At 44.6% G+C, this 120,000-nt stretch overlaps 12 protein-coding genes, 1 long non-coding RNA gene and 1 other non-coding gene across 26 annotated transcripts in view; 9 read left to right on the top strand and 5 right to left on the bottom strand.

Moving 5' to 3' along the window:
- armc3 (armadillo repeat containing 3) overlaps positions 1-6,898 on the top strand; it is a 9,347-nt gene extending 2,449 nt beyond the window's left edge. For both annotated transcript variants that reach the window (XM_027028510.2, XM_027028511.2), the window contains exons 7-18: positions 1-96; positions 609-792; positions 911-1,063; positions 1,241-1,349; positions 1,543-1,792; positions 1,965-2,101; positions 2,552-2,720; positions 2,884-2,984; positions 4,503-4,601; positions 5,169-5,363; positions 5,561-5,723; positions 6,570-6,898. The exon at positions 1-96 is cut by the window's left edge and continues 99 nt beyond it. In XM_027028510.2, coding sequence (XP_026884311.2) covers positions 1-96; positions 609-792; positions 911-1,063; positions 1,241-1,349; positions 1,543-1,792; positions 1,965-2,101; positions 2,552-2,720; positions 2,884-2,984; positions 4,503-4,601; positions 5,169-5,363; positions 5,561-5,723; positions 6,570-6,788 — 1,875 coding nt within the window. In that variant the 3' untranslated portion in view covers positions 6,789-6,898. The remainder of the gene's footprint in view (positions 97-608; positions 793-910; positions 1,064-1,240; positions 1,350-1,542; positions 1,793-1,964; positions 2,102-2,551; positions 2,721-2,883; positions 2,985-4,502; positions 4,602-5,168; positions 5,364-5,560; positions 5,724-6,569) is intronic.
- Positions 6,899-7,222: 324 nt separating this feature from the next.
- On the top strand, positions 7,223-10,409 carry msrb2 (methionine sulfoxide reductase B2). The gene is made up of 5 exons (XM_027028515.2): positions 7,223-7,515; positions 9,031-9,125; positions 9,389-9,465; positions 9,587-9,734; positions 9,907-10,409. The coding sequence occupies exons 1-5, from the start codon at positions 7,392-7,394 to the stop codon at positions 10,009-10,011; spliced, it is 549 nt and encodes a 182-aa protein (XP_026884316.1). The 5' UTR covers positions 7,223-7,391; the 3' UTR covers positions 10,012-10,409.
- A 1,032-nt stretch (positions 10,410-11,441) lies between these two features.
- c8g (complement component 8, gamma polypeptide) lies at positions 11,442-16,073 on the top strand. The gene is made up of 7 exons (XM_027028517.2): positions 11,442-11,776; positions 11,913-12,058; positions 13,631-13,701; positions 14,199-14,306; positions 14,679-14,780; positions 14,879-14,914; positions 15,932-16,073. Exons 1-7 carry the CDS (start codon positions 11,612-11,614, stop codon positions 15,940-15,942), a joined length of 639 nt encoding a protein of 212 aa, XP_026884318.2. The 5' UTR covers positions 11,442-11,611; the 3' UTR covers positions 15,943-16,073.
- Positions 16,074-17,212: 1,139 nt separating this feature from the next.
- On the top strand, positions 17,213-19,187 carry LOC113589053 (lipocalin-like). Its single transcript, XM_035526478.1, has 6 exons — positions 17,213-17,351; positions 17,745-17,884; positions 18,198-18,274; positions 18,412-18,525; positions 18,641-18,742; positions 18,853-19,187. Exons 1-6 carry the CDS (start codon positions 17,259-17,261, stop codon positions 18,867-18,869), a joined length of 543 nt encoding a protein of 180 aa, XP_035382371.1. The 5' UTR covers positions 17,213-17,258; the 3' UTR covers positions 18,870-19,187.
- A 9,587-nt stretch (positions 19,188-28,774) lies between these two features.
- LOC118241462 (lipocalin-like) lies at positions 28,775-31,248 on the top strand. Its single transcript, XM_035526515.1, has 6 exons — positions 28,775-28,867; positions 29,251-29,390; positions 29,700-29,776; positions 29,914-30,027; positions 30,140-30,241; positions 30,352-31,248. The coding sequence occupies exons 1-6, from the start codon at positions 28,775-28,777 to the stop codon at positions 30,366-30,368; spliced, it is 543 nt and encodes a 180-aa protein (XP_035382408.1). The 3' UTR covers positions 30,369-31,248.
- Positions 31,249-39,466: 8,218 nt separating this feature from the next.
- Positions 39,467-47,822, bottom strand: zfx (zinc finger protein X-linked). Of its 3 annotated transcripts, none has more exons than XM_027028085.2 (8): positions 46,595-47,822; positions 45,323-45,424; positions 44,769-45,071; positions 44,540-44,683; positions 43,823-43,960; positions 43,522-43,656; positions 42,412-42,576; positions 39,467-41,927 (listed from the first exon to the last, which is right to left on the bottom strand). In XM_027028085.2, the coding sequence occupies exons 2-8, from the start codon at positions 45,387-45,389 to the stop codon at positions 40,693-40,695; spliced, it is 2,187 nt and encodes a 728-aa protein (XP_026883886.2). In that variant the 5' UTR covers positions 45,390-45,424; positions 46,595-47,822; the 3' UTR covers positions 39,467-40,692. The 3 variants fall into 3 exon arrangements, with proteins under 3 accessions (XP_026883886.2, XP_026883883.2, XP_026883884.2); XM_027028082.2 differs by lacking the exon at positions 46,595-47,822 and adding an exon at positions 46,252-46,342; XM_027028083.2 differs by lacking the exon at positions 46,595-47,822 and adding an exon at positions 46,000-46,197.
- A 343-nt stretch (positions 47,823-48,165) lies between these two features.
- eif2s3 (eukaryotic translation initiation factor 2, subunit 3 gamma) lies at positions 48,166-53,872 on the bottom strand. Its single transcript, XM_027028091.2, has 12 exons — positions 53,672-53,872; positions 53,359-53,422; positions 52,813-52,940; positions 51,972-52,093; positions 51,341-51,435; positions 51,091-51,249; positions 50,081-50,215; positions 49,671-49,765; positions 49,233-49,377; positions 48,978-49,147; positions 48,627-48,799; positions 48,166-48,517 (listed from the first exon to the last, which is right to left on the bottom strand). Exons 1-12 carry the CDS (start codon positions 53,738-53,740, stop codon positions 48,454-48,456), a joined length of 1,419 nt encoding a protein of 472 aa, XP_026883892.1. The 5' UTR covers positions 53,741-53,872; the 3' UTR covers positions 48,166-48,453.
- A 1,877-nt stretch (positions 53,873-55,749) lies between these two features.
- On the top strand, positions 55,750-63,525 carry klhl15 (kelch-like family member 15). Of its 5 annotated transcripts, none has more exons than XM_027028088.2 (4): positions 55,750-56,004; positions 58,082-58,169; positions 59,789-60,500; positions 60,585-63,525. In XM_027028088.2, exons 1-4 carry the CDS (start codon positions 55,959-55,961, stop codon positions 61,692-61,694), a joined length of 1,956 nt encoding a protein of 651 aa, XP_026883889.2. In that variant the 5' UTR covers positions 55,750-55,958; the 3' UTR covers positions 61,695-63,525. The 5 variants fall into 5 exon arrangements, with proteins under 5 accessions (XP_026883889.2, XP_026883887.2, XP_026883890.2 ...); XM_027028086.2 differs by having other exon boundaries at positions 58,058-58,169; XM_027028090.2 differs by lacking the exon at positions 55,750-56,004 and adding an exon at positions 58,905-59,010 and having other exon boundaries at positions 58,088-58,169.
- An 891-nt stretch (positions 63,526-64,416) lies between these two features.
- trnat-agu lies at positions 64,417-64,490 on the top strand. The gene has a single exon. It is a non-coding gene; the product is annotated as a tRNA-Thr (tRNA).
- A 1,429-nt stretch (positions 64,491-65,919) lies between these two features.
- On the top strand, positions 65,920-68,538 carry cmbl (carboxymethylenebutenolidase homolog (Pseudomonas)). 3 transcript variants are annotated; one of them, XM_027028079.2, is made up of 7 exons: positions 65,920-66,007; positions 66,261-66,475; positions 66,566-66,673; positions 66,762-66,904; positions 67,239-67,330; positions 67,414-67,566; positions 68,211-68,538. In XM_027028079.2, exons 2-7 carry the CDS (start codon positions 66,261-66,263, stop codon positions 68,214-68,216), a joined length of 717 nt encoding a protein of 238 aa, XP_026883880.1. In that variant the 5' UTR covers positions 65,920-66,007; the 3' UTR covers positions 68,217-68,538. The 3 variants fall into 3 exon arrangements, with proteins under 3 accessions (XP_026883880.1, XP_026883878.2, XP_026883879.1); XM_027028077.2 differs by having other exon boundaries at positions 67,875-68,538; XM_027028078.2 differs by lacking the exon at positions 68,211-68,538 and having other exon boundaries at positions 67,414-67,968.
- Positions 68,539-68,936: 398 nt separating this feature from the next.
- On the bottom strand, positions 68,937-74,328 carry cct5 (chaperonin containing TCP1, subunit 5 (epsilon)). The gene is made up of 11 exons (XM_027028076.2): positions 74,113-74,328; positions 73,569-73,629; positions 73,076-73,240; positions 72,512-72,710; positions 72,116-72,308; positions 71,649-71,798; positions 71,117-71,236; positions 70,787-70,972; positions 70,518-70,655; positions 70,222-70,402; positions 68,937-69,210 (listed from the first exon to the last, which is right to left on the bottom strand). Exons 1-11 carry the CDS (start codon positions 74,215-74,217, stop codon positions 69,083-69,085), a joined length of 1,626 nt encoding a protein of 541 aa, XP_026883877.2. The 5' UTR covers positions 74,218-74,328; the 3' UTR covers positions 68,937-69,082.
- Positions 74,329-74,658: 330 nt separating this feature from the next.
- mtrr (5-methyltetrahydrofolate-homocysteine methyltransferase reductase) lies at positions 74,659-87,169 on the top strand. 2 transcript variants are annotated; one of them, XM_027028081.2, is made up of 15 exons: positions 74,659-74,759; positions 75,001-75,175; positions 75,268-75,421; positions 75,707-75,824; positions 75,929-76,316; positions 76,462-76,575; positions 76,815-76,968; positions 77,153-77,241; positions 77,429-77,609; positions 78,686-78,728; positions 79,259-79,448; positions 79,687-79,805; positions 84,190-84,282; positions 86,133-86,306; positions 86,431-87,169. In XM_027028081.2, exons 2-15 carry the CDS (start codon positions 75,035-75,037, stop codon positions 86,573-86,575), a joined length of 2,103 nt encoding a protein of 700 aa, XP_026883882.2. In that variant the 5' UTR covers positions 74,659-74,759; positions 75,001-75,034; the 3' UTR covers positions 86,576-87,169. The 2 variants fall into 2 exon arrangements, with proteins under 2 accessions (XP_026883882.2, XP_026883881.2); XM_027028080.2 differs by having other exon boundaries at positions 86,133-86,318.
- Positions 87,170-97,251: 10,082 nt separating this feature from the next.
- LOC113588756 lies at positions 97,252-101,696 on the bottom strand. Its single transcript, XR_004776085.1, has 3 exons — positions 101,162-101,696; positions 100,640-100,803; positions 97,252-99,978 (listed from the first exon to the last, which is right to left on the bottom strand). It is a non-coding gene; the product is annotated as an uncharacterized LOC113588756 (long non-coding RNA).
- Positions 101,697-116,681: 14,985 nt separating this feature from the next.
- sema5a (sema domain, seven thrombospondin repeats (type 1 and type 1-like), transmembrane domain (TM) and short cytoplasmic domain, (semaphorin) 5A) overlaps positions 116,682-120,000 on the bottom strand; it is a 107,625-nt gene continuing 104,306 nt past the window's right edge. For all 3 annotated transcript variants that reach the window (XM_035526306.1, XM_035526305.1, XM_035526307.1), the window contains one exon: positions 116,682-117,969. In XM_035526306.1, coding sequence (XP_035382199.1) covers positions 117,850-117,969 — 120 coding nt within the window. In that variant the 3' untranslated portion in view covers positions 116,682-117,849. The remainder of the gene's footprint in view (positions 117,970-120,000) is intronic.

Here is a 120,000-nt window from a genome sequence, read left to right as displayed (position 1 = left end):
CACACTCTGGAGAGTGTCACCACAGACCGTGACACACGAGCAGCCTTCAGAGCAGAGCAGGGCTTCAACATTCTCTTGGAGTTCCTCACCACCAAGGTACGTTTGCTACCAACCCCAGAGAATCTAGATCATGACCATAATCACATCTTTGGAAATAATGACAGTGTCATTACAGCTGCCTCTCTGCATTAGTATAATGTCCATTTGCTTTGCTTGTACCCAACCAAAATTAAGGTTAGGGTTAGGGTTAGGGTTATGGTTATGGTTAAGGTTAGGGTTGGGGTTAGGGTTAAGGTTAGGGTTAGGGTTAGGGTTAGGGTTATGGTTATGGTTAAGGTTAGGGTTGGGGTTAGGGTTAGGGTTGGGGTTATGGTTAAGGTTATGGTTAGGGTTAAAGTTAAGGTTAGGGTTAATGTTAGGTTAATGTTAGGGTTAAGGTTAGGGTTGGGGTTAGGGTTAAGGTTATGGTTAAGGTTATGGTTAGGGTTAAAGTTAAGGTTAGGGTTAATGTTAGGTTAATGTTAGGGTTAGGGTTATGGTTAAGGTTGGGGTTGCGGTTGGGGTTATGACCTAACTCTTGCTGCCTGAGGTGTGTCTCACCCTGGCAGGAATTCAGTGACCTGCACGCAGAGGCTCTGGCGGTCGTCTCCAATTGCCTGGAAGACGTGGAGTCCCTGCAGCTCCTTCAGGGCACAGGGGAGCTGGAGAAGCTGCTGCATTTTGTCATGACAGCCAGCATGCCTGATGTGCAGGCCAGTGCGGTCCAGGCCATTAGCAGACTGGCACAGAGCAGTACGGGGCCCCTTACACTTCACTCGCTTCTATTGTGGGCACCCTGTGCTGATGAACGGCTTTCTGCTTCATCAGGAAACACTGCCTCGAGTTCAGCATGCTGTGCTGCGTTGCCTAGGTGAGAACAGAAAGATCCTGCATGACCAAGATGTTGAAAAGGCCCTTGTGGACTTGCTGGCAGTGGAGAATGATGGTGTACGCATCGCTACGTGCCAGGCGGTGGCAGCAGTGAGTCAGCTCCTGGCCTGCAAAGACACCTTCCGACATCTTGGTAATACTCCTGTTTACATTGAAAATCACAAAAGTGTTTGAACTTGTAATTCTACCGTACTGTTCTGTCTTTAATTCAGGGCAGCGGTCAGGAGGTGTCTTGTTTCTGTTCTGTTTTTTGGCGGCTGACGTCAGTCTCCCCGCTTTAAAGAGACTGTTGCGGGGCTGTGCGTTTCAGATGGAATCCGGCCGATTGTGCGTCTGCTGAGCTGCGAAGGAGGGGCGGTGAGAGAAGCTGCCGCACACGCTCTGTCCAGCCTCACCGACGGCAACCAGCTGAACGCGTAGTGAGTGCCAACCCTCCCCATGCTCTCTCTCGTGGTGTGCATTATCACGTCACCAGCGAGACCAGCCTCACAGCTGGTAGCAGTTACGGCGCCACTGCACAGAGAAACAAACCGCCGTCCCCATGCCGACCGCCGAGCCTGCAGCAGTATGCGTGGCCTTGCACTCCCACCTGTGTCTCCTTCTGGCCCTCAGCGCGGTGGACGAGGCAGAAGGAGCTGAGCTGGCGGTGCAACTCCTGCAGGATGGCTGTCCGGGTACTGTCCAGCACGCGGCTGCCGTGCTGACCCACATGGCCTCTCAGGGGCCTGTGCGCAGTGGAATCCTCGCCCGCGGGGCCATGCGGGTCCTGACCGAGCTGCTGAACTCAACCCACGACCGTTTGCTCACTAGTGCCACCCGGGCCGTGGCTGAGCTGGCTTGCGACGCAGAGGGCAGAGCTGAGGTAACACATTCACTCTGCAGCCGGGCGTCCTCCACACGGTGACCACTCCTTCTCAGTTAACTGCTTTCCCTGTGAAAAATGGTGTTGTTGAAGGGGGAAAATGGGTTTGATTGAGTGAATTAAGGCGGGGATGGAATATTTCGTGCTGACAAAGCGCTTTGCCTGTTTGCAGCTGAAGAATGTAGGAGGCCTGGCTCCACTGATCACCCTGCTGAAGTCCAATCACACAGACGTCCGGCGCAATGCCTGCTGGGCAGTCAGTGTATGCGCTAACGACGAACCAACTGCCACAGAGATGTGCAGATTAGGGTGAGATCATAGTGAATGTTTACTGAAAAATATTATAAGATTTAATATTCATTTTTATTAATATGCATCTTAGAATAGGCAGTTGTATTCATTTGCCTGAGCACGATTGGCCAGAACAGTGCTAGCTTCTGTCAGACCTGTAACGGGCCTAACATACAAGCTGCCTGACTAACATTCAGCTGATATATAATGAAAGAGATTTGGCAACATATCATAAATGTCTCATGCCAGGCCACTCTGACTGCAAGTGCCAGAGATAATAGCTATAATGGTGACGTAAAGTGCCAGAGATAATAGCTGTAATGCTGAAGAATAGCCAGCAGAGGGCATTAAATTAACCGAATTGGGGATTTCTGGAATGGAGCTCTTGTCACATCTTATGTTTGTTTGTATTTAGCAGTTTCTTTGGGTCTCAGTCATTCTTTTAATGATTGACATGTTGAAACACAGAGCACTAGAGGTCCTACAGGAGATCAATAACTCAGTGAGCCGCAAGAACAAGTCCAGTGAGCTAGCGCTTCAGAGACTGCTGGACAGCAACCTCTCGGTGAAGTACAGCCTGACAGGACGCCTCTGCTCCACCGATATCACTGCTGATGGCTTCTACGACCTTGGACAGGTTCATAAGCCTTACTGTGCTTCTTTATGTGAAGTCCTGCGATGCCCAGTCAAACCAGTCCACCTTTTCTCTCCTCCTTCTTCTTCTTCTTCTTCTTCTTCTTCTTCTTCTTCTTCTTCTTCTTCTTCTTCTTCTTCTTCTTCTTGTCTCTTATTGCTTGCAGGCCAAAGTGGGCTGTGGGGTACCTGCCCTAGAAGACCTAGCGAAGCAGGCTGTCAACCAGCATCGAGCCGTCATTGTAGTTAATGGAAAACCACTAGACCAGTACGTCAAGACCAAGGGTCACGCATTTGCAACATCTCTATCTATTTTCTGGAGTGGCTGGATCAGATGTGATGACACACACTGTGCAGTACAAATTTAAAACATTTCTGAAACACTGTTTAAAATCATGCTACTTCCACTTCATGTATGCCCAAAGCTATCCTAATTAGACCTCACCTATCATAAGAATAGCTATACCAGTGCAGTTGCCAGCACATGACAGCTGCCTGTTCCCAACATACTGCCCCCCATGTGGTTGAGCTGAGTATTGCACTTATGTAATCGCCCATTTTTGTTCTCTTTTGCATTTTTGCCCTTTTGTCTCTCTATACCGCCCTCAACCTCCTGGTTTCGTGCTGTAAAACTGATCTCAGTGTTGGCAATGTTCAGTTTACAGGGAAAATGGGTCTTTGTGTTTGGTAAGCACCTTCCACAATGAGGTTAAAAAAAACCCTCTCTCTTTTCACGTTAATCTGCCACCACTAGCACACGATCACTTGAATGTTAAACTCTCCTGTGTTATGCAACAGAGGCCCAGGCTGCGGAGTCCCGTCCCTTTGGAGTAAAGCACGCTAGTGACTGTCCTGGAGGCCTGGTCACCATGGAGCATTTTTACGACTGTTCCCATTCGGTGGTTACACGGCCGGCCCTGCCTCGGCCACAGAAGGACTGGTGAAAGTGAACATATGGTTGAATGACTGGATATCTGGGTGTTGTTTTCCAGCTAACAAAAGCTGTTTACTACAAACACTCAGTGCTGCTGCAGTGCAGTGTGCTCTGATTGGAGCAGGGAGCATTGCTGTGGGCTCTGATTGGAAGAGGGAGCATTGCTGTTGGCCCTGAATGGAAGAGGGAGCATTGCTGTGGGCCCTGATTGGAGGAGGGAGCATTCCTGTGGGCTATGATTGGAGGACGGAGCATTGCTGTGGGCTCTGGTTGGAGGAAGGAGCATTGCTGTGGGCTCTGATTGGAGGAAGGAGCATTGCTTTGTGTTCTGATTGGAGGACGGAGCATTGTTGTGGGCTCTGATTGGAGGACGGAGCATTGCTGTGGGCTCTGATTGGAGGACGGAGCATTGCTGTGGGCTCTGATTGGAGTAAGGAGCATTGCTGTGTGTTCTGATTAAAGGACGGAGCATTGCTGTGTGTTCTGATTGGAGGAAGGAGCATTGTTGTGTCCTATGATTGGAGGATGGAGGATTGCTGGGTGAATTCTAGGTGTGTGTACTTCTCGACCGTTATGCCATTGTAGGCTGATGTCCCATTCACAATGATCTTTCAAATGTGGGTGAAAAATACATTCTTCATTTTGGAGAATTTCAAGGGCGTACCTGTTTTCAAGATTAGTTCTAAAACATTAGAAAAATAACAGATGTTTGGGGGGGGGGGGGTGGACACTTTGAGACATTCAGTAGTGGAGGTGAATGTGAGATGTGGTGACTCAGTGGTGGAGGTGACTCGCTCATGGTCTCAGTGGTGGAGGTGACTGTGAGACGCACCTTCTTTGTTGTGTTCTCAGGGAGGCTGTTGAGTCAGCAGAGGACAGGCAGCAGGATGTCCCCACTGAGACCCGAAGCTCCTCCGTGACAAGCAGCAAGGGGAGCAGCAGAACACAGAGGTGTGCGTGTGTGCGTGCGTGCGTGTGTGCGCACGTGTGTGTGCCTATGCATGTGTGTGTGTTCGTATGCATGTGTGTGCATGTGCACGTGCGTGTGTGCACGTGTGCGTATGTGTGTGTGTGTGTGTGTGTGTGTGTGTGTGTGTGTGTGTGTGTGAGTGTGTGAGTATGAGTGTGTGTGTGTGCGTATGCATGTGTGTGCATGTGCACGTGCGTGTGAGCATGCGTGTGTGCACGTGTGTGTGTGTGCGTATGCGTGCATGTGTGTGTGTGTGTGTGTGTGTGTGCGTATGCATGGACATTTATGCTTGCATGTTTACATGCATAACTTCAGCATTAGCTCTTTATAAATCTTCATAAGATCCTGGTGGGACGTTTGAAGTGACTACATTACGACTTTTCTTGCCCTTCATTTTTAGCCACTCACACTCTGTCTTGTTAAAATGCCATACAGCAGTTTTTCCATCACTCTCACTAGCTAGCCATCTACATGCTGTGTGTGTGTGTGTGTGTGTGTGTGTGTGTGTGTGTGTGTGTGTGTGTGTGTGTGTGTGTGTGTGTGTGTAGTAAAGTGAAAGGCCAAGGCCGGCGGGACGACGATAAGCAGAGGGATGAGGAAGAGCGTAAAACGCAGCAGGACTCTCGGGTGGAGAAGTCTTGGACTGTGCCCTATGACCCTGCATTTCACAGCCTGGTCAGGGAGGCAGCAAGCACCATCCTGCCCCTGCACGACCAGGCGGAGAGCTACGCTGCCTTGGCTAAGTGAGTTCCTGGACTCCTGAGGGACGACGAAGAAAAACCTTGGAGTGATGATTTTAGCCAAAGATGTCTGAAAATTTGATTGCTTCCAATAATTCCTTAACATCACTCTTAACAATAAACCCTGAACTAGATATTTACAAGCAACTGATAAAGACTTTAGGAATTCAGTGTCGTGACGTGATCAATGTTCCCCACAGACTAGTGTGTGTTGCTATGGGGGGTCCAACAGACTTTATGAAGCAACATGACTTTCACTGGGAGCTCCACATCAGTGAGCTGAAGTTTGAAGTTCAGTCCAACATCATTCCCATTGGGAAAGTGAAAAAGGGAACATACTACCACCGAGCTCTGCTCTACAAGGTACGTGCCTGTGTACCTGTGATCACTGTACCTGTGATGATCAGACTCCTCTACCCATCACTCACACTGTACCTGTGATGATCAGTTCTCAACCCATAACTCGCACTGTACATGTGATGATCAGACTCCTCTACCCATCACTCACACTGTACCTGTGTTGATCAGACTCCTCTATCCATCACTCACACTGTACCTGTGATCAGACTCCTCTACCCATCACTCACACTGTACCTGTGATCAGACTCCTCTACCCATCACTCACACTGTTCCTGTGTTGATCAGACTCCTCTATCCATCACTCACACTGTACCTGTGATCAGACTCCTCTACCCATCACTCACACTGTACCTGTGATCAGACTCCTCTACCCATCACTCACACTGTACCTGTGATCAGACTCCTCTACCCATCACTCACACTGTACCTGTGGTGATCAGACTCCTCTACCCATAACTCGCACTGTACCTGTGATGATCAGACTCCTCTACCCATCACTCACACTGTACCTGTGTTGATCAGACTCCTCTATCCATCACTCACACTGTACCTGTGATCAGACTCCTCTACCCATCACTCGTACAGTACCCGTGATGATCCTTTATGCATTAGTCCCACAGTACTCATGTTGATCAGACTTACACATCACTCCCACTGTCAGTACTGGAGTAAAATGCAACAGGCCGTTTCATGTCTCACCCATGCACTATGTGTTTCAGGCTGTAGTGTGTACGATCATCTTGTGTGTGTGTGTTTCAGGCTGTAGTGTGTACGATCGTTGTGTGTGTGTGTGTGTGTTTCAGGCTGTAGTGTGTATGATTATCCCTGTCGCGCGTGTGTGCGTTTCAGGCTCTGGCCGACAGAATCGGGGTGTGCTGCAGCCTGGTGAGGGGGAGCTACAGTCGTGCCTGGAACGAGGTTGTTCTCACAGACACGCCCACAGACACGCCCACAGACACGCCCATATTCTACCCCAAACCAAAGAGTTATATTGTAGACCTCATGCACAATCCAGGAAGTCTATTGAAGTGTGGGACTCCGGCTGCTGTACAATACCAGATGATTTAAAACACACCCAAACAAACCTGAGGAAACTCCTGAATGGAAGAATCTAACAGCAGAGTTGCTGTTCCTTTTTTGTCTATACACATTTAAATAATAAATACATGTCAAAATTATGTTGGTGGAAATATTTCCTTGAACAAGTGATGACTTATTAAAGAACCTGCAATGTATGGAGGAACATTAAAAAATGAATCTATATATTTTAAATCAAATCTATTTAAACTGTAATTATGTAAGGTTTAGAGGCCCAAGTGAAAGCACTCCATAGCTGAAGCGAATTTGTATTTGATAACTTCAGTTTAACTTCATTTAAATTCAGTGATCAGGACTGAATGCTGTTAATTATTAATGCACGTGGGCGGTACAGTAGACCATATCAATACCCAAAATAGCGAGCGGGGAAAGTGGAGATTTACTTCACTCTGACTGCTTATGTATAGTCAGGAATGAACCCGGTTGGTCCGGTGTCACTTGGATTCGCACTGTTCAGAGAGGGAGGGTTCGCCGCTCTGTAGGATTTCGCAACTTCGTTCGCGAGCCTTTAGGTCGGCGTTGACATTGACGCCGTTCGGTACAAAATCCAAAGCTGAAAGCCTTGCACAGAGGATGTCACGGTTCGCAGTTCGACTTTTACCCGTGCTTTCTCGAAGAACTGCGGCAAAGTCACTATCCAAATCGATATTCCATCAGAAGAGGTCTGCATTGATCCGACCACTTTGCACAACTACTGGTAAGATTTTTTTTCTACTACCTTGCAGCGATACAGCTGACAGGAGCTCGCTTTTGGCCGTGGGCTGCTGTTGACGGCTTGCGTGCGACGTTTTCAAATGTCCACCCCTTCACCTAAATTCCCGAGGTTGCAGGATCGAGCCAAGAACACGGCGCATGGGTGGTCTGTAGCTGATGTGGAGGGTCGCGCGAGTGCGAAGAAATGGCAGGCAGTTGGATCAAAGTTGGATCAGTATATCTCCCAGAGAATGGTGAAAGATCGTATGAAACTTGGGGCTAAACTATTATTTCAGTAGTTGACAAAAATAATCGATTAATCGAAGCCGGATCCTGTGGGATACGTTCAATATGCTATTGGTGCATAGTGGTGCCGTGGCGTCTGCCTAAAGATTCTTGTGTATGTTTATCCTTACTAATTTAACGTAGTTTTTACTACTATCAGTCAAATATTAACCATCACAGACAATGACAGCAAAGCCTTTCACCGCAGGGAAAGACTCCTAAACTGGAGATGTAATCCAGTGATCTTGTTTTAGGAAAGTTCCTCGGTTTCCAGAGAACTACCATCTTGCATGTTAAAGTGCAAAATATATTAGTCCACGAAGTCCATTGGATTTATGATGTGGTAGTCACTTGTGTTTTTTTTTTTAAATACCGTAATTTTGAGAATATAACATAATTATATTCAATGGCGTAAATGTCATTCAACTTTTCCTACCACGCAACCTTATATGAGTAGTGTGAGCAGGGATTATCTGTCCTATGTATTATAACTAGAATATTAACAGGAGGTTTTCATCTGATAACGACTGCAGGCCATAACATGAGAAGAATTATCAAGGACTGCCTGTTTGAACTCCTGTAATCTCCGATTTATCGTCAACTACACAAAATAAAATTAATATGATCAAGATAACCCTTAACATGTTTAAAATTTAACATGTAGGCTATGAAGTCATATGGAATCATTGTATCCATGCAAAACAAAACGCGTTAACTTTGAACAAATCCTGTTTATGATAAACACATATGTTCACATGAAACAAATACGCACTGCATTATGTGTGTCAGTGTAAGCAAATCTCACCAGGAGAAAAGAAGAACAATCGACTACGTGCAGTAATCCTTCTAATAAACACAGCATTTTAAAGATGTACCAGTAATGTAATAACTGCTTAACTATTAACGGAATAGTTACTTTTTGTATCCCAAATACGTAATGCCATTACATGGATTGCGTTACCACCCCTGTACATAAATATGCCTGTTGGCTTGCTAATAATAAATATATAGATATTTATAAATAAATAAACATATAGATAAATAAATGAACACTCTGCAAAGCAGAACACGATAGCGTAATCATAACTGTAGTAATCCTCATTACCATTAACCTCGTAACAATCATAACACATTAAATTAGGATGTTAAACTAAGTGATCTGGCAAGGACGGTAGGTGTGGAGACTATTGCCCATTTTTTTCACATTATTTTGATGAATTAATTGCATGTGCAGATCTGTCTCTGACACGTTACGATGAGTCCGCAGACTGGCAGAAGAAACTGACCCCTGAGCAGTACGTGGTCACCAGAGAGAAGGGCACTGAGGTGGTGAGTAGGTGAACTGTACAGTGGGCGGAGCCAATTAGTATAAGTTCACTGAGGTGGTGAGCAGGTGAAAAGTATAGTGGGCGGAGCCAATTAGTCAAATTAATTAATTAAGGCAGCACATCTTATACTACTACAGTCACACTCTAGTAGGATAAACCACTCTGTATATTTTGGAATAATTAGATCAGTGATTCATCAGGTTAAAATGTCGTTAAAGTGCCGTCACACCATTCTGATTCAGACATGTGTTGCCTGTCTCTTAGCCATTCAGTGGAATCTATCTGAACCATAATGAGGTGGGCATGTATCATTGCGTTTGCTGTGATGCTCCGCTCTTCAGGTAAACGCTTCCCCACATCCGGGAAGCTATGTCCAGGAACACCACTGCTGTTGTAAGAAAATTGAGATCTGTTATTTTTTGCAAACAAACTTTACGGGTGCCGTGCTGACATTTCCAACAGCTCAGAGTCAAAGTTTGATGCTGGAACAGGTTGGCCTTCGTTCTCTGAGGCTCATGGCACATGGGAGAGGGACGAGAGTAACGCCGGTGTTGTTCGCCGACCGGACAACTCACTGGGGAGCACAGGCACAGAGGTGATCTGCAGACAGGTGAGCTGGCCACAAAGCTGCTGCAACGCAACAGTGTGTGAGAACATTAACAGTGACTTGTCCACTCATTCATAGCAATGTTTTCTCTCATACTTGGAGTCAGTTACTCATGTTGCTGTTCCGATGGTTATTAGCTTTTCAGATAAACCACTGTGATTGCTTGTTTTTACAGTGCGATGCTCATCTTGGTCATGTGTTTGATGATGGGCCAGACCCAAGCGGCCAGAGGTTCTGTATTAACAGCACAGCTCTGAAATTCAAACCCAGAGAAAACTAATGCTTGGAACTTGCGGACAGTCAAGGAAGTTTTACACCTGGAAGAATGTGTCCAAACTACAAGTTGACAAAAGCACGCAATGTTTTCGTGCTCCTGTATCAGTGTGTGAAGTCTGGAGTTGTAATACCTGGTGTAATCTTTTAGGCTGCTGTTGATAAAAAATGCTTGTTGTAAATGTTTTTATTGTGTACTGTTCTTTGGCCAGTTGCTATGTTTTATTGCGGTGTACCTAGTAAAGTCAGCAAGTACCAAACCATTTTCAGTCATTTGTACCGATTACATGCTGTCACAGTGATGACATGACAAGTTAACAAAACCTTTAACACAGAATAATCTGGAAACTGCAATATGTTAAGATAATTATAAAAAAGGGTAACGCTAATTAAAATATTATATAATAAAGCTTGGAGCACAGTTGTGACTGTTCATTTGTGAGTGTGTGTGTCTGTGTGTGGGCGTGTGCACGTGTTTGTGTGTGTACCTGCGTGTGTGTGTGTGCATGCACGTGTGTGCATGCGTGCGTGCATGTGTGTGCTTGCGTGTGTGTGTGTGTGCATGCATGCATGTGTGTGTATGTGTGTGTGTGTGTGTTCATGCTTGCGTGTGTGTGTGTGTGTGTGTGTGTGCACGTGTGTGTGCTTGCGTGTGTGTGTGCATGTGTGTGTGCGCGCGCGTGTGTGCTTGCGTGCGTGTGTGCACGTGTATGTGTGAGTGTGTGTGCGTATGAGCATGCGTGTGAGAGTGTACGTGTGTGTGTGTGTATGTGTGCGTGCGTGTGTGTGTGTGCGCGCGTGTGTGTGTGCGTGTGTGTGTGTGTGCGTGTGTGTGTGGGGGGTTATGGGTGTGTGTGTGTGTGTGTGTGTATGTGTGTGTGTGGTTACGTGTGTGTGTGTGTGTGTGTGTATGTGTGTGTGTGTGTGTGCGTTTGTGTGTGTGCGTGTGTGTGTGTACGTGTGTGCATGTGTGAGTGTGTGTGCATGTGTGCATGTGTGTGAGAGTGTACGTGTGTGTGTGTGTGCGTGTGTGTGTGTGTGTGTGTGTGCATGTGCATGTGTGTGAGAGTGTACGTGTGTGTGTGTGTGTGCGTGTGTGTGTGTGTGCGCGCGCGTGTGTGTGTGTGTGTGGGCGAGGGGTTATGGGTGTGTGTGTGTGTGTGTGTGCGTGTCTGTGTGTGTGCGTGTGTGGGGGGGTTATGGGCATGTGTGTGTGTGTGTGTGTGTGTGTGTGTGTGTGTGTGTGTGTGTGTGTAAGGGTACGTGTGTGGAGGGGGTTATGGATGTGTGTGTGCGAGTGTGTGTGTGTACGAGAGTGTGTCTGTGTGTGTCTGGGGGGGGGGTTATGGGGGTGTCTGCTCTCACCATTTTCCAGTGAAGGTTTGTTAATGATCACCTCAGTAGAATGTACTGTTTTTATTTGTTATGTCTCAATGCTGGACATCAGACTCCAGAAAGACACACTGCAACAGCAAAAGAGACAACTCGCAGACAAACTGGGACAGAGCTGAAGTAGGAGAAACAGCAGAGGCCCACGCAGAGGCTCCCTGGGCAGAGAGGACCTGTAAACAGGTAAGACCAACCAGGTGGACTTACGCAACACTGCCATGCGGATCTGTGTGTACCTGTCACTGGTTGTGGTGTTACTGGGCCTGTGTGCTTGGGGACCCGTTGAAATGAGAAGGACCCGATTCAAACCAAAGCCAAAACCCAAAAAGAATGGAAAACCTCTGGAAGAGATCCTGCCAGCACAGAACATCGATATCAAGCAGGTATTTTTAACCTACCTCCAGACATTTGTTTTATCTCTCCTTCTAAATGTCTCTGGCACATAATTCCTTCTTTTAAAAGACAAAAAAAATTATATATATGACTAAACTACATACATGACTCAATTTCTATTCCTAGATGAGTGGAAAGTGGTTCCTGCTTAGTGTAGCATCAAGATGCAACTATCTTTTGGACAACCACTATAAGGTGGAGAGTACCACTATGACTTTGACTGTTCCAGACTCTCCAGACTCACCTGTGGCTGTCAGCACCTTTAGAAAACAGTGAGTACACACAGTGACCAGAAGAGGGCGCTGCCCTCATTCGGATTCATTCATTTTGTGCTTTGCTTTTGTTTGTTTGTTTTGTTTTTGTTTTGATGCTTTGTTTTGCCTACGCGAGTCATTTCCATTCGCCACATTGTGTTAAACTAATTTCCTGCACCTGGAGACACTTAACCACACATCCTGCGCTTTGAAAATACGTTAAAGGTTGTTTTATTTTTTAATTTTAAAAGTTTGGTTAGGGTGAGTTTGAAGTAATAAACATATGCTACCAGCCGGCTAACACTTCTGTTGATTGACATACATACTTAATACTTAATTACCAAATACATTTTCAATTGAATAATAATAATAATCATCATCATAATAATAATCATAATCATAATCATATTATTATCATTATTATTATTATTAAGTTACTTAACTGACAGCACATGAAAATCTACATGAAGCTAATTCCTTATGACTAAATCTAATCCTAGATAAATAGCTAAAACAACTGTCATGAAAATAATAAATAAATAGGTAGGTAATCAGACAAAAACGAAAAAAAAGTGAGAAATCTAGTTATGTTTTGTAATATGAATCCAAGTTTGGATACTGAAGTAATAGTTCAGCTAATATTATTTTATTTGCATTTTACATTAACATTTCCAGTGCTGTCTGGATTAGTCAAACGTTTTACTGTGCACGACTGAGACACTAAACGCAGTAATACTGCAGTAGCTCTAGTAAACATATAAATACTGCAATAGATAAACACTGTAGCAGCTCTTCAGTTACGTTTTGATAAGGTTTTGGCTCGCTAGCTGGTTAATTCTTGGTCATAGTAACACAAACATCCCAAAGACGAGCTTTTCTCGGCACACGAGGACCAGGTGTATCCTTACCTGCGCCCTGTTCCCGTGCGTTACCACCCGATAGATAATCGGTAGAGGAACGGCGCTTCCTGGCAGGAAATCCTGTTTCTTTTGGTATAATTGACGAGCTTCGTTATGACCGTTAAACCACGGAGTGTGTTTTCTAAACCGTAGACTGGCTGCAGCAGAGCAACAGAAAGGCAGTTATTTGGAGCTGCAATTATCATATCCTACCTGATTAATATTCAGGTCACACCTGAATATCTGGGTGTCAGGTCACACATCGATATTGTCTGTGGGGAATATTTAATACCTGATATGATGGATTAATCGTTCATTACTTGTACCTGCTCTATTTAAACATACAAACCTTACCTGATCAACACTGCTTTCTTTGGATCGTGTTGTTGAACTTGGAATTTTTAGAAATTCTTAAATTAGTACAAACATGTGTATTATTTGTAGTTTTCATTGTACTTCATTGCAGTTGCTATTTTATGAATGTGTAAGTAAAAGTTAAAGTCATTGTTCCTGTTAAGTAGACAAAAGTATTTTGCTCTGCTGCTCTGATCCACAGTAGAAAGCATCTCAAAAACGCAGCAAACGGTTGATCACTGCACAGAGACCCCCGTCCTTCAGGAAACTCGGATGTGTGTGTGCGTTTTTAATTCAAACAGTTGACGAACCTCTTTCTTCCTCTTCTCGCTGTTAGCAATTATCAGTGCTGGGAGATCAGGCAGCACTACGAGAGAGCCAGCAGTCCTGGGCATCTCCTGCTTAAAGGTGGGTAAAGTCCTCAGCTCCGTTACACACCTGCTGGACAGGTCACAGAGAAATGGATATGCAGAATGAACTGAAAAAACAAAAACATTTCAGTTGATTTGGGGCAGCAACATTTGGCCGTTGTTAAGTTTCTGAGGCCAGTAATTCGCAAAGGTGCTAACATTACTTACTTACATGTAGAATTTAAAGTTGTCTATAGAGGTATGTGTCATACTACAAGTCATTACTGTCGTGACATCCATCGTGACATCCATCAAGTTACAAAAGATAAACTTTCATATAATCGGTTCTTGGCACTACCTAACTAAGAGCTTTACTCTGTCTCTATCTCGCGTGTCCATGGGTTTTCAGAAGGGAGCTACATAAGTGTAACTTCATTCACTCATATATGACATTCAGAAGATGTGATGCATATACATATAGAATTTGCCCTCCTGTGAGGTTTAACAAGTCTGAAAATAACATTAATTTCATCTCTATTTGTGCATATCCTACAGGAAACCAACCAGAGATGGATGTGAAGATTACTGTCGTACAAACTGACTATAACTCCTATGCTATTTTGGTTTACAAAAGAATGAGAAAAATCACCATGAAGCTTTATGGTATAATGCACGATTGAAGTACATAGTGATTTATATCAATACTCCATAGAAGTACATAGTGATTTCTATCAATACACCATAGAAGTACATAGTGATTTATATCAATATATCACTGAAGTACATAGTGATTTATATCAATATACCACTGAAGTACATAGTGATTTATGTCAATACACCATAGAAGTACATAGTGATTTATATCAATACACCACAGAAATAAATAGTGATTTATATCAATACTGCATTGGAACCTTTTGCTACTTAGTTACCCTCTTAATGGTGAATTTAACATGTACTGTATTTTGTATTCACTGTAGTGTTTGTGGCGTTTTAATTTTCAAAATTGCAACTGCGTGTTCTGTTATGTCGAAGGACGAACTACAAGCATTACTGATACCATTGTGGACAGGTTTGAGGAACTTGCACAGAAACAGAATCTGGGTCTAGATGTTGTTTTCCAGTTTCCTGATTACGGTAAGGTGCACATTCAGAAGTAAGAATACTTAATACGTTCATTCACTCAATTTGTGACCATGTGTGTGTGTTTTATTTCTCAATTGTTGCCATTTCAGGGTTTTGTAACGCTTCAGACAAAAAGCATATTCTTGGTAAGTGGGTGTGTTCTTCTTTTTCAGGACACTAGCCCTGGTCCTGAAACATTTATCATGTGTGGTCACACGTTTGCTCTGCCAATGGACTCAAAGCCCTAACGCAAAGTCCAGGCCCTGCTGATCGGCTCCTTGAGCACCAGAGTGAAAAGAGTCTCTATTACCTCCGAATTTGTACACCAGTTTAATTTTATTAATGAGTTATCCATGCACAAATACTCAATAACAAACTCTTGATTCATGACAGGCCAAAACATCGTTGGTGTTTGTGTCTTGAAATGCAGTTTCATGCAGGTGTTTGTTGACAAACATGAGAAGTCATGTTGATCAGCCACCCAACGTAATGGGCAGGTGTTAACTGGCTTGAATAACTGTACAGGGTGGTTGAGGTTTTGGCTCCAAGGCAACGCATCACCTAACAACTTGTTCTTAAAATGCCCTGTCATGCTAATGTTTGTTTATCAAACATACAGTATTGCTTACCAGTTAACTAGAAGATTAAGACTGATTGTTTGGAGTGAGACATAAAGAGTGAGTGTTTGGAGTGAGTGTTTGGAGTGAGATATAAAGACTGGCTATATGGAGTGAGACATAAAGAGTGTGTGAGTGGAGTGAGATAAAGAGTGAGTGTTTTGAGGGAGACATAAAGAATGAGTGGAGTGATACATAAAGAGTGAATGTTTGGAGTGAGACACAGTGAATGTTTGGAGTGAGGCATATTGTTTGGATTGAGACAAAGAGTGAGTGTTTGGAGTGAGACTAAGAGTATGTGAGTGGAGTGAGACATAAAGAGTGAGTGTTTGGAGTGAGACAAATACTGTGTCGGTGGAGCGAGACATAAAGAGTGAGTGTTTGGAGTGAGCCATAAAGAGTGAGGAGGTCCTGAACACTGATGTAGCTTTCTTGGCATGGACGAGGTTCTCCTAGGACTGTCCTGCTTAAACTAGTCCACATATTTTGAAATTATGAAATCTCACCTTTACCACTTCATTAACTGTTTTATTCTTCCTGTTCCAGCTATGACCTAAGATACGATCACAGCCACACTTGCTGAGACACCTCATCCATGTGTATGGCAGTAACCATGGTGACTTGTGTGGACTTTGTGAAGATAACATGAGTTAAAGGAAACATCTTAGACACATATTAGAAACAATAAAGCCCATCAAATATGCTATTCATACATTTTGTGTTTTTGCATATCATTTTAATTACAAATAATAGAACCAAAATTTTCTTGAGTAATGAGTATCATAATGTTTTATTTACACTGAACCTGAAAGTTTAAGTGTTCATCAACTCCTAATGTGAAGGCTGGTTACAAAACACAAAAAATGTGTGTGTGTGTATCTGTTTATGTGTGTGTATGGGTGTGTTTACATGTTGTAACACAGCCCAGCTTGCCTGATGACCTCTTCCTCAGTTCCGTCAGATGCCAAACAGCTGAAAGGAGGCAAATGTCCCAAAGGATCAAACGTTTGATACACTAGCAGTTCTGCAAAATCTCCAGGACTCATGATTGTCAGGACATTTGCATTGACTTATAGAAGTGCTTTGTTGTTATTTAAACTTATTTTTTATGCTAGTACAACTAGGCTCAAGTCAAGCAAGAGTCCTGTCACAGATGAAGAGTCTGTGCAGCAACATACACACAACAAACACATTTATTCATGTGTATATTAAAATACATATAACAAACATCACATTGTTTTTCATGTGTATATTAAAATTAAGCACTTGTAAGGGATAGGTCGGTTGCTTCTTAAAGAGCCAGGGCTTCATTCTACGAATGAAGACGAGGCACATCTGTGTGGACAGGCAGTGGATGTTGGACCCTTCACGAGGGTGCCGGTGCAGAGGAGTGCAAGGAGGTGTGTGTGTTCTCTCTCTTGATGGGTGTTTTTTTAAAGCTGAATGGGAAACTACAAAAAGCCAGTGAAGGGAACCCAGCAGTGCAGTGATATGCAAAACGACTGGATCAGGTACAAATGCTTAGTAGCATGTCCAGGACCTACTGAGAGGAGTTACAGCTCTACGTCTGTCCAGACTTCAGAAGACAAAGATGCAGTCCTGAGTGGCTTCTACAAATTACCTCATTCTCCTGAGGTGGTACAGAAGACACAAGCACACCAGGGTTACTCTAGTAACATGAGCACCTAATGCTGGGCGGTTCTGTAGAACTACCAGGGTTCATACCATGGAAGGAGGATGTGGGAGGGGCTGAGGGAGAGGTCCATCTGACAGGATAAAACGCCAGTCTGCATCTCCTGTTGAACACATCCCACTGTAGGATCCACACCTCCCACTTCAGAGAGAGAAGAGCTACTCCACCTGTGTAACCATCATGTCAGCCATGCTGGGATTCCTGACTGTGCTGCTCTGGGCTACTGTGGCGTATTCCGACATTAGTCCCATGACTGACTTCAGTTTGGATGGGGTAAGAATGTAAACAGGTCTTTTGACTGGGTGAAAATGATTATTATGTAATGCAACTGAATTAAAAGACTTTAAGATCACTATTTATTAAGGAGTTTTGTATGATCAAACATATTATTTACAATGTCCACATTAGAATTGGTGATGCTCAGCTCTTACTTAAAAGATTGTGTAAAATAAACTGAGCTGGCAGTGATGAGTATGAGCACACACTTCACACACTCTCTGGGATGTAACAGTATTTAACAGTATTTCTCATTGCCTGTAGTATTTCAGAGTTGTTTGCCACACAATGAAGATGTTTTCTCTGCTAAGCTGGGCTGCTTAGCCATAGTTTGTATTTGACTAAAAGTATGCCGCTTGGGTTTGGAAACTCAATCAATCCTCTCCGCAGATGAAAGGAAAGTGGTACAGTATTGGTGTTGCCTCAAATGCAAAATGGTTCACCACTCATAAAGCCAACATGAAGATGGGAACCCTCCAAGTAGAGCCTACAGCTGATGGAGATCTTCACGTGACCTTCACTTATCTGCAGTAGGAAACCATTCTAATTCCTTAGATCAGGGCTGGGCTCCAGTTTGCCAAGACCATGTTAAAATGAAGTCTGCATGAAAAACCATTTCACTTGCTGATTCATCATTGGCACAGTGGTTTGGTTCAAAACTTAAACCTTCTCCAGGCTGGGAAAATGAACCTAGATTTTCTGATTTCTTCTGCAATCCTGCAGCTGTCTGTAATGGATCTCTAGTTGAATAAAAAGATTAGAATATAAAATTTGCACATTTAATTCAGTATCATAGTTTAAAATGAATAAGTTTGATGGTGACACATTTTTTTGTCCAAGTAGTAAAGGTTCCTGCTGGGAAAAGAGCCACGTTGCTAAGAAGACTGACACTTCTGGATGTTTTTTTTATCACAGCAAACGCAAGTCCTGTTTATTTAATTTGACAAACTTATTCCTCTAATATTATATCCTATTATTTCTCTTAAACACACATTTTCTTGTTTAATTGTTTAAAACAGAGTATGAAAGAACATTTATTGTCTTTTGTTCTTCTCAGACTCGGGAAGTAACAATGACATGTGTGTAATTGATGCAAAATTTGATGAGTTTGTCATCATACACGTGACCAATACCGAAGTGGGGCATTCTTCCACGTACATTAAGCTGTGTGGTAAGAGTTTGTCGCCAGCTAAATTTCTTCTTCTCCATGGTTTACCTTCTTCTGCATTCGCTACCTCATTGAGAGAATTCAAGTGGCCTCTGACGTAGCTGGTTTGCCACTGCAGGCCGCAGCCCACACCTCAGCAACGGTGTGGTGGAAAAGTTCCAGAAATTCGCCCTGGACAACGGCATCGAGTCCGAAAACATCCTCACCCTGCCCCCAAATGGTAATGTTTCAAATCCTTTCCCCTTGAACTGTATGAAGTGCTTGTTCAAAGTAAAAAACATTTTGTTTCTGCTGTAACAAATGTAAATATTATTTATTAATGTCTTTCAGCTGAATGCGGAGATTAATAACCATCTCATGCCTTTGATTTGAATCATCTTCAGAAATATGTTCTATGCATCAAATGAGAATGATCAAAGGAGGATGATCAAAGGAGGATGATTAAGTTTATCTGACCAATGCAGATAAAGTTTAAGTAAGCTTTTGTATCTTATGTGTAGGACCATCAGTCATCAGTAAATAAAGATTTAGCACCACTGAGTGACTCCACATTAATTGAACACAAGCAATGCACACACAACTGAACCGAGAGCAGAGGAGCACCATTTAAATGCACATACATCATTCATGTCTCATAAAACAAACAAAATAAACACAAACAAACATTAACACATGATCTGTGGCTTTAGATCAATTCCTAATTTGTGTGAGTAGATATTTTTTCTTTTGCATTTGCAGTAAACATCATTCTATGCACCCTATTTTGGCTGAGCTTGTGACGTGCTAAAAAGCAGTTGAGCAGTTAAACACTTTTCAGGTTGAAGTAGCTTCCGTCTGCTAACTTAAGACGCCTTTATTTAGATCAGACTCCTCAAGGAAAGCCATCAGCGCTCCAGAGCTCACAGGCACCCTTTCTCTATCTCCCCAGGCATACCAACATCACAAGATGGTTTCAGTTCAGACCTTGTTTTTCTGTTTTCCTTGTCTAACGGTCTTGCCTCTAGCAGTCGCTCAAGAAAGCTCATGTTTTGGGAAAATCAAATGGTAGGGCTCTCACAAACATGATGCTATATGAGAACGTTATCAAATAAAAATTTGAACTCATAATCTGATTAATCTCAGCTACATTTCTGAGCCCTTCCCAATGAGTTTGTAACAGTAGAAAAAAAAAAAACTCAAGCCCACTCCAGCAAGCCGACTAAATGTAGACATGAAGGGCCTTTCCCACTTTCCATCAGGTGCCTGATTCTTGCACTGTGCCCCGTGTTCGTGCTGGGTGATACATGCTGGAGCCTTTCTGTCTTCAGGCACCCAACGCAAGGTCTCTGCCCATCAGCCATGACATGGCAGCTTGACCGTGAGCTGGTCGCCCGAGGTCATCTGCTCCCTCTTCTTATCTCCTTTACCCCTCTCTTTCTTTCTCTCTCTCTCTCTCTCTCTCTCTCTCTCAGCACAGGAGTGGCTCATGGTGGGCACGGGAACAGCTCGTGGCTCGTTCATGCAGAAAACATCTAATCTTTACTAACCTTGTCTCTTTCCTTTCTACGTTGACCCTTAGAACGTGCCTCACTCTTCCCCATCATCCTGTAGATTTAGATAGTAGATATAGGACACATATATACTCTGTGCTTTCCTCAATAAAGTGGAACTCTCTTGATTCACTACCTTGGTGTCAGTGTCTCTTGACTTCCCCGGATTGATCCAGCTACAGAAGACGGAGGGCAGAGGGTAACTTGGAGGAGATCGAACCTGAAGGACTGATCACTTTGAACCCTTTTTGTAACAGTCTGGGTCAGAAGTAGGACACTGCTCAAGTAAGTGACACCCTAGTATTTAATGTGTCTTCTTCCTGCTCAGTATCTCTGTGCTTAAATTTAGTTTCAATTTAGTTTAGGTGCGTTTTTGTCTGAAATAAAGTGGAAGAAGTCTCGTCCGTTGGTACGAGCTGAATGCTGAATTTTGTACTTGTTATCCTGCCTGTTGAAAAGGTGGAAGAAGTCTCATCTATTGGCATGAGCTGAATTTTCTGTACACTGTGTAAAGATTTGTTATCCTGCCTGAGACTTATTGAAACGCAATTTACTGTTTATTGGTGAACCCTCCCTCCTCTGCACTTATTTGAGAGCTCTTTGTATAGTTGTATACTGGTTATGATTTTACTGGGTGACCCATGGGTTCTGGTGTTAGTTATGTAAAAGCCAAAAAGGGGGAAATCCCGAAGAATTGGACGTTTCGGTGTGGTTTGGGCTCACATTGTGATCTGTACATTGATTGTCTGGCTGGTTAGACTGAATGTGCTGGGTTTAGACACTATCCACGTACAGGCTCATTTGAAAGGGAGTTTACAGCACTCAGTGCTATGTTTGTTTATGAGGGATATGGGGACCATAGCTGGGATTTTCAGAAGAATTCTTGGCAGGACTGGAGTAAGGCCAAGCCGGTGTGGGACAAGGCGCATGGTGTAAAACCCAATAGGATGCCTGGGTCTGAAATAGCTGTTTTTCCTGCCACACAGCTGAAAGGATCCCCTCCTCCGCTTGTGAAGCATGCACTGATAAGACAGGCTCCTGTTCAGGCAGATGTTTCTGTGCCAAATGCTACAGACACGTCTGAGCTGAATCAGGAAGCTGAGAGGGGGGCTTCTGGAGGAGGAGCGGACGGCAAGCCCACACCACCCTCCATCCTAACCTCGCCTCCCTACAGCAGGGTGAGACTTCAGGGCATGGCTCCAGCCCCCGTGAATGTTTCTACTTCATTCATGATGCTGGGTGAGAAACTGTGTAGAGTTAAGCCTCCTAGCATGACTGATATTCAAAATATTTGTGACCTGATCCAACTAATGTTCATGCATTTGTGGATGCTTTAAAGGCATGCACCAAATATGCTCCATTAACACGATCTGATTTCAGGACCATTCTGATGCGTTGTTTAAAGCACAGGTTTACTGAGGAGGAGTTGATTAATGGCATTAAGTCACTGTCGTTTAGCAACGGCACCCTCCCAAATTGGAATAGCGACGGAGCCAGTGTTTATTACTGGGCACAGCACACTAACGTTGACACCTTTTATCAGGAACTGAGGAAATTCCTGCTTAGACTACATTCCACTCGGAGAATGTATTTCCCGTTTATGTGGGAATTTCAGGGGTCCCTGTGGACTGTCCCAAAACGCACTCTCTGCCCGTTAGAAGTCCGGATGACCCCCCAATTTTTTTGATGCATTGGTTTGTAGTTATTTCTGGTTCTCCATTTAACCTGTTGGGTCACAATTGAATGTTTAAAATGAATCTCTCTCTCCCTCTCTTTTGAGCAGGTCAAAATGATGATCCATTCCAGACCACATATCTCCATGTTTACAGATGTGCTGGGTCAGCCTAGTAACACAGCTGACCACTCTGTACTTCCTGAGCTAGAAGACATCCCTAAATCACTGTGGGCCACCCATGATAACAATGTGGGGTTTATAGATTGTCCTCCCTACAAGGCTCGACTCAAGCACGGTACCCCTGTTTACTGTAAACAGTATCCGCTATCTCCTGATTTACACAAGAGATTTACACAAGATCTCAGGCGCATTAATGACATAGTAGTTCCCATAACCCCACTGGTGCCTGATGTGTCTGCCATTCTAACTGCTATTCCTGCACACCATCACTTTTTTACTGTTGAGGATATTTGCTCTCTGTACCAGTCCACCCAGACAGCCAACCACTTTTCACATTTACGTTTCAGGGTAGGCAATACACGTGGTGCCATCTCTCCCAGGGCTTCCTGGACTCCCTGGCTGTGTTCATCGCTGTTGTAAGAGACACATTGGTGTCCTGGGTCCCTCCAGAGGACTGTGTTGTTATCATTTACTGTGTTATCAGGACTGTGTTGTTATCAACAACGTCAGGAGTGCTGCGTGATGGGGTCCCACTCACTACTGAAACATCTGGCTTCATGTGGGTTTAAGGTTTCACCATCTAAGCTCCAGTGGTGCAAGCCATCTGTCACGTATCTGGGATTCCTGCTGTCCGCTGGTGAACGCCGCCTCTCAGATGACCATCAGGCAGTCATACGTGACATCCCTCCGCCCAGCACAAAACAAGCCATGCTGAGTTTCCTGGGTCTGGTTAACTACTGCCGTCAATGGGTGTCAGATTGTTCCTTTCATGATAAAGTACTCAGGCAGGGCTGTGGAAAAGACTGTCCTGATACATTGGTCTGGACTGAGCCCATGTATCAGTCATTTAGGACTCTGAAATCGGCCTTGTGCTCTGCTCCAGCACTTGGCCTGCCGAACTATAATCTGGCCTTCCACCTTTACGTTTCTGAAATGGCTCCACAGCCATGGGCGTCCTGGCCCAGGAGCACGGTGGCAGTTATTGCCCTGTGGCCTACCTTTCCAAAACTTTTGATTGGGTAATTCAAGGCGTGCCTGGCCTGCTTACGCGCCGTGGCTGCCTCGGCTCTGCTGGTCACTGACGCAGAGAAATTGGCACTGTCTCATCCCATGGTTCTACACACTTCACCTCAAGTTATTAACATTATGAATAACATTCAAACACAGCACATGATGGCACAGTGGCGTTCAGGCAATGAGGTCATCCTCTGCACCACTCAGAATTTAACCATTAAATCACGCACGACCCTGAGTTCACCTGCTAATCTGTTGCGATCACTTTTGACATCGCTAGATCATTCTGATGACTCTGTGCCCCACGACTGCATGGAGGCAATCCTTGAGTCCTCGAGCATGCGCTCTGATCTCTCTAGCATGCTGCTCGAAGGCGGCTATCACATTTTTGTAGATGGCTCATGTTTTAAACCGTCTGACTCTGAATTTTCCCGTAGCTAATCTCTCCCTTACAGGTCTGCTCAAGTAGCTGAACTGATGGCATTGACCAGCGCCTGTCATCTATTCCGGGATCAGGTTGTCACCATCTGTACTGATTCCCGTCATGCGTTTGGAGTTGCTCATGACTTCGGTAAGATTTGGCACTCCAGGGGGTTCCGCACCTTGACCTCTGGATCTGACACGGCCTCTGGCAATGCCTTAGCGGACGAGGTTGCACGTTGGGCAGCTGTTAATGCCCCCTCATGCCCATACGCTGTATCATCCGCATGTGATGCTGTCTCCATGTTTTCTGTTTGGTACCGACTGATATTGGTCTGCCTTTCTTACAAGCTCAGGGTACACGACAGGACTGCTCTCACTGGGCTGATCAAGGATGTAGGCCTGATAAAGATGATCCGATCTGTGACCCGGAGGGGAGTATCGCCCTTCCTAAATCTGTTTTGCCATTTCTTGTGCATCAGTTTCATGGGATTTCACGTCGCACAAAGGGGGGTGACGGCTAACATTTCAAAAACAGTTTTGTATACCGGAAACACGTAAAACTCCTCCTAGATAGCTGTTTAACCTGCGCTAGAAGCAACCAGGGGAAAACACAAGCCAAACATGATGCCTTGCCAGCTCCTGATTATCCCGTTCAGTGTCTACAGATAGACTTTACGCACATGCCACCTTGTGGTCAGTTGAAGTACTTGCTGGTGATTGTAGACAGGTTTTCCAAATGGACTGAGGTGTTTCCTTGTCCTAAGGAAGACGCCCGCATTGTGGTTAATAATACCAAGGTACGGTGTGCCTCGGGTAATAGATTCAATCAGGGACCCTGTTTCATTTCCAAGGTAACTCAGAAAATATGCACCTACCTAACTATTGACTGGAAGTTTCACATCTCTTATCCTCCTCAGTCATCTGGCATTGTTAAAAGAATGATTTGTACCTTGAAAGAAAGGTTAACAAAGGCTATGATGGAAACAGGAAAGAAGTGGATAGATGTACTGCCAGCGGTGTTATGTGAGATCAGAATGACGCCCAGTGCCACCACCAAATTGTTACCATTTGAGGTCATTTTTGGTAGACTATTTACCACCCCATGGGTCAGAGGTAACCCAGGTGTTTCTCATTCAGGTGACATGACTGTGATCTTGGCAGACTACACCCAAATGTTGATTGAGAAATTGAACAGTGTGCATGGTAATGTCTCTTGCACTCTCCCTCTTCCCACAGACAAGCCTACTCATCCATTTATTCCAGGTGACACTGTTTTGGTCAAATCATTGAACCCTCGGAAAGTTGGTGAAGCTGTGTACGGACCCCCAACAACTGTGATCGCAGTGACCCGAACCGCTGTGCTAACATCGGGATCAGCACATTGGAGACATGCCAGCTGGCTGAAGAAATCATCAGTAGCTGACGCGTCCGACAAGCCAAATGCACCGTAACACATTCACATGTAGTACAAAATTTGTTATATGATTTCATGCTGAGGGACTGGCCCTTGGCTGCACCACTCACCAAGGAAGTCCTCCTTGGCCCTGTATGTCATACACTTTAGCACTGGTATTATAACTTGATAGATATCCTGTGCCTAATATGTGCCTAATAACATCCTTTGCAGACTCTTTGGTCTTTTCTCTCCTTGTTTTTCTGATAAGCGCATGCAAAACCTTACTATAGGAATAATGGGCCCCATTCGTGTGATAATATTGGCATTATTTTCAGTCTCGAAAGGTACAAAAGGGGGGATAGTGGGCTTTCAGAGTCATCAACAACAGTGTAATGGTAATTTATCTTCTGTGGTCTCCCTGGTAGCGGCAACAGAGGTGGAGCCAGGGAGGGACTGTCTGGTGTATGAAGCATTCCATACACCCTGGGTACCGGTGCCAGTAGATGATGTTATGGCAACAGCACTTAACCATAATTCATCAGACTGTCAAATCAATATGGGAGTAGGGTTTATGCTAAATGTATCTAAGGCAGTGGGCATCTCCCCGCATGGGCCTTGGATGGTGGTTCATGGCTGGACCAAAGGACAGATTGCGACATTGGCATTAGTAAACAGTATTACCCCAGATTCAGAAACATGACCCTAGCAGTATTACCTGTGACGGGTACCACCTGTCTATGTTCTGCAGGCTTACCTGATGGTCCATTTTTGGGCCACAAGCCATGTAAAAATGAGGTATGGGCATTAGGTGTGGGACTGGGCAGATGCACAATAAATAATATAACAGGCACACCATCTCCTTGCCCTGCAATCATGGGCACTGGAGCATCTGCATATCATGTGGGTATGTGGTAGGATGGCATACTCCAGCCTACCCATTTTGATTGTTAGTCATACCCATCATAAATTTCCCTGGAAAGGATGTTGTACCCCAGCATTAACTATCCTGTCTCTGGTCATATATACACGCTCGCAGTCGACATCTGACAGGGCTAAAAGGTCTGTAATTACTGGCACCCCTAACAGGTATGGTGGGTATGTACTGGCCAACCCATGGACTAACCCTGGAGCGAACGTGGGTTGGAGTTTGTTCCTGGGAGGAGGAACTACTGCAGCCCTTAATAAAATTAATGGTTTGGCATGGCAGGTACTTAATTTAGCCAATAGGACTGAAAACACCCTGGCAGTGATGTGGCAGATAAGATCTGTACCGCTGTCTTGCAGAACTGCCTAACCCTAGATCTACTCTTGGCAAAGGAGGAAGGCATCTGCAAGGTCATTAATGAAACAAGTTGCTTTGACATCCCTAGTTAATATAACATTACTGACATCATTTCGCACATGAAGACCACTATTGCTGAGCCTCCACCCGCCGATGATTCTTGGTTCAGTTGGTTAACTGATCTGGTTGGCCCTTGGGGATCTTGGCTCATAAACATGTTTTCCCATACTCCTGATTATTGTGTTGATTCTTGTTTGTGGACCCTGCTTATTGTCACTGCTGTCTTCTTTTATAACTCACATCTCTACCTCCGTGATTAATCATGCTAATGTTGCCTTGGTGCCTGCATATGAGAAAGGTCTACATATTGATATGTGATTCCTTTGGACTCAAAGGGGGGAGTGTTGGCTACTGGAGCCTTTCTGTTTTCAGGCACCCAACACAAGGTCTCTGCTTATCAGCCATGACATGTCAGCTTGACAGTGAGCTGGTCGCCCGAGGTCATCTGCTCCCTCTTCTTATCTCCTTTACCCCTCCCTTTCTCTCTCTCTCTCTCCCTCTCTCTCTCTCTCTCTCTCTAAGCACAAGAGTGGCTCATGGCGGGCACGGGAACAGCTCATGGCTCGTTCATTCAGAAAACATCTAATCTCAATTATTGCTTTCTTTTCCACCCTCTGACACGCAGGTCTTCAGATGTATCTCGGCATTATACAAACTTATCATTGTCTATTATAGAGCCTCTATGTATTTTGCACTTCTAGGAATCAGCATTGATCCCTGTATTTCAACAGTATTCAAGTTCATTCGTATATTGGACTCTGACCTATTGTACTAGCTAGGATGTATTCCACGAGTAAACAACAAAGCACTTTTGTTAATCGCTCTGGATAAGAGAGTCTGTTAAATGCCGTAAATGTAAATGTAAATAACACACACACAAATCCTAGTATCTTAAAAGATTTCACACCCAGGTCCAGCGTTTAATGAGCAGGTAATCTGTAAGTGTCAGTTTTAAACAATACAAATAAATATACAAGTACCTTTGCATTATAAATTTCAAGATGAGGATATTCAATCAAAACCAAAAGACAAAACAGGCAGATTAAAAATTTAGCAGTTTGTTTGCTTATATCTTATAAGCCTTATTTTTATCTTATACCTGCATTTCAGGTGAAGTACAAGCCAACAGAAACAAGAGTTTCACTGCCTAAGCATTTATGAAACTCACTGCACAGGCTGGGCCATGCTAGGGAAGAGTGATAGCACTGCTACATCTGTAGGTGAGCTTTATGACCTTTATGACCTTTATGACTTGTCCTGTTGTATGACCAGAGGACTCTTAAGCATGAAGTAAAACCAGTTGGTTACACAAGGTCCTTGTAAGGTTGAGCAGTAAGGAGGCGGACGTATGTGCGGAGAAGAGCGAGATTTAATTGGGGCAAATCCAGAATCAGTCATTAAGGCAGTGCAGGGTCAAAGAGCCGACACGGAGAGTATGTAGATACATGACTAACAAACAAAAAGACACGAAGGCTAACGGAAAGCAGGCTATAACTAAGGCTAGGAAAACACTCGGGGCTAAACAAGACAAAAATGGAGGCTTTGGAACACAGATTCCAGAAACAACCACAATGAAACACATTCACAAATTCAGTGAACATCCCCGACCAAGGCACACAACAGGGTTTAAATACATGAACTTAATACTAGAAACGAGGGACAGGTGTGGAAAATCAAACGAGGGAAGGAGAAAACGAAACTATGGAATGGAGCTAAAGAACAAGACAGGGAAAACACAGAACCTGGGAGGGACTGATGGTGACAGTCCTAAACGCTCACATTTGGCTTCGGAAATATTTAACATCCCTCAATTTTGAAAATATGTAGGGACAGAGACCCACAGAGAAGAGGATGCTGACAGACACACAAGATGCTGAAACCTGGTCATATGGTTGTGTTACTAGAATTTAAATTAGTCTTGTAGGAAATTTAAATGAAAACCATTTGTTTCTCACATAATCATTTACATAACATAGCTGACACTTTTATCTAAAGTAACTTACAATCATGGATGAGTACAACCTTTAGCAATTGAGGTTTAAGGGTCTTGCTCAGGCATCCAACAGTGTAAACTTGTCAGAGGTGGGACTTGAACTGGCAACTTTCCAATTACAAGTCTATACATTAACCACTGAGCTACCACTGAGAGGCACAGGGATGTGGACAGGCAGTGGATGTTGGACCCTTCACAAGGGTGCCGGTGCAGAGGAGTGCAAGGAGGTGTGTGTGTTCTCTCTCTTGATGGGTGTTTTTTTAAAGCTGAATGGGAAACTACAAAAAGCCAGTGAAGGGAACCCAGCAGTGCAGTGATATGCAAAACGACTGGATCAGGTACAAATGCTTAGTAGCATGTCCAGGACCTACTGAGAGGAGTTACAGCTCTACGTCTGTCCAGACTTCAGAAGACAAAGATGCAGTCCTGAGTGGCTTCTACAAATTACCTCATTCTCCTGAGGTGGTACAGAAGACACAAGCACACCAGGGTTACTCTAGTAACATGAGCACCTAATGCTGGGCGGTTCTGTAGAACTACCAGGGTTCATACCATGGAAGGAGGACGTGGGAGGGGCTGAGGGAGAGGTCCATCTGACAGGATAAAACGCCAGTCTGCATCTCCTGTTGGACACATCCCACTGTAGGATGCACACCTCCCACTTCAGAGAGAGAAGAGCTACTCCACCTGTGTAACCATCATGTCAGCCATGCTGGGGTTCCTGACTGTGCTGCTCTGGGCTACTGTGGCGTATTCCGACATTAGTCCCATGACTGACTTCTGTTTGGATGGGGTAAGAATGTAAACAGGTGTTTTGACTGGGTGAAAATGATTATTATGTAATGCAACTGAATTAAAAGACTTTAAGATCACTATTTATTAAGGAGTTTTGTATGATCAAACATATTATTTACAATGTTCACACTAGAATCGGTGACGCTCAGCTCTTACTTAAAAGATTGTGTAAAATAAACTGAGCTGGCAGTGATGAGTATGAGTACACACTTCACACACTCTCTGGGGTGTAACAGTACTTCTCATTGCCTGTAGTATTTCAGAGTTGTTTTCCACACAATGAAGATGTTTTCTCTGCTAAGCTGGGCTGCTTAGCCATAGTTTGTATTTGACTAAAAGTATGTCGCTTGGGATTGGAAGCTCAATCAATACTCTCCGCAGATGAAAGGAAAGTGGTACAATATTGGTGTTGCCTCAAATGCAAAATGGTTCACCACTCATAAAGCCAACATGAAGATGGGAACCGTCCAAGTAGAGTCTACAGCCGATGGAGATCTTCACGTGACCTTCACTTATTTGCAGTAGGAACCCATTCTAATTCCTTAGATCAGGGCTGGGCTCCAGTTTGCCAAGACCACATTAAAATCAAGTCTGCATGAAAAACCATTTCACTTGCTGATTCATCATTGGCACAGTGGTTTGGTTGAAGACTTAAGCCTTCTCCAGGCTGGGAAAATGAAGATTTTCTGATTTCTTCTGCAATCCTGCAGCTGTCTGTAATGGGTCCCTAGTAGAATAAAAAGTGTAGAATATAAAATTTGCACATTTAATTCAGTATCATAGTTTAAAATGAATTCGTTTGATGGTGACACATTTTTTTGTTCAAGTAGGAAAGGTTCCTGCTGGGAAAAGAGCCACGTTGCTAAGAAGACTGACACTTCTGGATGTTTTTTTTATCACAGCAAACGCAAGTCCTGTTTATTTAATTTGACAAACTTATTCCTCTAATATTATATCCTATTATTTCTCTTAAACACACATTCTGTTGTTTAATTGTTTAAAACAGAGTATGAAAGAACATTTATTGTCTTTTGTTCTTCTCAGACTCGGGAAGTAACAATGACATGTGTGTAATTGATGCCAAATTTGATGAGTTTGTCATCATACACGTGACCAATACCAAAGGGGGGCATTCTTCCACGTACATTAAGCTGTGTGGTAAGAGTTCGTCGGCAGCTAAATTTCTTCTCCATGGTTTACCTTCTTCTGCATTCGCTACCTCACTGAGAGAATTCAAGTGGCCTCTGACGTAGCTGGTTTGCCACTGCAGGCCGCAGCCCACACCTCAGCAACGGTGTGGTGGAAAAGTTCCAGAAATTCGCCCTGGACAACGGCATCGAGTCCGAAAACATCCTCACCCTGCCCCCAAATGGTAATGTTTCAAATCCTTTCCCCTTGAACTGTATGAAGTGCTTGTTCAAAGTAAAAAACATTTTGTTTCTGCTGTAACAAATGTAAATATTATTTATTAATGTCTTTCAGCTGAATGCAGAGATTAATAACCATCTCATGCCTTTGATTTGAATCATCTTCAGAAATATGTTCTATGCATCAAATGAGAATGATCAAAGGAGGATGATTAAGTTTATCTGACCAATGGAGATAAAGTTTAAGTAAGCTTTTGTATCTTATGTGTAGGACCATCAGTCATCAGTAAATAAAGATTTAGCACCACTGAGTGACTCCACATTAATTAAACACAAGCAATGCACACACAACTGAACCGAGAGCAGAGGAGCACCATTTAAATGCACATACATCATTCATGTCTCATAAAACAAACAAACAAAATAAACACAAACAAACATTAACACATGATCTGTGGCTTTAGATCAATTCCTAATTTGTGTGAGTAGATATTTTTTCTTTTGCATTTGCAGTAAACATCATTCTATGCACCCTATTTTGGCTGAGCTTGTGACGTGCTAAAAAGCAGTTGAGCAGTTAAACACTTTTCAGGTTGAAGTAGCTTCCCTCTGCTAACTTAAGACGCCTTTATTTAGATCAGACTCCTCAAGGAAAGCCATCAGCGCTCCAGAGCTCACAGGCACCTTTTCTCTATCTCCCCAGGCATACCAACATCACAAGATGGTTTCAGTTCAGACCTTGTTTTTCTGTTTTCCTTGTCTAACGGTCTTGCCTCTAGCAGTCGCTCAAGAAAGCTCATGTTTTGGGAAAATCAAATGGTAGGGCTCTCACAAACATGATGCTATATGAGAACGTTATCAAATAAAAATTTGAACTCATAATCTGATTAATCTCAGCTACATTTCTGAGCCCTTCCCAATGAGTTTGTAACAGTAGAAAAAAAAACAAACTCAAGCCCACTCCAGCAAGCCGACTAAATGTAGACATGAAGGGCCTTTCCCACTTTCCATCAGGTGCCTGATTCTTGCACTGTGCCCCGTGTTCGTGCTGGTGATACATGCTGGAGCCTTTCTGTCTTCAGGCACCCAACGCAAGGTCTCTGCCCATCAGCCATGACATGGCAGCTTGACCGTGAGCTGGTCACCCGAGGTCATCCGCTCCCTCTTCTTATCTCCTTTACCCCTCTCTTTCTCTTTCTCTCTCTCCCTGTCTTTCTCTCTCTCTCTCTCAGCACAGGAGTGGCTCATGGTGGGCACGGGAACAGCTCGTGGCTCGTTCATGCAGAAAACATCTAATCTTTACTAACCTTGTCTCTTTCCTTTCTACGTTGACCCTTAGAACGTGCCTCACTCTTCCCCATCATCCTGTAGATTTAGATAGTAGATATAGGACACATATATACTCTGTGCTTTCCTCAATAAAGTGGAACTCTCTTGATTCACTACCTTGGTGTCAGTGTCTCTTGACTTCCCCGGATTGATCCAGCTACAGAAGACGGAGGGCAGAGGGTAACTTGGAGGAGATCGAACCTGAAGGACTGATCACTTTGAACCCTTTTTGTAACAGTCTGGGTCAGAAGTAGGACACTGCTCAAGTAAGTGACACCCTAGTATTTAATGTGTCTTCTTCCTGCTCAGTATCTCTGTGCTTAAATTTAGTTTCAATTTAGTTTAGGTGCGTTTTTGTCTGAAATAAAGTGGAAGAAGTCTCGTCCGTTGGTACGAGCTGAATGCTGAATTTTGTACTTGTTATCCTGCCTGTTGAAAAGGTGGAAGAAGTCTCATCTATTGGCATGAGCTGAATTTTCTGTACACTGTGTAAAGATTTGTTATCCGGCCTGAGACTTATTGAAACGCAATTTACTGTTTATTGGTGAACCCTCCCTCCTCTGCACTTATTTGAGAGCTCTTTGTATAGTTGTATACTGGTTATGATTTTACTGGGTGACCCATGGGTTCTGGTGTTAGTTATGTAAAAGCCAAAAAGGGGGAAATCCCGAAGAATTGGACGTTTCGGTGTGGTTTGGGCTCACATTGTGATCTGTACATTGATTGTCTGGCTGGTTAGACTGAATGTGCTGGGTTTAGACACTATCCACGTACAGGCTCATTTGAAAGGGAGTTTATAGCACTCAGTGCTATGTTTGTTTATGAGGGATATGGGGACCATAGCTGGGATTTTCAGAAGAATTCTTGGCAGGACTGGAGTAAGGCCAAGCCGGTGTGGGACAAGGCGCATGGTGTAAAACCCAATAGGATGCCTGGGTCTGAAATAGCTGTTTTTCCTGCCACACAGCTGAAAGGATCCCCTCCTCCGCTTGTGAAGCATGCACTGATAAGACAGGCTCCTGTTCAGGCAGATGTTTCTGTGCCAAATGCTACAGACACGTCTGAGCTGAATCAGGAAGCTGAGAGGGGGGCTTCTGGAGGAGGAGCGGACGGCAAGCCCACACCACCCTCCATCCTAACCTCGCCTCCCTACAGCAGGGTGAGACTTCAGGGCATGGCTCCAGCCCCCGTGAATGTTTCTACTTCATTCATGATGCTGGGTGAGAAACTGTGTAGAGTTAAGCCTCCTAGCATGACTGATATTCAAAATATTTGTGACCTGATCCAACTAATGTTTATGCATTTGTGGATGCTTTAAAGGCATGCACCAAATATGCTCCATTAACACGATCTGATTTCAGGACCATTCTGATGCGTTGTTTAAAGCACAGGTTTACTGAGGAGGAGTTGATTAATGGCATTAAGTCACTGTCGTTTAGCAACGACACCCTCCCAAATTGGAATAGCGACGGAGCCAGTGTTTATTACTGGGCACAGCACACTAACGTTGACACCTTTTATCAGGAACTGAGGAAATTCCTGCTTAGATTACATTCCACTCGGAGAATGTATTTCCCGTTTATGTGGGAATTTCAGGGGTCCCTGTGGACTGTCCCAAAACGCACTCTCTGCCCGTTAGAAGTCCGGATGACCCCCCAATTTTTTTGATGCATTGGTTTGTAGTTATTTCTGGTTCTCCATTTAACCTGTTGGGTCACAATTGAATGTTTAAAATGAATCTCTCTCTCCCTCTCTTTTGAGCAGGTCAAAATGATGATCCATTCCAGACCACATATCTCCATGTTTACAGATGTGCTGGGTCAGCCTAGTAACACAGCTGACCACTCTGTACTTCCTGAGCTAGAAGACATCCCTAAATCACTGTGGGCCACCCATGATAACAATGTGGGGTTTATAGATTGTCCTCCCTACAAGGCTCGACTCAAGCACGGTACCCCTGTTTACTGTAAACAGTATCCGCTATCTCCTGATTTACACAAGAGATTTACACAAGATCTCAGGCGCATTAATGACATAGTAGTTCCCATAACCCCACTGGTGCCTGATGTGTCTGCCATTCTAACTGCTATTCCTGCACACCATCACTTTTTTACTGTTGAGGATATTTGCTCTCTGTACCAGTCCACCCAGACAGCCAACCACTTTTCACATTTACGTTTCAGGGTAGGCAATACACGTGGTGCCATCTCTCCCAGGGCTTCCTGGACTCCCTGGCTGTGTTCATCGCTGTTGTAAGAGACACATTGGTGTCCTGGGTCCCTCCAGAGGACTGTGTTGTTATCATTTACTGTGTTATCAGGACTGTGTTGTTATCAACAACGTCAGGAGTGCTGCGTGATGGGGTCCCACTCACTACTGAAACATTTGGCTTCATGTGGGTTTAAGGTTTCACCATCTAAGCTCCAGTGGTGCAAGCCATCTGTCACGTATCTGGGATTCCTGCTGTCCGCTGGTGAACGCCGCCTCTCAGATGACCATCAGGCAGTCATACGTGACATCCCTCCGCCCAGCACAAAACAAGCCATGCTGAGTTTCCTGGGTCTGGTTAACTACTGCCGTCAATGGGTGTCAGATTGTTCCTTTCATGATAAAGTACTCAGGCAGGGCTGTGGAAAAGACTGTCCTGATACGTTGGTCTGGACTGAGCCCATGTATCAGTCATTTAGGACTCTGAAATCGGCCTTGTGCTCTGCTCCAGCACTTGGCCTGCCGAACTATAATCTGGCCTTCCACCTTTACGTTTCTGAAAATGGCTCCACAGCCATGGGCGTCCTGGCCCAGGAGCACGGTGGCAGTTATTGCCCTGTGGCCTACCTTTCCAAAACTTTTGATTGGGTAATTCAAGGCGTGCCTGGCCTGCTTACGCGCCGTGGCTGCCTCGGCTCTTCTGGTCACTGACGCAGAGAAATTGGCACTGTCTCATCCCATGGTTCTACACACTTCACCTCAAGTTATTAACATTATGAATAACATTCAAACACAGCACATGATGGCACAGTGGCGTTCAGGCAATGAGGTCATCCTCTGCACCACTCAGAATTTAACCATTAAATCACGCACGACCCTGAGTTCACCTGCTAATCTGTTGCGATCACTTTTGACATCGCTAGATCATTCTGATGACTCTGTGCCCCACGACTGCATGGAGGCAATCCTTGAGTCCTCGAGCATGCGCTCTGATCTCTCTAGCATGCTGCTCGAAGGCGGCTATCACATTTTTGTAGATGGCTCATGTTTTAAACCGTCTGACTCTGAATTTTCCCGTAGCTAATCTCTCCCTTACAGGTCTGCTCAAGTAGCTGAACTGATGGCATTGACCAGCGCCTGTCATCTATTCCGGGATCAGGTTGTCACCATCTGTACTGATTCCCGTCATGCGTTTGGAGTTGCTCATGACTTCGGTAAGATTTGGCACTCCAGGGGGTTCCGCACCTTGACCTCTGGATCTGACACGGCCTCTGGCAATGCCTTAGCGGACGAGGTTGCACGTTGGGCAGCTGTTAATGCCCCCTCATGCCCATACGCTGTATCATCCGCATGTGATGCTGTCTCCATGTTTTCTGTTTGGTACCGACTGATATTGGTCTGCCTTTCTTACAAGCTCAGGGTACACGACAGGACTGCTCTCACTGGGCTGATCAAGGATGTAGGCCTGATAAAGATGATCCGATCTGTGACCCGGAGGGGAGTATCGCCCTTCCTAAATCTGTTTTGCCATTTCTTGTGCATCAGTTTCATGGGATTTCACGTCGCACAAAGGGGGGTGACGGCTAACATTTCAAAAACAGTTTTGTATACCGGAAACACGTAAAACTCCTCCTAGATAGCTGTTTAACCTGCGCTAGAAGCAACCAGGGGAAAACACAAGCCAAACATGATGCCTTGCCAGCTCCTGATTATCCCGTTCAGTGTCTACAGATAGACTTTACGCACATGCCACCTTGTGGTCAGTTGAAGTACTTGCTGGTGATTGTAGACAGGTTTTCCAAATGGACTGAGGTGTTTCCTTGTCCTAAGGAAGACGCCCGCATTGTGGTTAATAATACCAAGGTACGGTGTGCCTCGGGTAATAGATTCAATCAGGGACCCTGTTTCATTTCCAAGGTAACTCAGAAAATATGCACCTACCTAACTATTGACTGGAAGTTTCACATCTCTTATCCTCCTCAGTCATCTGGCATTGTTAAAAGAATGATTTGTACCTTGAAAGAAAGGTTAACAAAGGCTATGATGGAAACAGGAAAGAAGTGGATAGATGTACTGCCAGCGGTGTTATGTGAGATCAGAATGACGCCCAGTGCCACCACCAAATTGTTACCATTTGAGGTCATTTTTGGTAGACTATTTACCACCCCATGGGTCAGAGGTAACCCAGGTGTTTCTCATTCAGGTGACATGACTGTGATCTTGGCAGACTACACCCAAATGTTGATTGAGAAATTGAACAGTGTGCATGGTAATGTCTCTTGCACTCTCCCTCTTCCCACAGACAAGCCTACTCATCCATTTATTCCAGGTGACACTGTTTTGGTCAAATCATTGAACCCTCGGAAAGTTGGTGAAGCTGTGTACGGACCCCCAACAACTGTGATCGCAGTGACCCGAACCGCTGTGCTAACATCGGGATCAGCACATTGGAGACATGCCAGCTGGCTGAAGAAATCATCAGTAGCTGACGCGTCCGACAAGCCAAATGCACCGTAACACATTCACATGTAGTACAAAATTTGTTATATGATTTCATGCTGAGGGACTGGCCCTTGGCTGCACCACTCACCAAGGAAGTCCTCCTTGGCCCTGTATGTCATACACTTTAGCACTGGTATTATAACTTGATAGATATCCTGTGCCTAATATGTGCCTAATAACATCCTTTGCAGACTCTTTGGTCTTTTCTCTCCTTGTTTTTCTGATAAGCGCATGCAAAACCTTACTATAGGAATAATGGGCCCCATTCGTGTGATAATATTGGCATTATTTTCAGTCTCGAAAGGTACAAAAGGGGGGATAGTGGGCTTTCAGAGTCATCAACAACAGTGTAATGGTAATTTATCTTCTGTGGTCTCCCTGGTAGCGGCAACAGAGGTGGAGCCAGGGAGGGACTGTCTGGTGTATGAAGCATTCCATACACCCTGGGTACCGGTGCCAGTAGATGATGTTATGGCAACAGCACTTAACCATAATTCATCAGACTGTCAAATCAATATGGGAGTAGGGTTTATGCTAAATGTATCTAAGGCAGTGGGCATCTCCCCGCATGGGCCTTGGATGGTGGTTCATGGCCGGACCAAAGGACAGATTGCGACATTGGCATTAGTAAACAGTATTACCCCAGATTCAGAAACATGACCCTAGCAGTATTACCTGTGACGGGTACCACCTGTCTATGTTCTGCAGGCTTACCTGATGGTCCATTTTTGGGCCACAAGCCATGTAAAAATGAGGTATGGGCATTAGGTGTGGGACTGGGCAGATGCACAATAAATAATATAACAGGCACACCATCTCCTTGCCCTGCAATCATGGGCACTGGAGCATCTGCATATCATGTGGGTATGTGGTAGGATGGCATACTCCAGCCTACCCATTTTGATTGTTAGTCATACCCATCATAAATTTCCCTGGAAAGGATGTTGTACCCCAGCATTAACTATCCTGTCTCTGGTCATATATACACGCTCGCAGTCGACATCTGACAGGGCTAAAAGGTCTGTAATTACTGGCACCCCTAACAGGTATGGTGGGTATGGACTGGCCAACCCATGGACTAACCCTGGAGCGAACGTGGGTTGGAGTTTGTTCCTGGGAGGAGGAACTACTGCAGCCCTTAATAAAATTAATGGTTTGGCATGGCAGGTACTTAATTTAGCCAATAGGACTGAAAACACCCTGGCAGTGATGTGGCAGATAAGATCTGTACCGCTGTCTTGCAGAACTGCCTAACCCTAGATCTACTCTTGGCAAAGGAGGAAGGCATCTGCAAGGTCATTAATGAAACGAGTTGCTTTGACATCCCTAGTTAATATAACATTACTGACATCATTTCGCACATGAAGACCACTATTGCTGAGCCTCCACCCGCCAATGATTCTTGGTTCAGTTGGTTAACTGATCTGGTTGGCCCTTGGGGATCTTGGCTCATAAACATGTTTTTCCATACTCCTGATTATTGTGTTGATTCTTGTTTGTGGACCCTGCTTATTGTCACTGCTGTCTTCTTTTATAACTCACATCTCTACCTCCGTGATTAATCATGCTAATGTTGCCTTGGTGCCTGCATATGAGAAAGGTCTACATATTGATATGTGATTCCTTTGGACTCAAAGGGGGGAGTGTTGGTTACTGGAGCCTTTCTGTTTTCAGGCACCCAACACAAGGTCTCTGCTTATCAGCCATGACATGTCAGCTTGACCGTGAGCTGGTCGCCCGAGGTCATCTGCTCCCTCTTCTTATCTCCTTTACCCCTCCCTTTCTTTCTCTCTCTCTCTCTCTCTCTCTCTCTCTCTCGTTTCTGTTGGCTTGTACTTCACCTGAAATGCAGGTATAAGATAAAAATAAGGCTTATAAGATATAAGCAAACAAACTGCTAAATTTTTAATCTGTGTGTTTTGTCTTTTGGTTTTGATTGAATGTCCTCATCTTGAAATTTATAATGCAAAGGTACTTGTATATTTATTTGTATTGTTCAAAACGGACACTTACAGATTACCTGCTCATTAAACGCTGGACCTGGGTGTGAAGTCTTTTAAGATACTAGGATTTGTGTGTGTGTTATTTACATTTACGGCATTTAACAGACTCTCTTATCCAGAGCAATTAACAAAAGTGCTTTGTTGTTTACTCGTGGAATACATCCTAGCTAGTACAATAGGTCAGAGTCCAATATACCAATGAACTTGAATACTGTTGAAATACAGGGATCAATGCTGATTCCTAGAAGTGCAAAATACATAGAGGCTCTATAATAGACAATGATAAGTTTGTATAATGCCGAGATACGTCTGAAGACCTGTGTGTAAGAGGGTGGAAAAGAAAGAAATAATTGAGTGTCATCAGCATAGCAGTGGTAGGAGAAACCATGAGAAGATATTACATCACCAAGAGAACAAGTATACAAAGAGAAGAGAAGGGGGCCCAATACTGAGCCTTGTGGAACACCAGTGGAGAGTCTACACGGTTTGGATGTGGATCCTCTCCATGTCACCAGATAGGACCATCCCTCCAGATAGGACCGATGTAAATGCCAAGAGGAGTCAAATACAAACTATGGCTAAGCAGCCCAGTTTAGCACAGAAAACATATTCATTGTGTGGAAAACAACACTGAAATAGTACAGGCAATATGAAGTACTGCTACATCCCAGAGATTGTGAAGTGTGCGCTCATACTCATCACTGCCAGCTGTTTATTTTATACAATTTTTTAAGTAAGAGCTCAGAGTCACCGATTCTAGTGTGGACATTATAAATATGTTTGATCATTCAAAACTCCTTAATAAATAATGATGTTTATGTCTTTTAATTCAGTTTCCACCACCTGTCGGAGCTGAAGAAGCACATGAGGACTCACACGTGTGAGAAGCCCTATGCCTGCCTCTATTGCGACTACAAATCGGCTGACTCCTCCGACCTGAAAACATACGCAAAGATGAAGCACAGCAAAGAGTGCAAGTGTGCACTATTTATTAATGTCTTTCAGCTGAATGCAGAGATTAATAACCATCTCATGCCTTTGATGGTATTGGATGCACCAACCTTCCAGACTTTACAACTCACATAACTCTCCAGAAACACCTCCCGACACTAAAACCTCTGCTGCTTACTGCAATCACATTAAAACTTTCAGATGCCGTCATTTCTCACAAACAAGAAAAGGGAAACATCGACCACAAAATATTGTTTAATAACTTTATATTTACAAATATTATGTACACACACTTTTCAGAATATATCTATTCAAAGTTATATGTTAGCCTTTTCAATGGTCAGGTGCTTCTCTCCTGCTACTCTCTGCTACCAGAAGGGGAACCACATTTAGTACTATTGAAGGTCTTACACACAAGATATTTCTGTACTTAAAATCCATGTACTAATTTGAATCATCTTCAGAAATATGTTCCATGCATCAAATGAGAATGATCAAAGGAGGATGATCAAAGGAGGATGATTAAGTTTCTGACCAATGCAGATAAACTTTAAGTAAGCTTTTGTATCTTATGTGTAGGACCATCAGTCATCAGTAAATAAAGATTTAGCACCACTGAGTGACTCCACATTAATTAAACACAAGCAATGCACACACAACTGAACCGAGAGCAGAGGAGCACCATTTAAATGCACATACATCATTCATGTCTCATAAAACAAACAAAATAAACACAAACAAACATTAACACATGATCTGTGGCTTTAGATCAATTCCTAATTTGTGTGAGTAGATATTTTTTCTTTTGCATTTGCAGTAAACATCATTCTATGCACCCTATTTTGGCTGAGCTTGTGACGTGCTAAAAAGCAGTTGAGCAGTTAAACACTTTTCAGGTTGAAGTAGCTTCCGTCTGCTAACTTAAGACGCCTTTATTTAGATCAGACTCCTCAAGGAAAGCCATCAGCGCTCCAGAGCTCACAGGCACCCTTTCTCTATCTCCCCAGGCATACCAACATCACAAGATGGTTTCAGTTCAGACCTTGTTTTTCTGTTTTCCTTGTCTAACGGTCTTGCCTCTAGCAGTCGCTCAAGAAAGCTCATGTTTTGGGAAAATCAAATGGTAGGGCTCTCACAAACATGATGCTATATGAGAACGTTATCAAATAAAAATTTGAACTCATAATCTGATTAATCTCAGCTACATTTCTGAGCCCTTCCCAGTGATCTTGTAACAGTAGAAAAAAACCAAAAACTTAAGCCCACACCAGCAAGTCGACTGAACGTAAAGACATTAAGGGCCTTTCCCACTTTCCATCAGGCGCCCTATTCTTTCATTGAGCCCCGTGTCCGTCTTGGGCACCTGTTCCTGCAGGGAGCACCATCACAGGCACCAAACGAGCCCTAAATGAGCACTAAATGAGAAGCCCGGACCTTTCTGGAGGTCGTCAGGCTCATGCAGCCTACACCAGGTCTTTGTGGTGTCTTGCGATATGCTGGTTCTTTTCTGAAGGCCTACGGAAGCCCTTGGAGCAGAAGTCGCAGCGGTGTGGGTACTCCTTGGTGTGGATGGAGATGACGTGCCTTTTGAAGCCCGAGGCGTCACCTGTGTTGTAGTCGCAGTACTGGCACTGGTACACCCGCCGTTCCCTGCGGATCTTGGACACCCCAGACCCACCCAGAACCTTTCTGCCACCGTGAGCCCTGAGCATGAGCACCTTCTTCGGACCTGTGCCGTCAGGGAAGGCCTTCTGCTCCTTGGTGTGCACAGACAGGATGTGGCGGCTGAGCACAAACGGGTCAGCGTTCTTGAAGCCGCAGTGTCTGCACTGGTGCAGCCTCTTAGCGCGGTGCGCCGCCGCGTGCTTCTTCAGCTCCGATGGCCGGTGGAAGCCCTTGCCGCAGGCGGAGCACTTGTGTGGGTAATCCTTGGTGTGCACGGAGATGACGTGGCGCTTCAGGTCACTGGAGTTGGAGCTGCGGTGTTCGCAGTGGCCGCACTGGTGGCTCTTGGCATCCTCATGCGCCAGAGTGTGCCGGCGGAGGTCCTCCGGCTCGCTGAACGTCTGGAAGCAGCGCTCACACTTGTACGGCATCTCCTTGCTGTGCTTTGTCTTCACATGCGTCTTCAGGTTGGAGGAGTCAGCCGATTTGTAGTCGCAGTAGAGGCAGGCATAGGGCTTCTCGCCCGTGTGAGTCCTCATGTGCTTCTTCAGCTCCGATGGGTGGCGGAAACCCTTCCCGCACTCCACGCAGATGTGGGGGAAGTTCTTGCTGTGCACCGCCAGCAGGTGACGGTTGAGGAGTCCCTGCTCAGCCGTCTCGTAGTTGCAGAACTTGCAGCTGTGCATTTTGGTGGTGGTTGGGGGGATCTGCAGCTTGGGCTCTCGGTGGTGGGGGTGGTGCTGCAGCCGGTGGGAGAAGAGCGCCGCCTGCTGGCGGAACTCCTTCCTGCACGTCTCGCACTCGAATGCCGCTGCCTTGCTACTCTGGGTGTGGACCTCCATGTGGTTGTTCAGGTTGGTTTTCTTGTTGGTGGTGAAGTCGCAGTCTGTGCACTGGTACTTTTTTCGGCTTATGGCTTCTGGGTGATGATTCTTGGCATGGCACTTCAGAAAACCGCGGGACTTAAATTTCTTCCCACACAGCATGCAGGGGTAAACTGTGAGTGGTTGACCCTGTGGTCCAATGATGATCGCTGAGTGGAAGCCCAGAAGAAACAAAACATATGACCAGAAAACAGAATTACATGAATACTCCAGTATTAAAGATCCAAAGACAGAAAGATTATTCCAGATAGATAGACAGATAGATATACGGATAGATAAGTATATTGACTGATTGATTCTTGAGGGAAATTCTTATGTCACAGCTGAATACAAGGTGCATCAAGTACATAAGACAGCACAAACATAAGATCCTACAGACTAAGTTGCCAAACAAAAGCATGTAAATGGTGGTATATGGTTGTAAATGGGAACCTGCATGAACGTAAAGTTTCAGCTGGTGATAGTAAACAGTCATTGTTAAAAATAGAATTAAAATGAGTAAGATTACATTTTGTTGAATGACTGGTTTCAGATTTACAGACCAAAGAATTCACCTTCTGTAGAAGGTAGAACTGGAGGGCACGATTATTGCAGTGTCTGGAACTCTAATGCGTGATCGAGCAGGTCAGGCACCTGTGTGGATGTGATGAGATGCTGGGTGTTTTTTATTCCTGGTTTTGCTCCGGGGACGGCTGAGCTTCTCCGTCACGTGACCCTCCATCACGTGACTCTCCTCCACGTGAAGCACGGCACTTGCTGCTCCGTTCCTGTTCTCAAAGCTCTCAGGCTCCTCTTGGCCTGACCAGACATTTACAACACACACACACACACACACATACATACACACACACACACACACACACACACACCCACACACACACACACACACACATTCTAGTATCTTAAAAGACTTCACACCCAGGTCCAGCGCTAAATGAGGAATTCCAAAATATGGCTTCTGAAATATTTAAAATGTCTCAATTTTGAAAATATGTAGGGACAGAGACCAAAAAGAGAAGAGGACGCTGACAGACACACAAGATGCTGAAACCTCATCATATCGTTCCCCCTTTAAGACATGAAACATGTTATAAAACATTTCAATCAGTATAAAAATAAATCTGCTATCTTTTGGACCAACGTGATACTAGAATTTTAAGGAAATTTAACTGAAAATCATCTGTGTCTCATGCAATCATTTACAGTTACTGCACTTAGCTGACGCATTTATCCAAAGCGACTTACAATTCTTACTGAGCACAACTTGAGTAATTGACGGTTAAGGGTCTTGGTCAGGAGCCCAACAGTGGTATCTTGGCAGTGCTGGGACTTGAACTGGCAACCTGATTACTAGTCCAGTACTTTAACTACTGAGACACCACTGCCCAATCAATCATTCAGTGAAACAAACAAACAGATATAAGGTAATTACTTAATACTCGATGGCAACATCACTTTGTGTCTTCTTATGCAACAGTCCCAAGATCTGGGATGGAACGATAGAAGAGAAAACGCAGCTTTAGGCCGGTGCTGTGGTGCAGAGGTCTACTCGGTCCATATCCTGCGCCTCCCAAACCAGCCCACGTTTTTCGGTTTCTCATGTCTCTATTAACGTGTGGCTATTGTGACTCGTGAATATTAATGTGCTTTGCTACATTACATGGTGCTGAGCAAGAATCACAGTGTAGGGTGGACAGAAGAGACTGGGCAGTCACACGATAACTGTATGCTGTGTTAACGAACCGTAGGCTGTGGCCCAAGCTGCAGGTATGAATTCTTTCCTGAGTGTCACACTATCGAACGGCCGCTGGGGATTGGAGGGATCCTCGCCCCCTATCACCACCTCCATGTATACTTCATCTGTGAGCTTAGTGACATCTGTTAGAACACACACACACACACACACACCTCCTCAGTGCACACCTCACCAGAGGTACTAGTCCCACCCACCAATCACACTTTGGCGTATTTAGGTCTGGCAGCACCAATGTAAAATTGATCAGAAGAATTGATCAGAATTGATCAGAAGAATCAGAAGACTCACTGATGTCATCCTGGTTTTGACTGGCTTCACCCATAGACATGTAGACCATTTTATTGCTGATGGGCAGCACAGACGAGTCCACCAACTCCACGCTCTCGTCTACGTCTATATCGGTATCTCCTATATCCACACTGCCACCTTCAAATGACAGAATTACATAAGCATTAAAAACAACAAAGGATTAGAGATGAACCGATATGTCAGATAAAAATCGCCATCAGCTGATAAAATTAAAATATTGCAGTCATCTTATGGACTGAGTTAGAAACAGCCAGCAGTCAGCACCGGTTGTTTCAATGTCAATCAAAAGACACTACTGCCCATTATGAGTCCCTCAGTCCACAAAACAACCCCCCCACACATACATTATTCTGTTATTTGCTTTGACTCTTACTTATTAGTTTTTTTATATTGTTTTATTGTTAGCCCTCTGTACAGCTCTATGGTCAATGTCCTTTGTTATAAAAGGTGCTCTATAAATAAACTAACTTCAGCTTTCAGTTTGAGGAATGTGAGGAAATAAAAGTAATTATTTACCTTTGTGTAAATGTAATTTAATGTCATGCAAGTGAGATTTGTTTTTATTGGCTGTTGGTGTCAGCCAGCAGTTTTCATATTAGTGCATCACTACACACACGCCCAAAACAGTGAGAAGGAAGGAAATTATCTGCACAGACGAGTGAGCGTATGGTGAGAGTGGTCTGAAGCCTGCCTCACCAGGGTCTTCCTCTCCAGAGTCAGCTTTAAGGATGTACACCTTGATGACATCTCGACCCTCAATGTCCTTTTCTTCATCCTCGGCTGTTCCCTCCATCGTGATTTTACCATTTGCGTCTGCCACGATCTTCCCTGTTTCATCCACTGCACAAACGTGTCATGAGATCAAATGAGAAGACAGAAGCATGCCTGCTGTCTCTGCAGACTCACAGGAGCCTCTCACACTCACAGGAGATCATCAGGTAGTCCTCACAGGCATCTGGATCGTCCTGCACCTGAGACGCAGTCAGCACATCCACCTGGAGCCCCTCGCCCTCCAGAGACATGTCGGGTGACATCACACAGGTCTCCACGGCAGCAGCACTCAGGCCCCCCTCTCCCTCCCCACTGCACTGTACATACTCCGCCACCACGTCCTCGATGGCGTCCTGAATGACCAGTTCCTCCATCCCAGACCCCTCCACGCTGGAGACCAGAACAGCCTCCTGCAGCTCTACTGCCAGATCATCCTCCTCTGTTTCACCATCCCCACCTGGGACACACACACACACACACACCCAAGTTAACATGACAAAATGTGTCACAGACTACAAAGAAAATACTATCAGATAACTGTAGGTACATGTATACAAATGTATATAAAGAGTTAACCTTGTTGACTCTGTAAGGAAATTCTTAGTACATAAAAGTGCAGAGGTGATCTTATTCAGTGAAAAAATTTAAGATCTCTTAATACGCAAGTCATATGGTTTATAGTATATAATTATAGCTACAGTAACTTACCTGACCCATTGTATACAATCTTGGGCTGATGGGAATGTAGAGAGAGACTCTGCACATTTTCATCCATCGACCCCCTTAATCATCTGCATAATATTTTAAGCCCTGTAGGTGCAGAGTGCGGAAGAAAAACTTCACAATCAAATTCTTGGCTTCAACTCTAAGCCTGGATGATGTGAATAGTTGAAAAGATTATATATACATATACAAAGTTGCAATTTTTCTGACCAAAAAGGGAAAGAAATTTTGCTTATTTATTTTTGCTTACAATTTTTAAAGTCAAAATATCCATGTTTTTAAACAATAGTTTATTGATTTGTTTCGATGAATTTATCAGTGGTTTTAAAACGAATTATTCCAGTGACGCAAAAGTGACGCAAATTGTGCACACACAAAACAAAGCGGTTTTCGCGGCGCTTTTATTGACAGCTCTCTGTTGACTTGCAGGCGTGGGGGGCGTGTCTACGGGCGACGTAGTAACAACGCCAACGGCGCCGCGTTGATGCCACGCCCATCGCTAATCTTAGCGCCATATTGAATGAGTAAAAACGGTAAATAAAAGTATATACAGACCACTTTAACGCGTATACAATCGCATTTAAAACAGTTAGTTTTAATACTTATGCGCCAGACGGGTCACTAGACTGCATGTGTAGCTCGTTAAGAGCTCTTAAACCAACCTCAAACAACCTCTCGCTTGTGTTCGCGGCCTGCGGTGCGGCCTGAGGAGGCCCTGACGTCATGCTAACCGAGGCTAGCTGTCGTTACATCGCTAAATTCCGCAAACAGGAAAATCGAATCAATTTCGCGAGTTTATAATGCGAAATCAACCGCTAATCAAATACGCGAACGTATAATCCAACAGCCGCAGCGAGCCGCCGTCGTTGACCGCCGAGCGCCGTTTGAAAGCTTGTTTCGGTGCAGCGGCCTACCTTTCCCGCCGCCCAGGCCGCACGCGTTCCCCCAGACTCGCGCCGGGCTCAGGCGGTGATCTCGCGTACGCAGGGCGGGCCGCCGAGCAGGCGCGCGGGGAGTGGGGGGAGGGGCCGAAGCTCTCCCGCGCGCCAGCGCTGCGCTCGCGGGCAGCGCGGGCCTCCGGGTCCGCGAGCGCTCAGACCCGCGCTCGGGCGCTCACGTCACAGCCGCGGAACCGCAGGAAAACGCGGAAGGGCGACGCGCCGGCGCGCGTTTGGGCAGGCCAGCAGCTCGCTATGGGCGCTGTTCGTTTCGCGTTTTTTTTTTTTTTTTAATTCACCAAAGCGCTTTTATTCGGACCTGGATGTCGACATCACCTCCGTTATCCCCAACCCGATGTTGACTGTTTACGTTGAAGTTTTAGTTTCATTTTGTGCGCCTCGGCATTCAAAGAAGCAGTTAGCTGGCTACGAAGATTAGCTAGGTGTAAGTGCATATGGATCTGTATGGAGATGGCTAACGAAGATTACTGTGTCAATCTCGTATATCCTCACAGCTAGCGCAGATTACTGTGTTAACGTCGTATATCCTCACAGCTAACAAGGATTACTGTTAATCTCGTATATGCTCACAGCTAACGAAGATTACTGTGTTAATCTCATATATCCTCACAGCTAATGAAGATTACGGCATCAGTCTCGTATATCCTCACAGCTAACGCAGATTACTGTCAATCTCGTATATCCTCACAGCTAACACAGATTACTGTGTCAATCTTGTATATCCTCACAGCTAACGCAGATTACTGTTAACATCGTATATCCTCACAGCTAACGAAGATTACTGTTAATCTCATATATCCTCACAGATAATGTAGATTACTGTGCTAATCTCTTATATCCTCTGATAACGCAGATTACTGTTACTCTCATATCCACAGAGTTAACGAAGATTACTCTGTTAATCTCATATATCCTCACAGATAATGTAGATTACTGTGCTAATCTCTTATATCCTCTGATAACGCAGATTACTGTTACTCTCATATCCACAGAGTTAACGAAGATTACTCTGTTAATCTCATATATCCTCACAGATAATGTAGATTACTGTGCTAATCTCTTCTATCCTCTGATAATGCAGATTACTGTTAATCTCATATCCACAGAGCTAACAAATATTACTGCTAATATCGTATATCCTCACAGATAACGTATATTACTGTTAATTTTGTATACCTGCATACCTAACACAGATTACTGTAACTCGTATATCTGCACAGATAACGCAGATTAGTGTGCTAATCTTGCATATCTGCACAGCTAACGCAGATTACTGTGCTAATCTCGTATATCCTCACAGTTAACACAGATCAGTGATAGTCTCGCCTAAAATCGTAGCTAATGCTGAATACTATGTTAATCTTTAATTCTTTCAGTGCTTCTGACAGTATGTGAAACTAGTTATCTGAAGTGATTTGAGCATGTAACTATGGACCAAGTCAGGCTCCTGTGTATATTTGGGCAGTAATGATATGGAAGTGTAAATAATTCTATTACAAGCACTAAAGAAAATACACCATATATAATATATAAATAAAGTTTGATTAATCAGAATACAAAATGTTCTCCATGTGCATCATTTACCATAGACCTTTGACTAGTTTTTATCTGCAAGCACAGTTGGTTTTTCTGTGACATTTCAACTTTTTTGTTTTTTTTTAAACAGCTGAGATTTAAATAAATATAAATTAATACATTTAATAGCCCTCACAAGTCAACCCACAGCATACAATTTCAGTACCGGTCTGTCGGGAACAAACCTGGCAATCCTTGATCCATATGGAACATCTTGTAGCATATAGCAATGAACACACATTGTATTAACATCCCTTAATCTGCAGAGATCTAACAAATTCAAAAACACCCAAATTTTGATCCAAAATGTTTTTATTAGTCATTACTGAAACATGACACCTGCTTCATCAGATCCTGGGAATGCAATGCTTCTTCCCATATTGCGGTAGAAATGAAACAAGACCTGCTACTTATGATGGTGTACAGCTTTAAAACACAGGGCCAGTGCAGTCTTATGAGATCCTTCCCTGCACGCTGACCGCGGGACGGCACTGCCCTCTGCACTAATGTGGAAAAAATGGTTTTATATTTATGCCCTGCTGTGAGGGCAGCACAAATTATTTTTCATTCAATCTGAAATCCTCAGTCGTCGTCCACTGTAGGTGTGATGGTCACGCCCCTCCTGATCTGACCCCAGCCAATCAGACTAGAAACAGAAAAAAGAGGGCGAGGCATTAATCAATATAAAAATCTATACAAAAAAAAGCTCTCCATGTCTGTCAAGTCATCATTTTAGTGCTGTTTAATCTGCTCACCGCCAATGTTTCTCCACTCTGCGACTCAGAGCTATCTTCTCCCCCACCTCCGTGCAGACAGGGTTGGTGAGCACGATCTTGGCCAAATCAGCCTTCACTGCACTCACACGGCCTCCCGTGGACAGAGAACCGATGTTGACCATCAGCACCTCGTTCTTGGACAGCTTCTGAACCTGTGACCCAAATGAAGAGGGGTTTAAAAAAAATAAAATAAAAAAATCGCCATCCCTTCCACACCCGTGGAAAACAGGCACTTCCACCTTGCATTTCAGTCCGCTTGGTGTAGCCATCTGTGCCCATCTAAAATTCAGCAGAGCACCTCAATTCTAGAAGAACGGGTACTTCGCTCACCTTTGCTGCTTTCTTATCGCCTTCTGTGCGGACACCGAGCAGCCTCCTCAGAAGGAAGTAGGAAATCTCCAGCTCCGTGAAAATCTCTGGAAGAGCCCCAACCGCTCCCAGGACCTGCCCGACCATCCGATCTGCTCGGCACAGCGTCGGGTCGATTTTGGTCCCCACACCTGCACAAGGGCGCACAGAGTGGCTCTAAAAGGATGCCTATGGTAGCTTAACCGCCACAACTCTCACACTCTCTCACGTGCGTACCGATCAGGCCACCGGGTGCAGCGTACTGGAGGTCATTGTGCTCAGCGAATAGCGAGACGATCTTGGAGAAAATGGGTTTGCACATGAGTTTCCCTTCGTGGTCCTTAGAAACAATACCAGGCCTGACTTCGATCTCCTGTCCCACCTAAAACCAGAAATCAGGAGGATGAGATGGAGGAACACGTGACACCAACAAAAATGGGCAAAACCCTGCAACACCAGAAACTGCCGAAAGACGCTGTCACGTAAACAAATATTACTGACGAACCAAATGCTACTAACTAGGGACAAAAAGGACAGATTACATGATTTCTACCTTTTCCTGTAAAAGTGATGTCAAATTTATGACATCAATTATAATTTACGAAGATAGCTGGTTTATAGACCTCATATAAATCTATCAGCTGCCTGAAGCAGACAAAAGTGGGCGAATCTCACCTTCAGAACTCCTTTGAGGATACTGCCTCCAGCTACACCTCCTTTTAGATCATCCACCTCACAGCCAGGCTTATTGACATCAAACGATCTGATTACTGCAGGGGGAAGAAGAGACTCCTGCACACCAGTCTTACACACACAAAAAACACCTGAAAGGTGCATATAAATATTACTACTATATTTTCAGAATTTGGCAGATGCTTTCACCCAGAGCAGATGGGTTTATCTGTATTTAAATACAGCGTTTATCTCTACAAGAGTGGGTAGTTTATTTAACAGCAAAGTAAGCACACCTGACTCCCAGGTAAATGGAAGGTAGAAGATGTTAGCTTTATTTTGTGAACCTGTGGATCAAGTTGTGATGTGAACGCCCTTCCACTGGAGAGGACTCACGGTGAGAAGGTATTTACCGATCAGCCTCGGCTCAGAGGTAAAGTCCCGGACAGGCACGGGGATCTTCTTTACTATGTACTCACACACCACCTCTATGTTATATTTTAACTGTGCTGAGATTGGGATGATGGGAGCCCCCTCTGCAACTGTGCCTGTAAAAAAAAAATAATACCACAAAAATGTAATAAGTGATATTATACATGTACTGCTATTTATTCATGTGTCAAGTTTAAATGATTGTGTAGGGATAGACTCATTACCAGATTTAGATTCAACACACCTCATGGACCTGGCTTGTAATGCACTCATTCATGTTTAACATGATTCACCACAAGGGGGCGCTGTTAGCACTGAAACAGCTTTGGTGGACATGGTGTCCTCGTTATATGCGCTAGTATACAAGTGAGATTTCCAATGCATGTATACAATTAACTTCATTTTAAAAAAGGAACATTGGGAGACCCTGCTGCCAGAGTCCCTGAACAGTCTGAACATTTACAGCATTTAGCAGACACTTTTTATCCAAAGCAATTTACATTTACTGCATTTAGCTGATGCTTTTATCCAAAGTGACTTACAATTATGACAAGTTGAGCAATTGAGGGTTAATGGTCTTGCTCAGGGGCCCAACAGTGGAAACCTGGCAGTGGTGGGACTTGAATCTTCTGATTACTAGTCCAGTACCATAACCACTGCACTGCCACAGGCCCACGGAGATACAGGGAGGCTCTCACTCTCTGGATCCATTTCACCCAAACTCTGAAGTGTTTTATTTAAAAGACCTCAAATGTTTGTTAAAAATAAATAAATAGATAAATAAATAAATTCAGTGTGCTTAACTACATTGTAAGAATATCAAAGATTTTGGTCAATAAATTATGAAATGTTAGCATGCATGGGTTGAGAAAGCCTATTAGAAAAGGTTTAATACAAGGAAAGAGAGGCTTTCAAACTGAACACAACACGCACTCCCTGTAAAGTATGTCATGTTGAAGCAGCACATCTGCACAAACGTGGTAAGCCGTACCCTGTACAAAGGCCAGGATCTGCTCATACTGCTCCTTGGCTTGGCTTTCCTTCACCAAGTCGATCTTATTCTGCAGGATAAGAATGTGTTTCAACTTCATGATCTCAATCGCGGCCAGATGCTCCGAGGTCTGTGGCTGAGGGCACGACTCATTACCAGCTGGAGGGAGAAAACCATGCAGTTACACATCAGCAGCGGCACACTGCTATTGGCCTAATGAGGGGGAAAAAAAACAAAACAAAACACCAACCAATCAGAAGGAGGGCAGCATCCATCACAGCAGCACCGTTCAACATGGTGGCCATCAAGATGTCGTGACCAGGGCAGTCAACAAAGGAGACGTGTCTAACAGGATAACCAGAAAGTAACACCAAACGATAAATGTATTTGCACACAATGTTTCTTTTTTCGGAAATAATACAACATAGGAGAGTGCCCGCCTTGTCCACAAGGTCAAGTTTTTGTTCCTCTACTTGTGCATGGCTCAGATGAAAACGTTCTACTTGACCAAAACTGACATCACTCAAAAACACTGAAGTCAAAGCCACCGGAAAAGAGTCATAAAACAGACAGCAGGGCTCGTAGGGATGGCAGCAGTATACATCAACGAGGTCCGGGTTCTAAAACAAGGACACTGGGAAGAACAGGATGCCTGGAGAAGTCATACACTCATCCTTCCACCACAGAACCCCTCCTAATGGCCTGACCAGTAAAAGAGCTAACCTCACCAGACCAGTTCGACCAGTATATAAAAGAGTGTAACCTCACCAAACCAGTATATTAAAGAGTGTAACCTCACCAAACCAATTTAACCAGTATGTAAAAAAGAGTGTAACCTCACCAAACCAGTTTAACCAGTATATAAAAGAGTGTAACCTCACCGGACCAGTTTGAAGTTGCCTTTGGTGCCAGGAATGTCTGTGGGGAACTCATCCGGCGTGCTACTGCCACACGACCTGTAGCATTCCGGCCGTGGGCAGCTAGGGTCATCAAGTTTATACACCTGCAAGAAGAGCGAAGACCGACTTAGATTATATAGTCATCTCCCAAATTAACAACTCCTACAGATATTACACATCAACAACCTTATGAAACCTGAACAAATCTTTATGAAATAAGTCATGTGACATTAATGAACCTCTCCTAATAAAAGAACTGGAACTACTAGATAGGCGAGAATTTATATTACATATTTCCAATGGAAAGGGTATTTTCTACATTCCTTAAAAGGCAGTGGTCACTATCTGACACTAACCCTTAGAGAGCAGCAGTAATTATTTAAAATTAGTGTTTTTAAATCCAGACTGACTTGCATTACATGGGATTTTAATAAAATCCTCTAAAAGAACCTATTTAAACCTACTCATTGCTAATAGAAATGTTTCCTTTTCTGGTCATACTGTACTCAAATGTACACAAATATACACATATAAAATATACACAAATATTTTAAAAATTGTGCATTAAAAAAATAATGAATTATTGAATTAATGACAATTTCTGTATTGATTTTGTAGACTTGGTTTGTAACTGATGGAACTCTTCAATCCATTCACGGCATCAGTATATTTAAGTATACAAATTAATGCATGAATAATACATCTTTTTAAAAAAAATATCCCTTAGTATAACTTTCACTGTGTAAGACTAGAAGGAAAGCTTGAATGACATCAAATCACTGATGCCCTAAAGTCCTGACTCGTGTGAGGTGGGGTTTCTCACCTTCGCATTGGCATAGCCCAACTTGATCGTAATGTTTCTCTCCAGCTCATTTTTGAATCGTACAGTGTGAACACCAGAAATCGCTTTCACCACCGTCGACTTTCCATGGGCGACGTGGCCTATTGTTCCTGCAGAAAGATCAGTGAGGTAATGGTTTTAGTCGAGGTTTAGGGTCAAACTAAACCACAGCCAGACGCATTCGTGACCAGCACGCTTTACTCTTTTACGCTTTTAATGGGAAGGAGAACCAGGAGTTTAATCAAGCACCAAACCCCAGTAAAAGTGTTGGTCTCAAATGTGGATCTGTGCATAGACAGTCTTGATGACAAACAATGCTATGCCCGTTCTTCTGCATAACTGCATACTGATGTCAGCGTAAGATGTGCGTCATTGTATTAATTCCAAACAAAATGCAAAATATTACTTCACAACAGGGCCTTACATTATGAACATAACTGGATTAGATCAGACATGACGAGAAAGGGCTTGGTGGAGCAAAAGCTTGACGCTGCGCCCACACACACCCACACACCACGGTGTACACACCTATGTTAATCGTGGCTTGTCTGCTGATGATCTCTGTTGAGAGTGGAGTCAGTGAGCTTTCATCCTGCGGACAGACATGCACGTTATCTTACATTCAGTACTAGCTTCAATATGTTTCTATGGACCTGATCCACACTGCATCTCTAATCTCTCATGCGCCTCACCGGGGGAGCTGTTAGCTACCTAGCTATTACAGCTAACAAGCCGCCTCGCTACATACCAGGCCTCAGGTGACCTTAATTCAGAATTAAGACAGACAGGACGACGTTAAATGAGTAGTTAGCACACCGAGAGGCAGACGGCCGAGACTCACCAGCGTACTGAGGTCTTGTTTGGCCAGGTGAGGCTGACCCAGCGTTACTCCAGACTCGTCGCCCGCCATCTTCGTCGAAAAGAAATGAAAGTGTGGCTCTGCTGTGCCTGAACGTCTTATAAAAACGCACGAAAACACTCCGAGACGATATCGGAGTTTCAGCGAATGTGTAAAAGCCAAACCAAACTGCAAGTGAAATCCAAACACCGATTGCACACTAATAAATAATAACTAGAAAGGCAAGCGCACCGCACAGGCGAGAATGATGCAATAGGAAGTCAGCTAATAGCGGGAGGGATGTGTGTGAGCATATGTCCAACACGAAGACAAATGTCATGATAGGTACACCTTTCTTCCATACAAATGTATCTGAGGACGCAAAATAACTTTATCGGCATTTCAGTATGATTTCAGTAGTTTGTAAATCACGTGTCCGGTCGTAGAAACGCGGTGAAGTAGCGGCCGACAGATAAGGGGTCCGTCGTGCGAAGTTGACGTCATTCATTTTGTAGTTTTTTTAAAAGTCCACGTTGTTTCAGCAGGTTAAGAGAAGACAACCACTTTTCATCGATTTAATATTAAAAGATAGCCGTCAAATGTTTCCAAAAATTGTTGAAGTTTCAGTATGACCACGGATAAAAAAAAAATCTAAACACTGAATTACAGTATTTTGAAATATAGGCCTATAAAGTACATACTTTTTTTTGCTATGGGACACCTCATTTAGTCTAGGATATAAACGAGAAATTCAATTTAAAATACATTTATATTATGGAATGTATTTATTTATTCACTAAATTGGCTGCCTTTTACCATAAATACCTCTGTGACTGTAATTTTAAGAAAGGTGGCATCAATTTCCCTACCTTAGACACCAGAAGAATAACTCACATGATTTACAATTATATACAAAGTGTGTTTTTATATTAATCCATTTGTGTAATTGTGCAATTCCTTAATGTGTAAATATTTTTAATCTTTTGTGGTATATTTCTTGTTACCACAGAATGTAATCTAGGCCCAGAAACTCTGTCTCTAGAGAACCTCCTGAGTAGATGCAATATGACACCCCCCACCCTCCAGTGGATTTCCTGCAGAGTGGAGTGAGGAACGCATGCACACACTTTGTGTTAAGATTCTCCAAAGGCTCATGCAACTGTAAGCTTCTGTTAAACCAGGTCAAATGAGTTTGGATAGTTGATTGAAACCTGACAATTGCATTTGTCAAATGGCTGGGGATGGGAGGGGCGGCTGCTCTTGGTTCATAAAGAGACAAACATACATTAAACAAATTAAACATTAAATAAATAAATCATACATGAAACTAAACAAAACATTCATTTTCAAATTTATATTGATGACTTTTAAATAAAATACAGAGTATTGGCTCTCCTTTTTGAGTAAAATGTTAATAAAAATGTTTTAAAAGTTAATTATAACTCATGTCATAATAATGAAAAGAAATCGTTCCAGCTGTGGGTCATGTACTATTTACACAAAAGGACAGGAAATTCACAGCTCTTTGTGAAGGTCAGAGACATGGACATGCCATCCATACAACATATCCTGTAATTCTAGATGTAAACTTGGGTTTTGTTTCCTACATATATGGGCTATTCCCACACTCCATAGAAAGCAGGAGCCCTGAAATACTATTATATTTTCTGAGTGAAATAAAGCAGGCTACTGTGTGCTTCTCTCCACATTTTAAGTTCTACCGGCCTGTACTCTATCATATAGGCCTATATCTAAATATTAGATATATATTAAATATATTATATATTAAAAATGAACTACGGGTAAACAAAGATTTTCCTATCAAGAGCATAAACATGCCTGAAAGAATTCCTGTTAACATTCAAACATTAAGTATGATGAAGCATTTTCAGCCTTTAATACACACTCTGGGACCGAGTTCGTACTAAAATATTACCTAAATGATAAATGGTACATGATGGTGCATGGTAAGGCTTGAAGAAATAATACCTAAATGATAAACGGTACATGATGGTGCATGGTAAGGCTTGAAGGCTGAACTCTGTCGACCTGTCAGTCACATTTCTGAGACTCACCGCCTACAGTTCCGCTCCAGCAGGAAGTGACGTCAGTGCAGACGATAATATGGCGTCTGGGGTGGCTGAGGAGGCTGTAGACAAACACAATGTTGTAGCTCATTCAAAATAGCGCTGGTCTGCTGCTACGCCGCGACGCACATGGACAGCATCTCCGTATCGATCATGAATGTTCGCCTTCGGTCTGTGTGATCTGTGCGGAGCAGCGGAGCTCCATGTCCGAAGGCTCGAAGCGGGGCTGTGTGGAGTCGCATCGCCAAGGTAAACCTCCAGAGCAGAACCTCCTCCACAACAACACTACTGCCGAGGCGCTCTCTCTCTCTCTCTCTCTCTCTCTCTCTCTCTCTCTCTCTCTCTCTCTCTCTCTCTCTCTCTCTCTCTCTCTCTCTCTCTCTCTCTCTCTCTCTCTCTCTCTCTCTCTCTCTCTCTCTCTCTCTCTCTCTCTCGTTCAACACCTGCTGCTGTCTTAGAGAACATTTTAATGGCTTATTCATTTACCTTCACCACTGCTCTCGGGTCAGTGTGTGTAGCCTAGCTCCAGAACGGGTTGCCAGGTCCTCTATTTGTCGAATGTGACTATTGTGATGGCACCAGGCTGCTCAGTTTCCTTTGAACGTTAAAGTTCAAATGGGTGAACTGTAGGTAAAGCAACTCTCTCAACTTTTTGTATCAGAGCTAAACTGTAGAAGTGTCTGGAAATAAGCAGTGGCACATAACATGTTTGTTTTTCTTCAGCTCCTGTGATATACACTCCCTCGGCTTTAGGTCAGCGGGGCAGTATGGTCATTGATCATACTTTTACACACTTAACAGTATAGAGAGCTGTTTTGTAATTCTTTCAACTTGGCAAGAGAAAGTTTTGGTAAGGTTCCACATGTGAAATTTTTTAAACATCTAGCAAACTATACTTTCGACATAAAACGCCTCTTCTTCCCCTGTGCAATTAGAAATGATGAGAATTGGGCACTTTATAGAACAATATGTGTTGTATATTCAAGACTAATATCCAGGTCCTGGGGAGTGAGATGTTGGCATGGCAACCCCACTGACTAGTGTCCTATTGCAAACAGCACTGAGCCCAAGCCTTTGCCTATGTACTCCCAATGTTAGAGAGCACCGATGAGCAGAAAAATATGTCCTGTTTTATTTGGTGTTGGGTAAAGCTAGAAACTAATTAGCTGTCTTGATGTGTGGTTGTTGGTGTGTGTATATTATGTTGGAGTGGGTGTGTGTATATTATGTTGGAGTGGGTGTGTGTATATTATGTTGGAGTGGGTGTGGGTATATTATGTGGGAGTGGGTGTGGGTATATTATGTGGGAGTGGGTGTGGGTATATTATGTTGGAGTGGGTGTGTGTATATTATGTTGGAGTGGGTGTGTGTATATTATGTTGGAGTGGGTGTGTGTATATTATGTTGGAGTGGGTGTGGGTATATTATGTTGGAGTGGGTGTGGGTATATTATGTTGGAGTGGGTGTGGGTATATTATGTTGGAGTGGGTGTGGGTATATTATGTTGGAGTGGGTGTGGGTATATTATGTTGGAGTGGGTGTGGGTATATTATGTTGGAGTGGGTGTGTGTATATTATGTTGGAGTGGGTGTGTGTATATTATGTTGGAGTGGGTGTGGGTATATTATGTGGGTGTGTGTATATTATGTGGGAGTGGGTGTGGGTATATTATGTTGGAGTGGGTGTGGGTATATTATGTGGGAGTGGGTGTGGGTATATTATGTGGGTGTGGGTATATTATGTGGGTGTGGGTGTGGGTATATTATGTGGGTGTGGGTGTGGGTATATTATGTGGGTGTGGGTATATTATGTGGGTGTGGGTGTGGGTATACTATGTTGGAGTGGGTGTGGGTATACTATGTCGGAGTGGGTGTGGGTATATTATGTCGGAGTGGGTGTGGGTGTGGGTATACTATGTTGGAGTGGGTGTGGGTATACTATGTTGGAGTGGGTGTGGGTATACTATGTTGGAGTGGGTGTGGGTATACTATGTTGGAGTGGGTGTGGGTATATTATGTTGGAGTGGGTGTGGGTATATTATGTCGGAGTGGGTGTGGGTGTGGGTATACTATGTTGGAGTGGGTGTGGGTATACTATGTTGGAGTGGGTGTGGGTATATTATGTTGGAGTGGGTGTGGGTATATTATGTCGGAGTGGGTATGGGTGTGGGTATACTATGTTGGAGTGGGTGTGGGTATACTATGTTGGAGTGGGTGTGGGTATACTATGTTGGAGTGGGTGTGGGTATATTATGTTCGAGTGGGTGTGGGTATATTATGTTGGAGTGGTGTTGTCGTTACAGTAAAATGTGCTTCTAACACACCAGAGCAAGGGAAGCACAAACAAAGGAAATGTGACCTTCCCCTGGGAGTGTCAGCGGAGCCGTCGACCGGCCCGGAGGAGGCTGCCAAAAGGTATAGTCACAGGTCACAGGTCACAGGTCATAGGTCATCTTAACCTTTGGTTTCGGGTGTCTTGTACATGGGTTTTAAATAATGCTCAATAGAAAAAAAGTAATAGTAAGCATGTCTGATAGTTTGCAAAGTTAATGACTTATTGTGTTCTGTCATAGCTTTCATTTTTAAGCAGCTATGCACAAGATTGTTACAAATGTGTTAATACTGGCTTGAAATATTAAATAAGCATCATTGTAAAACGTCCATCAACCACACTGCATCTGGAGTCGACGCAGAAAGTCACGTATGTTCAACAGTTATGCCAATTAAACAGGCATCTTACACATATAAAGGGTGTGGGGGGTGTACTGGAAAAGTGTTGCCTTTTTATCCTGATTGGCTGAGACAAATCTTGGCTTCTTTTCCAGGAAATTCAAACACTTCAGCCAGTAAAGCACTACTTTGACACAACTCTGTAGCTGCAGAAGCGTAGCATATGAACTATCTGGTATCAGGTACACCTATGTGTAGCACTTTCAATAGGTTATTCCCCCAACACCCCCAAAACGTTATTATAGATTTAAAAGTGACCTTTTATTGTGTCTTTTGAAGTTTTGTGTGAAAAGGAAAATAAACTGTATGAGTAGTTGATATAAGATCATTGACCTCGTCACTCTGTCAATGTGTTTCACTTTAATTTTAAAGTGGGACTTTTTGTCTTTTAGGTTAAATATCTGTTAACTTGTCATTTAGGTGAAAACCTTCAGAAAAGAGTTTTTTTTTTCTCTACGGACACAAGGGTCACTGTCCTCTGATTGGCTCGGACACCCTCCTGTGACATGCCCGTGGCCAATCAGAGGTGAGTGTGCACTGCGTGTGTGCGCGCGTGTGTGTGCGCGTGTCTCAACAGCACAACTCAAAGTGCTGAGGTATGAATGTTCTTGACGTCCTTCCAGAAGTTTCTTTAGCAACTGGCAAATTTAAGGTCACATAGAACTGTGTGTGCATTGACAGATTTTTTTCTTTATACTGGTCTTACTAATCTTTAAATTACACCAGTAATAGATCATGGTGTAGGTTTTAAATAAGTGCGCGCATGTGTGTGCATGCGTGAGAGTATCTGAGGAAGATTGCAGGGAGAGCGTACAGTATACTGTAATTAAAAACATATAGGTAGAAAGATCTCAGTGTAGCACACAAGGTTTCCAAAACACTTTGCTTTTATGGCTGATGAAGGACATCAGTGCCTTTGGGAGGTAGGAGGCATTTTTACAAACATTTTAAAATCCATTTTCTCTAAATAATATCCAATTGCTGATTGTAGCTCAAGACCACATGCCCTCTAGTGCTGTGGTGCGTGTGAAATGTTCCTGAGTTGTTCCCTCTTCCTAATGTGAGCTTCAGATGCACCTCATTGTTCAAGGGTGGCAACTGGGAAACCGAACCTGAATCCCAGCTTTAAGTTGCACATCACTGCTGCTGAGAAGCATTTGTGAACAGTGCACCTGTTTTGCAGGACCCATAAAAGACTTTACAAAAGCCCCCGTAACACATGTGGAGCTGTTTTTTCATGAATACTAGTGAGTCCTAGTGAGTTGAAATGTCCTGAAGGTGTCCATGTCCCTGTGCCCCTGCAGGTGTCTCATGGCGGGGGATGTAGAGGTGTACCTGTCCCAGGTGCATGATGGGAGCGTATCCTCAGGCTTCCGAGCCCTATACGAGGAGCGCCTTCTGCTAGATGTGACGCTCCTCATTGAGGAGCACCACTTCCAAGCGCACAAGGCACTGCTGGCCACGCAGAGCGACTACTTCCGGGTCATGTTCACTGCCGACATGCGGGAGCGGGACCAGGACAAGATCCACATGAAGGGCCTGACGGCGGCCGGCTTTGGCCACGTCCTGCGCTTCATGTACTACGGCTCTCTGGAGCTCAGCATGCCCACGGTGCAGGAGATCCTGCAGGCGGCGATGTACGTGCAGCTCACGGAGGCCGTGGAATTCTGTTGCTCTTTCCTGCTGGCCAAGATCTGCCTGGAGAACTGCGCTGAGGTCATGCGGCTGCTGGATGACTTCAGCGTGGGCGTGGAGGGCGTCCAGGAGCAGCTGGACGCCTTCCTGCTGGAGAACTTCGTGCCGCTGATGGCGCGGCCGGACTTCCTGTCCTACCTGAACCTGGAGAAGCTGGTGGCGTACCTGGGCAGCGACCGGCTGAGCCGCTTCGCTGAGCTGGAGCTCTATGAGGCTGTGCAGGCCTGGCTCCGGCACGACCGTCGCCGCTGGCGGCACACAGACGCTGTGGTGCAGAACCTCCGCTTCTGTCTCATGACGCCCACGCAGGTGTTCGAGAAGGTGAGTGCAGGCGGCCGAGTGCAGGGGGCCCTACGCTCGCCTCGCCAGAGCATGGCAGTAAACCGAATTCGTTTTGTCCCGCAGGTGAAGACGTCCGAGTTTTACCGCTACTCCCGCCAGCTGAGGCAGGAGGTGGACCAGGCGCTGAACTACTTCCACTCAGTGAATGAGCAGCCGCTGGTGGAGAACAAGTCCACGCGCATCCGCTCGGTTCGCCCGCAGACGGCCGTGTTCCGGGGCATGATTGGCCACAGCATGGTGAACAGCAAGATCCTCCTCCTCCACCGGCCCAAGGTGTGGTGGGAGCTGGAGGGCCCGCAGGTGCCCCTTCGCCCCGACTGCTTGGCTATCGTCAACAACTTCGCTTTCCTGTTGGGCGGCGAGGAGCTGGGCCCAGACGGGGAGTTCCACGCCTCGTCCAAGGTCTACCGCTACGACCCCAGACAGAACTCCTGGCTCCGTATGGCGGACATGTCCGTGCCGCGCTCCGAGTTCGCCGTCGGCGTCATCGGGAAGTTCATCTATGCGGTGGCGGGCCGCACGAGGGACGAGACGTTTTACTCCACGGAGCGGTACGACATCGCCGAAGACAAGTGGGAGTTCGTGGACCCGTACCCGGTCAACAAGTACGGGCACGAGGGCACGGTGCTGAACGGCAAGCTCTACATCACCGGCGGCATCACTTCCTCTTCCACCTCCAAGCAGGTGTGCGTGTTCGACCCGGAGCGGGAGGGGCCGTCGGAGCAGCGCCCGCGCCGGACGCCCGTGCTCACCAGCTGCTGGGAGAACAAGTCCAAGATGAACTACGCTCGCTGCTTCCACAAGATGATCTCTCACAACGGGAAGCTGTACGTCTTCGGCGGGGTGTGCGTGATCCTGCGCGCCTCCTTCGAGTCGCAGGGCTGCCCGTCCACGGAGATGTACAACCCCGAAACGGACGAGTGGACCATCCTAGCCTCCATGCCCATCGGGCGCAGCGGCCACGGCGTGGCTGTGCTGGACAAACAGATCATGGTGCTGGGGGGCTTGTGTTACAACGGACATTACAGCGACTCTATCCTCACCTTTGACCCTGAGGAGAACAAGTGGAAGGAGGACGAGTATCCCAGGATGCCTTGCAAACTGGACGGGCTGCAGGTGTGCAGTCTGCACTTCCCAGAGTACGTTCTGGAACACGTCAGACGCTGCAGCTGAGGGTGTCTCTTTATCTCTGAGAAGATGGAAAAGGAAAAAAAAAAGAAAAAAGGTTTACACATGTGAAAAATACTGATAATGCTTTTAAAACAGTAGGCCAGTGCTTATCTAGGAGGCAGAAACCATACCAGGTTTGGGGCAGGTCACTGCTGGTGGTAAATACACAACCCCCCACCCCCCAACTACCTATATCATTTGATGGGGACATAGAGATAAATACTAAATGTTCCCATAGTTCCCATTTGCGCAAAACTTATTCCGTTCTGTTGTCATGCCAACCTGGAGAGCCGGAGCATATCCCCTCCACACCTCTGTACGTTCACACTCGTTCCCTTTTATTCTGTTTAATAGTGTTTTGAGGTATAATGTTGGCTATGTGCACACCCACTGACACATGAACACACACACGCGTGCGCGTAATTTTAATGCAACCTGCTGCACTTATGAGCAACTGGACAAGATTAACAATACTGTAGATTATCAGTTCCATGAAGATGAGAAACAACTCGGCTTATCCCTCCAGCCCCTGCGTTCTCCATGTGTTGGTGTTGGCAATGTGGGGACACAGAGTGATGCTGGCGAATGTTGCACTGTAAGGGGCGTGTCTCACTGCACCGCAGTGACACTGCCCCTCCCACTGCTGATGATGTAAGAGACGATTCTATCCTTCCTTCCCCAGTATCTCTCTCTGTGTGTGTACTGTAATGCTCTTTAATTTATTAAACTGGTGCAGACTCCGCTCGATCCGCCAGTACAAACCAGCTGCTCCTGTGTTTTATTTTTGCCCCATGAGCTAAAGGGCTAAAGCACATTATGCTTCTTTGGGTTGTTTGTTTGTCATCCCCAACTTTTTTGTGGGCAAGCTGATGCCAAATAAAAAATAAACAAAAACAAACAAAAAAACGTTAAAGGCACATAACATGCAGGATCTATCGTTTTACTAATGACGGTTTATAATTATATAATGATTATAATTTAGTAGTCGTTTCTAAAGTATGCACATGAAGTTATAGGTGGTGAGTGAACACATTTAGGCTTGAAATAAAACCAATAAGATCTACGAGATTGTCAAAAACTAGACTTAATGCTCAAGAATCTTTTAGTTCAGTCCTGTTTGTGTCTAAAATGGTTTCTTGAGCTTCAGAAATCTTACCACAACTCACGTCCTAAACTTTCACCAGGGAGTGCAGGCTCGGGTTTACCTCTCACCAGCACTCACAAGCCACAACTCACAACTGCATCTATGTAGCTGATCTCGGGTATTAGACATCGTCCTTCAAAACAAGGCCATTGTGAGCGAGCTCATAAATTATTTTGTTTGGAAACACCCTTTGAAGTTGTACTAAAGTTGATGCTCATTCAATGTTTTAATTGAGTTGTTTTTTTTTAAAGCATTTTTTTCTGCTATGGTTCTAGCCCCGCTCCCTTTTTGATAATTTGCCTGCGTAGTGATTGTACGGGATGGGTTGGAGGTTCCTCAGAAGCTGACTCATAACCTCACGTCTGTGTCTTGCTGTCATGTGTGTTTTGTTGCCCCGCGTCGCCCCGTCACTGCCCTGTGCAAACAGGTACCACACTAGTCTCTGAAAGGTTTTGTACCGTGTGGATTAAGGTATACTAATTACAGGTATATCAGAATTAGATTTCTAACCTTGTCACATTTATCCCTCTGCAGAATAAAACGAATAATCATGTTTAATAAACCGTACCCCTATATCATAATAGTACTTGAGAGTAATCAGATTGCTAACATATTTACCGTGATCTGATGGTTTACTGCTATTTGGAGACTTTGTAATTCCTTTCCTTAAATAAATGTTCTTATTGTTCAGCTTTTTTTAAAGCTTGGTCATTTTTGAACACCAGACACGACCACGACAGAACACAAAAGCAGAAGTGTATAAATACCTCAATTCCACAAACTAAAGGGTATGAAAACCATCACAGTCGTCTGTAGCACCTAAGCTAACCTCTCAGGCCTGTGGAAACACCACAGCAGCCTGAGGGATTTGATTTTGTTATTCGTTTTAAATTTCATGTTGTGTGGTCCACCCTTTATGTGGTCTTCATTATAATATAATATACCGGCTTACGTTGTAAGTACCCCTGGCCCATATCTGCTGTTAGCCATCTACCAAATCCACGTTTGATCAGAGATGTCTGAACGGGGCGCAGTAAGAGAGCACGTTACTGTGGCACAAAGCGCATCCAGCCGTATATAAGGTGTAGACTGGTTGTTTAGATACTCATTTTAATCTATACATTCCTAACATGGTTTGCCCTTCTAGGCTTTCCCGTGATTTCCACAGCGCAACCCCTCCGTCCCCAAACACGGATGCTCAGTGTCAGAAAATGGCCTCTCGGCTCATGGCTGACAAGAACGGATCTACAGCACCATCTGCTGGACAAAGGATGAGTTACACTGCTCTGAGATAGCGACCACTCGTTCTGACTCTACAAGATCTCTACAAAATATCGGTAAAATGCATGAGAGTCCCCATGTTTAATTAATCACAGAGGCAAACGAACACCTCCAGGTGTAGTGGTACATGGCTAAAACAAATGCCATCTTAACGGGGCTTATCGGTGTGTCTGAGCTCTGTTATCCACCATGCCATCGCACGGTGGATAGCATGTTATTAAATCAAACGTTTTAAAAATAACCAAAAAAGGCTAGTAAAAAAAGGCTAATAAAAAAGGCTAGTTTTCAATGGACGGACGCGGCGCCGTGGCTTAGTTGGTTAAAGCGCCTGTCTAGTAAACAGGAGATCCTGGGTTCGAATCCCAGCGGTGCCTTTTGCCCTTCGAGGAGCTGTAATATAATGTAAGAAAACCCTGACATTCCTAATTGTTAGATAGTTGTTAGCTAGGTAACGTCAGTTGCCATCCCAGAAATAATACATTGAACAATGCGTTCTACTGCAAACACTGATAGATGACCAGATCCGATGTAATGAGAACTTCACCAGCAAAATTCCCAAGACAGTTTTTAGTTCTATTAAAATATTGCAATAGTTAGAGACCCTTGTGCGCGGATAGCGACAAAGTTAGGGAGGCGAGACTAAGATGATTTGGGTATGTACAGAGGAGCAAAGAGAGTTACACTGGGAGAAGGGGTGGTGAGTATGGAGCCCCCAGGCAGGAGGAGCAGAGGAAGACTAAAGTGGAGATTTATGGATTGTGGTGAGGGAGGACACGAAGGTGGTTGGGGTGATGGAGGAGGATGTCAAGGACAGAGCAAGTTGGAGATGAATTACCCCTAACGGCAACAGCAAGAAGAAGAAGAAGAAGAAGAAGAAGAAGAAGAAGAAGAAGAAGAAGAACTACTCATGTTTCAAATCTGACCGAGGCTTGACGTCGACCCTTTCTCTCACAGCAAGCTGTCCAGGTGGTTATACAGTCTCTTGTCATCTCAAAGCTAGACTACTGCAACTCGCTACTTGCTGGTCTTCCTCTAAGAGCCATCAGATTTCTACAGCTAAGCCAGAATGCAGCAAGACGACTGGTCTTCATTCTTCCAAAGTTCACACGTCACTCCACTGCTGCGCTCCCTTCATTGGCTTCCAGTAGCTGCACACATCAGATTTAAAACCATGATGCTCACCTACATAGACCAGCCCCTCCATGCAAGATGTCCATGGACAAATCCTGATCCGTACCTCGGATACTTCGAACTCCAAGCACGGCTTGGCTTGAAACACCATATTCCAAGTCTCATGGAAGACAAGCATGGATAATTTTCTCTGCCCTGGCTCCCAGATGGTGGAATGAACGTCCACTGGCTGTCTGGAGACTTCTGGAATATTTAAATGGATCCTGCACCTCCTGGGTAACTGAAACTCTAGCACGTATAGCTTGATAATGTTTGTTAATGCACTTATAATCGTCTGTTATAAACCTTATGTATTGTGTACTTCTAGGTATCAACAGTGATCCCTGTATTCTAGTTCATTGGTATGTTGGACACTAACCTACTGTACTGTACTAGGATGTATTCTATGAGTAAATGACAAAGCACTTTTGTAAGTCGCTCTAGATAAGAGCGTCTGCTAAATGCCGTAAATGTAAATGTAGACGTAGAAGTGCACAGATACAGAAGTCCAGAAAGTCAAAGTCCAAAGGAAAAGCACACGCCTTTTAAAATTTATTTATTTATTTATGCTTGTCTGTATGTCAGCGCGAGACTTTTATTGTGCCCAGTGAGTGGCTCGTGGCGGTGGGCGTGTGCAGTCGGGGCGGGCGCCAGCCCTGCTGCTCAGGTCACGCACAACCGGGCGGACGGTCAGAAGTGTAGTACAGAACGCAACGTTACGGTAAGTGACACGAACATATTTACTCTCGACCATAGACCATAGGGGAACGTTTATTTATTCACGTGATTAAACCAGGCAACAACACAACAAGCAGAGACGTAGCTGTGCGTAAATAGAAAAGCTTCCAAAGGAAATCCCACTAGTCCTGTCGACGAGCATCTGTCAAGTATGTCCGGTCTAACGCGCTGCAGTCTGAGCAGTTCCCGTTACGGGTAGATCTGGGGTGTCTTTTAAAGCTCTGCACCTGTTTCAGATGGCGAACGAGGCCAGGCCCTGTCCGTGCGCCCTGGGGGACAGGATGGACTACGGGAGTCTCGGAGAAGAGATTCGCATCGAGCACGTCGACGCTTATGTTGTGAAGCCCACATCGGCCCCGGGAAAGGCCGTCATTGTAATCCAGGACATCTTTGGATGGCAACTTCCCAATACAAGATACATGGCCGATATGCTGTCTTCAAACGGATATATGTAATATTTCTTTTCACAGTATGGGTGGTTAAAATTCAAATGGTCGCTGACCAAGGCAACAGTAACCGAATAGAAGTTTTATGGTTACAGTGTGGTTTGTCCAGACTTCTTTGTTGGAAAGGAGCCGTGGAGTCCGTCCAATGACTGGTCAACATTTCAGCTGTGGCTAGAGGACAGGAAACCTACCAGCATCAACAAGTAATGGTTGCTTTTGATCTGTTCAGAGTAGGAAAAGTGTCCTTCTCTCATTCCGGCGATGACTGCACTTTACTATGTGTTTGTCCAGGGAGGTGGACGTGGTTTTGAAGTACCTGAAGGACCAGTGTGGTGCCCAGAGGATTGGTGTCGTGGGCTTCTGTTGGGGAGGTGTGGCCAGTCACTACATGGCTCTCCAGTACCCTGAGATCTCAGCTGGAGTTTCAGTCTATGGTACAGTCTACGAGTACATTTACATTTATGGCATTTAGCTGATGCTTTTATCCAAAGTGACTTCCAATTATGACTGAACACAACTTGAGTAATTGAGGGTTAAGGGTCTTGCTCAGGGACCCAACAGTGGAAACTTGACAACAACAGGCAACCTTCGGATTACAAGTCAAATACCTTAACCACTGAGCTATGAGTAGTCTATAGTACTCATTAAAGCAAGCGCGCATATATACACACACACACACACACACACACACACACACACACACACACACACACACACACACACCAAAAAAACCCAAAACAAAAACAACATGCCACTTTCACTTTGCAGGGATCATTCGAGAGAAGGAGGACAGTTATGAACTTAAAAGTCCAACTCTATTCATTTTTGGTGAAAAAGACCCAGTGATACCACTGGAACAGGTAAGACTGGCTGGTTGAGATAGTGTCCGACAGAACGTCACGTAAACACTTGGTAATAATGTATTCTTCTTCTTCATACCAAGGTGAAAGGCCTTGAGACAAAACTGAAGGAGAGGTGCTCTGTTGACTACCAAGTGAAGATTTTCCCTAATCAAACCCATGGGTTTGTGCATCGTAAAAGGGAAGACATCAATGAGTTGGACAGACCCTACATTTTGGAGGCCAGGGAAGACATGGTAAATTGGCTAAATAAATACATGTAAACACAATGTTAGGTGTACATGTGAAATGCTTCACATTAACTTACCAGTACAGGAGGCCTAGAAAACCATGCAAAATATTTCAAATCTGCTTTCTAGTTATTTTACAGGTCTCGTAAAATATCAAATCTCTATGAATCTTTTGATTTTGATTAGACCCAAAAACCAGGTTTTGCGAGTTCATATTTACTTCAAATCAGGGGAATCAGATGAATTCACTGGAATTGCTGAATCATCACTTAGTCATCCCCTACCTCAGTTTGAAAATAGTGTGAATTTCACAGGGGCCTTCTGGGCCACCTGTCGTGCCCACCCACCTTGACTCTACACCTGTCGTGCCCACCCGCCCTGACTCTACACCTGTCGTGCCCACCCGCCCTGACTCTACACCTGTCCTGTCCACTATGCAGGTGTATCCAAACCCATTTGACCTGATCCACAAAATCCACCATTTATTCATTTAAAACAGGTTTTGCTACCTGAGCTGCAATTGCCTGACATGATTCTTGGTATTCACATATGATCTTCAAATGGGTGTCATGCCAAGGTGTGGGTTACACCAGCCTGTTCCATGATAACAGATCTGTGTTTCTCTCCATTACATCTGGGACAACGTATAGTTTTGAAGAGTCTTAACCTTGAGGTTGGGAGGAGCCAAGATGTCCATGATCTGTTACAGAGTTCCCAGTGAAAGCCCAGGGCTGGCTTGCAAAAACTGCACAAAATTCTGAATGGTTACACATGTATTGTTAAAGAAGTAACCAAAGATCATGAGCTACACCTCTAGCCTTGTTCTCCCCACACACCTATATAATTGGGGCATACTGTACCCCTGAACTGGGCAACTGGGCCTGGAGCTGCTGTGAAGGGTATTTCAGACTGAGGTGGTGTAGTAATTCATTTGACAATCTGATTGTGACCAAGTGGAATAAACAGTAATATTTTTAATCTGAGTCATGCTTTTTCAGTCACCAATCACTGGTTAATCTAAGATTAGTAAAAACTGAATATTTGTAACACAGTGCAAGAGACATTTCCCCAGCCTGATGCTTTCATGTGCAGAATAGATGTGCAATATCTGATTAGTGTCCAAGATTGTCTGTTTACTAACCACATAAAACCTAAGTTACATCATGAACTGCTAAACATCATCAGATATTGGTACCCCCCCACCAAACACTGCAAAACTGAGATGATTCAAACATGTAACCTGAACATATTGTCTGCATTAGTGATGGGTTGGTCAAGACACCATCAGCAAGTCCTGACTGGGATTTTAGAACATTCCTTCTACACATCAGCTGTCACTGAAAGTGTACGCTTTTTAAAATCAAAACAATGACAAATCAAAGTTTTACAGGTGAGGACTTTAATGATCGTTTCTGGTCTATACATTAGAAGTAGCGCATCAAATGATAACAGTAAGAAGGTTCAGACAATGACATTCTGGTCAAAGTGCTCGAGACCCTTCGATGAGGTTCAAGGTTGGTGACTAGTCTTCAGATTCGCCTGGATTTCTGATGTCATCTATCTTCAAGATCATCTTCACCACTTGTGTTGCCAGGGAGATTTGTTGTTTCTTTCCAATAAGGGTCTCGATCACATGCTGCTGCTTCATATCTGCAAAAGAACAAAGAAATTAAGTGAAACTCATTAAAGGAGCAGATTTCTAGGGCAGAACGAGCATCGTATTCCATTAAGACGCCACACAGCTGTCAGAGCAGCAGTGTAGTCGAGGCAGGTTCCACGTGGGAGAGCTCTGTTACTCCACTCCAGCACAGCTGAGATGTAGAAATAAAAACCTCCCCGTTTGTTTTGGAGGATTCAACAACATCTGATAACACATTGTGTGGTGCACACCTTTACCTGTATTTTTAAAGATACAGAATTTAGAATTTGTAAAACCATGGCAACCAAACTTCTTGGGTAATGACCAACACGATATCCGTGCACTTTTTTTTTTTGCAGCGCATATAGCAAATATGTACCAAAATGATCCACTATTAGGTCACAGGTAATAATCACAATACACAAAAATAAGTACGTTAGCAAACCAATTTGCAGACGCCACTTCTAAGTGCTCGTCACAAACTGTCAAAGTGTTTATATCTGAACTGCTAAGGATCAGTTCGATTTGCAATAAAATTTAATAACACCCAACTGCTTTCATTACATAACTAAATGAAAAAGCCATTGTATTTACCAAATGACTCATTCTTTTCACTTTTTTAATGCTAGCCACACATTTTGGTTAGGCTCAGTATGAGCGGTCCTTGTTTTCACACAGTGGAAGGACTGTTAATAGCTCCACTCTATGTGAGTCACCATTACAAGATGTTTAAATATTTTGTAAATATGTGCACATACGCAAACCATCTAACGCCAAGAACATTTGGTTGAGCAGCTAACATGGAAGGACAACTGCTAATGTGAACAAAAACAGCAAAGCAATGGTGTAAAAACAAGTGTGACTAATGAACTGGCTATTGAACAGACACACACACTTTTCAACATGCTTTTTGCATACAGTAAGCTTACATGTACATACCTTATTAATTCTATTCTACTATCGCTCTCTCCTCACTTTGAAAACGTCCTGTCTGATAATCACACTTTAGCAAAGCCACGCACCATTTGTGTTCAGACGCAGGCAGTCGATCCCCAGCGCAGAGTTGTTCTCTTTGACCTGCCGGGCCCGGACCTCCGTCATTGTCTGGATTGGATTCAGGCCGCTGTTCTCGGCCAGCGCCATAGGGATGACCTCCAGAGCATCAGCAAACGCCCTCATGGCGTACTGCTCCAGAGAGGGGCACTGCGGAGACAGCACATGGCATACGTCACCCCAAAGAAACTCCACACCTGCACACCAATCGCTGCTGGATCGCGGCGCACACAGGGAGCGCGGTTCACCGCGGACACAAACTGACCTTCTCGGCTGCCTCATTCACGGCGAGAGCGCAGGCGATCTCGGACGCGCCTCCACCGTAGACGATGCGGTTGTCCCTGACCAGGTTGCGGATTACGCACAGGGCATCATGGAGCGCTCGCTTGGCCTCCTCAATAATCTGAGATTTTTTACACAGACACAGACACAGATACAGACCAAGCAGCGTTAGCCCACATGCTCCAGATGACTAGCCAGAGAGAGAGAACGGTCGTGCCTCAGCTCAGGACCGGTGCTGTGAACATGCTGTACCATTTTGTTCCCTCCACGGATGAAGATGGTGACGGCTCTGGAGTTCTTGCACTCCTCGATGACGAGCATGCGGTCTTTGGTGGTGCCGAAACAGAGTTCCCTCACCAGACCCGCCATGCCCAGCTTCTCCGGCGTCAGCTCACAGAACCGTGGCACGATCCGCCCCCCGGTGGCGATAGCGATGAGCTACAATAGTAGCGTCAAAAACACAGGCATCTCAACGCAAGCAGGCTTTTTCTATACAGAGTCCAAACCTGCTATACATTTCAGCTGTTTTGGGAAGGATGATGCCAGCCGGAATAAAGGGAACATCTGTAGCATTTTGCTAACCTCAATCTCGGGCCCACCGACCCAGCGGACAGCAGGAAGCCCATTCTGGAGCAGAAGGTGGTTGGCCTCATCATCAAAGCCCCACTGGCAAATAGCCAGGTTGGCACCGTTCTGCTTTACCTGTCGGGACACACGTGGACAAAACGTCACAACAGAATCTTTCACAGCCCAAAATTTCTCATGACACCTTTTATAAACAGCACACAGTTGCAAATTAAGGAAACATTTTTTTGATAGATCTAGTAATACTCATATACTCTGGTTATTTTTAGCAATTTAAACTGAGAGCCAATTACTGCATGGCAAACCAATTAATTTATATACTAACACCAACCGTATTCAGAATGAACCTTTCTGAATTCTTCCCATGGAAGCACAACTTATTACTACACAATACCACAATTTTCCATGTTTTATCATAATTTTATGGTATAAATTACCACATCCGAAACAGGACATTTTTTTGGGATAAAGCAAACATGCTCAGTTCCTTCACCAGAGAATGTAGCAGGAGACCCCGGACTGCACCTACCTGCTGAATCATCTCCTGAAACTTCTCCTTCTCGTACTTCTGCAGAGCCTTGTAGTCGTCCACAGAGGTTACGTCAAGCTTGTGCTTGGTTTTAGGTTTGGGAGGTTCGAACGGGCAGGTGAGGATGGCAATTTTTGTGTCCTTTAACACCTGCAGACAAAATGCATGTTGCATAAGCACCCTGCGTCTACATTTATGGCATTTAGCTGATGCTTTTATCCAAAGTGATGTACAATTATGTCAGAACACCACATAATTGAGGGTTAAGGGTCTTGCTCAGGGGCCCAACAGTGGAAACCTGGCAGTGGTGGGACCTGAACTGGCAACCTTCTGATTAATAGTCTGCACTTGACTAGTCAAGTACCTTAACCACTGAGCTACCACTGCACACTGTCTACAGATGTACTGAATGACAGACAAGCAAACAGCACAGTAAACCCTAGAATAAGCCCCACAGTAAACCCCACCTTGGGCATTTGAGGATGGCTGAACTCTTTGTCCACGATCACTCCTTTGATGAGCTGCGTGTCCTCCAGTTTACCTCCCACCTTCCCTTCCATCTTGATCAGCTCAAAGTCCACATCCCTCCTGTCCATGTCTGCCACGGTCAGGATGGCATTGACGGCAATCTGAGCCATCTGTCTGTGGCAGCGGTTGATCCTGCAAAAACACACCCGAAAAGGTTGAGTGGCCCCAACTCAGATTAGAGAGTAACTACTGAAAACCTGCTGCTCAATCGACCTGCAGCTGAGCGCAGACAAACAGCACACATCATAATCCTCAGGTGTAATTCACAAGACCTCCCATATGTCAATTATAAATGTCTTCTTTGTCTCGCTTCATTCTGATAGTCTAGACCTTACACTTTGGATCCGAGAGTGGTCATGGCTGTCTGGATTAAGGGCTCTGTGTTGCTGGGGTCCACTAGAAAGCTGTCACCGATCTTGTCCAGGTGTTCGATGGCAGTCCGGGCGGCCTGATCATAACCATCAGCGATCCGGATGGGATGAATGCCTCTGTTGAGGAGCTGCTCTGCCTGCTCCAGGAGCGCTCCAGCTAAGACTAACAGGAGCATGATGGAACACCACATCAACTTTGGGCACGAGTGCTTCGTGCAGTTTTTACTAATCGCAACATTCAAAGTAAAATGTGAATCATTAAGGGTCCCTAACTGTGAATATGAAAGACTCTGACTATTAAAAACAAACAAACAAAAGAACATAACTCAGCATAAGGTGTCTATTACGGTGCTTAACACCGCAAGTCCAATACCCGTAGTAGATTTTTTTTTTTTTTTTTAACCTTTTCATTGTTTGTTTATTTTATGGTTATTACTTTGTTTTCACATTTGTGAACATTTTAGCCGTGACAGTTACATAAGGGTGACCCAGCCATGGAATTTACGTGAGGGTTAAGCAGATACTCACCAACCACTCCAGTGGTTCCATCTCCAATTTCGTCATCTTGAGACTTGGAGAGTTCAACCATGAGCTTGGCGATCTGGTGATCCACATCCATCATGCTGAGAATAGTTGCGCCATCATTGGTAACGGTCACTTCGCCATCCTTGTCCACCATCATCTTATCAAGTCCTGCAAAATGGAGTAAATCACATTAGCAAACTTGGTTTTTTTTTTCAAGCCAAATTGCACTTGAACAGAACTGGAGCAGCACTATCAGTCTCATAAAAACTCTGACTGTACACAAAATCAAGCATATAATCAAACAAACCAACCAACCAACAAAACAGTTTGACAGAATCTACATAAGACATGTATCGCAAATCCTTGAACATCTTCACGAGCACAAGACTCCATAAGACTTTTAGCTGAGTCATGGATATCAAACGTACTGAGGGACGTGTATTTAACGGACATCACGTACTGAGGGACGTGTATTTAATGCGTTAATGCGTCTTACCGTTGGGGCCAAGAGACGTCTTGAGGGTCGTGGCAACTGCCTTCGCTGCCATAATGTGTGACTGTAAATTACAAAAGACACGCATTATAATAAACCGTTAATGCTGATATTAGCTAAACCATTACCCTCTATATATATGCACATTTAACACTTACTTTAAATAAAACACTACAAAGAATACTATATACAAATCTTACAGTTCATGCATAAAAAAGGTAAAAACCGCTGATGATTAAAAGCGCTGTGCGTTAGCATGCCTCCAAACGAGCGCGAGCACACATGGGTCTGCAGGCTATGGCATAGCACGCGGATAGCTAGCTGGCTAACGTGCTAATTTCAGACGTCAACAGTATCTAGTAGCCACACAAACAAGGAGACGCAATACTGTCCGGCTCATGCAGTTAAATAACAACAACGGGGAGGGTGCGGACCGTGACCATACTACAGACAAAATAAAGGCAGCGAACGGGCACGCTAACGGGTGAGCTAACAGGCTAGCTAGGCTAAAGAGGAAAGCCTTTTTCCATTGTAGCGTGTTGGCTACCTTCAGAGCATCGAGGCCCGTCAAGCGAGATTTCTTCTCCTGGTCCTTAATAATGATGAAGGGCCTCCCATATTCATCGAAGGCGAGCGTTCCTAACGTGGACATCGTGAACGGCGGCGACACGCGCGGTTAACGGCAACGCTCTGATCTGAGAAGGTGTTATCGGTGCACGCGGCCGCGCGGATCAGCCGGCGACTTTCTGGAAGAATCCCGGGGCGGTGCGGGCCAAACCAAATCACCTCGTTAAAGAAACACGAGCGTCATTCCGCTGGTTTTATGTCAAAGCGGAATACTTTTCAAAATAGTCGAATGCGCGTTGAAAGAAATGAACACACAAAGACATTGGTGGGTGCATCAAAACTTTGTGACAACACAAACCGACCACAATAATGTGGATGGTTTGTTCCACTCTCGAGCTAACTGTCATACTCTCGCATACTCAAGCACATGTGTATATAACAGTTGGATCGTCCTCGAAGGCGGTGGGCACTGGCGAGGCGGTCCTAAGTCGTTAACGAGCAGGTCTTTGACCGAGGTGCAGTTTTGGCTCAGTTGTGCGTTTATGGGGCGGTCACATTGAAGGGGACGTGTTAGACTTTCATGCATGTTTCCAAGCCAGCAATTCGAGTGATATTACTATTATGAAGGTAATAACAGGCTTTCTCTACATGTCATTAGTTTGATAGTAACTCGCATGAGGCCATGGGTGATGTGATGTGGTGTGGATTTCTGAATGAATGCTTTAGACATAATCGACACATGGCAAGAGATGGCTAGCCTAACTGTTGATAGCTAACCTAGTTGTTAGTTTTGGGGGGGTAAAAAAAAGCTGCATCGTCACGTAACCTCTTATCTTAAAAGCGTGTTGCATGCTTGTGTGTACATAAGACTCAGCTCTGGTGGTGCACACCGGGTCCCTACCATGCGCTGCGCACCCACGCCTGCCTTCTTGCTCCTGTACGGGTCGCAGCGAGGTCAGGCTCAGGCGCTCGCTGAGCAGATCTCAGAGCAGGCGGCTCAGCACGGTGTCTCGGCCGAGCTTAGCTGCCTGAGCAAAGAGGAGGTATGTGGTATTAGACACGACACGGTAAGGCTTGGCCAACGCGTCCGTACTTGCCTAATCTCACGACAGGCGGTTTTTTACACCTCTCGAAGTATAACTTGGACAGGGAACGCGGCCCCGTGGTCTTTATAGTGTCTACGACGGGAGATGGTGAGCCTCCAGACACTGCTCTCAGATTTGTGAGGAAAATCAAGAATAGATCTTTGACTGGTGACCACTTTTCTCACCTACGTTACGCATTACTGGGTAAGATTTCTGTCTTATGAAAGTTATGTCATTTAAAAAGATGAAACAAACACCCATTTTAAGATGTTTGGTTAAGATACTTGTAACTTGTTTTTGAATGCCTAAATAAAATGACAAAAATCACAGCATGCTGCATTTGATGGTTTTCTTTAACCAGTCAGGACAAGGTCAGACAAGTGTGCAGGGCCTTTCCTGTTTTGCTTCTTTCGGAATTTATTGCCATGACAACGTACATGCATGTCAGTGTAATTGCCTGTGATTGGAAACACTGTGTATCTCATCCAGCTTTGGGAGACACAAACTATGCAAACTTCTGCAACTGTGGAAAGACCATTGACCGCCGTCTGCAGGAACTTGGTGCGAAGCATTTCTATGCAACGGGTCTTGCGGATGACGGTACTGGGTAAAAACAAATCTTCCTCCTGTCGCACCAAATTGTAATCACTACTAATTCCGAGGACACTATAAATGTTTGTTTGTTTATTTATTTTTCTTATTTCTGGCCAGTCTCGAAGTAGTGGTGGATCCTTGGATTGAGGGACTTTGGGAAGCTCTGAAAAAGACATTTACAGAAATGTCTGTCCCGGATCGGAAGGCTGATGGTGACATCGTTTACGGCACGGCTGACGGAGCCGCAGGCACACAGGGGAAGACGGAGGTGAAGATGGAGGATGCTGCTCTCAGCCTTCGGCTGCTCAAGCTCGGTGATGCGGACTCTCCAAAGGCAGAGCCAGGAGCGTTTGTCGCTCAGAGCGGCGACGCAAACAATACCGGTCCTCCTCTGGTGGCATCTTTAGTCCGATCTGTGCCCCCCTTGTCGGTGTCGCCTCTCAGCATCCCTGCCCTGCCCCCGTCATACGTGGAGGTCTGTTTGGGAGACGGTCCTACTGACGGGGTAGGATTTCCGTCGATAGTGGAAGGAAGTTGGCCAAACAGCAAGATTCGGACAGAATGATTGTAGTTCAAAATATCCCAACATCACAGAAAATATTAACTGAAAAATAGTTCTTCGGCTAAACCTGTTCTTGCTTGGGCTGTAGGAGAGATGCTGCCCATTGAAGGAAGACTTTCAAGAAGTTCCTGTGTGTAGAGCGGTCCGTTTAACCCGGGACGATGCGGTGAAAACAGCCATCTTGGTGGAGCTGGACATCTCCGTGTGTTTGCCTTCAACACTCTTACTGTACCGTTGAAATGCTCCGTTGTGTCCTTTTAGTACCAGAGAACGCGGTTCTTTTACAATTGCCTTCCAGTTATTTCCCCATAAACCGTTTCCTTGTACTTCAGCAATAAAACCTGCATGAAAAGAAACCAGACATGCTCAAAATAAACCCGACACGTTCTGACCATCCTGTCTTCTCTTTGTGGTCAGTGCAGACTTGTCTTGTGTCATCAGGGTCAAAACATGCCTTACCAGCCAGGAGATGCCTTCAACGTGTGGTGTCCAAACAGAACTAGCGAAGTGGACAGCTTGCTCCAGAGACTCGGGCTCCAAGACCAAAGGAATCGGCTCATCTGCCTCCAGCTGTGTAAAGACACTAAGAAGAAAGGTACTGGAACCTCCGAGGACGTGTCCACAGGGATTGTTGTTCTTCATTTTCCAAATTACATCAGAGTGATGATGCCGTTATTTCAAGTCTCTGGATGTCTGTGGGTGGGGGCGTGCCTGTGGCCGGGGCCATCTGTAAGCTGACTCTGAACTGTATGCAAGCGCTTGTCTGTCTGTTTCTTCAGGGGCGAAGGTTCCTGCCCACATCCCACAGAAGTGCACCCTGCTAGATCTCCTGACCTGGTGCTTGGAGATTAGGAGTATACCAAAGAAGGTAATTCCAGACAGAGAACTTTAGATCTGGTTTCAACAAGGATTAGTGTCTGATGTCATTCATAAGAATGTAAGGAAAGCTGTGCTAATGCACTGGTGTGATGGTCTGTTACATTGAGGATTTTGGGTGGTTTATGCCGATTGGGAATGTGTGTGTGTGTGTGTGTGTGTGTGTGTGTGTGTGTCAGGCATTTGTGCGGGCGATGGTAGACTGCACGCAGGACAGTGGTGAGAGAAGACGGTTGCAGGAGTTGTGTAGCCAGCAGGGGTCAGCAGAGTACAACAGCTTTGTGAGGGACCACAGTGTAGGCTTGCTTGACCTGCTGCTGGCCTTCCCCTCCTGCACACCTCCCCTCAGCCTCCTTATTGGTTAGTAAATCCTCATTTGTTTGTCTTTTAAACTTCTCAAGCCCAAGCACATCCACCAGGTGGCAGTAAAATCACATGAAATCCTTATTAGGTCTCTAGGAACTGTTATTCTTTCAGCAACAGCTAATGATGTATTTTGTAGTGATCTGGAGAGACGAACCTACCATCGATGTGGGTGCATCTTTTAAATGTTGGCAATCCTGCCTGTGTTCCAGCCCACTTGAAAGCTGGTAAAAGATGTTGCAGCTGGGGTGGGCATCTGGGGTCAAGGTTGGACCAGCCCCCTGCTGTGCAAAACTCGCAATAACCTCATTGGATTTTTCTGCCTGTTCTGATTTTTGGGAACAGATGAGTGACCTTCCGTGTTTCGTCATGCAGGCTTTTTGGTGACGTGTTTTTTAGGATGTCGTAATAATCATAAAATCAGCATGACTGGCTGACATGTATATAGGTTGTGCAGCTGTTAACTGACTTGGTGCTGTTAAAATCAGTGCCATCACTCGAACACCACATGCTGTTTATCGGCCTCCCTCGTGCTGAAGAGGAGATTTGATTTACCGCAGCTGCTCCGAATATTTAATCCTTAATTGTAATTCAGTGGTGGTGTTGAAGGCTCGTTCTTCGCGCGTATGGCATGGGGAAGATTGATCTTGGAGAAAGGGGAAAACCGAGCCTAATGTCTTCTGATGGTTGGAACTCAATTGTAAACACTCTGTTAATGTTCATGAACGCCTGCATCCTGTTTCCACGTGGGCTCTGACCCGGCGTACATATGGCTCAGTAAAGTCTAAGACTCGCCTCCCTCGCTGCACTCACAATGGAACCAGCGAGATGGAAGTCTCTCTGCCGGCTGGACCAAAGCCAGCGGAAAGATGAGCGCTCACCGGAACTGCTGTCCACGGCGGTACCCAGTAGCAGGTTTAACTAGGTCAGAAGTTAAAGGTCACGTACGCTCCCTGACAAGCTGCGGTCATCCTTGTTTGTGCCAGCTGTAGTTGTAGGTCTCATCCTGAATCAGGAGCCTGTTGTGTCATCAGTGCGCATGGCCCTCAGGACATGTTCCTGTCTCGTTTCAGAGCACTTGCCTGCGCTGCGGCCGAGACCCTACTCCGCTGCTAGGTGAGACACCTGCGATTTTAGATTTACAGCTCGGGTTGAAGGTGGAAATTCAGAATTCAGTTTTTGGGTCGTTTTTTAAAAATATTCGTTAATGTCCTCATTACCTTTATGATGCTTCAGTGTGGTTTTAATTTTTTTTAATTTTAAATCAAAGGCAGCAGGACAGCGGGCAGGGGGCGGAGCTGGGGCAGGGCAGTTGGCAGGGGCTGTGGTTGGGGCGGGTCAGCAGACAGGGGGTGTGGCTGGGGCGGGGCGGGGGTGTGGCTGGGGCGGGCGGGAGGCGGGGCTGCTGTGTTCAGAGCTGCCTGACGACCTCATTTTCTGCACATTCCGTGGCCTGTGATGGTCTTGCTGTCAGAGTAACGCTAGTGATGGATTGTAATGAGCGTATCGGCTCTTTTTTTTCTGTTCCAGACACTACATTAGAACACTTAAATAGTACCGTTTGATTTCCCAGAAGTCGCTTCACATCTGTGGGGTGACATGATGACTCTGGTCCTGCTTCGCTCACCTGCATCTGTTCTGTTTAGCTCCAGCCTGCGATCCCCTGGAAGAGTGCAGTTTGTGTTCAGCGTCGTGGAGTTCCCCGCGTGTGCCGTGCGTCCGGCGCGGACAGGCCTGTGCACGGGGTGGCTGGCAGACCGCGTGGCCCCTGTACTCCAGCCTTACGGGACACCGCAGGTTTCAGCAGACGCCGGGGAGACTTCCACCTGGCCCAAGGTCAGCAGGCTGGTTGCTCCGCCTCCAGACGGCCTGGCCTCTCATAGCAGAGCTGTAACAAATTATTCTAGTTCGGCTTCTTTTTTAAAAACGTGAACATGGCTAATTGCAGGCCGCGGTGAGCTCAGTTTGTGTCAGACACCTTTAGAAAACTGACATTTTAGGGAACGTGGGCTGTGTGTGTTTGCCTGTGCTGGTGTGGGCTATGAGCTCATCCTAGGGGTTCCTCTGTTTCCAGGTTTATGTGAGTCGTCGCCTTGGCAACACCTTTCACCTGCCCTCTGATACCACTGTTCCCATAGTGATGGTGGGCCCAGGAACAGGTGTTGCCCCGTTTATTGGATTCCTCCAGCAAAGGTATGCCCCGCCTTAGCCTTCCTCTGTTCTGCTGCGATGGTCTCCGTGTGCGGCTGGGGGCAGAGCGCCCCCTGCTGCCTGATTCCAGGAGAAGCCCTTCTAACCTAGAGCCCAGTGCTACCGCCCTGCCACAAACCAGTCTCGTACCAGCAGGAAGTTGTTTCATATCAGCAGGAAGTGGTATAGTCCTCCTGCTGATGTTCATGAGAGACGTTCTGCGGTGCGTCTAAAGTTTTGTCAGTAACACTGTAGAGAAATATATTAAGTGTAATATATATGGAGTGAGTTGGCACTGAAGTATTAGGTCAAAGCATTCCATGACCATAGTCAGACCTGGGTTAGAGATGCGGCTATCAAAACATAAATAAATACGTGAGTCGGCGTCACAGCTGTACCTGTGATTTAGTCCTGCACACTAACCGCTTTGGTTGACCCTGTTGTCTTCTGTTAGCCTGGGCTGTGGTAGGCTAACGGTCAGAGACGTGGGCGGCGGGAAGTATGACATCAGTGTTGACCCTGGAGAGGAGAAGCCATTTCCCCGGCGATGTGCCCTCGTGACTCGGCCCCTCCCACAGATACGGAGGAGGCCGTCACCGGGCGCGGACATGGTGCGAGGCATTGATGTCGTCATGTGACCTCTTAAAAGGCAGCTGGAGGAGCTCTGTCACCCTGGAGTGATGTGATAAGACTTCATATGAATGGAGCTATTTGGAGTGGGTCGTTTCTGTGTGTGTGTCTGTGTGTGAGTGTGAGAAAAATACAGGAGAATGCAGTAGTAATCAGAGAGGTGAGTGGCCCAGCTGATGGTATGGCTGATTGATGCGCTGTCCTGATGAGCTGATGGTACATCCTGTAGAAAGCTGGGAAAGATGGTCTTCTGACACACACACCACACACACTACCTGTGCACACTTTTTAATGGTCATTGTTGTCCTATATGGTGTGTGTGTGTGTGTGTGTGTGTGTGTGTGTGTGTGTGTGTGTGTGGGGGGGGGTTGTTTTCAGAAAGTAAATGCAGACTTAAACACTGAACTGTGGGTAGTTTTGAGACTGATTTTAGAAATTGCTCTCCAAATGACTCCCTGCGATGCCGAGGGCTGCAGACAGGTGGGCAGCGCTCCATGTTGTGCCTTGCCATGGTAGAGCTCCTGTTCTTCTTCTCTTTTCTCTCTCGCACGAAAACAACATGACCCCCTCCCCAACACACACACACACACACACACACACACACACACACACACAGTAGTGGCTGATTGGAGAGGTAATTTAGTCATGCTCTGAAGGATGCCTAGCCCTCTGGCTCTGCTGCCTGGGCTAACTGAATTGTAGCGACTGCGTCTCTGGACGGTTTTTAATTCTGAGGTTCTGAGCGTGGCTGCCTTTTGATGCCGGGCTTCAGTGAGAGATGACAGTCACCGTTTTGTTGGCAGGGCCCTGTTGGTGTTTCAAAGCCTGAGGATTTCTGTTTAGTACCAAACGGTGTGGAATGCTTCGATCGCCCCCCCCAGCCGATCGATGGCCTGTCAGCAGGCTCGCAGAAAGGCATTGTAGCATGCCGTGAGAAGCAGAATGAAGAAGGACCACGGGAAAGGTCACGGGTGGCTCCAGTGGATGCAGATTATCAGTGAGAATCAGTGCTGCACCAGACTGGACAACCAAAAATTGGACTAAAGCAAAAAGCAGTACTGATCTTATGATTTGGATTCTCTCGTGTCTCTTAAAAAGCTACAAAAATTTCAATAAGAATTTTATTTATTTATTTATTTTTATAAAGACCAGACAGAATCAAATCCAGGTGACTTGATAATTTGAATAAGTATAGCATGTACTGCGTTAATGTTGCGTTAGAGTGGCTTGGAGGACTTGCACTTTATTTACTTCCAGGTCAGCTGTCATGTGACCAGCTATTGGCCTATAGCTTCCGCAGTTGGCCTGTGTCTCCCAGCATGGAACCTGTGGCAGTGATGTCTGTGGGAGTACTGGTATCACGGCAGGTTCCAGGCGTGCGTGACTGTCCTTACTGGGGTGCTGGTATATACCAGCCAGTCTTCCACTGGAAGTGCAGAACAGGTGAATGATTAAATGTTCTCTACACTTTAAACGGGCCCAGTTTTCTTCCTCGGAGATCAGTGAGCGTCTCCTCCGAAGCACAAGACGATGGGCTCACTTTGGTCTGTTTGTGGGTTGTTTTTTTTTGTTGTTAAAACTAAATCCAGTTTTTCATACTGAGCACCGTGGGCAACATAAACTCACGGTTAAGCCGTTTTATTGAGTGCCATTTCCAGATTGCATATGGAGATCCCAGATGCTAATCGCATTGCTTGGAGACAACATTATTGCACACTCAAGCAAGAATTCTTATGCTAAATGGATTTGCCCAGATGAGATTGAGCTGTTATACCCTTGAGTGGGGCAGAAATTCACTCTTGCCCCATTTAGGACCATTTTTATATAGTTTGACATAATGAATTTGTGCTTGGTACAGTGGTAATACTTTATTCTGAACACATTAATAAAGTGTTACATGAGTTTTTGTGTTCAAATTCAGACTGGTTTCATTTGAAGAAATTCTCTTCAGTGTGAAGTCACTTATGCATTGACCTCATGTCAGGGGTCATAAACCGTGTAATTACAAGGCCGTGTTTATCGTTGGCTTTCACTCTCACTTTTTTTGGACGTGAACATTTATGTTGCTACCAGAGCTGCATGATCTGTGCGCAACCTGCCACTACGTCATTACTGAAGTAAGACTGGATGACATTGACTAAACCACCGCAAGATTGAGTTAAAAATATCATCCCAGCATGTAGTAAACAAAGGCTTTTGTTCGAGCTCTTCTGTATGCTTGTCTCCTTCCACAGCATCGATATTGCAAAGGCCAGCACTGCAGTAAATAATTCTAATCATACTTTGCTCAGTTATACCAAATATGGGCCAGACCGCCTCACAGGCCGGTTCCCGCGGTGTTCAGACACGCTCTGTCACACATGCCATCCTGTTTCCCAACCGCCGCGGGACGCCTGCTACCAGGGCTGCATCCTTCGGCTCCGTGCTGTGCTCCAGCTCTCTGGTGGAGGTTACAAGTTGTTTCGCCCCCCCCCCCCCCCCAAAAAAAAAGCAGGCTAAGGGTTTTTTATAGCAGGCTCTAACTGGGCCATGGTGTCCTTCGCAGTCTCGTAGTTTCCGTTGGTTTCCTTCTGTGATGTGGTCTGAGGTTCTGTTGGTGGTGTCCACGCTCCATCAGCTGTAGCTAAGAAGGGGTTTATGAGGGAGAGATTATGCCCATTTGTTGAGCTTTACTGTGCTGTCTTTAAACCTGACGGTGCGTCATGACGCTCTAGGGTTCGGATTCTTTTTGGTATTTGATTTTGTGGGTAATAAGAAATTTATTTCTCCCCCCAACAAAGGTTTGAGATTTTCCGTTGGGTTAGTATTCAGACAGCAGCAGTAGTAGAAAAACCAAGAAATCCTCCTCCCCTGTAATAGTCACGAGGAAACCAGGCCTCCTGAACTCTAATACGGAGTGGGCAAATGGGCCCTCAGTGATGTGCGTGTGTTAGATGCACTTCACTTTGAAGGGAACATCTGTGTCTACCAGCTCAGCCAGGGGCTGCTGGCACGGGCACCGCTGTGACTCCACACCAGTGGGTGTGATGGTCCACCATGAGTGGAGGAGCACAGATTGTGTGGTCTCGGACACACCCAAGTTCCCCTGGACAGGCCTGCTGTGGTGCAGCTCGTTACCGTTAGAAGGTCGGAGTGTTGAGTACACGGTTTCGTCTGTGGTTTGGATCCGTCCGCACCAGAATCGCTAAAAAGCTACGCAGAGCCGTCGGGTCCATGGAATTTCATCCCGATACTCTGCTCCTTCTCCTTGCTCGCTCGAGGAGCCTCTTCCTTGTCGATGGATCACTATACATCGCTGTGGCTCTCCCGGCGGGATTGGACAGATGGCCGACGTTGGTCGTGAGACAGGGTGCCTGCACCTACATACGAGCGGTTGCCAGCACTGAGTGGGTGCGGCGTGCAGAAAGCCACCTCTGTGAAGGGTATTCTGGGAAGATGGCCAGATGTCTTTACCCTGCCAGTCTCCAAAGAAGTATTTCTGTAGCTGTTAAATATCTTTAAGCTCTTTTAGGGAAGGAGTGAAATGAAACATAATTGGATGCCAGCAGTGTAATTATAACCCTAATACTTTAGAAAGCATCGTGTGAAAAGACTGTAGGTGAACTCATCAAAATGCACAGTGTATTATAACAGCGGTTAATTGCACACAAATAAATTTTAAATGCTAATTTGAATACTGTATGGAGTTGCTCAGCTCAGTTCCATTTATTTGTATACATTTGTGTTGATTAAGAGAAATGTGGGTTTTATTAAACAGGGAAAAGGAGCGAGAGCAGAACTGTGGTAGCACCTTCGGAGAAACCTGGCTGTTCTTTGGCTGCCGACATATGGACAGAGACTTCCTTTTCAGGTATCTGCGCACACACGCGTGCGCGCTTTTCTCTTTTTGGGGACTTTCCTTGAATCTTTTTCACACGAACATTTTATTTTCAATTATTTAACATGTTACTATAAACAACAAAACACAAAAATGAGGACTATTAAAGCAGTGTTCTAGAGAGTGAAATCAACCCTCTGTCTTAATGGGGGTATTCAGTTATCATCTCTCGCGTGCGTGCGTGCACACACACACACACACACACACACACACCCCTACCTTGTCTGTTGATCTGGCCTGCTTTCTCTAGGGTCCGTGACACACTGGCCAAAGCTGGCACAAACGTTCGCGCTGTCCTGTCCTGTGCTGTCCTGTCCTGTGTGACGGCCCCAGCGTCTTGTTGCACTTGTCCTTGAGAGTCGTAATTGAGAGAGCCATGAAATTAAAGTGCTTTCTTTGAGGATTCTCTGCACAGGACGCTGGCCAAGCTCTGGTCACTCTGTAGACCCAGAGCCATAACTCAGAGCACTGCCGGACTAGTGACGCTGGTTTGGCATGGGCAAGTGTGTGTGTGTGTGTGTGTGTGTGTGTGTGTGTGTGTGTGTGTGTGTGTGTGTGTGGTGTGTGTGTGTGTGTGTGTGTGTGTGTGTGTGTGTGTGTGTGTGTGTGTGTGTGTGTGTGAAACCATTGCATGGTTCAAAGTCAGTATTCTCCTTTTGTCAAGCCATTTATCTTTATGAAGAATTAAATTCTTTTCTTCTGATTTTACTTGTATTAATCAAAGGGGAGAGTATTTCCCATTGTAATTCTCCCAGCGTCCACATGCTTCCTGTGAAATGTATTTACTCTGAACATGTTCCTGTTTGCCAGCTTGATGTAGTGTGCTGTATTTATTGACTTCCTATGGACGAAGTTAATTGATGACATGTATACTGTGCAACACCTCAGCCAGACTGAGTTAGAATGGAAAAAGACTTTTTTGATTTTGTTTTTGAAAATTCTTGCTCTAGTCTTGGATGAAATGCAGGCGGGGGTTTGTGTCAACAACCTTCTCCAGGAAACGTCGGCCTGCAGGAATTACTCAAGGCCAGCATTTAATATAGGGGCAAAGGGGTCATATCTGTGTGGTCAAGGGTGGGCAGGGCCGTGGGTGGACCGTGGCATGCTGGTTTACGTGAGGGCATTGTGGGCGTAGAGCCCGTCAGAGGCGCAGACAACTACTTGAGCCGCCTTTTAAATTTTTTTCCCCTCTCCTTCACTGGGGGGTTGGAGCTACACCTGCTCTCGTGACCACACACACACACACACACACACACACACACACACACACACCCAGGTCTGAAACCCAACCGGAGAGTCCACATCAAGTGCTAAAGTTGTGTTTGAGGGTAAGGACTGCACACTCTCCTGCTAAGCCAAACACTGGACTGGAAGAAATTCACCTTAAGTCAATGTTCCTGTGGCTCCTGCACATACCTGCAGGCTGTGCTATAACATCAGGGCCTTTTAATTAATAACAAATAAACAAGCAAACAAACAGCACTTCAGAGTTCAGCCTTGCCAGAAGAACAGAGCATGCTACAGCCGGGAGTCTGACCCCTTATTAATTCTGATCGGGGGGGACAGATGGACTTGCTCGCTCGCTCGCTCACTCACTCACTCACTCACTCACACAAACACACACACACACTAGTTGAAATGAAAGCAGAGTTGGAGAGGTTCTCCATGACGAGTTAAACTTAAGTCTGTAAGACTGTTTAGTCCAGCATCACATGGTCACATGTGTCAGAATCCTACAGAGGAGCCATTTGAGAAGTCTGTTGGGACACAGTCGTTGTCTGTTGTAGCGTATGACTGTTTCCCACTCATGTGCTTCATCTCAGCGAGGAGCTGGAGAGGTTCATGGAGAACGGGACACTGAACCATCTGAAGGTGTGTTCCTCTCGAGACCAACCAGAAGACAGTGGCTCGGAGCCCAAACCCAGATACGTCCAGCATCTCCTGTCCCAACACAGCAGGAGTGTCGTCCACAGCCTCTTCAGAGACCACGGCTGCCTGTACGTTTGTGGGTGAGTTGTTATTATTATCGACTTATTATAAATCCTCGTTTATTGTAAGCCTCAGAGCAGTTCCTGAGTGCAGAACGGTGCCGTTGATGATGTTGGCCCGCTGGTTCTCCAGAGATGCGAAGAACATGGCTAAAGACGTTAATGACGCACTGGTGGACATGCTCGGGCGGGAACTTCAGCTGGACAAGCTGGAGTCCATGAAGGCAGTGGCGAACCTGCGCGAGGAGAGGCGATATCTGCAGGATGTTTGGAGCTGAGGAGACGCTCTGATCCCACCGCTTCTGAAGATTCTCGTCACGTTTCCTCCGTGCGCCAGGTTTAAGGAACGGGAAACTTCCTCTTAAAGGAAACACTTTTTTTTTTTTTTTTTTAAATCAGACAAACACACAAATTGATAAGTTTGAAAACCATTTTGTTTGTGCCTTTATGCATTTAAATTCCTATTTTTTAACAGTGGCTCCCTATAGCTTGGAGAGATTACAGGTCATAAAAAGAAGGATTTATATAATGTCGGATATCGGCAGCAAAAATATGGCGTTCTGCCAGACTGGGCTGCTGTCTACCAGACATAACAAACTGGAATGTGCCAGATGGGCGAGTGCTGTCGGAAACAGTCTGGGACAGTCCGCAATCTTCCGCAACCTTTAATACTCAAATGGCTTTTTAGTAGTGAGCAGAGCAGCGGAGATGAATGCACCACTGGTTTGGATTCCGCTCGTGTTTCCCTCGTCTTGTACTGCGCCAGAGGCCTCCGCGTTTCAATCCAGTCTTATTTTACGTCTGATTACAATTCTGTAATCAAGCAAATTATTTTTGCTGCAGCTTTGAGAAAATAAAAGTGGTAAATTTGGCACCCCGTGTGTTCTCTCTATGCAGCAGCGTGTCAGAGCGTCACCTGGGCACGGGATTTTTTCAACAGTTGTTCTAATTCTCTGGTTGATGTTCTCGTTTAGTTTTACGCTTTTCCTTCAAACATATTTCATTCTATTCCCGGCTGATTAGTTATCGCGTGCTATACGAGTCGAGTTGGCGCAGAGCGGAACCGTCACCGGGTCCGTTAGCCCATCCCTGGGCAAGGACTCGGTTCCCGGGCCTGGCGTGTCAGAAGGCTGATGAGAGGTATTCATTATAACTGAACAAGCATCTAATCGCAGCTCAGCACACGGTTACAGACTTTCTGCTGAAATCCTCCTCCCCTGTACTTCATGTCGGTGTTGGTGTTGGTGTTGCTAGGACAACGAGCACCGAGCAGGTCCTGATTTCAACCGCAGGACGGTTCTGTCCTAAAGCAAAAGGTCTAGTGACAAAGTTCCTAACCAGAATTCCTGCAGCGGGAATAGGACAGTGAAGAAGATTCCAGATGAATGACTGCAGTGTACTGGAGAAAAAGACGTAGATCCAGTCAAGACTGTAGTGATGTACACTACAATTTCACTCCAATGAAAGTAGTGAAGGTTTCTCCAATTGTTTTTTTATTTTTTTTAATGCCAATTCCTCTTATTTGGACTGGCAGTGAAGTTTGGGGGGGAGAACATTATGTAAGGAAATCAGGGGAAAAAAGCTTCAGAAATTCTTGATTTTGGATGTAGACAATATGAAACTTGCATGAAAGTTCTCATACCTCATTAGTCAGACTCACTCCCTGTGACGTGAGGCCACTCGGTATTCCATGAAAACGAAATTAAAGAGACGGAAAAGGGGAGAATGGCTCATAGATTTGAGGGAGAGTTCCAAGAAATTCAAAAGTCGTCTATTTTTAGGAGCAGGAAAGCCTCTTTAAATTGCCAATGCGTTTTATGAAAAATATAATTAAATAAAAGGGAAAATAACTTGTAGACCATCTAGCTGTCTGAGGGAGTCTTCAGTCTGATGGTGTTATCAGGCATATTATCCTGGTAATAAATCCATTTTAGTCTTGAGCCAAACTGATGATGACAGAGTGACCTGCCGTGATGATCCTGTGACATTTCATCTCATGCTGAACCTTGTGGTTGCTGGTTCTGATCACATGACCGATAACCTATGTTCAGGACCACGGTCTTTTCAGAAGCCGAGGCACAGAGTTGTATCTAATAATGGATGCCCTGCATTAGGGAGACATTTGAAGTTTCAAATTACGGCGTCTTAATTAAAAAAGGTTCAAGATGCCATTGTAGACACAGTGCACGGATGCAAAATGGTGATCTCAATAAATCAAAAAATAATAATAAATAAGGCTACAAGCTCACATGCTGGTATACATGACAGAAACCGGTTATGGGCATCTTAAATGATCGAGGAAGATTTATGCAGAAGGTAATGATGCGGTAGAGGAGACTCCTGTCCAGTCTGCATTGGAGATTGTATTTCACCTTCAAAGGCACACTTCCTGTCCATGTGATGGGGTCCTCCCCACTGCCACTGTCGCCCTGTAGAGGGATGTGATGGGTCCTCCCCCACTGCCACTGTCGCCCTGTAGAGGGATGTGATGGGGTCCTCCCCACTGCCACTGTCGCCCTGTAGAGGGATGTGATGGGGTCCTCGCCCACTGCCACTGTCGCCCTGTAGAGGGATGTGATGGGGTCCTCGCCCACTGCCACTGTCGCCCTGTAGAGGGATGTGATGGGGTCCTCGCCCACTGCCACTGTCGCCCTGTAGAGGGATGTGATGGGGTTCTCCCCCACTGCCACTGTCGCCCTGTAGAGGGATGTGATGGGGTCCTCCCCACTGCCACTGTCGCCCTGTAGAGGGATGTGATGGGGTCCTCCCCCACTGCCACTGTCGCCCTGTAGAGGGATGTGATGGGGTCCTCGCCCACTGCCACTGTCGCCCTGTAGAGGGATGTGATGGGGTCCTCGCCCACTGCCACTGTCGCCCTGTAGAGGGATGTGATGGGGTCCTCCCCCACTGCCACTGTCGCCCTGTAGAGGGATGTGATGGGGTCCTCGCCCACTGCCACTGTCGCCCTGTAGAGGGATGTGATGGGGTCCTCCCCCACTGCTCAGTTGTTGTCTTGGCTCGCTTACTGGGGGCTTGGACTCGGACATTTGTAAAGCTGTTTTGTGACAGCAACTGTTGTAAAAAGCGCTACATAAATAAATTTTGATTTGACTTGTGGTGAAGGGGAGAAGTTACAGACACCAGGTTCACCGCGGCCTGAAGAAAGGGTTTCAGTGAACTCTGCAGATCTTTGTATCACTTGTCTCTGTAAGACAGATTTGGTGTTACAAGACTGATTGTAGGACAGATGAGTTAATCTCTCTCCCTACTCTCGCTATCTCTGGAGACCAAAGTTTAATGTCTACATGTTCCAGTGTATGTTGAACAGTCAGATCAGTCAGGTAGTGTTCAGATAGCATTAGAGTCTGTGTTTTACATTGTATACACTTAGAATAATAAGTTAAAAAACTCAACATTTCATTTTGATAATTATTTACAGTGTATGTACTATATTAGCGCAGTGAAACACTGATTCTGTCTAAGGTCATTATGATGTTCTGTGGATAACGGTGGAAAAATTTGTTGTTTTTTTTTATGGATGAAATAATTTCAGAACAGAAAGATAGAGTTCCCTGCAGAGGCAGAAGGCAGAGACAAGCAGGCAGGGTGTCCACGGGTCACACAATCCCTGCTCATGCTGCGGGTCGGAGCCTGACATGATCCGCTGTCACACGTGCTGCTTAATGAGAGACGTGTGCTAAAGGCTCGCGTTGGTGCACAGGCCAGATGCGCTCAAACACACACAAAGCCTTTTAGTGAAACGTAGCTCGATGATGTACACTTGGTGAACAAAAGCAGTGTGTCTCAGGTGCGCTCGAGTGCAAGACTAGCTGGGGAAGTCAATAAGTTCTCCTAATTACTAAAAAGCTTTCAGTGTTGAAGTAATTGATTTTCCGTTTAATGAGACCAGAGGTAATGGTCTTGTGGGAGGGTTGTGTGCTCTCGGTAAAAGTACGTAGCAGGTTTGTTTTGCACCTCAGAAGCGCTCTAGTGATTTGACCAGGACATAATCAACCTTTCGGCGGAGGCTGTGGCGGCCGTTGGAAACTGCACGGCAGCAAGCTGTCGGACCTTCCTATCAATCTCCATCTCTGGGACAAAGGGCACAAGTGGAAGAACCGTGCGGCGCACAAAGCATATCGAAGCGGCTACAGCTTTTACTGACGAGCCAACGCAGCCGCGTAGCAGGGCAGGTTGAAATCCTCGAGAAAAGGGCGAGGTGGCGTTTTCTAACACAGGCAAAACTCACACACTCACTACTTCATGCAGATCTCTCAGGCAGTGAATTAATTACAGAAATAATCATTCCAGAATAATCATTTCCTCCTGACAGCTTGACGGAGCTCTAGATAATGGCCCGGGTGTTGGTTTGTCAAGTCCTCGGCCTGTGGGAGAATGGTTCATTTCTTTTATGCACTGTTTACTCGTAGTCCGTTCTCAGTGGAACAGAGCAGCTCCCAGAGGATTCCTCGAGCTTCCTCCCAGCACAGCAGCCGCGCAGGTGCAGCTGGAAGTGTCGCCACTCCGGGGCGTTTTTGCTTCAGGGCTTTAATAGTGGGGCCAGCTCAGCAAGATGGGAACCGTATTCAGGCTCAACCACACACTCGGGGAGAAGGGTGTCCCAGACGCTCGAAAGAGAATGCGCACACACAACATCTAATGATCAAACATCACAAACGATACCTACTGTAGGAGTCTTTGCATTGGGTTGAGGGGATTCAAATAGAGGATTCTCAAGTGCTGAACTGGACCGTGTCCATTAAAAGGTGGCTCCTAGATGTCGAAACGAGTTTGCTGGGGAGTCAGCAGAGTCCTTTGCAGTCTTCAATCGCAGACTGAAGACCATCTATTTGTGGAATATTTAAATGGCCACTGACCCTGCTTCTATATGGGCTAATTGAAACTCTAGTTCTTATTGTAGGGTATTGTTCATTACACTGATGTTGACTATCAAAATCTAGTTATTGTTTTTTTCACTTATCATTGTTTAAGCTAGAAGTACAAAATGCATAAGGTCTAAGTATCAGTACTGATCCCTGTATTTCTACAGTATTCTAGTTCATTGGTATGTTGGACTCTAACCTACTGTACTAGGATGTATTCTATGAGAAAATGAAAAAGAACTTTTGCAAGGCACTCTGGATAAGAGTGTCTGCTAAATGCCATAAATGCAAATGGTTGATGTTGAGAACAGAACACCAGCTTGTATCAAGGGTTGCGCAGAGTCAGTGTAAAGACAGCGATGTCAAACTGCCATCATTTTAGTCAGTGGATTTCTCTTCCTTTGATTTGTCGGCAAGGTGCAAACCCTGTCCGAGCCTTGTGGGCGTTCTCTTTCTATTGGATGAAGACTTGTTTGCTAAGTCGGAGAAAAGACCATCTCTAATAAAAGAAGTAGACACAACAGCAAAGGCAGTTGGCTATAACGCTTCCTAGTTAGAGATCCTCCTGCTTGCTCCAGTAGACACTTCTGGTACTTTTTCTTCCTCACTGATCTTCTGCTGACATTTGTCAAAAAGGAAATCTGATCACATAACACCCTGACACTGCTATAAATGGGAATTGTCTCACCTCCTCCCACCAGATGATGTGGAATCACATGCCTCTCAAGTGGCGTCTCAGTAGTGAAGGTACTGGACAAGTAATCAGAAGGTTGCTGGTTCAAGTCTCACCCATGCCAAGTTGCCACTGTTGGGCCCCTGAACAAGACCCTTAATGCTCAATAATTCAAGATATGTTCAGACATAATTGTAAGTCACTTTGGATAAAAGCATCAGATAAATGCTGTAAATATCGCTGTGTGTAGAAGGCACACACGTCACCTCCACTGGATTAAACAAGTGTGTTATGGGTTTGGTGAGTGTGGGTTTGCTGTCACTGAAAATTTGGTGATTTAAGACACAGGAACTCCAGATCCATCTGAATTGAGTGCAAGTTCTTAAATTGGTGTTTTAGCATTAAAAGTGGTCAAATTCAATGAAATATAGAATTTGTTCGAGCAACTGTTTCCACACAGCCAAATCACTGCTCTGCTTTGTTGTGCTCTTTGAAATATCATGCACATTCACTTCATTAAAGTGGTTAAGTCTCTTTTCCTTTGACTATTTGTAGGCAGACGTTGACTGTAAACCAGTTACTTCTTAGGGTTATTGAACTCAACACAGTTCAAATAGACTCAGGAAATACTGTTAGTATACAGGAAACACTCCTGTGGGTATAAAGTATTCGAGCTCTTCTTTCTCATTTGTTCAGTAGTCCCATGGACTCTCCTGCTGGTGTTTACACGACCCCAAGACATGCAGAATCATCTCCTTTCACCCCTGTTATTTACTCTCCAGTAACTTGCCACCTATTCTTGTAGTGGACCCGTGAACATTGTGAGAGACCAGAGTTTCACTGGTAGTCCTGGTGTCCCTCATTAACCCACACATTTGATCCTGTGGTTTGAATTGCATTCACCTTTGTTGGGTACCCACTCCTCGAGAGGACGGCAACCTTTCTGGTTTTTTGTTTTCCATTAACAAGCTGTCTGTCTGTCTGACTGTCTTCAGCCTGCCAAACCTTCACTACGTTCTTCTGCAGCCTCTGAACTCTGGTTTATTTGGGCCATGAGTGGAACTCTGTTGTGAAAAGGTACTAACCACCCACGTTTTTATCTCAGGACATGTCAACCTCACACCTGTATTGATCGGAAGACCTGATTTCATTGACCACAGATATTGATTGTTTAATGGTCAATACATTTCATGTTTGTCATTCAGTCAATAAATTAATGGAATTGTGAATTGGGTGTGTGGTTTGATAAACTGTACTTATGGTAATAATTTTAGAAGACCAAACTTTATTAGTAATTCAGCAAGAAATAAAGATGCATCCAAGTTCTACACACTTTTTTTCTGACTATAAACATGAGTCAGAATGTCACTTTTTTAAAAATTTAGGGGTATTTTGGTGCAGACGTTTGTGTCCAGAATGCTTTTGCGCCCAGAAATTCAATTTCTAGCATAAGTTTAAGGACATACATTTGTACATTTTGCCAATTTATTTTAGTAACATGTTTACTGAACTGAAATTTTTGGATAAAATCACATTACAAAAATAAATGAACAATACTGAAACTTCAGCAAACACCACTCTCATCGTATAAACCCTTGAAATCCAATGCCAAAAATGCCACATGCATGTCTTAGCAGCGAAGACTTCTCTGTGATGGATGAGGATTGTCACGGGTCTACAATCCCCAGTGCTCCGACAACCAGAACAGCTTATGCAAATGAATGAGTAATTGGATTTTGGGAAGAGCCATAGCAAATTAGCCGAGTGAAGAAGAGTATGTGAGCGACTGGGACAAATGTAGAGCCGGAATGTTCGGAACGTCCATGCTTCCCAAAGAACTACATTTCCCTGTGGACTGCAATCATTCTTCCGGGAGCTTTGGGGTTAGCATAACAAAATCTTTCTAAATGAGAGAATGTAAAATAAATATAGGTTGGGTTCCGTGGAACAATTCCGGTTTAACTCCGATAAGCACTGTGCTTAACATTGATCCCTGTAACATTCCCACTGCGTCCGTGAAAACCACCCTCATCTGGCACTTTGACCGAGGCGTTTTTAAAAGCGCTTGTTTTTCAAAGGTAAAATGGTGTTTTTCTTTGCTCTGACGTTCAGAGTTCATCCCAGCAGTGCCTTTGGAGGTTTATCTTACCCAGTAATACATAGATTTGAATCCTGTGTCTGTCTAGCATAGTGGGCCTTCAGAATGAACTGGCCGTGCTTACTGAAGGAACGTAGATGTGGAGGAAGTGCACAAGATGCTGGCGTCTGCTGTCGTGAACGTGCAGTTATCAGACCCGTCAGACAATCCCCGCACTCAGTTAGGTGTAGCTTGTAATCTCGAGAATCCTGGTGACACACACACACACACACACACACACACACACACACACGGTGCATGAGAGGGCAGCGTTTGATTCAGCAGCAACTCGGTAGTCACACACGTGATTAATACAGGTGATACGTGACTAATGTGATTAATGCCGTGAGTAAACTAATGTGAGCGTTACCACACATTACTGAGCTACACCCACGTCAGCTACTTTGCAGAGCTCCTAACTATTTTTGCTGACTCAAAATGTGAAGATGAGTTCCCTTTCACTTCAACTTAGTTCGACCGTTTAATTCGTGGAGCGATGCTCGCTGTGGTTTTGGCGCACCCACGTATCAGTTGACGCCATGCGCTTGTCGGCTAGACGCGGCGTCCAACTCGTGACCTGTGTTGAAAGAGCCCTTGTAACGCACATGCATGCTGAGCGCTCTCCTGTCTCAGAACAGTTTCCAGGTGTGTGTGTGTAGTTTAGAGCACGGGAATACACCGAACCACTCCAGCCCTTGCACTTAATAACAAGCTTGTTTCTCACCTCCGCTGATGTGCGCGCGAAACCCCCTGGAACGCTCTTCCTGCGAGTTCGCAACCCTAGACTCCCTGCACGTGTCTGCAGGGTTATGAAACAGGGTCAGCGCCAACACCGTTCGGGAACAACAGCTACTGGGCGGGCTTCTCTGCGTGCATTTATTACCCTTAATGATGTGGAGAAGGGCTAATAAGTATTTGAGAAAAACTGGCGTCCATGGGGAGACAGAGGAGTGATTCCTTGGCAGGAGGTGCGACATTCTAATGAGAAAGAGCTAATTGGTTGTTGTCACTGGAGTAAAAAAGGCACTCTGTTCAGAGCTTACTGACCGGTATTACAGAAAGAGATACCGCTCTTATATCTGCAAGCCTCTTGCATACATTAAATGTGAAAAGATGTATGAGAAGACCTAGTAAACACAAAACACACTTTTCACTGTTAAAAGAAGGACCGCATAGCTGTTTACTAAAGCACATGGCCACGGTTTAGTAGGAGGAGTGTCTAGCCTCAGGCGAGTATGCAGTTTTCCGTGTAGTAATATTGTGGGGCCTCCCAACCTGGATCAGGGAAAAAAACCCCAGCTTTGAAATGCTGGTGAATGAGCCATCACAAACGCGACTCTAGGTAACCCCGTCTTCAGAAGATGCACTCAGTAAGGACCTTCCTTGTCTCCATATCTGACTCGCTGAGTATCTTAAGGTTAAAAGCTTCTTAACTGCACGTGGATTTTGAAACTTCAGTGAAGAAGATTAAATAACCTTCGAAAGCCTTTATGGCCATTACAGCAGTAACTCTTTATCTGATTTGGGTGACGGAAATTGCTAAATCCGCATAGAATTCGGACATCTGTGTCAATATCATCCTACTGAACACTGCAGTGATCGTACACGTAAACCAAGACGGCTGCAGCAGCCTTGGTATCTTCATAGCTGTGCACAAGGACACTCATCATAAGGACTCGGGTGACCTGATGCCATCGGAGGGGTAGTCAAGCAGGAAAACCTGCTGCAAACTGAAGTGAAAGAGGATCTCTCTCTCTCTCTCTCTCTCTCTCTCTCTGTCTCTCTCTCTCTCTCCCTCTCTCACTCTGTCTCTCTCTCTCTCTCGCTCTGTCTCTCTCTCTCTCTCTCTCTCTCTCACTCTCTCTCTGTCTCTCTCTCTCTCTCTCTCTCTCTCACTCTCTCTCTCTCTCTCTCTCTCTCTCTCTCTCTCTCTCTCTCTCTCTCTCTCTCTGTCTCTCCAGTTTCCAGAAATTACACAGAACCATCAAGAGCCAATAAGCAGTTTAATTATGAGGTTCTCTATAAAGGTCCACAGTGACAGGAATTTGTCTTCTCCATGTCAACCCCCCACCTCCCACCTGTGGACAGCGACCTCCGATGAGCATTACCTCCATTTGCCTGTGCTAAAGAACATAAGAATCCCTTATGGAGTCAACGTCCAACTTCCATCAGACATTACACGTAAAATATGTCCTCACATAAGTGATGACACACTTCCTTTCCACATCGGTGAACTGTCAGCCGTGCCTGTTAAGATTCAGGACAGCAGACCATTTGTCCTTTCAATGTTAAGCCTTATTGGCTTTGGTAAAGACAGAAGCCATAGAAAGTAATATTGACAAACAGACGTTTTACTCAAATTGTGTTTAATGATACGTATTCATTTAGATCAAAAACCTACCTACAGAATAATGAAAACGCACTGTGTGCTAGAAGGTGAAGGTGTGTGGAAGGTGAGGAGCTACAGTGTAAACACATTAGTTACTGTATAAGAACATTTCACCATAACTCAGGAGGACTCAGGGTAGTGGTTATGATATTTGGGGTCAATTTTCATTAAGCATCTTCCCTTGTTTGGGAGGAGACCAAAATTAGACAGTGTTAGATATTATTATTATTAGATAGTATTATGAATAATCTCGTTATGCAATTTTCCCTTTGACTATTTTCTATCCAATAACAGTAACTTGGGAATATATTGTTAAATGCTCTAACAGTGGATTGAAGTGTGGATTAGATTCCAAGTCTGTTAAGTAGAAGTCGAGGCAGAGGGTATTACAATGTCAAAGATGGAAGACTTTTTGTACATAATATCAGACTGAATAAAAGAGCACTAGAATATAGAGTAAAGTGTACAATTACATGATATTTTCACTCTGGTGTGAAATGTCTTCTGTGTTCATCAATACAGAGGTTATTTAATCAATATAGAGGTCACTGGAAGTGTCACTGGACAGACTTCCCTTTTGACACTGCAGTTAAGTTTATGTGTACTTGAGTACACAGAGAAGATCAAAATTCAACAAGAATGTTTCAGTTCAGTCAGAGGTTAAAGGACATTTCTCATCTTGCAGCCTTAATGTTAAAAGCAGGAAACAAAGCTACACTTACGAGGGTGAGGACAGAATGTCTGTTTCTTCATTTTACATTTACCTGACACTTTTATCCAAAGTGACTTACAATTATGACTGAACACAACTTGAGGGTTAAGGGTTTTGCTCAGGGACCCAACAATGGAAACCTGGCTGTGGTGGGACTTAAACTAGCAACCTTCTGATTACTTATCAAGCACCTTCACCACTGAGCTACCACTGCCCATCCTGTTAGACCATTACACTGCAGGGTGCAAGATGTTTAACTTACTCTATAGTCATTTTATTCTCAGTGCATTCTGATTTCAGATGCATGCTTTTGGGTAACTTGAGAAGCAGTTCATTTATGAGAATTCATGTCTAGTTATTTCTGCCTTTCCCCTTTTTCTGGTTGTCATGAAGGAGTATTGTAGAGAACCTGGGATATGATTAACTCTTTGCAAAACACCTCATTAGAGCAGACATGTTTGATGGTTGAAAAGGCCTTCTCTCAGACATCTGATAAGGCCTGGGTTTGTTGAAAATCTCCTCTGGGACAGACTGGCACAGTTTGTGAGCTGCAACACACAACAGTCACGTCCCGAAGTAAACACGTCAGTACTTTGTTTTCTGATGTGTTGAAAAATGAAACTATAACTTTAACTATAACTTTTTGCCATCTAAAATAAGAAAAAAAAAAACCCAATAGAATTTCAACAGAGATTTGTCACATAACTGTCACATGATTGTTTATGTTTTAACCGTCGTATAAATTATGAATAAATTAGATCTGTAGGCCTTGTCATACATTGCCTGAAAGTCTGAGAAAATTATTAGGATTAAAATTTACCCCACTCACACTTCTCTCTTGCACATTTGTTAATAAACATCACATTAATTATAAAACATCTAATGCTGAAATTGCTTCACTTTCAGACAACAAAATGGAGTTGGTTTACTTGGGCCTGAAAACACTGATTAGTTAGACAGCTAAAAACAAATCGCTACTCCGTGAAGTTTTGTTTATGATACATTCTCTTATACCTTCCTGTCTAACCCCGGTCTGCGTTTGCAAAGGATGTTCAGTCACCACCAAGCAAAACATGACCACACCGGGACCGTCAGTCTCCATCAGGGAAAACTGCGTGTGCCTGTGTTCACAGTGGCACTCCGGGTGACTTTGGAGGAATTTCGTGATGTCACTGTTGGCTTGTGACTAATAAAAGGAGCAGTGGGAGAAAAAAAGAGAGTAAAAATCCCTCACCCAAGTTTGTGGAAAATACGGTACAGAATTGCTTCCTGGCACGTTCTGCAAGGCAGGCTAGTTCTGCAGCAGTATATCAGGCCAGTGCTATTATCCTGACATGGATATTTATGCAGCGGATGCCATAGCGGTTTTGCAGTGCTAGCTGCCTCCTCCCTGCCCTTTGGCACGATCCCGGGGTGCCATCGATCTGGGATGGCCGTGGCCTTCTGATGTATTTTCGTCTTATGACCTGCAGAGGTCAGAATGCTAATGGCTGGCACACGATCCAGGGCCTTGGCAGGACGATATGACAAATGGCGTACGGATCAGGAAGACACGGATGGAATGAGATGCCAGGAACGTTGCTGAGAGCAGCACCCAACAAAGCAATTAAAGATTACACTGCACTTTAATCTTTCCCAGCATCCAGATTTCTGTGAGCTTCCTGTTATGCTGACCAGAACCAGGCACCAGAAAAGAAAGAAAAACCCATTAACATTTAATCACGTCCCCGGTCAGTTAGTGAAATAGGGGGATAAAATCAACATCGTACTGTGTGTTCAGAAATATCCTCAAATAACACTGGACTCCAGACACACTGGGAAGTTAAAATCCATTAGATTTTCAACTGAAGTCGTGGACATTGGTTGCACTTGAACTATTCACTTGAACGCTGCCTTGTACATTTGCATTGTCTCAACAACTCAATAAACACGGAAACATGAATGAATGATGATTTACTATGTGATGGGGCGTAGGGTGTTCAGTGTCAGTGCGGGATCTGAGGAGCAAGCAGGCTCGGTAAGAACGAGGGGGCAAAAAAAAGATCATAATGATAAAAATGCATGAAAAAACTCACGAGTCTAAAAGTCGAGCACATTCACAAACCAGATCTTGGAAGGCACTGTGAGTGGTAGTAACCTGACCCAGTTTGTTGGGATAGCCTGCAGCCCTCCTGGGGTCTTGTTCCAGCATCCTTCTTTCCTCTAAAGCCTTTCACCGCAGCCCTGCCAATGCCTCGCTGTCCTCAGGAAACTTCCTTCTGTGGCTTAAGATCCCCGTTTACTTAAGCGAAAAGAAATCAGACCTGCTAATTGGCATTTAATGGAGATGAGATGAGTTATATCGAGCTGTGTGGCGCGCGTGCCGCCCAGATCCTCAGCGTAGCTGGAAGTAGTCCCAGCAGGCCTTTCTGAAGCGCACTTTGCCTCCAGCGTGCAGCGGGCTGACAGTCTGAGCCGTGGCTTGATTTGTTTATAGCCAAGCGGGACACGCAGAGCTACGCTGGAGAGCAGGCGCGTGATGAACAGGGACCGCTCTTCTGCGTATTCGTAATCTGTGGAGCACCGACGATTCACCGTCACGTCCCACACTTTGTTTTGCATTCGTGAGGCATCCGGAGAGTTGAGAGGAACTGAAGGAGCTCTCATGCGCTGAGCTGCGGGATTTATCAGGCAGCTCGAGTCCGATGGCGGCAGGCTTCACAAACGGCCTTGAGGCATCAACCTCTCGACTTGATCCCCCCCCCCTCGCTGTTTATTTCGTATCGATTTGCACAGTGGGGATGCCTCTTTTCTCCTTCAGTTTACATTTGCAACAGGAGATGAGGAGGGCCATGAGTAGAAGGGATGTGCTAGATAGACACTCCGTAGGGTGTCCATTTCACACGAGCTTTGTGGAAGACGAAATGAAACATGGGTTCATGCATGCAGGCCATAAGATGACCAAATCACACATATAAGCAGTGTTTGCTGTAAAAGAATCTCTTGAGCTGGTAACAGTCTAGTCATTATTATTACAACGTGCTACTGATGATGTACAGAACTGGGTAGGAATGTGTGACAGAAAGTGTAGCTCCCTGTTAGCAGCTCAGGATTCCATAGTCTGGTGTTTAACTTGAAAACATAGATAATAATATGCACTAAATCATCTGGTAATTCCAGCATGCCATTAGGAAAAATTAGACATGATTCCCATTTCTTTATAATCAGCTTTGAAATAGTACTCCTTCCATAAGTTTATTTTTGCAACAATAATTATATTTTCATGTATTCATAGAATATGATCACACCCTTAAATACTTTGGGTTTGTTTTGTATGTACATTTACATTTTCCGTATTAATTGACAGTTTTTACTAAAATTACTCATGGTCTCTTTATCAGCATAGCCAAATAAGACCAGTAGTTTACATAAGCATATTAAAGGCCATGCATGCGCAGTTGTTTATTTTTAATCTGTGAAAAATAAATATTTCCGCAAAGAAAAGTTATATTTTCCAGTTATCTTTCAATATTTTTCAATAAATTTCTTTTTTCTCTGGTGCCATTTACCATTCTGCTGTGTGGGCACCACAGATTGATTGACAGCCTCAGTGTCAAACGTAGCCCCCCACTTAGTCAGTGTGGCGCAGGAAGTAGGATCACATCAACTCGACTTTAATTGTCGGAACCTGAAGAGGTGAAAGGCTGTTAGGGGTCTCGGTCAACAGCGGAATCTGTCGTGTTTAAATAGAAGATAATCATATTCTCTGGTTAATTTATTCATTTTTTAAGAACATATTTAGAGTGGTATCATCTGTGCATTATTTATTACTTATTGATCACTCGTACTTTAAAGTTATTAGCTAATGTTAGCGAGCTAGCTTCTATTAGCGAACAGGCTTTGAGCACACGGCAGGAGCTAAATGTGAGAAAGTCAATGGCACTTTTAAAAATGACATTTGTATATGAGCTAAATTACATAAAATTAGCAAATCATAGCCTGTGCACATTTAGTTATATTCTCATCACTTGCTACATTATTGTATAAAGTGTCAAATGAAAACAATGACTTATTTAAAAATAAAGACGTACCACCTTATCATCCATGTTGCCTCTAGGAAGTGTCAGGAAAGCTGTTGCCTTCAGTTTGGGTTTACTGTCAAATCCGGAGCTGCACTGAGCCGTTTTCAAATGAGTCCACAGTAAAATGCCTGCGACAAACTCTGGAACTGGGTGTCACTTCAACCCCAGAAAGAAATCTGAGCCATTTTGATTTGGTCTCTTTTTTTAAAAATAAAATGTAGAGAGTGACCTTTCCCCCACTTGCATCCAAACACTGAGCATTTGTGTGCGTGCACCATCTCTGTTCAGAGTGAGTGGAGTGTGGGAGGGGCAGATGAGTTCACAGCTCGTGAATATGCAATATAAGGTAGCTTATGATTCGCTATAGTCAATAAGTCCTATCTATGACATCAAAGATAACACCAAATAAAGTGTAATTCCTAAATGGTCGTTAGGGGGCAGTATACAAAAAATGTCAAATTTAGAGGTTATTTTATGCACTCTGCAGTGCTCAATGAACGTTGGACTGAAGTATGAAGATGATCAGACATGTCCTGCTAATAAAGCATTTGGAGTAAGGAGAGAAAATGCTACAGGGCCTTAAGGTGGATTTGAGAAATATGGTCCAAGCTTTTAATCAGTCATCTAAAGGACTTTGACCTGCTTTAACATAACCCACCTTAAACGGCATAGTGGTAGTTAAATGATGAGAGAATACCTGTAAATTCAAATGAAGAATTTATCTGGCTAGAAGTCATGTACACCTCAGTTTTATCATGAAACCAAATAAGAGTGAAGCACTCAAAGTCAGGTAATGGGACAGGTGTGTGTTTGTGTGTGTTTGGGACTGACTAGGCCAGGAAAATGAACAGACGAGTGTTGGCTGAAATGGTTGGTTCGAATACACATATCATTTGCCAAACTAAAGAGGGAAGGGGTGTGTGTGGGTGTGTGTTTGTGTGTGTGTGTGTGTGTGTGTGTGTGTGTAGACCTGTAGAGTTCTCTAGATGACATCTTCTGAAACACCTCTAGATGAAACTGTATGAGATTTTCTGTCACAAAATATTTCTTTTGCTAAAGTTCTCTTTTACAGATTTTTCAGTATAAAATATTTTAAAAGCCCAATTTGTAAAGGGGGCATAGCCTGGATTAATGTACAATTGCCCTTAATTACTTGTGACAGAATAAAAACAGGTGGTAGAGCTCTACAGGCTCCAGATATACCAGGATTACTGTGAAAACTGCTACTCCTGGATTAAACACAATCCAGGATAATCCAACAAAGGGTTCAATCGTGCATTAAATGCGGGCTTCACACAGCTGTGCATCAGGTGAGCATGAGGGTACCACCAGCAATGATGTCAAGTGCTCTGATGTTCTCGTCTCTTCTTGTGGTTCGGTGGTCCAAGTGACTGGAGAAACAGCTCTGGGGGAAACAGATGAGCGCATGAGAACCTTCCCTCATGTCCTCTGCTAGTTGGCGCTTACTCACTTAGAAACGTGGACTAAAACGTAATTATTTTCCCCATGTGCACCCTAAAGTGAATCATGTTTGTTTCCCATCACATAATAAATCTTTGTTAAATTGTCTCTAAAGCATTGCCTCAGCAGCAGGTCCGTCCACTGGGGTTCACTTTACTCTACTGTGGGGTGTCTTGGTAGCTATCAGCATCTCACACACACACACACACACACACACACACACACACACACACACACACACACACACACACACACACACACACACACACACACACACACACACACACACTCTTAAACTCACCTCACTAAAGATGATCTGTTCTCATCACACTGTGCAAAGTCGTTCTTGTGTGCCAACGATCTGTTCTCTCATTTCCATTCAGCCATTCCACTCCATTCAGGAAAAAGATTTTTTCCTTGCCCCGAGGCATTTTTATAATATAGGCTAGTAAAACATCAGAAGGTTGCTTATTCGAGACCTATTTTCAGCTGCTCTTACTGAACCAAGCAGAGGTGATGTGAACAAATCACGGACGTCGTCTTTTGTCCTGCGGCTCCTTCATTTATCGATTTGGGCCGCTAAACACTCATGCTTAAGCCACGAGCCACACGTTCAAAGCTTTATTGCTGGCTAACAAAAAAAAATCATCAGAGGAATTATGAATGAACCTCTGTGTTAAGCACACAGGAAGATGCTCTGATGACTTTGTGATGATCAAATATTAAATCGACGGCATTGTTTACAGAAGATTGATGAGTCTTATAATCAAAGTAAATACTAATCCTGCGAGAGCTGTGACATGTTTAAAAGGTTTATTAGCACGGCTCAGATTGCTGAGATTACCAGAACATTCATCTGGCTTTATGCTCTGCTGGGCGACACATCAGTACTTTCATATCTTAAAGCAATCCATATGAGATAAATCTGAGGCAACATTTAAGGAAAAACACAGAAGCCTGTCTCGATATGATAATGACCCATCAAAGAGGAGACAGCCATTAAGCCAGAAGCAGCAAATGGGACTTTGATGTGTTCCCTGCTCAGACGCCCAAAGGCTACCTTACATGACAGCAATTAAAAGAATAATTATTTTCTTAATGTGATGAAACTCTAATCAGACAGCTTTCTATCTACGAAGTGTTTGTGCACTGATTCAGGGGAGCACACATTAGCTAGCATGCGCTAAACGAACGCGGAATGAGTGCCGAGTCTGTTTCAGAGAGTCTGTTTCAGAGGGTCTGTTTCAGAGGGTCTGTTTCAGAGAAGCTGTTTCAAAGAGGCTGTTTCAGAGGGTCTGTTTCAGAGGGTCTGTTTCAGAGAGGCTGTTTCAGAGAGTCTGTTTCAGAGAGTCTGTTTCAGAGAATCTGTTTCAGAGGGTCTGTTTCAGAGAAGCTGTTTCAGTGAGTCTGTTTCAGAGAGTCTGTTTCAGAGGGTCTGTTTCAGAGAGTCTGTTTGAGAGAGGCTGTTTCAGAGGGTCTGTTTCAGAGGGTCTGTTTCAGAGAAGCTGTTTCAGTGAATCTGTTTCAGAGAAGCTGTTTCAAAGAGGCTGTTTCAGAGGGTCTGTTTCAGAGAGTCTGTTTCAGAGAGGCTTTTTCAGAGGGTCTTTGTGGTCATGGCGTGGAGTGTTTCCTCTAATGACGCATGAATTTTCCTCTCTAGCCCATGCAGATGGTACAGATCTTCCTTCCAGAAGTGTGACATTCTAATTTTAGGATCAGCCAAGCAACACATTTATGTATCCATCTTTAATAACCCCACAATATAATTGCCAAAAAAAACCTATCTATCTATATATATATGGACATAAACAAAGACAAAAAGAAAGGAAACAACAAAAGGATTTTAAAAATAACGCTCACTTCCAGAAAGGCACAGCACTGAGCAACACTGACATTAACATCAGCGGGAAAGCGTTGTTTACATTTAGACCCTCTCTCACGACAATTTCAAAATATTTTTGAAGATGAAATAAAACTGGATTTCTTTCCATCAGTCTTTTTTCCACTACCCGTTATAATCATCATATCCCTAACCTCGGCATCCAGAAGCTCGAACGGACGCTGTGTTCACAGCGCAGCCGTGGTGCGCTCAGCTCGTGCGGTGAGGGCACTCAGCGCTGAAAATGAATGGTCTCATCTGTCTTGTGCTCTCAGCCCGCCATCTCTATAATGGAGGACCAAGAGGGTTGCATGGTTGCACTCCCAATCTGTTTTCATTTGGGTGGCATCTCATTTCTGTACAAGATGTATTTCCCTTCGGTGGCATTCGAGGTTCCATTGACAAGAGGGAAGAAAATGAGGACAAATTTTTTATTCAAAAAAACAAAAAAACAACGCCCCCCAAAACAACCCCCCCTCCTTCACATAAGAAAACTAATAAATCCAACAACATACAGCTATTGTGCACGCTCAACTAGATTCCTTACAATCTTTCTCACTGAGACATTTATACCAAATCTGCTTGTTTAGAGTCACTCACAGCTCGACACCTGTGTCATTCCATGTGGTTGTTTGTGAAACTGCACATTTACAAACACACGAGAACAGACAAGTGAGTGATGTCCTTGAACATGCTAAGTTCAAGTGGAGGAAACAGAAAGCAAGTGAAAACAGACAAGTCGTTCCTCAAAGACGAAAGAGTGCTGAATGCGTTTTCACCATGATAGAACACCTGCTGCGTCCGTTGCTTTCCAGATGAGCTGTCAATAAGGCACGGCCTCCGGTGTCCGGCTCTGGCCTGTAGCCAGCGTTAACACAGACAAAGAGAGAAAAAGTGCTTCCTGGATAGAATCAGGGGGCTGCGAATTACTGAGGATACAAACAAATCTCATCTGAGCTCAGTTCCTCTCCTGAGAAACTGATCCTCTACCCTAACGCCTGGTCAAAAGTCAGTCGGTCTAGCCCCCCCTCCAAAAAAAGTGCGTGGAATAACTCCTGGTGACGCGTGAGGGTCTAGGTGTATCTTTCACAGCCCTAGCAGTAGTGTGTATGGATCCTGCTTTCTGACACCTGCTAATGTGGAATGCCACCCACTCGGGGTCTTCACCGCCCCATAAGCACACAGACGGGTCAGGGTATGTAGGAGGCTAGACAGACTTTGTTTTATTCCTGAGGGGAAAATCAGGTCACACTGAACACAGAGTGAACCCTAAATAAATGGGGATGTGATTATGCGCATGCACACACTGTGCAGACACACCAGTGCAAAGCATTACATAAACGCACGAGGAACCAATGCAGAACATGCCAGCAGAAAGAGTGTGACATGAGGAATATACCAGCAGTTCTTATAAACATTGTGCATATTAGGGTCCATGTTAATGGTTCTAATAATAGTTAAGGTCACTGTATGAGAGAAGCAGGGTCTTCAGAATACATCTCATCTTATTCTGAAATTAACGTCATTCTTACAGTTAAAAACTGGAGAAAAAACACCTCAGAAGATCCACAAAGTGAAGGCTGCTGCAGAGAAAGATGATTTGGAGCCAGTCATCCGCTAATCCAGATCATTCCCGCATATCTTCTAATTCAGTGTGCTCTACATATAATTCAGTACAGTCATCACTTATATGTTCACTTTATTTAGAGAATCTGTGAACAATACTGACATTTCCACAATCATTCATGCTTTTCTGGAACTCACTTTAACTTTGCTTGACCTTCTGCTGAAAAGTCAGTTCAGGTCCCTAAAATGACTAAGAAAAGGGAAGATAATTACTGGCATCCTTCTTCCGTACAATCCTGGATTTCCCACAGAAAGGACTGGGCTAAAGCTTCCCATTTCATTCCATTTATCTTCTATTATCTGTCCGAAACCTCTGACCAAAGAATTCATGTAGTTAAACTTGTAGTTTGACTTCATGAAAAGATTTTAAGGTCTTGACAGCATTTTTCCAAGACTTGTGTTGACCAAACGCAGGTTACCTCCTAACAATAGTGATAAATGCATGGCGAGAATGTTAGTGGTCTTGTGTGGCTGGTGGTTTTTCTTATGATGACTCTCTCGGTTAATGAATGCAGACTGAAGTAATTTCTCAAAGTAGATATCTGCTGGTGTGTTTGTGTGGGTGTGTGCGATGTTTGTGTGTGTGTGTGTTTGCATGTTATCAGTGAACTGGATGCCATTGGAGGGAATATTGCCACCAGGGTGTCTTATAAGACTCGGACTGTGACCTTCACTTTTAAGCACTTGATGAAATTGTCTAGGCAAACTATTGCAATTCAATATCTAACCACATTTATTTATTTACTTTGTGGAATTTTGCATAGAGTGTTTGCTTGAAGCGCATGTGTAAGCGATCAATAACTCATTTCAGAACTCATTAAAGCCACTCATAAATTTAATTGGATGCGCTCAAATGAAAGGGATTTTTCCCAGGAAAACACATCAGTTCCTGTCTTATGCAGAAGCTTTGGTAGAGGTTGTTTTTTAATAGGTTAATAGGTTGTCCAGACAGAAAACAGACAATGAAAATTGATTTTGGGAGTCATAACTTCCTGTGGGATTTATGTATTCTGCATGTGTCCATATGCACGTTTGGCAATGAATAACTGAATTCTATCAGGTGTTACTGTCTTTTCTACAGTGCTACTATACAATATCGACTTAAGTAAATGCCTGCTTATAACAACAAATGAGCTTTAACATTGAATGTTTGTGTGGTTGTATCTAAATGCATTGAACATTTGTTGGGGCAGAAGAAAGGTGTGGTTCTGCACAGAGACTGGGGAAAGAAAATGACTCCTAAATACTGAGTACCAATTAGCAGGCACATTAGCACAGCAGTGCCTGGCGTGGTTGTGTACAGTGTTGGTCTCTGTAGTGTCTCCGTGTCGGGGCTACAGCCAGCTGCTCAGTGATTAAGTCCATTCTGACTCCAACTTCCTCTTGTTAAAGGCAATCCAGTGTCTTTCGAGCAACAGATGTAGTGTGTGGTCATTAATCAAACTTCGGAACAAAGCCTGGCAGAGGCGCTCCAAATCCAAATGCTTCTGAAACAACAGCAACAGCATCGACAAGAAGAAGAAGAAGTAGAAGAAGAAGAAGAAGAAGTAAAAGAAGAAGAAGAAGAAGTAGAAGAAGAAGAAGAAGAAGTAGAAGAAGAAGAAGAAGAAGTAAAAGAAGAAGAAGAAGAACAAAAACAGCAGTAACTAAAGTCTCATTTCAGCACAGCAGTCCCTGAAAGATAACAGAGATGGAGCTGTCGGAGTCTGTTGATAAATGTTCTGTAGCTACTGAAAAACTTTAATGGTACAACTTGTGCGTATACAAACACACATACACTTTGTTAGGGTTAGGTTTAGGTTTAGAGTTAGTAAGACAGAAACATTTCTCTCTGACTCTGGAGCAGAGCTGTAGTGATGAGGGCACTGAGCTCAACGAACCAACGCATCCACACATGCTACATGTTCTGATGGTATTTTTGAATTTTGAACAGTGCCACATTGCCCATATATATAACTGATATTCGGTTGCTATAACAACCGATAAACAATAAAAATATATATACATACAGAGACACACATGTTCTGTTAGTCATATATATATATATATATATATATATATATATATATATATATATATATATATATATATATATATATATATATATATGTTTGCTTGCTACAACTATATATTATTTAACTCCCCACCAAAATCCCATGACCTGTTTCTGCCTGCAACCTGTCAAACAGTGTACGGGTTGTTTGGAGACTCCGAGGCCCGGGGTGGTTACTATGGTGATGAATTATGTCACACCCGGCACAGACTACAAAACTCTGCACTCCCGCCCCATCGGAGACTTGCAGTGATGGTGCATGACGTAGTGTTTGCACTGTGGAATGTTTTGACTTTGTAATGTTCTGTGACAGATAAATGTCATGGCGTCCAGCCAGGCAATCATCTCTGCGAGTGAAGCTGAAAAAGGCACAAGCTCAGGACAAGCTCAGAGTCTGATCGGCCACAGGATGATGTTTCCCTCGTAGATGCTTCCTTTGCTGTTTGTGTTGGATTAGCTCCCTGGGAGTGGGATAGATTTCTTTTTCTTCTCTGCTTTGTAAGTAGGCTTTGTCCTTTTTCAGCCACAGGGAATGGGATTCCCACCCAAGGTCTCACAAAATGAGCCCTGCGCAATATGATACAAAGCAATACAGAAGTGTGTAACATATGGTCAGATTACGTGGTCTTTCTCGAGAAAGCTCCCAGAGGCAACAGACTGAACCTTATTTTCTTACCTACAACAAAATGGACTTTCTAAGCAGCCTTTGTTTCTTGATATGGTGCTAAATTTTGCCAGAGGAGAAATGCAGACGAATGCAGAGTTTGTCCAGCTGTAAATTCACACAGATGATCCAAAACCACATTTCATCAAAGTTCATCAAAGTCACCAAAGGCCGTTCTCCCAAAACCATTTGGGTGAATAAATAGTACCAAAACTTTTTTGCTGGTTTTGTTTTTCCTTTAGGCTGCTGTTTATTCTCCTAAAGATCTTAGAGATCAGATCAGAACATTTAAAAGCCTACATCAATCTGCCCTTCCCCAGGAAACTGTCTGAATGTCTGAAAATGTAACAACCATAACTTTAAAGTGGAAGGGAATTGTTATTGAGGTCTTGAATCGGCTTGTCGGATATCAAGAGAAGGTTGTGACCCATAGTTTAAATGTCAGCTATCGTGTGGGGATCTTACCTTCCGGGTAATGCTAACACTGACCTAGAGCTATCATTGAGAGATCTTACCTTCAGAGTGACAATAACGCTGACCTAGAGCTATCACGGAGAAATCTTATCTTCAGGGTGATGCTAATGATGACCTAGAGCCCAGAGCTATGACAGATTGCTTATTAATTAATTTAGACCTTTCTCCTTGTGAAAGACATTGAAAGTGATGAGAACACTCAGACGGCATGTCCCATTGATTTACGATCGCAGGAAGTCCTCCTATGTCTCAATCACAGTTCAGAATCCTGCTGTTGAACTAAGTTTAATATGTTACTCATACCAAATAAATCACCTTGAAGACACTCCTAGATGCCAGAGTGTGCTGATGGATTTGAGAGAAATCACACTGATGGCTCGTAGAAATCTCACTGATGGCTCGTAGCTTGGCATCGGAAGCCAAGAAGGGTTCGACCCCATTGCTGGGAGCCATGCTTGAGGTGCGGGGATGCTCGAAGAGAGCTCAGTTCTCACCTCTCTTACTGTCGACTGAGAGAGATGCCAACCCAGAGTGTGTGTGGGGGACCACACAAACAGAAGGGGACATTAGCATCACTCGCTCACCTGTCCTGTGGTGACCCACGGGGCTCCAAGTGCTGTTAAACAGAGCTGAGAGAAAGGCTACGTGTTTAAAGACAAAAACATACAGCAGCTTTGGGACAAACAAAACTGATTAAATGTTTTGTCTTTGCTGCTGGGATCACCTGGATGTACAACAACAATAAACAATAACAGTAAATAACAACATCTGAATAAAATTTAAATAGGAAACACAAGCTATTGGCAGGTTTCCGATTCAGTTAGGAAAACTCTTCTTCAGAAGACTCCTAATAATGTGTTTATCCTCTCTGTTAAATTCTTTTCCCCAGCACTCTCTATATCACTCCTGCTTACAACAGCAACCTCTGTTTCTCTCAGCAGGCGAGATGAATCCCATAGTGGGGTGGTGGGGATTGTAGAGGGCAGCTGAGAGTTTTTTGACAAACCCCTCATTGATGGAGTTGGAGAAGCAGGAGGTGTAGAGTTGTCATGGAGCTCATGGGATTGGCTGATACTGAGGACAGAGCACAACTGTTTGGATTCAGAGGGGCGGAGAGAGAGAGAAACGCTGGCCGGAGCAGCTGCTGATGAACAGTGGCAGAGCTTGACTGGGAATTGGCAGGCAAGTCTGGCTGGAGGAGAAGGAGATTTCCAGTGATCTGAGTCGTGGCTTTCTGCATCTGAACCACCTGCAGCCCCAGATGTCATGACAGTGGTGTGTGTGTTTGTGAGGAGGGGAGCTAGCATTCTCAGTACAGCTTAGGACCATGACTACTGGAACACACACAAGCCCATCCTCCCACAGACACACACACCCAACACCCCCTCACACACACACACACACACACACACACACACACACACACACACACAACTCCTACATTCTTCCAAGGTTTTCTCGTCCTTTCTACTTGGACTCAGCGGTTCCAGTGTTATCCGATGTCAGACTGAGTGTTATTGTGCACCTGACAGGACTGGACGCCCAGTGTCTACAAGGCAGAGTGAACCTGCTTTTGTATGAAATTGGTCTGTCTCTCACCATGGGACCAAACCCACGAAGCCAACGCCCACGTCATCCATCACGCAGGTCCAGTGCAGACTTACAGAGACGAGACCTGTCCTGAACCCCAGAAGCTGGACAGCACTTGTCAAGTCGTTATTCCACTCAGGGGTTTAAGGACAGATACATTGTGATGAGTGAAAGTGACTAGACGACCAGACGAGAAGTCCAAACGTCAGGGACTTCTGTCTTCAATCTTCAGTCATTATACGTCTGACACACTGTTTGAGGCTGAGCTGAGGAAAGATGCTTGTGTTTCATATCAGCAAGGCTCAGAGGAACATAGGAGGCTAGTCTCGAGAGCAGAGGAGACACTGCGTGTTTGCAGTGAAGATCGGCAGGTGAAACTATAGGTCTGCATGGCCGTTGGAGACTGCGATGCATACACACATGATGCATACCCATGTGGAGACCTTCTCATCTGCTGACATTTCTGTTATACACCAATATCCATTATGAACTGCAACACTAGGAAACACGCATTTGTCCAAAGCGGTAATGACCAGGTATTATTAACGACAGTGTGAAAACAACGCAAAACAATGCTCAGGCCCGGTACAACGACAATAATGTTGTCATTAATAGCTTTAGGAATCATAGACTTTAAATGGCAAGTAAAATGTTAAGTTACAACATTCTTTAAGATACTGCCAACGCAGATAAAAAATAACCTGCTGTGTAGGGAAGCAGCTGCTGTCAACTGCTGACTGTAACAGACAGTCCACAGCCCTGCAAAAGCCTCCCCCTTTACCATGAAAGCTCAACGTCTGAGGAGATGGATCCAGCAGGAGATCTGCTGAACTCCGTTCATGATTTACACGTCCCGAAAGAACATGCTTATGTGGAAACGTTTCATTGGGGGACGTCACAGAAGTGATGAATACAAGGAAACGGTGTCCTTCCTTTAACTCTGAGTGGAAAGAGAAAGAGGTGGAGAAAACAAAGGAGAGAAAGAAGAGTGCAGCGAGAGAAGGGGAAGGCCGTGCCAGCCTGGGCACCTCGGGCTCACTGTAAACGTGCACCAAATTTCACCATCAGACAGGAATCTTTGGCATGTGTGTGACGTCACGCGCAGCGTGAGCAAATACGATTCACTGAGATGACGGGCAAAGGCATGAACGTGTTGAGTAAGAATTTCAAAGAGAGAGACAGTTTAAGTTTAATAAACCTTCAAGGTTGTACAGTGTTTTACTTGAAGCTGTGAAATAAACTGAACATAAACATACCTTCAATCTCACTTTCACGTTCTTGAAATAACTCGCTTTGCGCTTTTAAAACTTGTGAAACTGATACTACTGCAGTTTCAGGTTAGCCACATCATATTTCTGCCTCAATCTGAACCGAAAACCTTTACTGCGGTAAACGATGGAGGGTTTCGTGGAGAGGAGGAGGAGGAGGAGTGTTTGCAGCTGTCAGACTCCATGAAGACTGGGGCGTGGGTCTCCACCCAGCTGCCAATGGGCCCGGGAGACCAAACGGAGCAGGGGCTCTGACATCGAGGTGGAGGTCCTGCGCATAGCACCACCTCATATGCTGAGCACAAACAGCAGGACAGAGGTGATGGACCACACTGCTGTCCAACATGTCTTACAGGCAGACACACCAAGGGACGTTCTCATGACTTCTGCATGAAAATAACCCCTAATGTGTAACAGCAACATCAACTGAAGCGATAGGTGCATCTGCTGATCAGACCTTCACAGAAGGATGGAGGTGTGTTGGTCTGCAGTTTGTGTTTATTACAGGATGTCTTGCTCAAGCGGCCTGTCCAGTGTTCCCCTGTAGTGCTGGACCATGGGACTATGGTCAGTGGAGTCACTTTAAGGCACTCTCTTAATGACTCGACCTCTTTTGCATCACAACCAAATGGGTGGACGTTCTATTTTACTATATCCAGACATATATTAGAATCTGCTGTTCCCTCAGCTAGTGCCAGATGCAGAAGCAGCAGAGACTCTTTACACTGTTGCACTCCCTCTGGCTGGCGTCGCAATAGAGAGGTTTCAGTCTGTGGTATTTCATGACTGTGTGTATACCAACCAATTTAAACTAGTTTAAACCTCAGGTGTCCAAGGAATATTGTTCCATTACTGTCAAGCAACATTCATGTGGTATTAAGACCAAACTTAAGAGCAAACATTTTGTTTGGCGAGCAGAGGCTGTCCGTCATAGTATCCTGTCATCACGTGTCACCTGTTTAAGGATTCGCTGGTGTGTCCTCACATCAGTGTTAGGCCCAGAGAGAGAGCAGCTTTTCTCCTACCTGAACTTTGCCTGATTATAGACTTTGTTAACAAGGCCTAAGTGTAAGAAATCCATTTGTAAACCTTTTCACTCTCATGAGCTTCCACAATGTGTGACACCTGAGTGGAAACCTGAATAAAACACCTGACACCTGAGTAGAAACCTGAATAGAACACCTGACACCTGAATAGAACACCTGAATAGAACACCCGACAGTTGAATAGAACACCTGAATAAAACACCTGACACCTGAGTAGAAACCTGAATGGAACACCTGACACCTGATTAGAAACCTGAGTAGAACACCTGACACCTGAATAGAACACCTGAATAGAACACCCGACAGTTGAATAGAACACCTGAATAAAACACCTGACACCTGAGTAGAAACCTGAATAGAACACGTGACACCTGAATAGAACACCTGACAGTTGAATAGAACACCTGAATAAAACACCTGACACCTGAGTAGAAACCTGAATAGAACACCTGACAGATTAATAGAAACCTGAATAGAACACCAGACACTTGAATAGAACACCTGGATAGAACACCTGACAGATGAAAATAAACCTGAATAGAACACCTGACACCTGAATAGAAACCTGAATAGAACACCTGACACCTGAATAGAACTCCTGACACCTGAATAAAACACCTGACACCTGAATAGAAACCTGAATAGAGCACCTGACACCTGAATAGAAACCTAAATAGAACACCTGACACCTTAATAGAAACCCGAATAGAACACCTGACACCTGAATAGAAACCTGAATAGAACACCTGACACCTGAATAGAACACCTGACACCCGAACAGAAACCTGAATAGAACACCTGACACCTGAATAGAAACCTGAATAGAACACCTGACACCTGAATAGAACACCTGACACCTGAATAGAACACCTGAATAGAACACTTGACACCTGAATAGAAACCCAAATAGAACACTTGACAACTGAATAGAACACCTGACATCTGAATAGAACACCTGACAACTGTATAGAACACCTGAACAAAACACCCGACACCTGAATAGAACACCTGACACCTGAATAGAACACCTGAATAGAGCACCTGACACCTGAATTGAAAACCCAACTAGAACACCTGAACAGAACACTTAACTCTCATGAATGCTCTTGTTCTTTGTACTTGTTACTTTAATGATTTGAACCAATTGTTCCAATAAGGCATTACAGTGTAAAATACTGTGTGTGCTGTTTGTTGAAAAAAACATTATTTATTTTTATTAAGATCAGACCCCACTTTAGGAGGCATTCATGCAGAAATCCAGATTATTCCAAAGCGCTCTCACAGCATGTAGTTTTACAAACTGTGGTTTACCCTTGAACAGTTTCAGTAAGCATTAACTGTTGTTACATTGATATTTTCAGAGTCAACAAGCACTACAGGGCAGGAAATGCAGAAATGGATGTGTGATTCAGGTGGATATCCTAAAGGGAAGCTAAACCAGGTATTGGCTGGCCTGTGTCTCAGTAACATGTACGTTAATAACAGATCCACAGGCCCTCAACGTGCCTGCCCCATAAAGGAGTTCCCATACACATTCTTAATTGTTTAAAGTTATACGTGATATTGCAGAATTGTTTATGCTTGGTCCAGGTATTTGGGAATGATGAAAATAACCTGTGAAGTCCCTTCTGGGATGTTACGAATGCGTATCACAAACAGCAGTTCTGACTTTTTCTTCATGAAACACTGCAGTTTCAGGCTGCATAGCTGGATGCCAAAGAACAAAGCTGAACTTCCTAGGAGCAATGTTTGAAGACATGGAAGCGACGGGGCATTGAAAACACGTGCACTGAGATGGAAACGGAGAATGAGGTTTAGATCAGTAGAGAAGGGAGACAGCTGCACTTGCGAAGGCTCAGGGTGCGTAACGCTGTCGTGTCACTACTGCAACAGTTCTCTGGGTGTGTAACACTGTGGCGTCACTACTGTAACAGTTCTCAGGGTGTCCTGTGTAACACTGTGGCGTCACTACTGTAACAGTTCTCTGGGTGTGTAACACTGTGGCGCCACTACTGCAACAGTTCTCAGGGTGTCCTGTGTAACACTGTTGCGCCACTACTGTAACAGTTCTCTGGGTGTGTAACACTGTGGCGCCACTACTGTAACAGTTCTCAGGGTGTCCTGTGTAACACTGTTGCGCCACTACTGTAACAGTTCTCTGGGTGTCCTGTGTAACACTGTTGCGTCACTACTGCAACAGTTCTCTGGGTGTGTAACACTGTGGCGCCACTACTTTAACAGTTCTCAGGGTGTCCTGTGTAACACTGTTGCGCCACTACTGTAACAGTTCTCAGGGTGTCCTGTGTAACACTGTTGCGTCACTACTGTAACAGTTCTCAGGGTGTCCTGTGTAACACTGTGGCGCCACTACTGTAACAGTTCTCAGGGTGTCCTGTGTAACACTGTTGCGCCACTACTGTAACAGTTCTCTGGGTGTGTAACACTGTGGCGCCACTACTGTAACAGTTCTCAGGGTGTCCTGTGTAACACTGTGGCGCCACTACTGCAACAGTTCTCTCCTTTTCATGATCTTTGTTTTCCTGATTGGACCCTCAGCTGGATGGCGACACAGCGACTGCACAGACTCCTGATGGGCGGTAATCCAACTTTGGGTTTACATGTGAGATGATACACTTGATCCAGGCATGCATATGTGTCTGCGTGTGTGTGTGTGTGTGTGTGTGTGTGCGAGCGTGTGTGTGAGAGTGTATGTGTGTGTGTGTGTGTTTCTGTGTGTGTGTGTGTGTGCGTGTGTGTGTGTATGTGTCTGTGTGTGTGTGTGAGTGTGTGTGTGTGTGTGTGTGTGTGTGTGTGTGTGTGTGTGTGCGTGTGTGTGTCTGTGTGTGTGTGTGTCTGTGTGTGTGTGTGTCTGTGTGTGTGTGTGTGCGAGCGTGTGTGTGAGTGTATGTGTGTGTGCGTGTGTGTGTCTGTGTGTGTGTATGTGTGTGTGTGTGTGTGTGTGTGTGTGCGTGTGCGAGCATGCCTTGGTTAACAGGATGTGTTTTGTACAGCAACACAGGCAGAGGGTCATCTTCAGGTCAGAAGGAAGTGCATAGTATGTTAGTTATTTAAGAAGAAACTTGAAACTGCCACAGAGCTGCCACACTACTGCAAATGGACCCGAACAGACATCCCTTTCAATAACACATGACTGACATCAATGCTTCCCTAAACACGGCGGGACCCTGGCCGACCCTGACAGTAGTTTAAGATACAGTGCACATCAAGTCAAGGTAAACACTGATTGATTTCCTGGCTGCCTGATACTGCTCTGGGATCAGTGGTATCAGCACTTCTGTGCAGGTGATTAATTACAAGGACAAAATTTTCCCCATCAGGTTAAAAGCTGACGGAGAGCAGTGCTCCGAAAGAAACTGATTGTGTCACTGCAAAAGTATGTGGAAGGCCATCCATCGCAGCCATTCTCCCGCCCCACCCTCTCTGGACCGGAGACACTCCAAACACTGGTAACAGTATATGAAGCACTTTTAATTTATGCAGATTAAAACAAGCAAACAGAATTCTTTGCAGGTAAAAAAGAAAGTTAGTAGAAATCGAACAAACGTCCCGTCAGCGATGATGCCTTTCCATTATAGGTGGTTATCTCCATGAAGAAATGTGACAACGAAGAAAAAGGAATTAGCATACCATTTAGAAAACATGAAAATGACATTTAGACAAATGAACAACAATTAGATAAGAATAATACTCATCTGTGTGACTTCCTGTTTAAATCTTAAACAAAACAACAACATGAAATATGCTCATTGTATTCAAATTATCAAAGTCTTACAGTTATAAAAAGGTAGTGATAAAGTGTGCTTGGACTGTCCTTCTTCAGACCTCTTCTACATGTTAAAACGATGCTATGCAGAAACGCAGGGTTACAGCAGAGCGAGCTAACACTGCATTGTCATAGTTCAATCTACAAAAGCTACACAGACATACAATATATGCTGAGTGTACAACAAAAACACATATTCCGACCACTGCTAACAGCTCAGTCAACACAAGCCTGAAAGAGACACAAACACCTTTGCCAGACACCAAAGTGTCTACGTGTTGATTGTCTGGACTTTGTCTGATGTGCCTTTTTTTTTCTTCTGTTCCGGTGGACGAACATCCTAAACACCAGCGCGGGGCCTCAGCATGGGATCTCGGTGAGGCACAGGGCAAGTGCTGAATCAGCACAGCAGACAAAGCTCTCCAGATCACGCAGGACACGGGTCCCGTCCGCTGGGACGCAATCGACCATGCAAAACAAATGAAATGACAACGGAGAAGACGACGCTGGATGAAGACCATGCAGCAAAGCCAGGCATGGCCCCAGACGATCCACAGGAGTCACGTTAGAGAGCAGACTGCCTCTCTAACAACTTTTTTAAATGTTTCTCCATCCCACAGATGCAGTGGTGATGCCCACAAGGGCATGGAGGAGCGTTTACAGAGCTCTGGTGTCCACACCAGCGAGCATGAGCGTAGAGTCCCCGTTAGACCTCAGGATGAATCGCTGGGAGTTTATTTTTGAATGACGCTTAAGATAAAACATCGAAAAAAGCAATGCACAAAGCCAAAAAACAAAAGAGAAGAAGGCATGGATTAGTCGCAGTGGAGCGCTGGGCGTACAACTCCATGCTTAGTAGTCATCGTAGGTGTTGACGTCTGTGAAGTAGGCATTGGTGTATGTTTTTGCAGCAAGCTGGGGATTAAAGTACTTATTCCTTTCCTCCAGAATCAAGTTATTCTTATTGAAAGCCTGTGAATGAGAAAGCGAGAAAAAACAGTATAAGGTAAATAATAACAAATGACACAAAAACAACAAACTTTACAGAGAAAGAAAACATTTCCCAACAGCATTCCAGGCAACAGACAGGCAGCAAAAGTAAAAATGGCTGACAAAAACCATGACAGCAAGTGAACTGGTACTCTTAAAAATGGCCAGACCTTGGGACACTGAAATTCTGAAGTAGTCATTCAATTCTGCCCTACGGCGGATATGGGTGACTGGTCTCTGTGGGAGCCAGATGATTCCCACATCTGCAGTCTTTTGAAAGGTTTTCAATTGTAATATTTTCAAACGCCCCACAGAGAGCAGTTCTTTGACTATTGATTTGTGAAAGAGCTGTGTTCCACAGCTGACTAGAGTTAGTGGTTAGCATGCTTTACCACAGCTTGAACACATCTTGTGCTATACCAAACACTAGCGTTGCAACAGTACTTGTATTTTTCCTGAACCGCCATGGTGCACATTACAGTTCAGTGCATGCAGAATACGTGGAACCTAATAATCCTCCTAAAACCTTAACACATTAACGAGTTAGCAGCATGCTATGCTAAACTTAGCTCAAGCTCATTGGTGTTGGTCAAAAACTTTGGGCTCCCAGTGAACTACTGGTGAGCGAAGATGGTGTGTTGGTGTTGTATAGGATGTGTGCAGAAACACATGAACATACTAATGTATATTCAGCACTATTACCAAGAGGTGTCAATCATTTCATATTTACATTTATGAGCACTGAGCACTGGGAGCTGCTCTTATCCACAGCGAGTTTTGCCCAAATACAGCAGCTACATATGATCGCAGACAGGACCAAAAACATTACCAAAGCAACCAGCATTTCACTGGGTTTGAGCATTAAAGGTCCTGTAGCATTTTCTCTCCTTACTCCAAATGCTTTATTAGCAGGACATGTCTGATCATCTTCATACTTCAGTCCAACGTTCATTGAGCACTGCAGAGTGCATAAAATAACCTCTAAATTTGACATTTTTTGTATACTGCCCCCTAACGACCATTTAGGAATTACACTTTATTTGGTGTTATCTTTGATGTCATAGATAGGACTTATTGACTATAGCGAATCATAAGCTACCTTATATTGCATATTCACGAGCTGTGAACTCATCTGCCCCTCCCACACTCCACTCACTCTGAACAGAGATGGTGCACGCACACAAATGCTCAGTGTTTGGATGCAAGTGGGGGAAAGGTCACTCTCTACATTTTATTTTTAAAAAAAGAGACCAAATCAAAATGGCTCAGATTTCTTTCTGGGGTTGAAGTGACACCCAGTTCCAGAGTTTGTCGCAGGCATTTTACTGTGGACTCATTTGAAAACGGCTCAGTGCAGCTCCGGATTTGACAGTAAACCCAAACTGAAGGCAACAGCTTTCCTGACACTTCCTAGAGGCAACATGGATGATAAGGTGGTACGTCTTTATTTTTAAATAAGTCATTGTTTTCATTTGACACTTTATACAATAATGTAGCAAGTGATGAGAATATAACTAAATGTGCACAGGCTATGATTTGCTAATTTTATGTAATTTAGCTCATATACAAATGTCATTTTTAAAAGTGCCATTGACTTTCTCACATTTAGCTCCTGCCGTGTGCTCAAAGCCTGTTCGCTAATAGAAGCTAGCTCGCTAACATTAGCTAATAACTTTAAAGTACGAGTGATCAATAAGTAATAAATAATGCACAGATGATACCACTCTAAATATGTTCTTAAAAAATGAATAAATTAACCAGAGAATATGATTATCTTCTATTTAAACACGACAGATTCCGCTGTTGACCGAGACCCCTAACAGCCTTTCACCTCTTCAGGTTCCGACAATTAAAGTCGAGTTGATGTGATCCTACTTCCTGCGCCACACTGACTAAGTGGGGGGCTACGTTTGACACTGAGGCTGTCAATCAATCTGTGGTGCCCACACAGCAGAATGGTAAATGGTAAAATGGTAAAGTGTCATTTTAGAGTAAAAGGAAATGGATTATATA

Source organism: Electrophorus electricus, chromosome 5 (assembly GCF_013358815.1).
Source record: "Electrophorus electricus isolate fEleEle1 chromosome 5, fEleEle1.pri, whole genome shotgun sequence".
Taxonomy (NCBI): domain Eukaryota; kingdom Metazoa; phylum Chordata; class Actinopteri; order Gymnotiformes; family Gymnotidae; genus Electrophorus; species Electrophorus electricus.
Note: the sequence above shows the minus strand (reverse complement) of the source record. Positions and strands in the feature narration are given on the sequence as shown.

Excerpts from the sequence above, each read along its gene's own strand:
- eif2s3 (XM_027028091.2), bottom strand. The coding sequence starts at position 53,740 with ATGGCGGGCGACGAGTCTGGAGTAACGCTGGGTCAGCCTCACCTGGCC. Across the intron at positions 53,423-53,671 it reads AACAAGACCTCAGTACGCTG|GATGAAAGCTCACTGACTCC; the intron begins GTGAGTCTCGGC and ends GTCTGTCCGCAG. Across the intron at positions 49,148-49,232 it reads TGCACCCGGTGGCCTGATCG|GTGTGGGGACCAAAATCGAC; the intron begins GTACGCACGTGA and ends GCCCTTGTGCAG.
- klhl15 (XM_027028086.2), top strand. The coding sequence starts at position 55,959 with ATGTCCGAAGGCTCGAAGCGGGGCTGTGTGGAGTCGCATCGCCAAG. Across the intron at positions 58,170-59,788 it reads CCGGAGGAGGCTGCCAAAAG|GTGTCTCATGGCGGGGGATG; the intron begins GTATAGTCACAG and ends GTGCCCCTGCAG. Across the intron at positions 60,501-60,584 it reads CCACGCAGGTGTTCGAGAAG|GTGAAGACGTCCGAGTTTTA; the intron begins GTGAGTGCAGGC and ends TTTGTCCCGCAG.
- c8g (XM_027028517.2), top strand. The coding sequence starts at position 11,612 with ATGCGGATCTGTGTGTACCTGTCACTGGTTGTGGTGTTACTGGGCCTG. Across the intron at positions 14,307-14,678 it reads AATCACCATGAAGCTTTATG|GACGAACTACAAGCATTACT; the intron begins GTATAATGCACG and ends GTTATGTCGAAG. Across the intron at positions 14,781-14,878 it reads TTTCCAGTTTCCTGATTACG|GGTTTTGTAACGCTTCAGAC; the intron begins GTAAGGTGCACA and ends TTGCCATTTCAG.
- msrb2 (XM_027028515.2), top strand. The coding sequence starts at position 7,392 with ATGTCACGGTTCGCAGTTCGACTTTTACCCGTGCTTTCTCGAAGAACT. Across the intron at positions 9,466-9,586 it reads TGTGATGCTCCGCTCTTCAG|CTCAGAGTCAAAGTTTGATG; the intron begins GTAAACGCTTCC and ends CATTTCCAACAG. Across the intron at positions 9,735-9,906 it reads CAGAGGTGATCTGCAGACAG|TGCGATGCTCATCTTGGTCA; the intron begins GTGAGCTGGCCA and ends TTGTTTTTACAG.
- LOC113589053 (XM_035526478.1), top strand. The coding sequence starts at position 17,259 with ATGTCAGCCATGCTGGGATTCCTGACTGTGCTGCTCTGGGCTACTGTG. Across the intron at positions 17,885-18,197 it reads GTGACCTTCACTTATCTGCA|TAAAGGTTCCTGCTGGGAAA; the intron begins GTAGGAAACCAT and ends TTGTCCAAGTAG. Across the intron at positions 18,526-18,640 it reads CACGTACATTAAGCTGTGTG|GCCGCAGCCCACACCTCAGC; the intron begins GTAAGAGTTTGT and ends TTGCCACTGCAG.
- zfx (XM_027028085.2), bottom strand. The coding sequence starts at position 45,389 with ATGGATGAAAATGTGCAGAGTCTCTCTCTACATTCCCATCAGCCCAAG. Across the intron at positions 44,684-44,768 it reads GGACTACCTGATGATCTCCT|TGGATGAAACAGGGAAGATC; the intron begins GTGAGTGTGAGA and ends ACGTTTGTGCAG. Across the intron at positions 42,577-43,521 it reads AGCTTGGGCCACAGCCTACG|GCCAAGAGGAGCCTGAGAGC; the intron begins GTTCGTTAACAC and ends ATGTCTGGTCAG.
- cct5 (XM_027028076.2), bottom strand. The coding sequence starts at position 74,217 with ATGTCCACGTTAGGAACGCTCGCCTTCGATGAATATGGGAGGCCCTTC. Across the intron at positions 71,799-72,115 it reads GCCATCCTCAAATGCCCAAG|GTGTTAAAGGACACAAAAAT; the intron begins GTGGGGTTTACT and ends TTTTGTCTGCAG. Across the intron at positions 69,211-70,221 it reads CCTGCGTCTGAACACAAATG|ATATGAAGCAGCAGCATGTG; the intron begins GTGCGTGGCTTT and ends GTTCTTTTGCAG.
- LOC118241462 (XM_035526515.1), top strand. The coding sequence starts at position 28,775 with ATGTCAGCCATGCTGGGGTTCCTGACTGTGCTGCTCTGGGCTACTGTG. Across the intron at positions 28,868-29,250 it reads CTGACTTCTGTTTGGATGGG|ATGAAAGGAAAGTGGTACAA; the intron begins GTAAGAATGTAA and ends TACTCTCCGCAG. Across the intron at positions 30,028-30,139 it reads CACGTACATTAAGCTGTGTG|GCCGCAGCCCACACCTCAGC; the intron begins GTAAGAGTTCGT and ends TTGCCACTGCAG.
- cmbl (XM_027028077.2), top strand. The coding sequence starts at position 66,261 with ATGGCGAACGAGGCCAGGCCCTGTCCGTGCGCCCTGGGGGACAGGATG. Across the intron at positions 66,476-66,565 it reads CTGTCTTCAAACGGATATAT|TGTGGTTTGTCCAGACTTCT; the intron begins GTAATATTTCTT and ends TTATGGTTACAG. Across the intron at positions 67,331-67,413 it reads CAGTGATACCACTGGAACAG|GTGAAAGGCCTTGAGACAAA; the intron begins GTAAGACTGGCT and ends CTTCATACCAAG.
- mtrr (XM_027028080.2), top strand. The coding sequence starts at position 75,035 with ATGCGCTGCGCACCCACGCCTGCCTTCTTGCTCCTGTACGGGTCGCAG. Across the intron at positions 79,806-84,189 it reads ATTGGATTCCTCCAGCAAAG|GGAAAAGGAGCGAGAGCAGA; the intron begins GTATGCCCCGCC and ends TTTATTAAACAG. Across the intron at positions 86,319-86,430 it reads GGCTGCCTGTACGTTTGTGG|AGATGCGAAGAACATGGCTA; the intron begins GTGAGTTGTTAT and ends CTGGTTCTCCAG.